Source organism: Notechis scutatus, chromosome 1 (genome assembly GCF_049901735.1).
Source record: "Notechis scutatus isolate UNSWTSFEM ecotype Mainland chromosome 1, rNotScu1.2, whole genome shotgun sequence".
Lineage (NCBI taxonomy): Eukaryota > Metazoa > Chordata > Lepidosauria > Squamata > Elapidae > Notechis > Notechis scutatus.
The window spans coordinates 100,529,039-100,673,217 of NC_142009.1; the positions used below are offsets into that span (position 1 = coordinate 100,529,039).

Consider the following 144,179-nt stretch of genomic DNA (forward strand, 5'->3'; position numbering starts at 1 on the left):
GACTCCAACCTCAAACTGCCATAACAAAATGAAGCATACTTGTTCTTTTCTTTTACAACTTGTAGCAATAATAGCTACACACTGTGACCTTTAGATATTCTTTTTAATACAGTGGTGAGAGACATTCATATTTTTCACTGTTACAAGCTAGGATCTTCCACAGTGCTAATTAACACTGTGAGTTGTAGAAATAGGTTATGTACTCTTAAGTCCAAAATACAAACTATAATTAATGTTTAATAAATATTCAGTAATATTTGGACAAATGGTATACAGCACAATTAAATAATAAGTAACTTATAGGGAATATAGCATAAAAAACATCTGAAGCTAAAACCATGCTGGGCAATCAAATAAATATTAATCAACTGTGAGATTTTAACTCTTTATTAAATTCAGTTCAACCAAGGAATTCAGAGTTACATAGAGGTAGTCCTCAATTTATGGCTGTTTATTTACAAACGTTTCAAAGTTACCACGGCCTTGAAAAAAATCACCCATGACCTATATTGCACTTATAACCATTGTATCATGTCCCACAGTCATGTGACTGAAATTGGGATGCTTGGCCACCAGCCCACATTTACAATGTGACAATGTTCTGTGGTTAAATGATTGTAATTTGTGACATTTTTTACCAATTTCCAGAAAAAAATAACACATCCATTGGGAAGCTGGATTCTCTTAATGACCACCATAAAAATAATTGTAAAATCAGGTCTAACTTGACTTATGTCCACAACCATTTAAGATGGAAATTTGGATTCCAATTGTCTTAAGTGAAGAACTACTGTACCTGTATTCAATTCAGTGAGACAAAGATGAAACAGAAGTTCAGAAGACAGCACGGAAAATGAGAGATCACAACTCCTGCCATCAATAAGTGAATCAAACATTTTGAAACTTTCTATCACTGCAAGGTGGTAGTGGGAGAAATACATGTATAGCATTCATACATATGCATTGAAACACAAATGTGCTAACAAGGAGCATCTTTTGCATCTTATTACCTCACTTGGAAAGGGAATTAAATAGAACATTTCTCACCTGAGGAGGAAGAGAAAGAAGAATCATCATATTTTGCTTGTGTTTCTGTGCAGAGCTCTGATTCTTGGAGATCAGTGTTAAATGAATCTTCCAACAGTTAGAGGGAAAAAAGGTAGAAACTCCTGATTAATAGCTGCTTGTCAGTGTTTTGAGGGTGGGTCTTCACCAGGTATCCAAGATGTTATCATGGTTTGTCCCAGTTTTCTTCTGCTCTCCCAAGGCAAAGACTGGATAACCATTTACTATAAATATTTTAATTTGTATTCTTGCAAGGAGCTGGGGGTTGGATTCAGTTGCCTAAATGGCCTTCCTATTCTGTAATCCTACAACTCCTATTGTAGCTATCATTCATCTTCAGGCTCAATACTGACAAAACAGAGATCTTGGATTTTTGCCCTAGCCATCCATCTTCCCCCAGTCCTCTTTCTGCTTTCCATTTGCCTTCAAGGTTGCTCTAGGCTTTCTTTACAGCCATTTGTATACCAGTAACTGCTGAAGCCTGTAATTTCCATCTAATGCAAACTTGTGAAGAGGAATATTGGAGATAGAGCTAAAAGTCCTTAGCTCAAATACACCCCCACAGAGAAACTAAACTGTCAGCTGAACCATAAAACATTTGGAATGCTAAGGGATACTGATAAGCCAGGAAAAGATGCTAGGAAACAAACATAGATTTTTGGAATCAAGCAGTTTGAGAATTCTCAAAGCAGTAACTCTCCACAAAAAAAATCATGCAATATTTCCCTTTTGCTTTTTCAAAACTCCTATTGTCTTTGTAGTCCTGCCCATCACCACTTAGTTATGCTCTAGTAACCTCATTGACCTCACAAGATACATGATGTGCTACATTCAATCAAATACTCTTCAGTTATATATATCAAATCAAAACCTATCTTCTATACTCTCTCACATGACTATTCTCTATATACATATAGAGAGAAGGACTAGGAAACCTCTGTCTAGTCTGATAAAAAGAAGGACTAGGGATGAGATTATAGCAGCGTTCCAATATCTTAGGGGCTGCCACAAAGAAGGGGAAGTCAAGCTGGATAAGAAGCAATGGATGGGAACTAATCAAGGAGCAACCTAGAACTAAGGAAAAATTTCCTGACAGTTAGAACAATTAATCAGTGGAACAACTTGCCTCCAGAAGTCGTAAATATTCCAGCACTGGAAGTTTTAAAGAAGAGATTGGATAACCATGTCTCTGAAATAGTATAGGGTTTTCTGCCTAAGCAGGGGGTTGGACTAGAAGACCTCAAAGATGTCCCTTCCAATTCTGTTATTCTATTGTCTGCCCTTTTTAGGGCTGTCTTTGCCTTCAATTTATGCTTCCGTGTAATTGACCCAATTGTTTGAAATTCTCCCGTATTTGAGTGCAACTTTGGGTTGTAAATACAAAAAACAGTCAAAGCTTGCATTATGACAGCATGTCACGTGGTTTGCCATTTGCTGTCTTTGTGACTACAGAGACTCTGGCTCTAAGATCCCTAAGTACCTTTTACTCCTGTGGGTTCAGCCATCTCCTCATTAATGCAGCCACATCTTTTCTCATGCTGCTTCTACACTTGTTCCCAGTTGTTCCCATGTGCACATGCATGCCTGCATACATACAAAGTTCCTTTTCTGGGGCAAAAATATTGGTTCTTCTTGTTGTTCTCTAATTGGCATTTTAATCATGGTATCTTTCTGGACCAGCTATGTAGTTTTGGAGCAGAAGGCACAATATTGTGCTTGATTTCCTCCTTTTTACATTATGATTAGTATTGATTGATGGGGGAAAAAATCCAGTCCAAAATCCCTAATTTGCAGGATAGCTAAGACCTGACACTTTAATCCCTGATGTTTAACATCTTCATGGAATTTTGGATGCCATCTACTGCATGGATTTAGGGGATCATCAGTATGTTGATGATACTTAACCAAACTTCTCAAATGTGGTCACTCCAGTGATGTTGTCGAGTTCTTGTCCCAGTATTTGAAGGCTCTTCAGATCTGGATGGGAGAAATCAGGCTAAAACTTAAGTCTGATAAGACTAAAGAACTAGGGATGCATGGTTCTTCTGGTGCTACAGATTCTCCTATTATTTTGAACAATCCCTTACAGAATGTGTGCACAATTTGGGGATCCTCCTTGGTCTGCCCAGGCCAAGAGCAACCCAGAAAAATCCAGTTCTTTGTTTACATTATATAGACAGAAACCTTGACAGATATAAGGCAGGGGTGTCAAACTCAAGGCCCGTGGGTTGGATCCAGCCCATGGGATGCTTAGATCTGGCCCATGGGCCACCCTGGAAACAGCAAAGGACCAGCCCGCAATGCCTCTGCCAGCAAAAATGGAGCTCGGGAGGGCCGTGTGGCAGAGGGTTACAGGAGGCCATCCAAGCCAAAAATGGAGCTTGGGAGAGCACTCAGGTCACCACAGGCACCCCTGACACGAATGATATCAAGCTGGCCATGCCCACCCTGGCCACACCCACCCGGAACCCCAAGTCAAACACAACCCTGATGTGGCACTCAATGAAATCAAGTTTGACACCCCTGCCCTAGGGAGTGGCTATCCTAAATCTCTTCCTCTGTCTCCAATCTACCTCTGGACTGTGTTGTCTCTTGTCTCATTCATCTCCTTAGAATGTGCTCCTTCCTTCCTGGAAAACTGCCTCTGCAGTGTAGTCATAACACTTCCCACTCCATAGCTACAATCCATTGCATCTTGCTTGAAGAGAAGGTGGCAATTTAGCTGTAAGGATTTTCTCACAGATTCATTTGGTATGCTAAATGTGTTCTTTGTTGGACCAGGAGTCTTGTGATCACTCAGATCTGGGTACTTTCTAATGTGCTCTACCTGGGACTGGTTTTGAAGACCACTGGAAAGCTACAGCTGATCCAGAATGCAAAGATATGAGCTATTCTGGGCTCATCTCAGTACACCCAGGTAACATTTCTGCTGTGTGAAGTGCACTGGTCATCAGTGAGCTTCCACATACAATTCAAGATGCAGTTTATGAATTATAAAGTCGTTCCTCAGATATATAAGCTCTGTGCCTTGGAATGCTTCAGTCCTATCATTTCTGCCTGGCTCATAAGATCTGACATAGCAAGGTTGCCTTGCTTGTCCCATCCGCTAAGCAATGTCATTTGATGGGATTAGGAAGTGCACCTTCTCTGCTGCAGTGCCTGCCTTTAGAGAAACATCCCCCCTGGAGATTCAGACTGCCTCAATCCTGCAAGCCTTTAAACAATCTCTGACCTATTATTTTCCCCAAATTCTGAGATCAGTTAGGCCAGGCCCGTCTGGAGTGCAGTGTGTCATTCACACATTTATTTTTACTATCTGTTTTTTCCTAAGGCATTGTATCTTTTTTTTAAAAAAAAAAAAAATCAGCATGCTTCCCAAAATCAGTGTTCAGCCGGATAGCCTTATGAATCTAATAAAGTTGCCCTTTGTTCAATTTTTATTCAAACCCAGGTGCTTCATTCATGCTCCAGCTCTTCAGAGGATTTGCACAACCTAGCAGAGAACTAGACCCGTGTTGGCAAACCTATGGCACGTGTGCCAGAAGTGGCACGCAGAGCCATTTCCCCCTGGCACACGAGAAGTCACCCGGAAGAGCCCCACTGCGCATGCGCTTGTGTGCCACCGCCTGACAGTTGATTATCGGGTATCTGGCACGCATGCGCAGGGGGCGGAGGGGAGTGCACGGGAGACACGTGTGCATGCACCGGGATGCACTGAGCATGAGGAGATTGCATGCACATGCGCAGATGTGCTGTGCACGAGGGGGAAGCGCACATGCATGTGGTGCACGAGGGAGTTGAGCGCATGCGCAAACAAGCATGGTGCATGAGGGGGGAATCATGCGCACATGCTCAGGGGGCCCTCAGCATGCATTGCCTTCTGGGTGCTGGCACACGAGCGAGCGCAAGTGAGCGTGCACGCAATTATTGGCACGGGAGCTGAAAAAGGTTAGCCACCACTGGCCTAGACCGAAGGATGTGTAGTTCTCCTCTTCCAAAGTAGTGAGAGCCACGCAAAAGCCTAACGGTGGGAGAGATTGTCTTTCTCGACTACTGTTCGCAGAGACCAGAGTAGTCTCAGCCTAGCAACATTGTTAGGCACCTGTCACTGTTGATTGCAGCCCAGGAAACACAAGGCACGACGCCAGGAGGAGGGGAGGGAACGGCAGATTCCAGAGTGACATGATCCACCCCCTCCCCCTCCTCTTTCCATCCCCCTCCCCCCAAGCGCGGATGCATCCACAGCGGGCGGGCGCGTGAAGCGCTTCGTTCCTGCGGGCGAGACGTTTGTTTGTTTTTAAAGAAAAGCCTCTTTCCGAGGTTCTGAAAGGGGGCGGAGACCGGAGGCCGACAGAGCCGGAAATGACGTTACCCCGCCCGGTGTAAACAGTTTGGTGGGACCCTGGTAACCGTCGGTTGGCCACGGCGGTCTTGGAGCGCGAGGCGACGGGGTGGGTGACTTAACAGTCGCCGTGGCGGCCTCTTCCGTTTTCTCTCTTTGCGCCGAGAAAAGAGGAGCCCTGGAAGCGCAGAGCGGCTGAAGGAAGGAGTCCTTCTCCTTCCGCGGGAGTTCAAAGTGGGTCCCGCGGGGAGCGATGCTCCTGTGAAGGAAGAGCGGGGACCATCTTTCCTCCCCTCGCTTCCCACTACTCCCCCCTGGTCCTTGCCACCATCTCTCGACGGGAGAAAGGATACTGACTGCTGGGACTTCCCAGAGGGTGGAGGTGGGAGGGGAGGGAGGCAGGAGGCTGTTTTCCATACATCCGTTGAACGGAAGCTCATACTTTTTTTTGGGGGGGAAGGTTCTCCAAATACCCGTCTCCCTCACCAGCGTGAAACGGGGGACGAGAGGCTGTAGGGCCCTTGGTGGGTTGTTGTTTTTGGGTTTTTTTGTTTTGGTTTTCCTTCTCTCCTCCCAACCGAAAAGGGACAAACGGAGCAAGAAGAGACTAAAATGACCACTTGGGCCTGAAAGCGGAGACAGTGAGGGCCAGGTGCTGGTGCGTTGTGTGTACTTTGTGAGCGCGCGAGTGCGCGCTTATCCCTGAAAAAAAAAAAAAAAAAGCGGGAGGAGGGGATGAGGAGGTATTTTCACCGCCCCTCTTTCCTTTGGGCACCTTCTTCCCTTTCTTGGCCGAAGCGCTAGTGGCCGGTCTCTATCCTTCCTCCCTTTCCCCACGTTTGCTTTTCATCCTCGCTCTCCCCCCACCTCCCGGGTGCCTGGCAGCTCCGTTAACGGGGTCTCTGCTGTGGAAGATGGCGACACCAGGGATGAGCTGGCAGCAGCACTACTACAGCGGCAGTTCTTCGACCGGCACTGGGAAATTCAACACCAGCTCTTCTTCCTCGGTGATGTCCTCCCATTTCGGCATGGAATACAACCAGGATCTCCATCTCAAAATGAGCAAGAAAATAGCTCAGCTAACCAAGGTAGAAGAGCCCTTCCCTCCCCCCCCCCCAAATCCTCCCTTTTCCTTCTTAATGTTTCTTTTGCTCACTCATACCATTTGTTTTTGTTTTTTTTTGATGTCTTTTGAAACTCTGCATTTCAAACTCTGCATAGGTTAAAAGGGAATAATTATAATTTGACCGAACATCGGAATCTTACCAAAAAAAAAAATATCTTTTAACAGGTTTATTGCATGGTGATTGTTCAGTTATTTATCAGTGGATCCTGGTAGTAAGCATATTCTTCTCTGCTATTCTGTTTCTTTCTCCCAATTCAGTATATGATGGCCTTTGATAAGATGGAGGGAATGAAAGTTGCAATAAGATATACTCACAATGATAAACTCCATTGAACATAGTGAGATTTGACAAAATGTACTAATGGATAGTATGTTTGAATGCCTGATAGCCAATGATGCATAATTGCACATAGTTTTATTATTGCTTTTATATTGGAATCTAAATATACTTTTATTTATCTTGTCATATCTTGTTTTTTTTTATAAGGATTCAAGAATTTTCTAGTTGAGCCTCATAATGCCTAACAACTATTGATTTGTTTCAGAACTGCTATTCTTGCAAATCTTGGCAGTTTTCAAATATTAAAATAAATAGGTTTGCCTCTAGAAAGGAATTACAAAGTTCTCTTTGGGGAATGTTCCATAATCATAACCTACTACAGAAAGGCATTCGCCCTGATAGAGGTTCATGTAACTTGTCATTTAGAGGTAATTTGGAACAAGTGTCATTACAGGATTGCAAACAATATATTCTAGCAATCACATTCCTGGTTATAAATGCAAGATGTATTTTATGTATTTATTTTCTACATATGTTGTAGGAGATTGCATATACTGTATATAGACATGCCTTGATAGTTTGCAAGAATAATTTTCAAGAATATAAATTGCTTTTATAATCCAACCATAGTTTGATAGCCTTGGTAATGTTAAAATCTATATTAATCGACCTCAACTAATATACACATCCTTCCCAAACTTCGTGTCTTCAGATATATTCAACTACAGCTGCTATAATCAGTAGATAATTCAACCATATGTTTAATTCCCAACACATCTGGAGGCACTAGATTGCAGAAACCTGATGTATACAAATATTGCTCACTTTATTGCAAGCTTGGTATGTTAATTTCAGCTTTGTTTTTATGAAGCATGTCTGAATGACACTGGTATTATGGGGCAGCTATATTTGAAGAAAGGGTTAATGATAATTTAAGTGGTTGAATCTGTTCTATAAACATGTTTTTAACTTTTGTTGGTTTAGGAAATACCCTATGTTTATTTTTGTAGCAGATGATTGCTCTGAATTTTCTTTCTTGGTTAACTATTGGACTTCATTGGATTTATTTATACTCTTACTGCAGGCATAGTACCATTCACAATTGCATTTTACATTTTAAAGAGGCAGCTGTCAACCAAACCCTTTTATAAAGAAATATCAGATTCAAAAATAATACGGCTCCAAATGCACTTCTAGGACTAACAGTAGATGAGGAATACTTTTAAATCCTACATAAACATTTCTCCAAAGCAGCTGACCAGCTCTGGTTTCATATTGAATACTGGATGAGATTATTCTTGCTATATTCAGATGTAATATACCATAGTGTCTGTAGAATATGAGCTTCATTTTTTGAGCTCTATAATTCTTGAGCAACTTTTCAAAATGGTTGTTAGAATGCAAAATATATTGAATGTGTGATGAGGAGAAATTGATATGCCCAGTGAAAAATATGCCATATCATTTTTTAAACCACTAAGACAGGTAATACTGAAGTTACGACATAATGGAGCCTGGCCATTACTGTTGAAAGTTGTAACAGTCATAAAACTGGTTGGTCATGTGACCAACCTGATTTTATTTTTATTTTGCAGCAGCAGTCGTTAAGCAATGCCATGATTTAAAGTGTGAACACTACAGTTATTAAGTGATCACCATGCCATTAAATGAACCCACTGCTCACTCTGAACACAATTTTGCCAAAAAGTACTTGCAACTTTTAAGCAAAATAGTTATAAAACATAGTCATGTGAACACAGGATACTGCAAATGGTTGTTAATGCAGTTGTGTTACCAATTGTCTGAAGTGCAGTCATGTGATTGTTGTGGGGGGGAATCCAACTGTCAGAACCTCACATCCAAGTTGCAAATCTCCTTTTTCAAGTAGGTCCTAACTTTGAACTACAGGTAGTCCTTGACTTACGACTATAATTGAGCCCTAAATTTCCATTTCTAAGCAAGATAGTTGTTAAATGAGTTTTGTCCCATTTTATGACCTTTCTTGGCACAATTGTAAAGTGAATCACTGCAGTTAATAACATGATTAAATGAATCTGACTTCCCTGTTGACTTTGCTTGTCAGAAGATCGCAAAAGGTCATCACATGACCCCAAGATACTACAATCCTAAATACATGCTATTGCCAAGCATCCAAAATTTGATCATGTGACCATGGGGATGCTGCAATAGTTGCAAGTATGAAAAATAGTCATAAGTCACTTTTTTCAGTGCTGTTGTAACTTTGAATGGTCACTAAACAAATGATTGAAGGTACCCATTACCTGTAAATTATGCTTATTAAAAATTCCCTTTAAAAGCATGGTCATACAATAAAATCATTCTAATATTGGAAATTGAGTATCTTGCACTTCGTATTTATTCCATTTATTCTCCTGAATTTGATGAAAAGTTATAAAGGAGCCTGTGCTATGCAAGCCCTATGTATACTGTGTCTAGCACCATTAGGCAGCACATAATTGAATCCTGTCTAATTATCTTTACACTATCACCAGATGCTGCAGGGAATCAGTTTAGGTACTCATTTGGTTTACTTTATGCTACATTGCCTGAGATAAGATTAAGCTTTCTCCTAGGATCAGGAGAACAGAAGAAGCTGCAGGACTTCATTAATGATACAGTTCTTTAATCCAGTTTAGATGGCATAGCTTAATGTATTTTAAAAAATCCAGAATCCTTCATAAGATGGTCAGATGACCAGAACTGTACTGAACGGTCCAGATTTTTTTGTCTATTTCCACCCTTTGCTTGATTTACTGTTTTTTTTTCTGTTGTGTTTTGTTTCCTCTACTATATAGCATATTATAACCAGTTTGGTATAGTAGTTAAGATGTCAGGTTAGAAACTGGGAGACTGTGAGTTCTAGTCCTGCCTTAGCCACAAAGCCAGCTGGGTGACTTTGGGGAAGTCATTCTAGCTGAGTTCTTGAAAGGGTATAATGACAAAATACTTCCGAAAAGTCTTGCCAACTGCAGAGATTGGTCCAGAAAGCCACAAGGAGTCATAAAGTGACTTGAAAGCACCCTGCACCATCACAAAAAAAAGAGTAAGTTTCTGGACTGCAAGAAATCTGAGTAACCATTAGATGGCAGTTGTTAATTGAAACTTTCTGATCTCTTTGCTGCCATCTTTTGGTTGTCTGGATTTTTATAGCCCAGATGTGGTATCTCTACTCTCCTGACTTTTCATGGCATCAGATTTGGAAACAGAAGAACATGTGCAGGTATAACACCGACCTGGCATGTGTCCAGGGAGTCTGAAGCAGAATAGCTTGGGCAGGAAGGAAATAAGAAGGCAAAACAATCAGATGTCTCTAAGGCAAAATACCAAGGCTCTTTGGCGCGAAATTAAAGTACCACCGATCCTGCTAGAGCACACCCCCACAATGGGGTGCGAGAAAGAATTTTGTTTATCCTTTATTTATTAAAAAAAAACAAAACTAACAAAGACTCAATTATTAAAGACGACAACACCGCATGACAGCCGCTTTGGGGCTCCATCCGCCTGGGTCCCAGGCCACTGAGCCAGTGTGCCTTAGAGAGAGGGGAGCCATCATGGGGAAGAGAGAGGGAAACGCTTCTTCTGGGTCCCACCCCGTGTATCTCCCTAAGGGATGGGACCCACAGCATTCCCTGCCTCCTCACTCTAATGGGCCAGCTAGATGTGACCGGAAAGAGACATTCCCTCAGATAACCTGGTCCCAAGCCATGAAGGGCTTTAAAGATGTCAACCAACACCTTGAATTGTACCCAGAAGAAAATCGCCAACCAATGCAGCTCTTGCAGGAGAGGTGAAACGTGCGCACCAGGGTTTGCACAAAACCATGTGGGCCACTGCATTTTGCACCAACTGGAGCTTCCAGATGTTCTTCAAGGGCAGTCTCATGTAGAGCGTGTTGCAATAATCAAGACGAGAAGTGACTAAAGCATGAGTGACTGTGAGTAGGACTGTTGGTCCAGGAAAGGGTGTAACTGGTGCACAACCCGCCCTCCTGGTCATGACTGCCACCTGCTTTTTGAGCAGGAGTCATGAGTCCAAGAAAATCCCTAGATTATGCACAGGGTCTGTTTGGGGTAGTGCCACCCCATCCAAAACCAAAGATGGCAATTCTCCCTGAGCCAACGAACCCCAAACCCAGAGCCACTCGGTCTTGCAAGGGTTTAGTTTCAACCCGTTGCTCCCCATCCAGCCCCTAACAGCCTCCAGGCATTGCAAGAGGGAGGACACAGCAATACTTAACTCACCACGGGCCGAGACATACAGCTGAGTATCATCAGCATATTGGTGATACTTCAGTCCATGGTGAGGGATGATCTCACCCAGCAGCTTCGTATAAATGTTGAACAGGAGTGGAGAGAGTACCGAGCCCTGTGGAACCCCATAAAGCAGTGGGCAAGGGCTGGATCTCTCCCCTCCTATCAACACTGACTGAAAGTGGCTGCAGAGGAAGGAAGTGAACCAGGACAGCACAAAGCTTCCTGCTCCCATCCCCCGGCCATCCCAGGAGAATCCCATGGTCAATGGTTTCGAAAGCTGCCAAGAGGTCAAGTAGATCAAGGATGGATGCACTACCCCCATCCCATTCCCACCATTAAATAGGGGCCATTATACAAATAACAAACTCCAGGACTGGAATCAAAGCCAGTTTTCTAAACATTTTGGAACCCTAGGAGATAGGGTACCAACCTTCTCTCTGAAGGGATGCTATTTCAGAGGGAGGTGGCTGCAACATATAAGGGACACTTCCTAGGTACCACAAGATATTTAATGGAAGGGCACCTACTCTGCTGGAATGTACTCAGATGGCAAGACAAGCAGAGATGAATGGTCTCCCATTATCCAGGCCCTATGCCATACAAGGCTTCATAGGTAGTAACCAGCACCTTCAATTGCACTCAGACACCAACTGGCAACTATGCAGCTCACACATAAATACATGCCCACACTAAGAGCCCCTCCCCTAACTGCTTGCACCTCTTTGAACCATCTGTAGCTTCTGTGTGGTCTTTGAGAGCAACCCCATTGCACATTGCAATAATCCAACGATGAAGTGACCAATGCATGACAAAATGTCTAAATGGCACCATTCCTTTTATGAGTACTTATATACTAATATATCTATAACTCCTTATAGAGATTGTTTTTAATTAGGGAGAAGTAGTTGAGTTCTGCTGTCACATTGGAACCCCACTATCACAGAATTATGAAATATTTATTGGAAGTTAGTGCATTCAGACGGTAAGATATCTAACTCTTAGAAAGATATAATAAAAAATCTTCCTTTAATCTTCCTTTAATCTTTAAATATATTGTTACTATCTATTTTGTTTTGTTTCATTTTATTTTGCGTATTTTCTTAATATAAATTTTTAACTGGGGGGTCCTTAGGGTTTTATTTCTCTCATTTTATTTGAACCCGCTTTTAGATGTTTTATTTAGTGTTGTAAATACTTTGCTGGTCATTGACCATAAAAAAGTAAAGTTTAAAAACACAAGAAAAACACCAATAAAATTAGTCAACCATCAGAATTTGCTTAACCTCGAGATCCAAATGCCTGAGGGAACAGTCAAGTCTTTAGTGCCTTATGAAAGGCTAGCAGCTATGTGTGTGAGAGAAAAGTGTTCTTGTATGTGAGAAAAAAGTGTTCTTGTGACTGGAAAGTGCCTACATTGGTTGGTGAAATACTAACATTACTCATTGCTATTATAATTATTTTTAGTTGGGGTTAGCACTTAATTTTTTTAAAAAATATCACTCAATGTCCTCCTTGTTTTCATCATATCCTCTTTCATATGATACTTTAATTGCTATTCTAACCCTTCATTTACAGTAGCTTTGAATTTATTCCTCCCTCCACCAATTAAGTTGAGAAACAGAAATAGTTCTAAGTGCCTTTAAAATGCTGTTAGGATATTTTTCTGATGTTTCCCTTTATTTGTGATGGAATACTTGGCAGTGATAAGACAGTTAAGGAGAAAATAGGCCCATAACAGAAGAACCTCTTGAGTTCATTAGGGGAGAGGGGGATGAAAAATAAATTGAGAATAGTTCTGCTTTATGTATATATGTTATGTGGGTGAATTACTTCTGTAGGCTTCACAATTCTGTTAGGTCATCTACCAGGAAAAAAAAGAACAGAATCCATGTAGTTCTTGTTTTTTAAGCTTGCCAGCCTCACAGTGGTTGACATTATTGGACTAAAGTATTTTTGAAGAAATAATGGGAAATATATATTGCTTGTTATTAGATAGATATAGATACAGATGATCCTTGACTTCTGACCACAACTGAGCCTAAAATTTGCATTGATAAGCAAGACAGTTAAGTAACATGCTTGTTAAGTGAATCTGGCTTCCCCATTGATGTTGCTTGTCGGAAAGTCGCAAAAGGTGATCCCATGACCATGGAACATTGCAACCATCATCAATATATGCTAGTTGTGAATTTTGATCATATGATCATGGCGAAGCTGCAATGGTCATGTCATTTTTTCAGTGCTATTGTCACTTTAAACAGTCACTAATATCTCTTTTTGGAAACATACATATATACATACATACATACATACATACATACATACATACATACATACATATATATATATATATATATATATATATATATATATATATATATATATATACACTGCTCAAAAAATAAAGGGAACACTTAAACAACACAATGTAACTCCAAGTCAATCACGCTTCTGTGAAATCAAACTGTCCACTTAGGTAGCAACACTGATTGACAATCAATTTCACATGCTGTTGTGCAAATGGAATAGACAACAGGTGGAAAGCATAGGCAGTTAGCAAGACATCCCCAATAAAGGAGTGGTTCTGCAGTTGGTGACCACAGACCACTTCTCAGTTCCTATGCTTTCTGGCTGATGGTTTGGTCACTTTTGAATGCTGGCGGTGCTTTCACTCTAGTGGTAGCATGAGACGGAGTCTACAACCCACACAAGTGTCCCAGGTAGTCAGCTCATCCAGGATGGCACATCAATGCGAGCTGTGGCAAGAAGGTTTGCTGTGTCTGTCAGCGTAGTGTCCAGAGCATGGAGGCGCTACCAGGAGACAGGCCAGTACATCAGGAGACATGGAGGAGGCCGTAGGAGGGCAACAACCCAGCATCAAGACCGCTACCTCCGCCTTTGTGCAAGGAGGGACAGGAGGAGCACTGCCAGAGCCCTGCAGAATGACCTCCAGCAGGCCACAAATGTGCATGTGGCTGCTCAAATGGTCAGAAACAGACTCCATGAGGGTAGTATGAGGGCCCAACGTCCACAGGTGGGGTTGTGCTTACAGCCCAACACCATGCAGGACGTTTGGCATTTGCCAGAGAACACCAAGATTGGCAAATTCGCCACTGGCGCCCTGTGCTCTTCACAGATGAAAGCAGGTTCACACTGAGCACGTGTGACAGACATGACAGGGTCTGGAGACGCCATGGAGAACGTTCTGCTGCCTGCAACATCCTCCAGCATGACCGATTTGGCAGTGGGTCAGTAATGGTGTGGGGTGGCATTTCTTTAGGGGGCCGCACAGCCCTCCATGTGCTCGCCAGGGGTAGCCTGACTGCCATTAGGTACCGAGATGAGATCCTCAGACCCCTTGTGAGACCATATGCTGGTGCGGTTGGCCCTGGGTTCCTCCTAATGCAAGACAATGCTAGACCTCATGTGGTTGGAGTGTGTCAGCAGTTCCTGCAAGACGAAGGCATTGATGCTACAGACTGGCCCGCCCGTTCCCCAGACCTGAATCCAATTGAGCACATCTGGAACATCATGTCTCGCTCCATCCACCAACGCCACATTGCACCACAGACTGTCCAAGAGTTGGAGGATGCTTTAGTCCAGGTGTGGGAGGAGATCCCTCAGGAGACCATCCGCCACCACATCAGGAGCATGCCCAGGCGTTATAGGGAGGTCATACAGGCACGTGGAGGCCACACACACTACTGAGCCTCATTTTGACTTGTTTTAAAGACATTACATCAAAGTTGGATCAGCCTGTAGTTTTTTTTTCCAATTTAATTTTGAGTGTAACTCCAAATCCAGACCTCCATGGGTTGCTAAATTTGATTTCCATTGATAATTTTTGTGTGATTTTGTTGTCAGCACATTCAACTATGTAATGAACAAAGTATTTAATAAGAATATTTCATTCATTCAGATCTAGGATGTCTTATTTTTGTGTTCCCTTTATTTTTTTGAGCAGTGTATTTCAGAAATATACTATATTAAGTCACTCTGAATTTTATTTTGTATTTTATTTTCTTGTGGTATGCAAGCAAGCAGAAGCATAAAGGAGTATAAAACTAACAGAGCAATATAAAAACTATAGCATGTTCTACTACAATTGCATTTGGAAAACTATTAACATCTTAGATCAAGCCAAATCTAAAAGATGCTAGAGAATTCCCAAAAGTTTAGCATTCAGACAAATCAACCATTAATAGCCATACAGAGATAAGCTACATTTATGCACTATTCACATCACAGGGGGTGGGTGTTTGATGGCTCAAAGGTTAAAGACTGGGTTTTGAGACCCGAGTGCCATGCAACGGGGTAAGCTCCTGTTACCTACCCCAGCTCCTGCTCACTTAGCAGTTCAAAAGCATACAAATGCGGGTAGATAAATAGGTACCACTTTGGTGGGAAGATAATAGCGTTTTGTGCACCTTTGTTTTATAGTCATGCTAGCCAGATGGCCAGGGAAATGTCTTTGACAACACTGGTTCCTTCAGTTAAGAAATGGGGATGAGCACAGCCCCCAAAATCGGACATAACTGGACAGGGGAAATCTTTACCTTCACACACTATTCAAAAGAGTCAATAAAAAAAATCTAGGAAGGAAACAAAAAGACTAGTACATATCTCCTCCAGCAGTTAACATTCAGATAAGCAGAGATCAGCACCAGACAAGCAATCAAACAGAAAACAAAAATATAAGAACCACTATGGAGGAAACTACATCCCCACCAAAACTGGCAAGGCAGGTTAATTCATATAAATAGGCAGCAAACTCCACAGTCATTGCAATGGGTAAGGAAGGAGAAAATCTTTTTGAACAAGAGAACCTCAATATTATAGCTTGATTCTACGACTCAGACCTTAATTATAAATTAACTAGTCTTGTCTCTTTTCCAACCAAACAGCACAATTGTAGACATGTGGTTAGTGACCACTTTGCTTAGTAGCAGATTTGCCAGTCCCAATTAGGGTTATTAAGTGAAGACTACCAGTTTGTTAAAACAGGTTTTCATTACATATTTTCATGTGTGGATATTTTGATGCATATCTACAATATGATTTATTTTTCTGATTTAAAAAATGTATACCACTCTGTCAGATATGCACTTAATCTTTTACTCCACTGCTCCCATTCTTTCTCTCATTCACACACTCTCTCATAGTTTTCTTAATTCAAATGTGATGAAGAATTAGAAACCACTGATAAGAGACCAACAGGGCTAATAAACACCAGTCCTTGCACTGGATTTACCAATTTTACACAGCCTTGATGAATGGGGCAGTGGCTGTTTGAGATGTAAATAAAGTGCAAGTGGCCTTCTTGGATTATATTATTCTCCTGAAGAAAATACACTAAAAGTTCTAGGCAAGTTGCTGTAGTATTCTGTAGGTTAACTTATATCATCTGTTATAGTATTAAATTATCTGAAGCTTTATGAGTTGCAATAAACATGGTAACTGATACCTCTAAAGACTGAGAAACCAAATATTTTAAGTTGGTATGGTTATTGCCAGAGGAAAAATGCAGGAACAGACTTGTTATTAATCCTTACAAAATTGAATGGCTACATTTTTTGGCTTTTGGGTGCAATTCAAGATAGTAGATACTACCTTTGAAGCCCTTAAAGGTATAGGGCCTGGCTATATGAGGAATCACTTGATTTCTGTAGTCTCTGCCCAGTAGCTTAGCAAGCTCTTCATGTCCTATCAGTTAAATGACACAAACTGTCATTTTGTGGAATTCTGAATGTGCACCAACACTATTACAGTTCCTGTCCTATGAAATGACAGCCCTCTCCCCCACTGATCTGTGTGCCTCCCCCTCCCCACTTATGTTGTACAGGGAAATTATTCAAAACCTTGTTCTCTCAGATGTTGGAGACAAAATGATTGTACCAATTTTACCCTTTTATGCCTTTGCCCATTTGTTTTGTTTTGTTTTTTGTTTTGGATACTTTGTTCTTCCAGTCTGTTGTATCTTTTATATGTTTTTTTGGTATACATTGGTTCTTAGTTGCAGGCCCTTCAGAGTCATTTGGGAATCAGATGGCCAGATAAAAAGATAAAAAAGATGGGCAGATAAAAAGATAAATTGTCAGTTTTCTGCTTAGGTGGTTCATAGGATTTGCATCATAGAGAAATCTCAGTCTTGACTTCTAGCCAGTCTCTGTCCCAGACCTGATCTGTGGAGAATGTTTTTTTTTGTTTATTTGCTTTCTGGTTCGAGTACATACATTGGCTTAAATGTGCTTGCTCAATTTAGGTGTAATAGACTTAGGAAACAATACCACATTCCATTTTAACATAGTTAATTTTGCTGCCCATGATATTTTAATTAGAAAATAATCAATCTTGTGCATTAATATATTGTTGTGTTATTCTGAACTACACCAGCTTCTCATATTGTATTATTTTGAAAAAATTTATAAGAAAATATCTTTTTATATATTCATATATGCAGGTAATATATGCTTTGAACACAAAAAATGATGAACATGAAGCTGCTATGCAGGCTCTCAAGGATGCCCATGAAGAAGAAATTCAACAGATTCTTGCAGAAACCAGAGAAAAGATTTTGCAATATAAGAGTAAAGTTTCTGAAGAAATGGATCTAAAAAGAAAAATCCAGGTTTTAGAAGAGTCTTTAGAAGATCACAAAAAGATGAAGCATCAAGCTTTAACTGAATTTGAGGCTTATAAGGACAGAGTTGAGGATATGCAACTCTGTGCAGAAGCTCAGCATGTCCAACGTGTTGTAACTATGTCACGTGAAGTAGAAGAAATTAGAAAGAAATTTGAGGAAAGATTACGAAGTTTTATACAACTGCAGTTACAGTTTGAGAAGGATAAACGTTCAGCTCTCGAAGAGCTGAAAGCTGCACATAGACTTGAGATCCAAGACCTTATGAAGACACATCAAAATCAAAATGTTACTTTAAGCAAAGGTCAGGAAAAATTGGAAGAATTGCACAGGCAGGATGTGGAACAGTTTAATGTTAAAATAGAAGAGCTAAGAATAGAAAGAAAAAAGCTTATTGAGGACTATGAAGGTAAACTCAGCAAAGCTCAATCTTTCTATGAACATGAACTTGATACTATGAAAAGATCACAATTGTTTACAGCTGAAAACCTGAAATCTTGCAAAGAAAAGGAAGTAGAGCTAAGAAAGGAATTTCAGAGTCAGGAATCAGTTATACGAAAAAATCTGGGGAAGCTTAAAACTGAGTTGCAAATGGCTCAGGATGAAGCAGGGGCTCTTCGAGAAAAATGCCAGAAGCTTCAAGTGGCTCTAAGTACCTCAGAAAACAGTGCACAGGTGAGATACTTATTGTTATGCTGTTTCTTTAACAATAAATAAATACATTTGTTAGATTGATGTTGATGAAGTTTCATGTTACTCAGTTGGGTGTAAAATCAGATTAGTTTACCTGCAATAGCTTAACAGACCAACTAATTTCTTCCCATTTTATTTAGAGTTGTGTCAAAGTTTGCTTTTATATATGAAACTTCAGTAGCTTTTCTTCTAATAGTGAAGGCCAAAGGCAACTGAAATAGGGTTCTGCAAAATTAATGGTTTAGATTTTTAGAGCTCATTGCAGAAGCAATTTTGGTTCTAATATCCTTTCCCTTCCCTGCAGGAGCCAATAAACATTCTGTTCTGTTTTATAACATCTACTGAGCTAAAGGAGTGGCTTAAGAGGCCACAGTAGAAGAAAGCAAGTAGGGAAAGTCTTGTTTCTCTAATCTAAGTGAAAGAGTAGATTTTCCTTCATTACATCTGGAACTTGTAATTATTATTGTTTATTGCATGTACTGTACATTCCACCTTTTCCTTTTTGTGTGAAAGTCTTCTTACTTGGGCATCTTCTCTGATGGAAGTTGAAATGTTAGTGTATGTATATGCACATGTGTACAGATCAAAATATTTTTATTTGTTTAAAATTAAGGTTTTATTGTCCATACCTTTTCCTAATTTTTCTTGGAATAAATATTTTTATGGAAATAATAATAGCACATTGAAGACTGGAACTGAAATACAATGCTATAAATGTCACTTGATTAAAAATGCTTACCAAATAAAAACACTAAATACTGAATTGGATAAAAGTTATAATATGAATGTGTTGTGTCTATGGAATGGCTGTGAATTTTCTAAAGGTGTAAAGTTTGCATCTGTACCTGACAATTAGAAGAAGCCTGTTTATAGTTCACTAATACAAAGGAAAACAGCAAGAATAAATGAAAAGCCATAATGGGGTTATTTTATTAAGGCTGACTGGAATGGTGCTTGGAAGAATTATGATTGAAAGTTACAATATGTGACAATGAATAAAAGATGTGAAGTACACTGTATAGGATATGTAGAGTAATGTAACATGTAGGCAATGTATGTAGGCTATATTTTTGCTCTTTAGAAAGATACTAAGAAATGCATGAATATGAGAAAGTTTTGTACATTTGTTGATTTAAAGAAAGCATATGATGCAGTGAATAGGCTTGAACTATGGAAATTTTACATGAATACAGAATCAACCATTGATTGCTGAATGTACTAAAAATATCAGGCATAAAAATAATACTTTGCAAATGGTTCAGTACTAGCCAACAAAGTAAGACAAGGATGTGTAGTGCCTTTTGTTTATTTAATGGATTTGTGGATAAATATATAATGAATTTTTGTGGTAAGATGTGTTAGCTGCGTAAATGTGTATTTGTATTTTGGTATGCAGATTGTTGAAATCTAAAAAGCTAGATAGATTTTTAATGCAATAAATAGCATGCATTTAAAAATCAGTATATAAAAGACCAGGGATATTATATTTAATAGGACAAAAGAAGCTATAGTGAATTATATATAAATGATAAAATATATCAAGTAGATAAATATATCTAATTGGATAGAATATTTAATAAAAATTGGGAAATTTTACATGCAAATGCTAGGTGAAACAATGGGTAGTATTTTTTCTCTTCTGAAAAGAATAGATATTAATGTTGAAAGAAGTGAAAATGACTGCATGTAATAGTATGCAAACACCCACGTTGTTATATAGTAAAAAGAGCTAAGTGTGTCCGGAAAAGTATAAAAATAATTTGGATGCAGTAAAAATAGACATTGAATTGCCAAAAGTCAGTCCTGCTGTGTTTGAATATGGGTCTCCCTAGTATCAAGCACAATCCCACAATCCCACTGGCTAATGTGGATAGAGTGACTGAATTAGAAATAGAAGAAAACTGAAAAAGTCATGACTGGATGGAGTTGATGAAATTCTGAAAGAAAGGTAAGAAGTTTAAAAAACAAAACCCACTATTAGTGTAAAATCAAGGTAAAAGCAAGAATAGTTTGCAAGGAAAGAAAGTTATGGAGTAGTATAATAAAGGCATATACTAGTTTTAACTATATTTGCTCTCCTTTTTCTTATTTCATACCTTCAATTTCTTTGGTTTATACTATGCTTATGTTGCATACCTTGAAAAGGAATAACATGTATGCATCTACAAATAGCAGCAAAGGGGAGGAATAATTTGTTCTATCTGTATTAACTATTTTGTATGAATAAGTTTGAATATCACTTTTTATTCTTTTCCTATTTCTAAATTTAAAATTTCCATTTTTTAGAGATTCATGTTGTTTTTTTTACATTACTTGCTGCAACTTCTTAAAGCCTTTTCCCCCAAGAATCATATGGCTGTTTTCTGTAGCTGCGGGATAATCCTGGAAAATGATGCATTTCATTTAAGAGTTGCAGACAGATCTAAATGAGGACCAGGCATATTCCAAGATACCTTTTTGCCTTCAAATCCAAAGGCCTATGCTGCCCTATTTATAGAGTTATATCACTAAATGCATTTCTATCTCCTGCATTTCAATTACTCATATTTCTTCATAACATTTTAAGAATCTAAATTCTTTTAATTTACTGAATAATTTTAGCCTGTCATTCTCTGGCAGCCAACATGCTTACAGAATAAAATCTCCTATATATTGCCATGAGATATAGTAGAATGTAGTCCGGAGTCACAGGAGGGAAGAGCTCTTTCCCAGAGCGCAAAGAGACAGCAGAGTTTGGAATGTCTGTAGGCAGGAAGAAAGCAAGGTCAGTGTTATGAACTAAGTAAATGCATTTAATAAAGCTTGACAACCTTACTAGAAAAGCAGGCTCGTAATCCTGCATTTCTGATTGGCCCATAAATAGCGAATCATGATTGGTCTCTTCTGGCCAATCTGATTGGCTAATAGCGGGTCGTCTCCCATTGGGCACAGTTTAAACGCTCCAACGCAATTCATTGGTTAATGCGACAGCAGCCATCTCTATAAAAGAGCTGCTGCTGCCCAAGGTTTTTGCTCTGTTCCTGATCGTTAATAAAGAATTGAAGTTCACCGTTCACTGCCTTGTCTCCGTTCCTCGCGCCCATGCCCAGAACATAACACTGGCGATGAAGGTGGGATGCGGAGACATCAGAGCTGACCGAACACTTACAGAGCACCAAACAGAGCACGTGGCTGAAGGCGCATCTACAACGGCAACATGGCCAGCGGCGCCATACCACCCGCTCCATTTGACCCGGCACATGAAGACTGGGCCTCGTATATGGACCGGTTCCAGATGTTCCTGGAGACCAACAATTTAAAGGACGCTACGACTGGCAAGAAGCGAGCAGTGTTTCTAACCCATTGTGGGCCTGCCGTTTTTAAGATGGCGAAAGCACTTGCAAAACCGGCTGAGGTGAAATCAATGGATTGGGACACCCTCGCGCCCATTCTACGGGCCCACTATGCACCTGCAGTGCCAACACTTGTCCGAAGACACGAGTTTTACCAGAGGGACCAACGGAAAGGCGAGAGTGTTGCAGATTTCATCGCTGACCTCCGGAACCTGGGTGGCCTCTGTGGGTTTTCGAACCTCGAAGAAGCCATGCGAGACCGCATAGTTCTGAGATTAGATGACTACACGGCGCAGAGCAAGATCATGGCCAAAGGGGACATCAATCTTGCAGATGCCATCGCAGACGCTACTGCAGCAAAAGCAACCAGGAAGTCGGCCGCTCGAATGCGCCGCACCAACGCACCGCTCCATCAACTCGCAAATGATACCTCGCCTCGTCCAGAGAGGCACTCAACAACGGCACACCATGAGGACCTCGAATCCCCATCAGATAGTGAAGAGGAAGAGGTCAACTGGCTCCGGTCCGAACGCGACCAACGAGAACAACGGAACCAAAGATTCCCGCGCCAATGCGCTGGTTGCGGGGCAAACCACCCGCGATCAGATTGCAAATTCCTCGACACGCTCTGCCGTTCCTGTGGAAAGAGAGGCCACATCGCAAAGGTCTGTAGAAGCAAGCGAGGATCCAGTCTGATTAGGAGGGAGAATAACTACCGCCAGACCACAGGAAATCTTCCTGTGAGTCGGGATCGCCTGAACCACCAATGGAACAACCACTCCTACAGAAATAAAGCACCTGCCACTTCAACGAGACGAGAAGAGGCACACCAAACCATTACCATCGGCCACGCTTCATCCTTAGATGCAAGAAAGATCCGAGCGAGGGTCGCCATCGAGAACCAACCTTGCGTGATGGAAGTCGACTCAGGGTCATCTCTCTCGATGGTTTCCTGGAAGACCCTCAAACAGCTAATCCCTGCCATCCGTCGTCAGAACCTCAGCGCCCAAAAATTATACTCAAAGATTACCAGGGAAACAGAATCCCAGTCGTCGGTATCAGCCAAGTCCAAGTATCATTCAAAAATCGTACCGAATCACTACTGCTGACCGTCGTCGATCGTGACCGACCTAGTTTATTAGGCCTTCAATGGTTCGCCCCACTCGGGATCGAAGTAGCCGGCATTCACCAAGCCGAAAGTGACGACTGGGAGGAGGCCCTCGTCCAAGAATTCCAGGACGTTTTTACAGGGAAGCTAGGCAAGTACAAGGGGACCCTGATATCGTTTAACCTCAACCCTGAAGTAGCCCCCATTCGCCTTAAGCCTTGTCGGGTGCCTTTCGCACTCAAGCCAAAGATCGACGAGCACCTCGATAAATTAATAGCTCAGGGTGTTTTAGAACCTATTGACCACGCCCGTTGGGAAACCCCAATAGTAACACCCATCAAACCGGATGGATCGTTAAGAATTTGTGGGGATTACCGGGCCACCCTGAACCACGCACTTCAACAGAGCGCTTACCCGGTGCCGGTGGTTCAACACCTTCTCCACTCCCTGGGCGGCGGGAAAATATTTGCAAAACTGGATTTAGCGCAGGCGTATCAACAATTACCCGTAGATGCGAAAACCGTGGAAGCACAAACTATCATCACACACAGAGGTGCCTTTAAGTGCAATAGACTCCAATTCAGAGTGAGCGTAGCCCCGGGGATTTTCCAAAGTCTGATGGAGAGACTTTTACAAGGCATCAAAGGGGTCGTGCCATATTTTGATGATGTTTTAATTGCTGCCCCTAACAAAGAAGTATTAGAAAGGCGTCTCAGAATGGTTCTCCAAAAATTCAAAGACGCCGGCCTGAAGGTTAAAAAAATAAATGTCAACTGTGTACCGAGAGAGTAGAATTCCTTGGATACCTTCTCGATAGACAAGGAATCCACCCCACCGATAACAAGCTAAAAGCAATCAAAAACGCCCCAAGACCTAAGAATAAGACGGACCTCCAAGCCTTCCTGGGACTCATTAACTTTTACAACATCTTCTTGCCCCAGAAGGCGACCGTAGCTGAGCCCCTACATAGACTTCTCGACAAAAGAGCTGCCTGGGTCTGGGGACACCGAGAGGAACACGCATTCCGACAAGTGAAAGACTTATTAACTTCCGACGCTATATTAATGCAGTATAACGAGACTTTGCCTTTAACCATTACATGCGACGCATCACCGTTTGGAGTAGGAGCCATTTTAAGTCATGTGTTACCGAACGGAAATGAGGCACCTATTGCGTTTTTTTCAAGGACATTATCAAGGGCTGAAAGGAACTATAGCCAACTCGATAAAGAGGCTCTTGCTGTGGTATCGGCTGTAAAGCGTTTTCACGAATATGTGTATGGACGAACATTTACTATAATTACGGATCACAAGCCATTGCTCGGTATTATAGCAGGAGACAAGCCAACCCCCTATATATTGTCGCCAAGAATGACTCGCTGGTCAGAGTTCCTAGCTGCATACAATTATCTACTGCAACATCGCCCGGGGAAAGCCATTCCCCACGCTGACGCTTTAAGCCGTTCCCCACTTCCGGAAGCCGTCGACGACGCAGCTCCAACCCTCACGAAACTCCAAATTGAAACGCTGCACTCGCCGCCGCTAACAGCGAGAGACATCGCCATCGAGACGAAACGGGATCCTGTCCTGGCACAAGTTCTTAGCTGGGTCGAACGGGGGTGGCCAGTCGACGAACCCCACAACAACTTCGCGCCGTTCAAAAACTGGCAGACTGAACTGTTTTCTCAGAAAGGCTGCATTCTATGGGGAGACAGAGTCGTTGTCCCAGAGAAGCTACGACAGTTTTAAAAGTATTGCACGAAGGGCATCCAGGCATCGTGCGCATGAAGGCGCTCGCACGAAGCTACGCGTGGTGGCCGGGCATCGATAAGCAGATCGAAGCCTGGTTAACTACCTGTCGAAAGTGCCAAGAAGTCAGCAGTACCCCACCAAGAGCAACGCCAACCGAGTGGGAAACCCCTCGGGGTCCATGGTCCCACATCCACATTGATTTTGCGGGACCCACCAAAGGTCACACTTTTCTCCTAACAGTGGATGCCTATTCCAACTGGCTCGAAATCCACAAAATGAAAACTACTACAACCGACTCTGTCATTAACAAACTAAATAAACTAATCGCAACGCATGTGTTACCAGACGTTTTAGTTTCTGATAACGGTCCCCAGTTCACTGCCCTGGCACTTGAACAGTACCTAGTGGACCGGGGTATCCGCCATGCGCTAACTTTGCCGGCGCACCCTGCGGCCAATGGAAGGGCTGAGCGAATGGTCCAATTCGTCAAAAAGACTCTACACAAGATGGAACATGGGGACATTGACGACAAGCTGAACAGAATACTTCTACTCCAACACATCACCCCACACAGCATCATGAATAAGACTCCAGCCGAACTGTTGATGGGACAGAAACTTCGATCCCACCTCGACCGCCTACACCCTCTCCTACTCGCCAGAGAAACCTTTCGGATCTAGCGGAAAGTGCCGCGAGTTCAAGGTAGGCGACTTGGTGTTTGCAAAAAACCTTTCCGGCAAACCGTTGTGGGTCCCAGCAACCATAACCCAACTCACCGGCCCCAGATCCTACCGCCTACAAACCACGGACGGGAAAGTATGGAAACGCCATATAGATCAGCTTCGATCCAGATTGCAACCCATTTCCCGCGACTCCCCTGATTCTCAAACTGGGGGCCGAAAATGAAATAGCGGATGACGTAATCAGGGAAAAACAGCCGCCAACCCAACTACTCGAGAGAAACGCGCCGACTGAAGAAGAATCAGGAAGGGGGTTTGCATCGCTGCGGAGAAATACCATGATGGAGGCAAGCCCACGGAACCCGGAAACAATCCCAAGAAACCCGGATGACAACAATGGCGAAAACGGGAATAACCGCGCCGAGTCTTTCCTCGGAGAAACGGAACCGTTCGTGCCTGACAACTCAGAAAACGTTCCACCGGAACCGGACTGCAGACAGAAACCGGTGGAACAGCGCAAATCAAACATGCAGGTGAAACGACCTGCGTATCTACATGAATACGTCACCACACCCCTCAAACGAAACCTAGGGGGGAGGGGTGTTATGAACTAAGTAAATGCATTTAATAAAGCTTGACAACCTTACTAGAAAAGCAGGCTCGTAATCCTGCATTTCTGATTGGCCCATAAATAGCGAATCATGATTGGTCTCTTCTGGGCAATCAGATTGGCTAATAGTGGGTCGTCTCCCATTGGGCACAGTTTAAATGCTCCAACGCAATTCATTGGTTAATGCAACAGCAGCCATCTCTATAAAAGAGCTGCTGCTGCCCAAGGTTTTTGCTCTGTTCCTGATCGTTAATAAAGAGTTGAAGTTCACCGTTCACTGCCTCGTCTCCGTTCCTTGCGCCCATGCCCAGAACATAACAGTCAGACCCTCCCTAGTATAATTCACAGAATGTATTTTGGTTATTGCAGATAGTTGCTTTCATCTAGAATTTGTTTGTAGGCAAGCAACAATAAAGAAACTACTTAAAGTAACTCCATGTTCTTGGTTATTTGGACTTGACACCTGGGGAAAATAAAGGCTATAAAGAAATAAATAGCTCTTTGAAATTCCAGAACATACAAGTTCCCTATCCATAACTTACCCATAACCGAAGTCCTTTGAGTGGTCTCTATGCCTGTTTGCATTGTTATTACTACTATATAGAATATAGTAGTAATTATTACTACTATATAGAATTACTACTATATAGCATAAAGGTAGTGCTCAATTTATGACCAGATTTGGAATTGGAAATTCTGTCATAATTTGGTGCAATCATAGAGTCATCATGTGATCAGGCCTGAATTTATCACAATTATTAAGCGAATCAAAACCACTATAGTAATTAATGAATCACTTGGTTGTTAAGTGAATCACAGTAGGAGAAGAGCAAGCAGAGCTGGGGGATGGAGTTAAATGAATCATCATCCAAGAGTCATTACGTTCCCACAAATGTCTAAGTCCAAGCCCTCTTGAATTTTTTGATTGTTATCTGGTGCCAATTTAGTGTTGAATTTTGTTGGCGAGATTCTTGCATATAGCCTTGAGCAATAAGGGCTGAATTGCAATTTAATGCATGATTCTGATTCTTTGTGTCATATAGTCAGTAAGTAAATCCAGCTTCTGCAATTGACTTTGCTTGTTGGAAGCAGGCTGGGAAGGTTGCAAATTGTGATCACATGACAGCAAGACTTGTAACTATCATAAGTGCTAGATCAAGGGGGTCAAACTAATGGCCTGTGGGCTGGATGCGTCACGTGCTGGCCACACACACATCAGTCCATGAATGGGAAAACCATCACGAAACGTCACATGATGGCAACATGCCACAAGTTTGACACCTGTGTGCTAGATGATTGCCAAGTGCCTGAATTGTGATCACATGACCACAGGGGTAGTGCAATGGTCATAACTTCTAGGACAAGTTGTAGGTCACTTGTTCCAAGACCGTTGTATTTTTGAACTATCATTAAATGAATGGTCATAGTCAAGTACTGCCTATTGCAGGTAAACTCTGCCCACAACCTAGAGTTTGAACCTCAAGCCTTCCGTCCTAAGGTTGGTAAAATGAGGACTCAGATTGTTGGAGGCAATATGCTGACTTTGTAAACCACCTAGAAAGTTTGTAAAGCACTATGAGGTAGTATATAAGACTTAGTGCTATTGCTATTAGTCTACATATTTCATTTGCTTTTCTTTCTACAATATTGAGCAATTTTACGTATTTTGTACTTACAAATTTGGGAAAGATTATTGTGCTAAATGTTTTTTTTTGCCCAAAGGTATTTTCACTCTATCTTCTTGCATTTTAAGCACTTATCAGTTTTCCCTTGTTGTCATTTAACACAGCCTGAAGAAATAATTAAAACAATATATAATTCTGATTTGTAATCAGTAACATATGTATTAATTGGTTTCAATCTTGCTTCTAAGCAGCATTTTAAATAGTCATGTGTTTTTAAATAAATTTTTATTTTTAATGGAAAATTAATACCTATCCTAATTAAGATGTATTTCAAATTTTAAATTAGCTTTTCTTAGGACAAAATGCTAACATATCTACATTATTGGAAAATTTAGTATAACTTGTCAAAATATCTCTAGCATTTTTTTCAGTATATCATTACTTAGTAACTATATTATGTGAGGCCTTTTTGACATTTCACAAAGATGAATTCTGCTTTTAGGAATTCGCTTAATCTATTTGATTTATCCAACAGCTTTGGGAATTTTGGTATTATCTAATCTGTTTATAATTTACTCTTTCATTGTATTTCTTTTATAATATTATAAAATTGTAATATTTTATAATATTACAATTACGAAGTGTAATCCAATTTTTATTCTGTCAGTAGAAGAATAAAATTGCTGTATTTTCAGCAATTTATCCTCAGCAATTTCAGCAGTTTATTATACTTTATTTATCTGCTTTGCTTTGGATAAGATTTTGCGTCTGAGATTGCAATGGGGCTACACGGGAAGGTGGAAAACTACTGTATTTTTTCCCTTCTTTTGCATATGAAATTAGTTTGCAACTTGAGGGACATTTATCATATTCCACACAATATCTTATTTTAAATGGTCTTTGGAGGGCTTTTTATGACTAAAATACAGCCGAGATTTGAAGAAAATATTCCTCTAAAAGGCAATATCAGAAAAATGAAACAAATGCAGGCGTTTTTTTCTATTTGAATAACATTTAAATAAAATCTTGCATAATCTCTAACGTGAAACATAGCAACTGCTTTAGAATTGACATAACATTTCATGTGTTTTCCAATTTGATGCAGAATAGTGCTATTAAATGTTTTACTTTTAATCATAGTTCTTTGGTCCAATTAACTATATAGTATATATGCACACATTTTTCACTAATTAATCACAGGTAATTATGTACTGTTGTGAATAATGTAAGTCATGCATTATCAGAATATCTTTGTTATCAAAAGTGAATATGTCAGACTTCTATGCAGAAGTCATACATCACTTATGGAAATTTCAGAACTGACAAAATGAATGCAAACATACATAAGTAAGAAAGTTACAGAACCTTTGCTCTGTATACCTGTACTGGTAAATTTCATTCACATAATCTCAATTATAATAGATTTACAATACATTTTTAATAATTTTCTCTATTTTCTTAGGCTCTTCAAAAACAACTAGATGACGTCAAAGAGGAGGAAATGTCATTGTTAAGCAAACACAAAGAGGTTGAAATTGAGTTAGCAGCTACAAGAGAGCGCTTACAACAGCAAGCCACAGATCTAGTGCTAAAAGCTAGTATGTGTGTATGTTTCTATTACTTTGTATATAATCCATTTTAAGTTATTATTGTAAGAATGTTTGTTCCTAGGTAATATTTGATGCATAAGACAAATGTTAACTTTTTCATATAAAAGCATTTTTTATTTTTATTAAAAATGATTTTTCTCAATCTGTTTCCATTATTTAGTCAAAATATCATATCCAGCACAATCTGTAGGGTTTGTTATTCATGAGGCTTACAACTAGCATATATGCAGATAATTGCAGTCTAATGACTTAAGCCTTACTTAGCCAATGTCCTCCCTACACAAATGTTGGTAATATTGATAATATTGATCTATAATTCCAATATAACTGGAAAAACACTAATTTGGGGAAGCATGGTCTGACAGTTAAATCTCATGAATTGTAAGCACATGTTTTTCATGTTTTTCTAGAAACATGTTATAGTTTAAATTTTACAAGATACTTATAAAATGTATTTTTAAGAACTCAAATTCAGAATATAGTTAATTCGTATATAATATGTAAAAATGAATATATAAAGAGTCCATTTGAACAAAATATCTCAGTTAAAATAATTATGACTCAGTATCTATCATCTGACTATTACAATGGCCTAGTTCTGTTTTTAAAACTGTTTGGATTTCAGATGCCTGTTATTTTGCATGTGAAATGATACACCATGTTTCATTCCAATTATTATCCCACATCTGACTTTTTATGTGAAAAACTATAAGGTTCATTGTCAATTTTGCTGTAGTCACACGCTGTAGTCACACGCTGTAGCGTTTTGTTCTTTATTACCTCTGTGCATCATTCAGCTATGGTAATATTGTTGGTGTTGGATACTGCTCTCAACTGTTCCAGCTAACAAAGCTAGATCTGGCAGATTGCGGGTATTATTAACATGCAAAGGACCACTGGTTTTCTATCTTTGTCCTAAGTGATTGAGTAAAGGATCCTTTATTTTTAAAATATGTTAAATTGGAAGTTTCTCTATTTTATTTGTTTTGACAGTTGAAGATATTAGAAATAGACACTGTATTCCACCCCAATTGAAGAGAAACAAGGGGAATTCAGATGATGCATAATGTCTGCAAAATGTCCATAGATCTGTCTTTCAGTATCTCACCACTGTTTCCTAGGAACTACTACTTAAAATAGCTGTCTTATTACACTTACCGTATATACTCGAGTATAAGTCGATCCGAATATAAGCCGAGGCACCTAATTTTACACAAAAAAACTGGGAAAACTTATTGACTCGAGTATAAGCCGAGGGTGGGAAATGCAGCAGCTACTGGTAAATTTCAAAAATAAAAATAATTAATTTGGGAAACGATCTCACTATCATGAAAGGTTTAATTGATTCACTAACCCAAAAGAAGAAGATGATGATGACAGCGGGAGGCAGGAGTCACTATCTTCCCCTCCCTCGGAGGCCCCCTGAGTCAGGAGTTGCTACCGCCGGCGCGGCCCCAGTCCTGCGTCGCCTTGGGAAGGGAAAGGCAAAAAGGAAGAGCCGTGGCAGCGCTTTGCAACAGCGGCAGCGGCACTGGAGGCTCAGGCTCAGCGGCTCCTGGTTTTGCCCACCCTTCCCAAGGCAACGCGGGACCGGAGCCGCACTGGCGGCAGCAACTCCCGACAGCCCCAGCCGGACACCTGAGTGGAGATGTAGGGAGAAGGCAAAAGCGACGGAAGATCCTTCAGGGAAACTGAGGGGAGACTCACCCTTGGTCCAGATGAGCCCCCTTCCCCGCCCCTAAGGAAGCAGAGGCAGCCAGCAAGGGCAGGCAAGCCCCGCTTCACAGACTCCGTCCATCCTCACTCCCACCCACCCACCCACCCAAAACCACGAAGTCCCCCAATCACACAGCCCAGAATTGCCCTCCCCTCAGGGGGCAGCAACGACGCCCGGTTTTTCCGGAGACGCTCCACCGTGCAATGAAAGCGCCCTGGCTCTAGGCTCGCGGGCTCAGAAAACAACGCGAGCCGAGGTCGCTTCGGCTCCGCTCGGCTTCTCCAACATCCGGCACCGCCCTGTTCTATGTGCCGGGCCCGGCAAGTCCGAGCAGCCAGCGCGTGGAGCAGGACGGTGCCGGAGATCGTTGGCTGCCTCTTTCGCAGCACGGGAGGCCTCCCCCGGCTGGCCAGCTGCTCTCCTTCTCTGCCTGGGGAGGCTTCTTGTGCTGCAAAAGAGGCGGCTAATGATCCCCGGCTCCGCTCAGCTTCTCCAACATCCGGCACTGCCCTGTTCTATGTGCCGGGCCCGGCAAGTCCGAGCAGCCAGTGCGTGGAGCAGGACAGCGCCGGAGATCGTTGGCTGCCTCTTTCGCAGCATGGGAGGCCTCCCCGGCTGGCCAGCTGCTCTCCTCCTTCTCTGCCTGTTTGTTTTGTGTGACCGAGGAGGAGGAGACCGGCCGGCTGGTTGGGGGAGGCTTTCTGCGCCGAGGGAGGCAGCTGCTGGTGTCCGACTTTGCTCCGCTTCTCCGGCGCGGCCCTGTTCTTTACTTGGGCAGCCGGGCGCCCGCAACGGCGCCCACGGCGGCAACAGGCAGTTCCACCCGGGCTCCGCTCAGGTGTCCGGCTGGGGCTGTCGGGAGTTGCTGCCGCCGGTGCGGCCCCAGTCCCGCTTCGCCTCGGGAAGGGAAAGGCAAAAAGCGAGGCGATGCGGGAGATCATTAGCCGCCTCTTTTGCAGCACAAGAAGCCTCCCCAGGCAGAGAAGGAGGAGAGCAGCTGGCCAGCCGGGGGAGGCCTCCCGTGCTGCGAAAGAGGCAGCCAACGATCTCCGGCGCCGTCCTGCTCCACACGCTGGCTGCTCGGACTTGCCGGGCCCGGCACATAGAACAGGGCGGTGCCGGATGTTGGAGAAGCCGAGCGGAGCCGAAGCGACCTCGGCTCGTGTTGTTTTCTGAGCCCGCGAGCCTAGAGCCAGGGCGCTTTCATTGCATGGCGGAGCTTCTTGTCTCGGGAAAAACCGGGCATCGTTGCTGCCCCCTGAGGGGAGGGCGATTCTGGGCTGCGCGATTGGGGGACTTCGTGGCTTTGGGTGGGTGGGTGGGTGAGAGCGAGGACGGACGGAGTCCGTGAAGTGGGGCTTGCCTGCCCTTGCTGGCTGCCTCTGCTTCCTTAGGGGCGGGAAGGGGGCTCATCTGGACCAAGGGTGAGTCTCCCCTCAGTTTCCCCTGAAGGATCTTCCGTCGCTTTTGCCTTCTCCCTACATCTTCCCTCTGTTAAAATCCCCACACACACACACACACTTATTTTTGGGCGGATAGATTTCGTGTCTGAGCATTCTGACATGACGGTGGGTCTTTCCCCCCCCTAAAAACAGTTAGAAAAAGAAAAAACAATATATCCTCATGCAAGAACTTTTCTGCTTCCGATTACCCCCATGCTTAAAAGTTGCAAAGGAAACACGGAAGCAGGGAAGCGCCTGCCCAGCTCCGGAGCTCCACACCATTTTTTTTTTCAGAGGGGAATCTGACTCGAGTATAAGCCGAGGGGGGTTTTTTCAGCACAAAAAATGGGCTGAAAAACTCGGCTTATACTCGAGTATATACGGTAAATTCTGAAAGAATTGAGACATTTTTTCTAAAAATGAAACTAAAATTCTTAATGCCTTAATGTATTTCTAATTATATTTTAGCCATAGACATTGTGTGGTAATGTCTATGTTTTAAAGTGTGTTTTTAAGTGTGGTATATAACAAACCAGAAAAGTATGTAATTTTGATAGCACCTTGGTGTTTTGTTTTGTTTTTGTTTTTTTGAGCAGAATTTGGTTTGTGTTGTGTGGAAAACTTATTTATTAAGTAGTATGTTATAAAGATAAGCAATTCTGTCTCCTATACAGCTAACACTATTTTGTTTAGTGAATAATAGCAAAATGTATATTTTTCACAACTTTAAATCGTGGAAGATTTATGTGATAACTTCATAGAAATACTTTTTGGAGAGGGAGGCAGGTAAACTGAAATATTTTTCCTTCTACATTTATCTGATTGCAATTTTAGATCAGATAAGATGATATTGTAACTAGAATTAATTCTTTTTAAAAGCATATGTTTTTATGAGAAGCTTTACTCACTAATTCTCTTATTATGAAACAAGTAGCGTCACAGTAGGAGATCAGGAGTTAAATCATGAAAATATATACAGAAAGGAGCAAAGTCACCTTACTTCAGATTTCAGCCTGCTTTTGTTGTACTTCTGGTCAATGAACCAAGTCAAACATTGCATGATATCATAGTTGGGCATTCCAGAATATCTCCTGTTTCAAATTTGTCCCAAAATGAATGTGATTAAGCCAAAATCTATATAACCATTGTTCACTGAGTAAAATAATGCCTGGATCCATACAATACCTAGAGTTATCATCTGTGTTTACAAATTTCAGTGCTTATACTCTTACAACCCAGTAAGTTAAAATCACCTGCTTTATAGCTTGATACATTATGTGAATCAAGCTGGTACGAGAAGCCATTCAAGTACAAATATTAATATTCCAGAAATACTTAATGGTTCATTTTACAGGTCATGTTGGAATGCTTCAAGCTACCCAAATGACCCAGGAAGTTACAATATCTGATTTGGAATCTGAAAAATCTAGATTAAAGGAGAAATTGTCTCAGTTGGAAGAGGAAAGAAATGTGTTACACAGTAAAACACAAAGTCTGGATGAAAGACAAAGGCAGCAACTTCTTACACTGGAGAAGGTAAATATTCATGGGTGGGTTACAAATGAAAATTGAAATTATATAAATATGAAAACTATTTGTTCTCTCTTTTTGAATGGCCTCCATGCTTTTTTTTAACCCTGAATATTCAAAAGTGTTACTTCATTTGCATAAAAGCTGCATAACTTGAAAGGACACCATTTTGATCTTGGTACATAAGAATTGGTACCTTGAAGTCTACTTGTATGATCTATTATTCAATTAAAGCTATTTCATTATTGTAAACAATAGTTGTACAAAGTGTTCATTAGCAGTTTCTTAATCTCAATATCTGTTATACAACTATTATTGCATAGCTGATTAATCTACAAGCTGTTAGAAATATTTTGGGAATTAACAGTTAATGAGGACAAGAGTGCTAGCTGTGGTGTATTAACCATTAAGCAGACTAAGCATGTGCTTAGGGCACCAGGACAAAGTGGGCACCACAAAACACTTATGTAGCCTAGGCTTGACTTTGTTTGTACAGTATGTATAAAGGAGGGCGGGCACCAAGATTTGTCAATGCTTTGGGCACCAGTGAGCCTTCATCCGCCACTGAATGCTAGATATGCCAACAAGCACCAGCTTCCACTAAGTATGAGAAATAAGGTTTCATTAATATGTGGAAAAAGCAGGGGAAAAGTGCCAAATTTATACTAGAGAATATGAAATGCCTGCCTCATTTAAACTGAGGGCATTTAGCTGCATAAATGTGTAATACAGTTTCGTATCTAGTTTTGCTATATTAAGTGAACTTCTATGTTCAGGTCAACTGAAGGAGAGAATCTGAAGGCTTGATTGCCTTATCATTCCCACATCATTAATATCTAAACTATGATATAGCTTAGATAGTGCACGTATAGGACAAAACCACAACGACAACTTAAGTGTAATGAACTCAAGACTATATAGTTTTCAAAATACATTTATCTGATTTTGATTCTAAGTTGTTTAAATTAAAGAGAGTAAATGAAGCAAGGGAAACACAACAAGAATATTATGAAAAGGAGTTAATGAAATTGCAAGTCAAACTAGAAGGAGAGACTATGCAGATAAAAGAAGCTCATTCCAAGGTTTTGGAGGAGTTGGCATGGAAACATAATACAGCTCTTGAAGCAGCACATAACAATGCTAACAAGGAAAAAAAGAAACTGCAAATGGTAAGAGAAAGATAAACTCTTATGATTGTTCCTGTTTTACTATAACAACATATGTTGAGTTGTTTTTAATTGTAATAGCAGATTTTAAGTTGTTCCACATGTTTTGCAGCAAGAAAATTTCCAGTTTCACAGATTATTTTAATCAGAAGGAATAGACTGGTATCATTTAAATAAACTAGGCAACTTTTTTTATTGCTGACATTTAAAAAGATTAAATTTCTACAATTTCCACAATATTTTGCATCTCTCCTATACATGGATGATTATGGATGACTAGAGTTTCATGTGAGACTATGGAGTAGGATTGTTGATGAATTCCAGAAGGACTTCAGATTGGTAGCAATTAATTAGATTCTTAATCATTAGTTTTGTCATTTGGTCTGCCCATCAAATTTAAAAGTAAAACAATTACAAATAAATTACAGCTTATTCTATTTATCCAATAATATATTATTTAGATATATTAATCAGATACAATAAAATGTAGCACTGAAACAAAAATAAAATATGCCAAACAATTTAACAGTTAACATTAAAAGAAATCAATATAAAACAAGTCAGCCTTTATGATTAAAATAACTGGACTGAGATTATAGCATCACAAATGACAAGAAATTCTAGAGCTCAGGAATTACTATCGAAAGGTCCTGTCTCTTGCATCCATTTTCTCTGTCTAGTTAGTTGATTTCTTTCAACAGAAAAAAAATGTCATACAGATCCAAATCTCCCTGAATGTATATCCTAGGTTTACTTCCCTTATGACTAATCCTAATATTGTATTCATATTGTAGAATAATCTAGAAGAAATCAGGTCAAATCATCCGAGATACTGATGGTTATTTTGAATTTCCTTCTATAGAACTTATTTTCTTTCTTTCTTTAGGAGGGACACTCATTTCCTTTGGCAGAGATAAACTGCTTTTATTTCTGAAATATTTCCTTTTCTGTCTTCTATACCTCTATAAAATTGCTACAGCAGTTGTCCCAATTTTAATTATATAAAGAAAACAAGGCATCAGAAAAATCTATCACCATGATAATGGTCCTACTTCTAAACATATTAACTGTCATTTATTCCTGCTCTCTGCTTCATGTTTGTTATCCAAAGAGAAAATAGGTAATTCATTAATTGAACACTTAACTCACAACAAAGGTCACTGCAGAAACGTTGGAAGTCTAAATAAGCTATCTAGTAGATCTATGTATATACTACTTCATATTAAAACATTACAAAGTTAAAAAAAATGGGATTTGGCAGTTTCTTTTATTAAGCTGCAGTTACAGTTGCCTGATTGTTCAACTCATTTGACTGTAGAATTAGGTCAAATGTGCCAGCTGTGTAATTGTTGAACTCAATGAACATGGCAGTAGTTACCCATATTTTTGATAAACCTTGATTTTATTTAATTATTTAAATGTTTTATATGGCCATCCTTCTTATGTACTATAACCCATAGAAAGAGCAATAAAGGCATAAAGAGACAATGAAACCAGCATCAAAATTCCTGGTAGTCCATAAACAAGCCCTTTTCCACGCGAGTAGCCCTTGACTGATGACCATTCACTTAATAGTGATTCAAAGTTATGGTGGCCTCAGAAAAAAGTATCTTATAACCCATACTTGTGCTAATGGCTGTCATATCCTCCATGGTCACATGATTTCAGTTGGGATGCTTGGCAACCAGCTCACATTTACAGCTGGTTGTAGTGTTCTGTGGTCATATTAACGTGGTTTGTGATATTTTGCCAATTTCCAACAAAAAAAACTTCTACAGAGAAGTTGTGCTTTCTAGTCCACCAGATGACAACATTTGGGGAAAGAAATATAGAGCTCACCTACTCTACTTGATTTGGTAGAAAAGGCAGGTACCGACAGGGAGAGAGATAGTCCTTGCAAATAGCCTGGTCTGGTGCCATTCAGAGCCTTAAAGGTGAGAACCAATACTTTGAATTTCATCCAGAAAGAAACTAGAAGCCAGAGCACTTCATGAAGCAGAGGTATAATGTCTTGATTGATGAATTAACTATCCCAATAAAAATCTGTCTAGGCTTTAAGGTTACCTAGAGAGGACTGCCTTAGATCCATTTGCTCTCTGAAACTCATTTCTGGATTATATGGGAGACTGAGCAGGAAAACAGAATATAAATCATTAATGTTTTTGAAGAATATAATTAATAAACAGTAGAAGACTTAACATTTTTTTCTGCCTTGTTTTGTTTTTTAAGGAGTTGGAGCAGCAATTTGAGAAAGAGAAACAACGTTTTGAAGATGAGAAGAATCTGCTTCGACAGCAGTTGGAAAGCCTAAGGGAAGAACTGACAACCAAATTGACTTCCTCCAATCAGGAGGTAAGAATCAACACAATCATATTACCTAAATGCTGTGTGCATTCAACTATGTTTAATTATTAATGTTTTTTCTTAATTGGTATTTTAGACGGATTCATTCTGTTCTGCTTCATTTTGGCTAAAAGAAGAATTCTCTCTCTGTGTGTGTGTATCATATTGTATATTTTATGAACTATACACGTGAAAGAAATGTGTTCTTTTAGTGTTAGAATTTTTAACTAAAAAAACTAATAAGTTACCCATTTGATACTATTTTACATATGGAATTCAATAACATGATATTAATCACTGAATTGATTTCTGAGTGTCATACATATATGCACATGCATTTAGATTACAGATAATTTCTGCTGTCAAATGTGATCAACATTATATGCTTTCTGACTATGCACTATTATCATTGGACTTCCTTTGTGGGGATTATTCCCTCATTTCTTCCATCAGATTTTGATATAACTTTTTACTATTTTTTTCTATCAGAATATATGAAATAATACGTTATTTATTATCAGCATCATGTAACATATACATAATGTTGTATGTGTTTAGTTTTTCTAATTGGATAAAGAAAACAACTGAATGTTAAACATAGATTATTTCTTCATTTGTTTTACGTATTTTAAGAACAATTTTTTAGTTTATTTTGGGTTCAGTATATTAAAATGATATATAAATGAAGATTGAAAACATGAGATAATTTCTGAGAATCTGAATATACATTCATCAAATACGAATCTGATTTCTTTTTTTAATAAGCAATCATTTTCCTTCTGTATTACAGGTGGAGCATCTACAGGATGTCTTAAAAAGAAGTGAGCAGGGCCTTAGTACTGCAGAAGGGCACATTTCTAGCCTCCAGGAAACCCAAGAAATATTACAAAAAGAATTAGAACTAACCCAGGCAAAACTGAGACAAACCGCTGACTCCTTATATAATGTAGAGGTAAATGTAAAATTCTATCATATGTATTCACTCCATTAGACAAACTCAGGTTGTCATATGACCTTCCGTGCCATATATGGAAAAATATCTTTAATTTCTTGAATATTACAATGGTTTTCAGGGTCACCATTTTAAACAACCCTTTTAAAAAGGGATGTTTAAAAGAGTGTTAAGACAGATTACTGGAGATTTCTATTAAAATCTTGCTTGCTTGCTTGCTAATACAGTTATTTCCAACCTCAGGGTTTACAATAGATATACCATTGCACCAGCTATCAGGAGCAAATGAAAGTGTTGCTTTCATGTTCTGCTTGTGGTTTTGATAAGATATTGATCAAACTAGGCTTTATTTAGCAAATATTGTATCTTTCATACTTAGGTCAGATAGTGGTTGAGCTGTGGGTAAAGGTCTGTCTTAATATACACTGCTCAAAAAAATAAAGGGAACACTTAAACAACACAATGTAACTCCAAGTCAATCACACTTCGTGAAATCAAACTGTCCACTTAGGTAGCAACACTGATTGACAATCAATTTCACAGGTTGTTGTGCAAATGGAATAGACAACAGGTGGAAAGCATAGACAGTTAGCAAGACATCCCCAATAAAGGAGTGGTTCTGCAGTTGGTGACCACAGACCACTTCTCAGTTCCTATGCTTTCTGGCTGATGGTTTGGTTACTTTTGAATGCTGGCGGTGCTTTCACTCTAGTGGTAGCATGAGACGGAGTCTACAACCCACACAAGTGTCTCAGGTAGTGCAGCTCATCCAGAATGGCACATCAATGCGAGCTGTGGCAAGAAGGTTTGCTGTGTTTGTCAGCGTAGTGTCCAGAGCATGGAGTCACTACCAGGAGACAGGCCAGTACATCAGGAGACATGGAGGAGGCCGTAGGAGGGCAACAACCCAGCATCAGGACTGCTACCTCCACCTTTGTACAAGGAGGGACAGGAGGAGCATTGCCAGAGCCCTGCAAAATGACCTTCAGCAGGCCACAAATGTGCATGTGGCTGCTCAAACGGTCAGAAACAGATTCCATGAGGGTGGTATGAGGGCCCGACATCCACAGGTGGGGTTGTGCTTACAGCCCAAAACCATGCAGGGTGTTTGGCATTTGCCAGAGAACACCAAGATTGGCAAATTCTCCACTGGCGCCCTGTGCTCTTCACAGATGAAAGCAGGTTCACACTGAGCACATGTGACAGACATGACAGGGTCTGGAGACGCCATGGAGAACGTTCTGCTGCCTGCAACATCCTCCAGCATGACCGGTTTGGCAGTGGGTCAGTAATGGTGTGGGGTGGCATTTCTTTAGGGGGCTGCACAGCCCTCCATGTGCTCGCCAGAGGTAGCCTGACTGCCATTAGGTACTGAGATGAGATCCTCAGACCTCTTGTGAGACCATATGCTAGTGCGGTTGGCCCTGGGTTCCTCCTAATGCAAGACAATTCTAGACCTCATTGGCTGGAGTGTGTCAGCAGTTGCTGCAAGACGAAGGCATTGATGCCATGGACTGGCCTGCCCGTTCCCCAGACCTGAATCCAATTGAGCACATCTGGGACATCATGTCTTGCTCCATCCACCAACGCCACGTTGCACCACAGACTGTCCAGGAGTTGGGGGATGCTTTTGTCCAGGTGTGGGAGGAGATCTCTTAGGAGACCATCCGCCACTTCATCAGGAGCATGCCCAGGCATTGTAGGGAGGTCATACAGGCACTTGGAGGTCACACACACTACTGAGCCTCATTTTGACTTGTTTTAAGGACATTACATCACAGTTGGATCAGCCTGAAGTGTTTTTTTTCCACTTTAATTTTGAGTGTAACTCCAAATCCAGACCTCCATGGGTTGCTAAATTTGATTTCCATTGATAATTTTGGTGTGATTTTGTTGTCAGCACATTCAACTATGTAATGAACAAAGTATTTAATAAGAATATTTCATTCATTCAGATCTAGGATATCTTATTTTTGTGTTCCCTTTATTTTTTTGAGCAGTGTCCATATCAATAATTTTAAAAAACTGTTCTTACAGTTATAGACAGGATTCTGTGATCTCCCCTCTAATATTTACATGAAGCCAATGGGTGAGTTCACCTGTGACCATGGGGTGGGGGGTATCATCAGTACACTGATTATACCCAACAATACATCTCTGTCCTTGGCAAATTAAGTGAGATGGTGAATATCTTGGTGTCCAGAGTTTGTGAAGAACTGAATGGAGCATGGTAGGCTTCAACTGAACCATCAGCAAGACTGAATGATTTTGGGTTTGGGGTCCTACTTGTTCTAAGGCTATGCCATTTTGGCATTTGGGATGGGATGCCATCTAGGATTTGGGAAGTGGAGACATTCCTAGAAGATATTCTTCCTTTTTCTGTGGGATTTGTATATTTATTTTTTTCTATAATGGTCTCATTTTAATAATTACATTTTATATTTTATTTATATGCTGTATTATTTAATTGTTGTATGCTACCTAGGGTTGCTTTGTATGAAATGGGCAGCCACATTAAACATTTCCATGTTAATGTAAAAATACAAATAATTCTGCATTTTGAAATGTTGTTTCTTAGCATAAATTTGTTATAGATTTTTTGTTTTTATTTTAAGGGGGAGTTAAATCAGGAGAGACAGCACCATGAAGCAATGATTATAACCATGAGGGAAGAGGAAAAATTAAAACTCGATAGAATGGCTCGTGACCTGGAAATAAAATGGACAGAAAATCTCCGGCAAGTATTGTTTCCATTTATTTTCTCTTTTAAAGAAATGTGTATCTTAATAAAAAGGAGCCAATTCGGTGCAATAGTTAAGGCATCTGGCTAAATACCAGGAGACCCTGAGTTCTAGTCCTGCCTTAGGCATGAAGCCTGTTGAATGACTTTGTGTCATTCCCTTTCTCTTAACGCAAAGGTAGTGGCAAACCACTTTAGAAAATCTTGTGAAAAAACTGATTCAGAGGAACAAACATATAGCTTAATAATAATAATGTTTTGACAAAGACTATGCATTTCAACAAGGTTTCTACAATGTTTTAAACAGTAGAATAAGTTTTAGCTTTGACTCTTTTTTTTAGGCAGGAATGTACAAAACTTAGAGAGGAATTGAGACTTCAGCATGAAGAAGATAAAAAGTCAGCAATGACACAACTCTTGCAACTAAAGGAGAGAGAGAAAAATGCCGCCAGAGAGAGCTGGCAGAAAAAAGTTGAAGATCTTTTGGATCAGGTAACCAGAATAATTAGTTGATAAATTAATTTCACTTTTAGATTATTGAGATTTTTGTTGCAAAATTAATCCTCTTAAAATTTGATAAGAATAGTTGTTAAATTTGATATAAAAATGTGTAGATTTCTTTGACATTGTATGTAGCATATGACTCAATGTTTTTAATTATTAAAAATAGGAATGTGCCATACAACCAGCATACTAAAATGTTGCCTTTAAAGGTTATGACATCATTCAGTTCTCCCAATGTATAATGTTACTTTTAAAAAAACAGGCAGGAACCATTCCAAATTTTTAAAAAATTCTATACTAAATAAGTTAATAGGAGACAAATAAATCAATATATTCAGTTACAGAGTTGCAAAAATCTCAGTACTTGGGCAGCAAGGAATTTATGGAAGCTTATTCCAGTATAGGTAGTCCTTGACTTATAACCACAATTGAGCCCAAAATTAGCATTGCTAAGCAAGACATTTATTATCTTAGTTTTGCCCCATTTTATGATATTTCTTGTCACAGTGGTTAAGTGAATCCCTGTAGTTGTTAACAACATGGTTGTTAATACATTTGGCATCCCCATTGACTTTGCTGATCAAAAGGTCACAAAAGGTAATCACATGACCCTGGGACACTGCAACTGTCATAAATAAATGCCAGTTACCAAACATCTGAATTTTTATCACGTGACCATAGGGATGCTGCAACAGTCATAAGTATGACAAATGTTTGTGTCACTTTTTTTGAAGTTGAAGTTTTAATAGTCACTAAATGAATGGTTGTAAGTTAAGGACTACCTGTATAATTTTTAGATGATGCACACATTTCTTCTGCTAGCAGATACTGGAGGAAGAAGCATTTATCTTTTTTTATTCTGTCACGTGTTTTAAAAATTTCAAATTGAAACCTTTTGTGTTTCTTTTTCTGAAATAAGTGAGTTAGCTACATCCATTACTAGTATTATGAATCACAGCTAGATACCGAAAACAATAAAAGTAGGTAGCTGAACACAAATTAAAACCCTAAGAAATATACATATACACTGATTAAATAGGATGGGATGTACATTTCTGTGTTCAATTTACACATTTTAGAAATTAAGTACAGTAATAGCAAAATATAATTTTAATTCTGAAATCATTTAGAACAATCCTGACAATCCCAATAATTCCTAGGATTGTTCTACTGAATTCAGTGGAAATCCTTCCAACAATACAAAAGTAAGATTATATTGCTTGATCATTGCATAATAGCAAGAATTCATGCTATCATCACTAAGAAAAAATAACATTGTTGTAGACTATATAATGTCCAGTAAAATGAGCAGCCATACTGAATAAAGTTTGAACTTGGTCTAAAGTGTGTGTCTGGAAATACATCAGTCTAGTTAACCAAGGAGTTTTGATTTCTTATTAATTATGGTATCATAAATGATTTCATTTTCAGTAAAGGAAACAGGTTTTGCCATTTAGCAAAGATCTCATAGTTTTTCTGGATTAGAATTTTTTTGTGGCTGAAATTTTCTGAGTTAATTTTATTATTAACTAATTACTCCCATGAAATTTATTCAATAGCTACAAATAATAGTTTGATTAGTACATAATTTAAATAATGAATTGATCTCTTTGTAAATTGTGATTTTGATAAAACATTAATAATTTAGGAAATATATAATAGATCAGTAAGCATCTTAAGGTTCTTAATGATTTGACTGAAAGAACAAATGACTGGGAATGAATCATGTATCCAACAGTGAAATTATCCATCATTCAATTTTAACAAGTATGGTTCTCATACCCACGTGGCATTTAATGTATATAGTGATGTACCACTTATACATGCTGACAGTACATCTTTAGCTTGTTAATAAATGGCAGTATATAATGAATTTCAAATATAATTTTGCTATGGAGTAGATATTATAAAGAACAGTTCATATTTAAAGAAGGAAAGAAAGTATTTATGAATTAAGTTGGGATTGGTAATAGTAAATTATGATGCAAAATTATTTTAGAAGTAAAAAAAATGTATATGTTCAGTATTGAAAAATATAGCTGAACGTTTTTTTCCAAATTTCTAAACAGATGTGCTAACAAATATATTTGCCAGTTTTTCAGGAATTTATTTATTAAATTTTATGCAGTGTTTATTAAATGTTATGCACTATTTGGGCTAAAAAATAAAATAGTGTCATTTAGAAACTGCATATAATTCTTATATTTCCAATTTTTATATTTTAAAAGGATTCAAAACATTTTTAATAAGTAGATTTTTAGAAGTGTTTATAAAGCCATAGCAAAACTGTTCTATATTAGTTTTTCTCAACATATTTCCTTTATCATATCAATATGAATGTTCTGTCTTTTACTGCCCCCTTTTTATTCCATCTTCTTAGTTATTTCTGAATTATTTCTTTTATTCTTGTGATCTTTCCTTCATAGCGGCACTATCTTGGTGAAGCTTTGCATAAATCTATCAGCAATGTAAGTGAGTTGCACTTACAGTTTGTACGCAAGGGCATGCCTGTACTTTTCAGCTTGCATACTGAGCAGTGTTGCTTTAAAATCTAACCCTTTGAAATTAAATAATTAAAATATTTATAGAAATAAATTATATATTTTCATAAAAAGCTGTGACCTGCCTTCATTATGTCTATATTTATATTTGCTATCGGATATCAGTCATTCTATATACTGAAAAGAAGCTTGCAGCTAATATATTTGCATATTACATAGCCTTTTTATAAAGCATGATGTAATGCAACTCAGTTATGGATGAACTATTATAAATCTTGGACTTCTGATATTCATTTATTATAGCAAATATTTTATGGGCAATTTCCTTTAATATGCCACTTTTTAGTAATGCAAAATATCTCTTGAGCTACAGTATCATAGATTTGCTGGTATTTTTTCCATTTGGTACAATCCTATAGATGTTTCCTCAGAAATAAGAAACTTGAGATCAGTGATCAGGAGGTATAAGATTGCAATCTCCATGTCTGTAATTTTTGAATTATAAAGATTATAATTATGGCTTGCCCTTTGAGATAATGACTTTATAGTTTAAAAGTAGCATACACATATCAAAATTTATTCTGGCTGCCTTTCAATTTTACACAAGGTATTCAGTCATATGAATGTTCAATTCCAGTAAATTTTTTCAAAAATGTTATATGTATGTGTGCAATTAGTGGTGCTTGGGTTGCAGGTTGGGAAAAAAGAAAATAGCATTTCTTAATTATATTATAATATATTATGTTAATGTTTATATCTGTGACTAGAGTGGGACAAAAAAGATTGTGGCTGAAACTTTGGAAAAATTGTCCCAACTTCTAAGTGATTTTTAAAATAATCTGATCTTGAAATGGAAATCGGAATTGGCCCATTTCAAAGCCATAGCATTTTCAGCATACTAAACCAGAACAAACATTCCAGTAGCATGGCAAGATATTACAGTTTTGTAATTTTGGCCACTAAATAAATTTACACTTCTGTTTTTGGCTTAAAAATTAAAAGTGTTAAACATGTAAGAAAAACATTAAAATATGCATTTCTAACCCAAGTCAGTACAGGTAGTCCTTGACTTATGACCACAGTTCACTCCAAAGTTTCTGTTGCTAAGTGAGACAGTTGTTAAATGAATTCCTACAGTTATTAAGTTAGTGACATGGTTGTTAAGTGAATCTGACTTCCCCAGTGACTTTCCCTGTCAGAAGGTAGCAAAAGGTGATCACATGATCCTGGGACATTGCAACTCATAAATATGAGTAAGTTGCCAAGCATATAAATTTTGATCACATGACCATGGGGATGCATCAGTGGTTGTAAGTGTGAAAAATAGTCATAGCTCACTTTTTTCAGTGCTGTTGTAACTTTGAATGGTCACTAAACGGACTGTTGTAAGTCAAGTACTACCTGTATTCAAAATATCAACACAATTAACCCAGTTAAATTAATTTGATAGACTGCATGTTTCATATCTATTTTTGTCAGTCTCTCTTATTTGTTTAATTTGCTTGACCTGATTACCTCCCCAAAACTGGCCTTGAGAAATTTATTAGGATGTGATGTATAAACTACAGAAAGATTAGAGTTAAAGATATTGGCAAACATTTGGCATCCAAGCTTATGAGAGTAAAGCATTTTTCACAGATAAAACAGTACCACTGGGAATATTTCTGGGCAAACATCAATGTTTCATGTAGCTTCACAAAATTTAGTTATCCTTGTTCCTGTTCATTTTTCAAAAGGGAATAATAAATGTATAAAATTGTTTCCTTGGTTAAATTGTTTATTTCATGCATGTTTGCATTCCACATTAAATATATCCTTACATTTAAAGGGGCTGAATGTGAATTTGGGGGTGGGGGGTGTCTGTTTACACCAAAACATTAATTAAGTATAAGGTATGTTGCCTGTTAGAGTAAAACTGTATGTACCGGTAGTTTTCATTATTAATACATTGCTACTAGGCATTTTATAAAGAACATGATTCATGCATAATCCTGATTAGTGCTGTGGAATGACCAAGTGAATATGGATTGTTGGCAAAGGAAAAATAATAATGGGGCATTTGTGTGATTAGACTTCTATTAAAGCCTTATTCTGTTCTAAGCTGGGTAGAGTAGAACACAGCAAATGTAGCAAGGATTTACTCCATTGGTGAACATTGTTAAACAATGTGAAGAATTTTAGTATTCCGTTTTGTTTGGAAGTTCAGCATTCAAATAGTGGGAAAAGTGCATCAGAGTAGGCATACTTTTATTATAGCTATCAGTACCACCATTAAAAAGCCACACCTTTTCTATGATAGCTTTGCATCCCAAGGCATTTTTTGGATTTTAGGAGGCAATTTCCCAGAAAAATACATTTTCATTTAACAAGCATCAATGAGACAGTAATGGGTGTAAGACCATATTTTTCATGATTACTTCCATTGGATTAATTTGGAATCTTATAACTATAAAGCTTGATGCAATTTAAATGAAACATTATAATTAATAATCTTTCCTTTAGAATTAGGCTTTATTTCATCGAACAAATCGAGACACTCTTCTATCAACTCTAAAATTATTAATCTTAAACACTACCATAGTCAGCAATAAAGATTTCTGAGCTCATTTATATTCTCCATTGCTGATACAAGGCAATATCATTTTTCCCCTCTAATTCATTTACTAAAAGGATATTAACTTTAAAATTGCCAGAGGTTCCATTTCCTCAAAGGCCTCCATAGCAGAGATCTAGGATTTAGGAGAAATCCTCTTGTTTTAAAAACACATTGTTTCCATTTTTGTTCAATAGTGAGATTTACAGAAGGATGCATAGAAGAGGGAATAAAAGACTGATGAAAAATACCACTTTACCCTTCAGGCTTTTTGACTTTGGAAAATTTTCACGATATATAGATTTTGTTCCTCCTCCTTGCTCCAGGAACACTATCTAAGTTCTGCCATGCAGTTTTCTTATGGTGGTGGACTAACAATATAAACTGTATAGCTTTCTATAAACCAGGGCTGTCAAACTCGCGGCCTGTGGGCCAGATATGTCACGCGCTGGCCATGCCCATGCCCAGTTTAGTGAAGGGAAAAGTCCCGATATGTCACATGATGCCGCTGTGATGAGTTTGACACCCCTGCTCTAAATGCTACAGCAGTTAGTTACATGATATACCTTGTAGCTATTTGACAGGCTTTTTTTAAAAAAAAAAATCAAGAATCCAGAGGATCCATTAGCTCAAAATTGTTTCCAGCTGTAGAAGCTGGATGATCTTCTGTCTGAAATGCTCTAATGTAGTGATTCTCAACATGGGCCTGCCATATTTTTAGGGAATCATAGTTAAATTTCTGAGGGTGTCGTCCAACCAGGCATATATTTGTCAATTTGTCATAATCCATATATTTCATTCTCTGTGCTAATTTCAGCAATATAGATATTGAAAATTACTGCAGTTTACATAAATATCTTAACAGTGGTAATTGTGTGTGTGTGTGTGTGTGTGTGTGTATGTGTCAGAGAGATAAATGAAGTTCAGAAGTAAGCCACGAGCAAGAAAAGGTTAAGAACCCCTACTGTAGTGGATCCTATAATTCTAAGATTTTATAAAAGAAAATTGTATGGTGGAAGAAAACTCAAACATTTATTCAACATCTAACAGAAGGTACTGAATTTGTTACAAATGCTTTTCCACTGCACAAATAGGTCAAGGGGGTAATTTGCATTCCACATTACCCTAAGCAATGTGCCTCTGTTGTGTTGAAGCAGCTGTGTTCTCAGGAAGATAGTCTGTGCATGTGTATGTCCAGTCTTTGGGGACTGCTGGTAAAGTAAAGCAGCTCTGCATGCACAGACAAGTGAAGACAAAGTCCTTGGAGTACCCACACCCTCCTGAAAATACTGCTACCTGAACATTTCAATGATGAATTCTTTTTCACACTATTGCATTTGACCAAAGTGCCTTCAGAAATTTTGCACAGGTGTAATACATTTAGCATTTATGTTATCTTATAAATGAAAGCATAATAGAAATCTTAAATCTGAATTAACTTGTATATTAATTCTTTCATCTATATACAGGGTATCTGTACCTTCACTGAATTATTTGTGAGTTCATCTGTGTTAAATAATACTCTTGTAACTATTTGGCATTATGATCTTCATAATAAATATTTATAGACCAATAAAGTATAACGTTTGCACTGATCATATGAATTAAATTTTATCTGATTGTCCTACAGTTAAGCTATTTGAAAGCTGATATACTATGAATGAAACTAATGATAGTACCTGTGGTCTTTACTAGTAATTATTTTATGTGAATTTATTCAAAGAGTGGTGACAACACCGATATATTATAGTAATATTGGAACATTATACACTATTTTAATGTATATTCAGGTTTTGATAGGAAGACTGTCAATTGAATATAAAAGTAGTATAGCTCTTCCTTCTGATCTCAACTGCAGTGTTATTATTTTCTCCTAATCTCAATCTCTAACATGAACTGTCCATCCTGAAAATACCATGTAAGATCTGTACATTACTCTGCATGGCTAGCACATCACTCAATTTAAAACTGAGTTTTAAGAAATCATCTAGAAAGGTGTGGGTTAAGCCACAAAAACATAATATGGAAATAAAGAATTACAAATTAGGGGGATTATATATTAGCTTTCCTTCCAGAGTTTAAGGCATTGTACATAGTACTCCTACTACTTTACTGCAATATGCTTGTGAGGTGGGTTTGTCTGTCAGATAATACCAGATGTACAGTCATGAACTGAGCAACATGTCTAGCAATATCAAGCTAATTGTCCTTAGTCCATGGTTGAACACACTAAGCATTATAATATGTTAAATATATTATTCTTTTTCAGTGCCCTAAACAATTCTAGAGGTAATATAAAAATCTGATATTTAATTTTAAAAATTATTAGTAATTAACTCCAGAATCTAAACATAAGATTGTAAATCCAATTGAGTTCATTAGGATTCCTGCCTAAGTAGATGTATTGAAATGTTTTCATCTATTATTTTTATGAAGCAATCTTTTTGTACTTTTAAGAAGACTTTCTGTAACTCTGACTAACAAGCTTTAGATATTAAAATAAACTGTCTGAGTGCTTTGAACTTGACTTTTAGATATCTGAGAATGTAACAGACAGTTGGGAGAGGCATTTTATAGAATGCAAAGTAGCAATCTTTGTAGTAGTCCTATCTTTTGTATCATAAATGTTTGTTTCATGTTATAATGTATACCTGAACATTTCCTAAAAGAAATGTGCTACTGAACAACATATGCCAGAAGATAAGGATGCAATGTTTAAAGATAAAAAATTTCTGTGAACATTGTATATTGCCTTTCATATCTCAAACTACAACTTGGATTGTAGTTGTTCAGTGGACTAGTAACATGTTTATAGATTTCTGTACTTTTCCAAAATTAATCACAGTTTTAAAAAATCTTTGCATAAATTTAATTTGAATTTCATTCTGATATTCCTGTGTCATTTTGCTTTTCTGTGAATTAGATCACTCTGCTAAAGCAAAACCTAGAAATGCAGCTTTCACAATCTCAGAACACAATGCAACAATTGCACGCACAGTTTAGTCAAGAGCGGCAGAGACTGACCCAAGAAATTGAAGAACTGGAGGAAGAGCATCAGCAGAGACATAAGTCTATGAAAGAAGCACATATTCTTGCCTTTCAGAGCATGGAAGAAACAAAAGAACAAGAGCAAAAGGTATGTTCAATGGGGGTTGGCAATATCACACATTTTCAAATAAAGGCCACAAAAAAAGAAACATTAACATTATTTTAATTAAATACTTAATTTTTATTTTGAACATCCAAGAGACCCTCACCTATTTTTGTCTACAGTTGTCTTGGAACCAAACTACTTTGCTAAGTAGTATCCAGAGTACAGTGATTTACTGCATAAGATAGAGAAGCTACAGATAAGATTCCATAAGATAAAAATTTTAAAGATAATTTTATATGTTTAATTGTAAGAATATTCTCATACTGATTTACTTTCCATAGGAACTTGAGGAACACTTGCAACAGAAATATTTAGAAGAACTTCAGGCACTGAAAGATGCACATAGACAAGCTATGGATGTTTTCAAAATAGAAATGGAACAGGAAGTGCAGACTCTTCGCTTTGAATTGGAAGACGAAGGGAAAGCAATGCTTGGTACTGTACTGTACTTTCATGTCACAATTTAAAATGTAAGCTTTGATTTAGAGGGCAGATATAATTTGCTGCCTGATACACAACAATGTAGGAATTTGGCTTTAGTTTTGCTAACAATACAGAAATGGTTTGCCATTGTCTTCTCTTGGGCTGTTTTTCTCACTTTCAAGCTAGTTTATAGCCCTAGGGTTTCTTTATGTTTTTCAATGTAAAACCTTCTTGAAATCGACCAGCCTTTCCTAAGTCATATGCAACTTTTTATGTTTGGAGGACATACATACAGAGTACAGAATACAGAATAAGAGAGTTGAAAAGGATCTTGGAGGTCTTTTAGTCCAATCTTTTGCTCAAGTAGGAGATCCTATACCATTCTGGATAATTGGCTGTCCAATCTCTTCTTTAAAATCTCCAATGATAAGAGCACCCACAACTTCTGGAGTCAAGCTGTTCCACTGGTCAGTTGTTCTCACTATCAGTGAATATGTCCTTAGTTTTAGGTAGGATCTCTCTTTGAAATCATGTAGGTTTTTAAGATGAAAAATAGCAGCATTCCTTAAGGTAATCTTTGAAAGGTAATTAATACCTCACAGTTTATAATATAAATGTGATACTATATCTCAGTCTCGTTACTTATTATCTCTCAAGTTAATGACTCTTCTATAAGATTTTTCATAAACGATTCTGTTGGCTAAATAAAGATTTTCCATAGGTGTTTTAGATGTGTTCTGTTTTCATATTCTGGGCTATATTCCTGTCTCTCCTTTTTCATTATCTTTGATAATACCGTGTTTCTCATATAATAAGGCCGGGTCTTTTTTTTTTTTTGAGCCCCGAAAAAATGGCTAGGCCGTCTTTTCGGGGATGACTTAATTCCCCCCCTTGCATCTTTGGGTGGGCGGGCAGCGACGGCTTGGATGTTGACCTCGGTGTTGGTGGGGCACTTCGTATCGGGGTCAACGCAGGCAGCACCATATCCGGGTGTGCAACAAAAGTACTTCCTAATGGCAAGCCCCCCCACCATTCCCCCCATTTCGCATGTTTTAATATAGGCCTTAATTTGGGGGGGGAGGGGCTTAATTTCATTTCATGCTTATAAAATATGCTGGGACTTCCTATTGGGGGAGGCCGTATTGTTGGAGAAACAGGGTAGTAGTTTCTTTAGTGTTATCTTTATATCAGTCATCTTTTCACTATCAATATCAGTACCTCATTGCATCAGAAATAGAGCAAAATCAGACCATAAAAATTAGGGAGAAGTATCCACATACTTGGATAAACTCAATGTTTGCAAAAATATAATGCAGTATTTAAAATTTCAGAGAAACAAATCACTAAAAGAAGTGCAGTGGTGATTGTTCAAAGCCATCAAATTGAATATTAGAAAAGAGAATACTGGCTTAAAATACTGGCTTAAAAGTTGCTTCCTTGAGTCTTTCATGGGTTATATAATATACTTTCCTTGTATGATTCGCTTATCTGGTTGCTATTATCATCTCTCTGAGCTTGGTTGTTTCCTTGCAGACATTTCATTACCCAAACTAGATAACATCATCAGGACTAGCACTGATTATGTTACCTAGTTTGGGTAATGAAATGTCTACAAGAAAACCAAGGTCAGAGAGCACAAAGGATCTCTCATTTCAATCCTGATCTACAAATATTCTCCTTTATTGGCTATAGTTATTATCATTATCTTCTTTGGATTATTTTTGTTTCTCTTTTTGGAATATGTAACTAATGTCCTTTTAAAATATTTGCTTGCTGCTTTGAATATGCATGGTACAAAATATTGAGTTGTAAGTCTTTTAAATATACATACATATAATATATGCATGTTATGTAACTATCCTGGAAAATAATGACTCCCTGAAAAAGGAGCACTCTTTCCAGAAATAGAAATTACATTTCCAGTCTAATGATATCAAGATAATAAGGATAAAGCAGAAATTTTAAAAATGTCATCCTTTATTTTAGTATTTTGCCTTTATGAGTTTCCTACCAAGTTTATGAGTGTTCTACACAATTATTTTATAGAAAGTTCATATACTTGGTTATGAATAATTTTACTTCACATTTTGAAATGACTTTCTTGCTTGAGTAACACCAAATATTTTGAAGACTAAAAATAAATTAAAACTGTGGGTTGCAAACACTATAAATATGGAAGACACAGTGTGGTACTTTAATGAATGTCAGGGTAATACACTTATTATAGAAGATTTTCACATGAATAGCTGGGAACTAGTAAGGAAAGCAAATTGTGCCATTTGAAAAAAAAAACATTAATATATCATGCATTAACTATATGATAACAATATGTGTACCTATCAAAATATTAAATATTATTTGTGAAGTATTTTTTAAAATACTTTATTTGTATTTCTCAGCGTCTTTGCGCTCTGAACTAAATCATCAACATGCTGCAGCAATTGATCAGCTCAGGCACAATCATCAGCAAGAAGTAGCAGCAGCTAAAATGGAACTTGAAAGAAGCATAGAACTCAGCAGGCATCAGGTACATATACTCCATGCCCTAAAGTTTATTAACATATTTAAAACTATCGCACAAGTGTTTGATCTTTGATATATTTTTTTGATCAAAAAGTAACAAAAAAGCTGTTTGATCAAAAATTGATATATGGTATTTGAGTTATTTCTCAGTTAACACATTTGAATTGAATTATCATCTGCCCAGCATTTCTTTGGACATTTTCTGGTCTTTTAAGGTCCACTGACATTGAGCAAGGATTGACGTTCATCACTGTTGATCTAGTTGTTATATAATATAATACAGCCAGTTCATTGCCATTTAAATTTCATTGTGTTGCTTTCACATTTAATGTCCAGGTTTCACAACTATATATCAATATACACTAATTGTAAATTAGGACTAAGCGTGTAACTATGTTGCTTTTGAATGAAGCATGAAATTGTACACATGTTGTAACCACATGCTACAACCAGACCAATCTAGTTGGGTCTATTCAGAATTTATCTTACATCATGAACTCAATAGTAATTTTTTGACTGAAGTAATTTTACCCACTATTCTAAAGATAAGTAACAGACTTAAATGACAGCAGCAAATTGTTAAACTTGAAAATGAAGAAGTTTGGATGCAGATTGTTGGGGGCAATATGCTAACTCTGTAAACCACTTAGGACTATAAAGCAGCGGTCACCAACTGGTGGGCCGCAGCCCACTGGTGGGCCGTGGAAAATTTTTGGTGGGCCGCAGAAGAAATGGCCCCCAAAAGCAATTAATCCGTGCAGTTCTAGCGCCTCCCGGCTCTCCGAGGGACCCCAGAGACAGGTCCCTGAGATGCATGTGCCAACCAGCTTCTACACCCGGCAGCGGTGGCAACAACAGTCCCCTCCCCCAGCTCCCGCTGTTAGCTCTCCCCATTAGTTCTCTAGCTTTGAATTGCTCCCGCCTCTTCCTCCCCCCCCCCCGTGCCCACATGCAGGCAGGAAAGGAAAGGGAGACGGAGCCATGTGCAGCTCTCCACTCTCCCACCCCTCGCTGCCTCTCTCAACATTGAAGCCTTGGAGACACAGGTAAAGCCGCCGCAGCAGTAGCATCCTGAGTTGCCTTAGCATGCTCGGTTAGTTAAGAATCACCCTACCCAGAGAAGGAAGTGGTGCTGGAGGAGGAGGCAGTAGTAGAGAAGCAAGCAACTCAGGGCGCTACCGCTGTGGCGGCTTTGCCTGCGTTTCCGAGGCTTCAATGTTGGGAGAGGCAGCGAGGGCTGGAAAAGGGGAGAGCTGTGCATGGCTCCATCTCCCTTTCCTTTCCTGCCTGCACATGGGCAGGGTGGGGAGGAAAGAGAGAGAGCCGGGAACAGTTCAAAGCTAGAAAACTAATGGGGAGAGCTGGCAGTGGCCGCTGGGGGAGGGGACTATTGCCGCCGCTGTGTGGGAGCGTGCATCTCAGGGACTTGAGCTGGGAGGCACAGGAACTGCAAGTGGGAGCGTTTGATGATTTTAAAGAACTCCTGGAACACGGTAGATTGGCATTTTGTAGGTCTCAGTGAAAGAGTGAGTTTTGTTTCACCTACTTTCCTCCCCGGGTAATGCGAGAGATGCTTTCTCTCTCTCCCCCCTCCCCCTCCCCCAAATAATCACTGGCTGTGGCTGGGTTTGGCAGCGAAGTGCTAAAGCGAGTGAAGTGCCCCCAGGGACACCTTTCCTTGCCTGTCTCCAGGTGAGGCTGGAAGACCCCCCCACAGCTTTTCCTCGGCTGCAGATCTGAGCCTCTCAATCCTCCACCCGGGATCTGAAAGGAGCTCCCACTTTCTCCCCCTCCCCTTCCCCAATTAATCAATAAGGGCAGCAGTCCTTCTGCAGGCAGATGCCTGATGAGAGGCCCCTGAAGTGGCAGCCAAGGGGCACTACCCCCCAAGGAGAGCAAAGCCCCCTTTCTGCCTCTGCTTCTCCCAGTGGCAGTTGCCCCAGGCCCCTCAGCTCAGACACACACACACACACACACACCGCCCACTCTTCTGTCTCTTTCAAAGGTGCCAGGTGGGGGGAGGCTTCCAGCCTAGAACTTTTTATTTTGTTATCATTAAGCATTTACATTTTTGTTATAATTAAATAAGTAAGTGTGTGTGGTATGTGTATCAAGTATATATATGTGTGTGTGTGTGTGTGTGTATATATATATATATATGTATATATATATATGTATATATGTATATGTATATGTATATGTATGTGTGTGTATACATATACATATACATACGTGTGTGTATATATATATAATATGTAATATATATAGTATATGTATATGTATATGTAATGTATGTGTGTAACACACACACACACACACACACACACACACACACACACACACACACACACACATATATATATATATATATATATATATAATTTATATTTAACATAAATAATTATATTAAATATATTAGCTTTTTAAAAAATTCGTATTAGTGGTCCTCGGGATTTAAAAGTATGAGTTTAGTGGTCCCTGAGATCCAAAAGGTTGGCAACCCCTGCTATAAAGCATTATGAAGTGGTATATAAGTCTAAGTGCTGTCTGTCTGTCTGTCTGTCTGTCTGTCTGTCTGTCTGTCTGTCTGTCTGTCTGTCTATCTATCTATCTATCTATCTATCTATCTATCTATCTATCTATCTATCTATCTATCTATCTATCTATCTATCTGCCTTCTTAACCAACCAACCACCCATTCAAATCAAGAACCTGCATCTCCATTATGCTCTGCCAGTTTCCTTGTTTTATCAATCTACGATACCAATCCCATTATTCTATTAATTTATATTTCATTTGCCATTCAATCATTCCCTCTCTACCCACTCACATTCCATTCCCTCTCTTCAGCAATAAAAATTAAAACAGGATGTAGAGTAATTAAAGAGATAAGATAGTTGCATAAAGAAAAGAAAAAGTGAGAGAGAAAAAGAATACGATGACACAAGGGAAAAAATAAACAGACAATGGGGGGAAAAGAAGCTCTGTTTAAGCATTATGAGAGACTTAAATTGAACAAGCATCTCAAACACCGGCTAATTATTATAGTAATCTTTGAGATAATCCATCTCTTTCAGCAGCAAGTCCACAGTAATTTACACTAGCACTTCCCAGAATGCTCTGTATATTTTATACTAATGTCTATAGCAGAGGTCTCATTCTCGCGGCCCGCGGGCCAATTGCGGCCCGCAGTAAGATATCCTGTGGCCTCCACCGTGATATGAAAGTATAATATTAGTGTATAATATAAATATAAAGTATAATATAAAGTATAATATTATGCAGCCCAGCCTCACCCAGACTCTGCCTCCAGCGGCCCCCAGGTAAATTGTGTTTGAGACCCCTGGTCTATAGGCTTAAAGCCTGATTCTTTTTGACTGAAATTTCACTTATAGGATGCTTCTACAAGGGAAGGGCAATAGGTGATTCCCCCCCCCTCCTTCTGTTTCCCTGAAAGAAATTGGGAGTGGCAGGAGAAATCTGTATTATTTGTTAGTTTTGGGAACCGCGTGTGGCATTGTGGCAGTAAAAGTGTCTGCTAAGGAAAAAAGAACTTTAGTTAAATTAAAATACTTCATTTACAGAAGAACAAGTCTGGGTCTAAAGACCTTTTGTTGAAATATGTTTTGGTGCTAAATAAAGGTGAAGGCACAATAATAAAGATAATACAGTAATTGTAGACACTACCAAACCTTCCAGACAAATAACAGAAAACCTGAACTGGAGATCAGTCTTTGTAGTGAAAAGAAGCAAGCATAATTCAGTCTTAAAACTCAATTGCAATCTCATAATTCTTATTCAGTATTCCATTTAACTTTATATTTGATTTTTCACAGATGAAGAGGAATAAAGAGAAGTCAAGAATCCCCTAACTTAAGGAAGATACATTATCATTTAAATCAAGAGTGTACAACCCATGGCCCACAGGCTGCATATGGTTCTGGACAGCTAGAAAAGTAGCCCCACAAGATTGTAAACTTTTAACATTATTATGTGATGCATGTATATTAACTACATTATATATTTTATATGTGGCCCAAGACAATTCTTTTCTACTCAATGTAACCCAGGCAAGCCAAAAGGTTGAACACCAATGATTTAAATATTCTGTTTTTAAATGCAATCTAAACTAATAAGGAAATAGAAATATTTTAGTGAAAAAATTGAGTATGTTTTTTTCTGCAGAAATGAATATATGTACAACTATTACAAAGTGTTCTTTGATTATTAATACTTATTAGGAGAAAGAATGTATGTGCCGAATATCAGATGTACAGGATGAACTGAGGCATCGAGACCATCATATATCAGAATTGGATAAGGAAATACTTACTTTACATGAAAACATAAGTGCATTAACTAAGGAATTGGAGTTCAAAGGGAAGGAAATTTTACGAATACGTAGCGAATCTAATCAGCAAATTAGGTATGAGTATTTCTGATGACAGGTAACAAATTCTAATTAATTCAGTTCCTAAAGCTGATAAATAACCTTTTTTAAATTTTACATGGAATATTTTAGGTACTTAAATTCAAACTGCTGTTCTCATCAAAGTCTAATATCGATTAATGTAATAATGCATTTAGGCTGGGATTGCCTATCATATGGCATTGCACATTATTCTAGACATTAGCAACTGGAAAAAGCTATTTTGATCATTTAATCAGATTTTGTTTTGTTTTTATTATTAAAGCATTAAAGGAGATGAAAAAAATTATAAAGATAAGCTAGAGGTTGGAGAAATGGTAATAATTTTTCAATTATCAGTATCACTGTGCACAAAGCCTTTTCAAATACCAAGATTAATGAACCCAACTGACATAAGAATAACTGTTTTTAACATGAAATGAAACAGGCTACATGAACAAGATTTAAGCAAGAAACATGAGAAAGAGTTGGATGTCATGACAGCTGACAACATCAGAGAGAAACAAAGTATGCTGGCAGATTTTAATAAGACCCAAGAGCTGCTCAAGGAAATTAATTCAGCTTTGCAAGTTTCGTAAGTTTTACTACCTTGAACAATTTCATATACGGGCCAGGTTTGAATGGAATAATATATAACTATTATCTGTTTCCAATTGATACTGGAGAGGCATAGGCTTGTACATATAATTGAGAAGCTTAGTGTATCTGCTAACTTTGGCAACAAATTTCAACAAACATGCAGAATTGAACCCATGGGAAAAAGTAAGACATCCAATTCATACTTCCACTTAACCCTTGTAATATATTAAGCATTGGAGGATAATACAAATTAAAAGGACAACGGGCATTCTCATAAAATCAATCAGAGTTTAGGTCAGCTAGATGATGCAGTTCAAACCGTTTTACACACTCTTAGAAAATATTTGGAAACTTCAATTAGTTTCCAAAATGCAGCAGCCAACATGGTTTTGTACAAGCCTATATTTGCACATGTATCACTTCTCCTGCGGGAGCAGCATTGGCTGCTGATTTGCTTCTGGGTCCAATTCAAGGTGTTGGTTGTCACCTTCAAAAATCCTACATGGCTTGGGACCACATCTTTTCCCAGTCATATCTATTCAAGCCACTAGAATGGAGAAGCAGGAAATGCTATAGGTCCCCTCTCCTAAGGAGGTCCATCTAACAGGATCAAGAAGGACCTTCTCCATGGTGGCTCCCTCCCTTTTCCCTGCAGAGATAAGATTGACCCTCACTTTTAGAGACTTTCACAAGGCCCTGAAGACATGGTTCTGCCAACTGGCCTGGGGACCCCAGAGTGATAGGAAGCCAATTAAGTGGCTTATCTGATTGTTTTCATGGGAGGTGGGGGGGAGTGGTATTGTTTTGATATTAAGATTTTATCCTTGTAAGCTGCCCGGAATCACAGAATGAGTTGGGCATTATATTTTTTTTAAATAAATAAATACCACCATCCTTTCATTAGGACTGAACATCAGACTAAATATGCTTGGTAAGCCTCTTATTTTATTTTTGTGCCTCTGGTTAAATTGATGCAATATTTTTAAAACTAATAACTCCCATATTACATAATGTTGTTTATATTAATGGTTTTAATTGTGTCTTCCCACAAACTTCTATGCCACCGTATGATCCTTATATTTCTGTTTCATGTTTCTCTTTGTAAAGTTAATTTCATTACACTGAAGCTATGTCTTCTAATTAGGTTTCCAGTTTACTTTCCCAATTATTAAGCACTGTCTTATCCTAAAATAGTCTACATTCTCATATCTTTTTGGATACTTTTATTATTGAAGAAAAATATGTCTTTGGGAAAAAATGCCAACTAAGGGCCTTTTAAAATTCTCAAGTGTTATAGTTACTGACTAATAATTATTGGATATCTTTACAGTGCAAGGACATAATAGATTGTAAACTCTTGCCCAGCTCTTATTCATCTGAGTCTGAAGCTTAGAGATTAATATACAAGCAAACTTAAATAGATGTTTGTTTAGGTATGCTTCTTTTAAAATGGTAAGATTCCATTTGTAATGAAATTTAAACTGACAAACTGCCTGAAATAATACTTTTTTCTATTTAAGTTTTTCTTCTTGTAATAAAGAAGCATAGAGCTTTCTGTAAGTCAGAATAGTCTAAACCAGCAGTCCCCAACCTTTCTAGTTCTGCAGACTGGTAGCAGCAGAGGTGAGGGGATGGTTTTCTGCGTGTGCCTGTTGCTTGTGCAAATGGAGTTTCGTGCATTCGCACACTTGCTTGCCGCTTGCACGTCCCAAGGTTTTGGCAACCTGGTCTAAACTGCCTCTTCAAGAGAGGATAGAAGATTTTGTTCAATATAATAATATTTATCATAAAATATAATGAAATCAAAATTAGTTTTACTACATAATAACCCAATGTTAAAGCAGTAACTTTGGAGAGGCATGACCACCAATAAAAGCTACAGATTTTAATTAAATATAAAAGTATTTCATAAAAGTTTTTAAACTTTCCAAATATAGTCTGTTTGTATTTAGGGAATAAAAGAGTTCCATTACTGTATGAGCCTGGCTGATAGAAAATATGCTAGGTAGTAGTGAACCTAAGATGTTCTAGGATTAAGCTTGAGGGAATTACGAATGCTGACAATCTTCAGAAAACCTGAATGAAGTTATGAAGGACTTTTAAAACCAAAGCAGAATTTCAAATTATGTATAATAAGAAAAAGGCAATTGGTATGTTTAATATATATTTAGCATAATACAATCTGAACATCTCTTGCATGTTCTGCATCAACTGGGATTCATAAATTGACACTAATTGAGCCAGGTACTGTATTATAAACCATCTTTCCATTGGGCCACAGAGCAAGTTGGCAAAAGGTCTTCTGCATCTATTAAGTCATTTGAGAGGGTAAAATTCAGCTTTCAGAATATATTCCCTATTCATTTATATGGCTGCCCATCTTTCAACGAACTCTGGGCAGTTATCAATTAAAAATTAAAAGACATAAAATCATTTTAAAACTATAAAACTCAGCCGATTAAAACATAAAAAGCAAAAACTTGATGCCAATCAGTTCTAATATGTGTCCCAACACTTGGGGGTGGGGGAGCCAGATCTTCATATATACCATATTTTTTGCACTATAAGACGCTCCAGACCATAAAATGCACCTAGCATTTGGGGAGGAAAACCGGGGGGTGGGGGAGGGAATCTGCCTCTGCTTCCCAGCAATTTGCCTCCTTGCAGCAAACAGCAAATAGCCTGGTCAGCTTCAGCACAGACTGATTTAGCAGGAGAAGCCGATTGGCAGTTGGATCAGCCTCCTCGAATACCACCAATCAGCTGTTCCAGCTGCAGGGATCACCACCACCCATCACCTGGAACAGGCCGAAAACAGGATGCACAGAGGCCGAAAACAGGGTGCGTGGAGGCTGAAAATGGGGCACGCGGCAGCGGCGATCCCTGCAGTTTGGAACAGCTGATCTGCGGTATTCCAGGAAGCCAATCCAACCGCCAATCAGCTGCTCATGCTAAATCAGGCTGTTTGCTGTAAGAAGGCAAATTGCTGGGAGGCAGAGGCTGAAGAGTGGGGGCTGGTAGGTGGGGCTTTGGCAACATTCACTCTATAAGAAGCACAGACACTTCCAGCCACTTTTTTGGGGGGGAAGTGTGTCTTATAGTGTGAAAAATACAGTATATGAAACCCCATCAGAAAACTGGTTTTTCAATTGCATCCAGATCAAGGCACCTAATCCATATGAATCCATCATATCAGCTTATAGCTTCAGTTTCTTCAATGTTTACTTGTAGTCTATTAAAATCCATATAAAAGTCCAAAACCAGATAGCAACCTGAAAGGTTAATTCAAAAGTTATTAACCTTTCTACAAATTCAAGGCTCTGTTTTTTTGGCCTTTTCAGTATTTTTCTGTAAATTAATTTATTTCCACTCACTCCTTTAATGCTTCTTCACTGTCTTTTTAGAACTTTTTGCAATTTTCTTAATTTCTGTTTTCATTCTGTGGTGTTTTGAGTGCTTATACTAACTTGTTTTTTTTTTTTAGTTGTTAGCATATACTTTCTCACTCATTAGTTGATTTATTATAATTTTATTATTGAGGTTATGTTTTAACTGTAAATTATGACAGTATTTTCTTTAGCATAACCAATAAAAAGATGTTTATAGGTATGAATCTATATCTCTTTTTATATATAATAAATTTATTTATTGAATGAATCTGATAATATGGATTTACAGTATTATCTTTTAACTTTGACTCATTACTAATGCATTGGTGATACTTTTGTCTTCTATAAAGTTTAGAAGAAATGGAAGATAAATATCAAAACAGGGAACCAAGGCCAGAAGACCTGCAGCTTATTGCAGAGCTGAAAGACCTGATTGCTGAGAGGGATCAGCTGATAAAGAAGTTGATTGTAAGATAATTTGGTGGCCTTTGTTTTGAGCATGTGAGGTGCTAGTAATTTTTTGTCAAAAATTCCAAACACCTATTACATGTGAAAGACAACAGTCTAAATGAAAGTGACTTTTAGTTTTAATCTCAGTTATCTAAGCTGCAAACACAATTTCATATCTCTTTTTGTACTCTTAAACAGTTGTTCATAATTTAGTCTTTAAAATAATTTAATTCTATTTAATCTCTCTCTCTTCTGTTTAGAACAAATATGTACTGGAATGTTACCTATAAAATTGTATCTTTTGTACTATAAATCACAATGCTAGAGAAATTTTAAAACATTCGGGGTATCTTTTTCTTCTGCTTGGCATCTATATAAACAATATATATTTTAATATGTTTTCTAGTAAGTTTGTTCTGAATTTTGCTGATAAGAAATTTGCTAATATGAACCATTTGCTGCTTCCTGTATCATAATAGGGGAGAGCAAAAATTTGTCTTTGAACTCAATGCAAAGTGAGAATGTTAATGCTGCTATAGAGAAGGATTATAGGAATGCCACAAATGATAACATAAATGGAACAAATGTTGCCAATCTTAGTTCAGTTTCAACAGTTTCATATTTGAAGTGAAGATTTTTTTATTGTGAACAAAGTTTGGTCATACTAGCTAAATAATCAGAACTGAATATATTGAAAACAACATGAACATATTCTTTTCTTTATTAGGATGACAAAAAATTCTATCAACTGGAACTAGTCAATAGGGAGACTAACTTCAACAAAGTGTTTAATGCAAGTCCTAATGTTGGTGTTATTAATCCTCTAGTAAAGGTATGGAACATAATTATTACCTTAAAAGTTGAGAATGTTGGTTGGTAATATTACAAATAACTGAAGTCCATTAACAAACACTAGGCAACAACACAGGTTGGGAATAGGCAAGGTTTTCACAATATGGTCAAATTTTCTTAGTGAAAAATATAAGTTCCTATGTGATTTTATACAGAAGAACTATGGCTGTTAGGGGATTTTTGGATGTGTTTAATTTAGAGTAATAGGTTTTAAACAGGATATATAAGTGTGCTTGTATAGTATATTTATTTAACATAGGATATCTTTTTTTAAAAAAAAGCAACATTTCCTTAGAAACTCAAACCCTGGTGACTTCCTGCCATCCTTTAATTCTCTTAGCAATTACAGAGATTATTTCATGCTGCTATTTTTTTACTTCCTGACCTCCTCTATAGGCTGTTGATAAGCCATCCAAGTAACTGATTTATTTTGGGCTTGTTTACATTTGAGGTGGTTCCATCACTTACGTTGGTACTGTATTTTAGAATAGTTTTATATTTAATTTCTCAGAAACCATTTGTTCCTGACAATTTTCTCAAACTACATTGCTCCTTATACCCATGTTTGCAACTGCACTTTGATTGCTAACATCCTTTTCCAAAATCAAATTTTGATATTTATTTGGTTTAACATTTACTAACACTGTAGTTAATTAGACAGAAAAACTTAATAAAAAGATTGCTTCTCTTCCTTCTTCTGGAGCTTCTGTTATAAAAAGTCTCTTTGTTATGAAATTCTTGTTACATAGTAGCAATTCTGGATTCAGACTATTATCTTATTTGCAGTTATGTCTCTTCAGTCCTTTGCATATTAGCATTCCAGTACTGTGGAATGTATTTTCTTTAGTAAATTGTTATAAAAGAACCAAATGCCTCTCCCAGAAGAAAAAGCAATGGAATCCATGTTAGTCCAAAGGAAATAAACTCAAAATCCACAGTTGAAGAATACCATTATTGAATTGACTATGAAGTATGGAAATCATGTGCTATATTCTGTTTTGGTACATAAAGTAAATAATATTCAATGTTAGAAAATATGAATAATTATTGCTAAAATAATTCAAGATTTTGCTATATAATACATTTTCTAAAAAAAAAATTTGTGCCATCAAGTGAAATAATTATATTTTTATACTTCCTAATATGATGCTGAGTTAATAACAGACCACATTGCTTCCCTTTTTCTACAATTGTCATCTATTTTTAATTTACGTTTATAGAGGATTGCAACGATTGTTATTTCCAGTTGATGTTCTCATAGCACTGGCTGTAAGGCAGCAAGTGAACATCTCTTTAGAATCTCGTACTTGAATTAAGTGTATTCTGTCTTCCTGTAATGGAACTCTTTATCATTATTACATACATGTGATTAATTTTTATTACATGAGATATGAACACTAGTTTTGATTTGAAGTCTGTTTATTTTTTTCTATACTCAAATATAAACTTACTTCTTGACTTTTTAATTTTTTTGTCAGTTTTGGCACTGGAAATACCTTTACATCCTCTATGTAACTTAATTATATTTTTCAAACCATCTTTTCTAGACATTTGAACAATTCTTTTGATTCAAAAAGAGAAGGAAAACAAGCAGTTGAAACGGGTGTGTACCCAGTTTAAAATAATTAAATGGGTCTGCTCTTGAATTATTGTAGAATGAGTCTATTCCAATATACATTTCAAATGTAACAAAAAAAGGAAAAGTAAGTAAGTAGGAGTAGTGTAAGGATTGTAGCATTAAAACTGGATCCTCTGTGTTTATTATTCAAATGTAATCTCTGCTAGGTTTAATAAATATTTGTCTTCTGTTTTAGAAGTAAAGTTTGAGCAGAGAGGAGGGCTGATACAAAATGTGTTTGCAATCAGAAATACATGGCTGACTGTAGGGGGGGAAATCCTCTCTGCGTTATCCCTTACTCAATAGTATGTTTTCCCCTAACACCTCACTGAAAAAAATACAGTATTCATGTTCTTTTAACAGATTTTTTTTTGTCTTTTTATGCTAAGAGAGATGTATTTAAAGTAAAAAAATACAGGTTGATTGCAAATGATTACAAATGAAATAGTATCATTTACACTGCTACAATATTATGTAAATGAGGCAGGGTGATTGTACAGTGAAAGCAGTAGCCTGACAGAGTATAAAAGCCATCAGTCAAATAATTGCAATCTGGTATTTTCTGCACTGTACTCCTATGTTTTGTTAATTAATAATCTTTTATTTCACAATAAAATACTATCAAACTAGAGAAGATAATAAAGCACTGTTGCAGTGTTTCAGATTTATTTTGTTTATTAGTAATTTGCTTTTAGTAGGTTTTTCTCACTCTGCTTCTAACAGGAAGATGGTTTGCTTAGTTAACTCCTTCTGTTGTCACTGTAATTCTGAGGGGAAAATATAATTACCAAATTCCTTTCATTGACATGGTTGGGGGGTTTTAATATAGCAGAATATTATTTTTTTATAAAACCATGAAAGAAAAGCAATAGATAAAGTGAGATTATGAATGACTTTAAAGAATTTAAAAATATTTGTGTCAACTTGAATCAACAGTAAACAGTTACCAGGATCTTCAAATTAAAATTAAAAGGCTATCTCCAGTGCAGGATCGTTTTGATTGTAAACAGGGAGCTGTGCCCTGGAGAATTGTATTGCTAACTAAAATAGTGTTATACGTTTAGTTTGTGAGAAATCTTTCAGGTAAAATTAAGTGTTGTTTTGCAAGGTGATATGGCTTCTGTGTAGAAGCAACCTAAAACTGAAAAAGTAAGAGATCTTCAGCTAAAACTATTTAATTGGGGAAAAATCATTCCATTTAAACTAAACCAAAATGAAGGAAATTGGACTGCATTATTATCTACTCAAAATAAGAATTCTTAAAACATTTTATAACAGACTTTAAAAAGAGGTAATATCAATTAGTGCCAAAAAATTACTTGTTATATAAAATTCTTAGTAGACTATAGAAATCAAATAAATAAATCATATTAATAAAAGATAACACTGAATTGTTTTCTGATATGGAAAAACTTTTAAACTGAGCTTAACGTCACAATCTCCATTATATTATTATAAACACTAAAAAAACAAAACCTGTTAAATAGTATAGATAAGTATTTAATTTCTGACTCCCCCCTTCTTGGTGCAGCAACTGAGGTACAGTATTTTAATATAAACTTTACAATCCATCCTGTGTTCGCATTACACTTTACTGTGGATACTATACCTGAAAGTATATATGAAGTTGTTTTGTTAAACATTCTTTGTTTAGTTAAAATCTATTATGTGTATAAATAGGCCCTACTTCTTTTAATAAGAATTAAATAGTTTTTCGCCAGAGTAATTGAGGTTGGGCCTCTTCCTTGCTTGACCCTAACCTTGATATAAACATTTACTGGCAACTTGACAGCTGGCTAAATCAGCTATTTTAAACATCTGTCCAAACTCATCATACCCATGTTAGGGATGGTGATTGGTTTTTATGTTCCAATTAACAGGTGATGTTTGATAAGAGAGAAAACAAAAATAGAGAAATTCAGTAATCCCTTGGGCCAATCCTTAACTTGACCCACAGTAATTAAGGAGATTTACAAGTCAGGCTACTATAACAAAATAGGAATTGTCCATGGATTCAATATTGTCTGCTGAAATATGTTTCTGTCAACTCAAATATATGTAGTGCTTTTATTTTACAATTTATTATCTATTTTTATTCAAATTATAATTTTAGTATTTAAAAAAATCTTAAATGCCATCTAGAGCAGCAGTCGCCAACCAGTGGGCCATGGCACACTGTTTCTGCGCAGCCTGGATTAATTGCTTTGTGGGGGTGCTGTGGGGGTGACATTTTTCTACGGCCCACCAAAATTTTCTCATGGCCAACCAGTGGGCCACGGCACTGGTTGGCCATGGCGTGGGCCGGAGCATGTCACCCCCCAGCACCCTCCAAAGCATTAATCCAGGCTCTTGAAAACTCACTGCGCCGCCCACATGGCCCCACCCATTTACTCCTTACCCGGCAAACTTGCCTGCTAAGTTGCTATTTTTCCTTTTTCCAACCATCAGCTGTTCTGCTGTGGCGGATGATTTAGATTAGCTAGGAAGCAGGAAATGGTTGCATTTCTTGCTTTCTAGCTAGTCTTTAAATCTTCAGCTCTGCTTCCCTTAGGACTGAAGGATCTATTTTTCAGTACAGACTCATGGGAAGCAAATGTTATGTGAGAGACTGAGCTAGCTGATGCAGATAGATAGATCACTGAACGATTCTGTGAGCAACTCAATCTGCCTGTCTGCTTTGCCTGATTTTGGGTAAAAGTTGCTCTTTTTTATAAAAAAAATCAATATTTATATAAATATAATATTTACATACAAGCCATGCCCAGCCAGTCACATGACCACCAAGCCACACCCACAAATTAGGCCATGCTCACAGAACCGGTTAGTGGTCCCTGGGATTCAAAATTGTGAGTTTGGTGGTCCCTGAGGTCCAAAAGGTTGTCGACCCCTGATCTAGAGAACTTTGGCTATTGTGTCATTTAATTTTTTTAATTAATTAAAAGTATCTTCGCTGAATGATGAAGAAAATCTTTAGTGCTTCCTGGGCTGCTTACAATATATTAACTGTTTATCGTGACTTGCTGTTAATTGATAAATTGGTTTTCCCATCTGTTTGATGTTGAAGAATATAAAAAATGAATTAGTTGTACCTGGTAGACCGTAATTAAGTTTCAAATTATTCTGATTCTGAATCAGTACCTTCAGCAAAGTAACAAAGAACAGATATACTTGTATGATATTGAAAATAGGGAGCAGATTTTTCTGTGAAAATCTGAAGGCTATGGTATTAAAACTCTTAATCCAATCAAAAGATTTGTAACTTTTCAACTATCTTATAGAATAGTTCATTTAAGTGGGATATTGTGTGGCTATTGGAAGCATTTTATTTAACTCTTCACCAATTTTTACTCAGCTGGCAGAATATAACAATTTGGTACCAATCTGGCAACATCTGCTATATTCTCTAATCAGTTAAAGCCAGAAAAATAAAATAAATGGAAATTAAATATTTTTGTTGCAAGTTCTTTTTTCCCTGAGAAATGAAATGTACTGGGCCAAAGTTTGCTTATAATCCTAATTATTTATTTGTTTTTTTAAAAATTTGTCACTTCCTCTTAAAATACTTTGAAGCAGGTTTTAATTCATTTTATGGCAATCAGGAGCCATGATTATATTAGGAAATGATTGCAAATATAATAGAAAGTAAAATCAGTTTTTCTGATACACTTAAAACTTGCCAATTTTTTGGTTGGGAGATTCGGAATTATAACAACACAGTGTTAGTTTTAACAGAAAAGTAGTTTCCACTGTTCTTCGGGAATTGGAGTTAAATAAGCTAAATCTACTAAAATTATTGAAAAGTCAAGCATTGTACTGCAGCAATCCCCAAGCCATTAATAAAGAATAATTTAAAACATCTCAGTAATTTCCTGATTTGTATACTCCCTTCCCTACATGTGTTATTTTTAATGCAGCAAAAGAAGAAGAATGATAGATCAGCAAACAGGTTTGTGAGTGTCCCCAATCTAAGTGCTTTGGAATCTAGTGGAGTGGGCAATGGACATGCTAACCGCCTGGACCCTATTCCTAATTCATCCATCCACGATATTGAGTTCAACAGCAGCAGACCACTTCCACAACCAATACCACCCAAAGAGCCCAAGATGGTTTTGAGGTGAGCAGAGCCTCACCAGTTTTTGATTTTCTTTTTTCCTAACTTGGAAAACAAAAATTGATTTCTTTTTAGTTGACACCCCTCCCATTTAGTTTAAGAATACTGGAGTATGGTTATTGTTTTAGAATCATAATTTTCCCACTCTATTTTAAACCTCTTTATAGTATCCCTTTTTATTGTAAAGCTTGTTGAAATATGATTCCCCCAATAAGTCTTATTTCCCTTAAAATTTCAAAGTGTTATATTATTACCAATGCGTTGTGTGCTTTCAGTTATTTACCTTTATGAACAGTTGTGTTAAATGTTTGTTATTTCTACCTGCCCTTCAAGAATGTTACAATCCCCCAAATCAAAATGGTATTTTGTAACAGTGCTTCTAACAAAATATTTACCATATTAGATTTGTATCAATTTTCCTCACCGCAGAAAAAATATTTTTCGAAAACAAGCTTTGAGTATATGTGAATATAGTATGTGCATGTATTACATACCGTTTAATGCTATGCTTCAGCATTAAAATATCAAGCTCCACTTTGCATTACAATTGGAATGTTTTATTATCTAACTGAAATATTATATAATGCTTTATATCCTGGAAAAGTAAATGTTTCTTTATTCTAATTTAATTCTGCTTTAATGCAATTTACAAAGTTGGGGCAGAAAATAGAATAGGAAGTTTTCACTATAATAACATTTTATTTCTTAACTTGAAATAGGAATCCCATAAAATGTAATCTTCCTTATTTTCCCTTTGCATGTAAAATGCATGTATGCTCAGACGCCATTAACAAGCATGTGCATGAATTCATGAATTGTGATGATGGAATTTCCTTACAAATTATTGTGTTCCCTGATTTGTCCTATAAACGGTAGGGAATATTTTAACATTCTAGCTATAAATTTTAATCATACTAAAGCAATAAAGTATATGTAGTGATTATATCATACAGGTTTACTTGATAATTGTGAGTAAACAAAAGGCTTGCTTTGTACTGAATCCCGTGTTCTATTGTATCTGATTCTGTATGCATGCAGTTTCAATAATTTACTCTTAAGTGTGTCATATTTAAAGTATGTAATTGTTCAGTGCCAGATAATTCAGCATGTCCTAAAGAATATGATGTTTGCATCATCATATTTGACAACTAACTTGATCAGAAGAAAAGGATGCTAAAAGAGGATGCTCTTTAAAAACAAATTTTCCCTTGCTTTTTTTTTTTTTTTGGACAAAAGCAGCAACTCCAATTTTTTTTCCAAAACACTATTTTTCTACCCTGTTGTGTGACTTAGTGACTTGTCTATGCTGCTGATGCTCTCCAATGGAGTGGATGACCGAAAGTTGAAAATGGGGAATTAAACTACCTCACAGACTAATGTGACTTTGAAATTATAAAAATTGATTCTGTGCTGTTTTTGTATGCTTTTTCCAGGCAATTTGCACCTTGACTCTTGGTTGTGGGTTAAATCTTTCTTTTCTTTTTATGAATCTAGCCCTCCTCAGACTGAAGCTTCCCCAATGGCTTCACCAGATCCTCAACGTCAGGAATGGTTTGCTCGTTACTTCACATTCTGAAAGATTATTTTGAATGGCACAGCATGGTGTGGACTGTACTGTTCATAATAGCATGACCTTAAAATAAATCCTTATGTGAAACAAGCTTTCTTGTAATATGTCAAACACTGTGAATGAGAACGTATTTGTCTCTCTGATTTGAAAATGCACTCTATTTTATGTGATACTTGTTGGAATCACTTAACAGTTATATAAATGTGCTTAATGACACTTATTTTTATTTAAAATTGAAAACTATTTAAACTTTGTAATTATTGCATAATAAAATTTCATAGAAGAAATGCAATCTTTCCTCCACTTTTCCTATAAATATGTATATTCTTTATTTTCAGGGAAGGTTTTCACATCCCATTTCTCTCTCAAATGCAATTAATTGCATGGTTATTATATATTAAAATAAATTGTTAATTTAAAAATCAGACAATGGCAAAATATGTTTAAATCCATATATTTTTTAATTAACTTAGAGAACTAACTTTAAAAATTGTGGTTTATTCTAAAAGTGAGGAAGACTGCTAAATTATAATAATATATAAAGCTAGGTGTTGATAAGATTATAGTAAGAAAAATTACGGATATTTTAATGTTGAAATTCATCACCTTTTGTCATAAATATTTTATAAATACATGCAGAAGCAATGCTGTTTAGACATTTAGCATTTGGGGTTACTACATTAGGTAATGCTGTTATTAATAAAGTGAAATTTATGGAAAGCTGCATTTTGAGGAAATTATCCTTTGGGAAAAACTCAGGCATTAATGAAAAAATAGTGCTAAACAAAATAATTATGCATAATAAAGCATGCAAATCTTTCATCAGAGTTCCAGAATAAATATTAACATTTTTCTCTTCCATTTCAAAATTAAGCCATGACCATGTAACCTTTTTCACCTGGAGAATGAGCCTGATTTTCCACTCTATTACACCTGTCTTATAATTGTGCAGGTTTTCTGAGAGAAAAGATGTAATATACTGGCAAATCTGGTTTTTATATATTTTGTTGATACTGTTGCTGTTATTTCCAAGATTACCACAATAAAACTAACACTGGTAATCTCAGGGAGAAACTTTTCTTTGTTTTATGAATGTACTTTTAAGATCTGATCTTTGTATGCATAAAGGGGGAGTAGGAAAATTGCATGGTTATTTTAAAAACAGTTTTTATTCTTAGATACAAAAATATAGCTCTCCATTATTTCTGCTAAAGCCTGACTGCGTCTTCCCATTATGCAACAGCATAATCAACCAATGGTACCACCAATAATATAGTGAATTTTATATGTAGCATATGTACAAAAAATTTCTATGTTTTCATATAAAATGTCCTAATCAGACTTTTCAAATTGTATCTCCTGTAAACTCATATTGAATGCTTCACTGGAAGCAATGTTCTAATGCTTTCCTGCTAATCTAAAGCAGCATTTGACAGATATTCTATGGTCTGTGTAAAGATATATACAGCCTTTACATTAGAAGAAAGCCATATTAAGTTAAAGTTGGATTTCTTGGCTGTTACCTATAATAAAATATACTGGATAATTTTGCAATGATGATCCAAAATACTATTGTGTTATGTTTTTCTTATTTAAAGTTGTATGATTTGTTTACCTTAATAACAAAAGATTGAGTGGAGGGCACCAGAATACTGTAGTTAACATGTTGAGTTAGAACTACCGGTAGGCAATCCCAAACTGAAGTCGATCAACAACCATGGAAACTCATTTGGTGACTTTTATCCAGTTGCCTTCTCTGAGCCCAGCTGACCTCATATGGTTGTTGTGGGAAGAAAATGGAGGATACAGTATATATCATCTTAGGCTCTTAAGGAAAGGTGGGATAGAAGTCAAATGTTAAACATCAGAACTGTAATAGTATTTTAGTGTTCTTGTTCACATTTTTTTTACTTTTTCTAGTATAATATCAATGAAATCAACTTATCTTCTATACTGAGAATATGAAAGAAGACATTCATTTGCATATTTTACTCTGACGCTGCAATTTACTGCAATTTACAGAAGCTGTTTTATCACAAAACACAAGTCATTTCCCCATACTAAATTAACCCTCAAAATAGTATTATCCAATCTGTAAATGCATAGAAGCTTGCTTACATATTATATATCAAAACTATGGAAAACATTCAAAAGAACTTTGCAAAGCAAATTGCTACAAGTAAAGTTCTTCTCCACAATATATTAAAAAGTCACATCCTTTGGAAAGTTTGCATGGCTACTGCAATTTCCAGGGTGTACAGACAACTTTTAAACTCTGATAGCACCAAAGTAACTTTATATGGCTCAGGCAATGGGAGACAGCCTTCAAAGCAGTTTTACATGCTTTCCCAAGGTACAGTTGCTTTAATATCTCAAGGTGAGTGCATCACCATGCCAACACACTTTGCAAGGCACCTTTTTCAAGATTTCACAAATCCTATTTTGTAGGAAGCTGAAAGTGAGTTTTTAAAAGCCCAGTCATTTCAATATATGGCAAATAAATACTGTAGATGAACTACTCTCCTTGCAGTCTAAGTCATTTTTTCCAACAATTTGCTATAAAAAATCAGTTTCCGGTTAACCTTGAATGATACAATTTATTCTCATTAACTTCTAATGTTCAACCTATACATGTAAAAAGTTATTCTGTACATAGCAATCTGCTAATACTGTGGTCTCCAATATGGCAACTTGGAATGCTAGTGCTCTTGCTATGCAACAGGTTCTATGCTGCCTTTTATAATTTTCTAAATTTAAAAAAATGCGTGATGCTGCAAAATGAAGTATTTATCTCCAGAACTGTTTTAATTCCTGGAAGCACCTCTAGTTATTCTAGCAAGTTTATAACAGCAGCTTAATTTAATGCATAGGTTTTAAGTGTATTAAATGTCAGGTATTTTGAAGCCACACATAGTACCTTCAAGGCAATATACATTATGTGGCATCGTGTCACTTTCTAAAACATATTTAAAAGCATACATGGCTTATAACAAAGTAGCATGGGCTTCATTACTGTACCCTTAGCTTCATTTCTACAAATGTAAACATTGGTAGATTGAGAAATCTGTTTTACTTGTATTTCCTTTTTACTTTGCAAACTTTTTAAGACATGAAATGAATCTCACTCTATCATAAACTGATAATTTATCAGTTTACTGTATTTTACCTGCTCCTTTCCTTGTTATCTGTTATCTTTCCTTCCTTATCTGTTCCTTCCTCTTATTGGAGGAATGGTATTGCTGTGTTTTATTATTCAAGCACCCTATTTTATTTACAACATTTGGCAAAAATTGTTCTACAATGCTTCTGACCTTAAAGCTATCACATTTAAAAGAAAAATGCTAGTTTCAAAGTTTCCCTTGAAAATCCAGCCATTTTGACTGTCAAAGCTAGAATGCTCAAACCATTCCTATACCTGGGATCTACGCCAATATTTCTTCTACATATTTCTTACTGTACAATTACCCTACTTCACATTTTCCAGTGGGATGAGATGTCATTTTTGGTTTGTAATCATTGGCTTTTAAATGATATACAACTGTAATGGAAAAACCTGTTAGAAATAGAAAACATCTGGAAGTTTTTACCAGAAGGATAATTATAGGACAATAGACTTATCCAGAAGTTTTCTACTACCAGCACTACCACCAATGGTATAGAAAAGGTTTGTTTGTTCATGCAGTCATCCAATCCCTTCCACATGAGCCTATAACTCAGACTGACATAATTTCCCATGAAGAAATGCTGGTTACTGATTCCCATTAAGAAATGTTGGTTATATCCTGCAGTAATTATTCTACTATACTGCCTTTTTTTAAAAAAAAATGCAGTTTTTAAGTGTGCAATCCTGTAATGCATCTTATAAACTAAAGCAAGCAAAGTATATACAGCAGTGTAAAAACGAGACAATTCCCCTCAGACATTGAAAAATGTTCAGCTGTAGGGCCGCATGTGTGTTTAACTGATACGAACTCAGTAGGAACCCTAAAGACAGTTGATATAAAAAAGTAAAACGGTGGGACTTGAAGTTCATTGCTCGTACTTCCAAAACGGGATCCAAGTCTTAACCTTCCGGAGGACTCCCTACCCCGCTTCATTTCGCTTTTTTCTCCCCTTGTGTCTTAAATCGATCTGACGACAAAGCTCTCTTCGCACTACAGTACTTTTTTATGTGTGTGCCTTCTAATGTAGACAGATTCCTAGCAAGTTTTTTTGGCAAGATTTCAGAAGCGGCTTTGTCCTTCCTGCTTTTTCCTAGTGCTGAAAAATGACCGACTCAAGACAGGACGAGACCTCCCGGTTTCTACCCTGATATCTTAACCCCTACATCGAATTTTACTGTTCAGAAATAATATACATAAGGAACAGGTGGGGAGGATAGAAACAACCACCGATAATTCTGCTTTTTTCCTTTCTGGTCTGCAAGAGAAACAGCGCTCTGCTTCCGCTCCCCCCACCCCGGCGGTAAAACTCCATGGCTTCCCATTGCCTAAGAGGAAGATGGCTTCAATTCCCACTCTCCAATTTTAAAGTTCAATACTGCAGCCCTCCTGACACCTATACACGGAGAAGCAGTTTATTACAACCCAATCAAAGAAGTGAACTACTAAGAACAGAGCCGGCGAGCCTGGCGCTTTTTCTTCGAAGGGCTTCATTTACTCAATAAGGCTTGGCCACCGATAATCGTCGCGCCCCGCAACCCTCGCGCGCCCAGGCGCAGCAGTCCGAAAAGGAAAGACGCCCGCCCTTTCCCCGTCTGTCATCCAGCACCGAAGCCGGAGGAGTCAATCTTCGCCGGTCCCGCCTCCTCCTCCTCCTCCTGCCGGCTGGTTCCTGCCGCTTCTTTTTTGCCGCCAGACCGGTAAAAGGTTTTTCCCGCCAGCTCCAAGCTTCGTCATACGGATGGTAAGTCGCGTGGCGTGAGAGGGAAGCCTCCCGCCCCGGGGAGTTCGCGCTGCTCCACTTTTGCAGCGCGGCTCCGTATTTCTCCTTCGTCGACGCGGATTAACCCGCTGGCGTGAAATCTGAGGGCCAAACTTCTTCTGCTTCTTAATTGAGCCGCTCGGAGTTTGCCCGCCCCTTCTTCAGCCCCGCCCTCATTACTTCTGATTCTCTTTATGGATATACCCTGCAATAGCACTTAGGCTTATATACTGCTTCACGGTGCTTTTACAGCCCTTTCTGAGCGGTTTGCAGAGTCAGCATATTGCCCCAAAAATCTGGGTCCTCATTTGACCGACCCCTTGGAAGGATGCGGTGGGGAAGAAGTGTCTTTGAGCTCAATTGGAGCGGAAAGACGCTCCACTTGCGCCAAATGCAGCCTTGGAACACACACACACACACACCCTACACATGCAGAGACAAACCACACTCACCTGAACCTGGAGAGGAGCAAAAATCTTTTGAGATATGATGCTGCCCTGCCTTTTCGAAATGTTTAGATCAAATTCTTATTTATTTAGTTGTTCCATACTTTACTGCAATTCAGGACTACTCTCAGAATTATTGATTTTTTTTTACCAGTTTAGTAAATCTCCTTTCCTGGATTTTCTGAAAAATACCTGTTTTCTCTATTTGATTTTAAATATGTATGCATAATACCAGTAGCTGGTTAGATCGATAATTATAAAGCACTAAAATGAATACATTTAATAATAAAACAAAATGTTGCAAGTTGATAATCCAATAATTGAAATGAAAATGAAAAGGGAGACAACAGGGAGCAGAGATAAACAAAAATTGGGTCTGAAGTTGCAGTTAATCTAACAATCTGTTTTTCTGCCTCTGTTGGCCAGATGGTTGTGAAAGGCTTGATACAATAATTAATATGGCTTCTATAGCTACCTAATGCTCAGGAATCCTTTCATGAAGATCCGATTGAAATCACACCAAAAACAACAGTTGGAACTATCCTGTATTTGCCTAATTCTAGAGGAGTAAGAGGCAATTTGCTGTTCACTGTTTCACATATGTTTATATGTCTGCAAATTAGGAATTTTGATATATATTTTTCTGTTTTGATATTTTTTTCTGTTAACAAGAAATGTTTTCTTCCTGCTCTGTGGAGTTACTGCTCTGCTGTACTGTGTCTTATGAAACTGTTCAACGCTTTAAAAACCAGAAATGTAAAAAAGACCTTTCAAAACTGAAGCTCTTCAGTTTCTAGATTTCTCTTATAGAATCACATCATTTCACAGAATTTTACAGGCGATGCAGCTATTAATAACCATTCATTCGTAGTTCCCCCAATTCTGTTATTTCTCTTATAAAACAAAAACTCATCAAGAAGGTTAAGCTATAAGACTTGGTTACCATCAGGAACCATTCATCTGGAAGCACCCTTTTTCAAAGAGACAAATACTTTTTTTTACTATGACCCTGAGAAGATCAACAACGTTCTGCCCTTCTGTACACAAATAAACATTGTTTGAAAGTACTAATATGCCAACTGAATCCAAGTTGAATGGACTCCTCAGCTGCTATAGTATGTTTATCTTTGATTATTATATATACACAGAGTATGGACATAAATATTATCATTGAAATGTCAGGAGACATTAAAAAGGTTTTATCCAAGAAAGGAAGCAAAACAGAGAGCAAGGATTCAGAGGAAGAGCTGAAATATAACTATGAAGCAAATTAGTTTTATGCAATGCGCTAGAAACATAATTAAGTTAGTTTAATATTGTCTTGTATCTCTCCTAATTATAGGACTCATGATGGTTTTAACTACTGAGCAAATAAACCTGATTGGACAAGTATTTGAATCATATATTCTGGCATATCACCAAAACGACATCTTGCAGATTTTAAGGGAAAAAGATGATGACACCCATTACCCAGTTATTGTTGATGCATTGACACTTTTTGAAACCAACATGGAAATTGGTGAATATTTTAATGCCTTCCCTAATGAAGTGCTTCCTATTTTTGATAATGCATTGCGTAGAGCAGCTGCAACAATATGTCAGTCAGCTTCCCAAGCTCAGGAATTCATCATTAAACAGAATCTTCATGCCAGAATATCAGGTAAATTGCATTTCTCGTGATACATACAAATCTTGGTTAGCTTTGTAAAAAGTCTCTGTGGATTATGTAGCAAGTGTAAATGTACTTTTATAGCAAGGCTGTGCTTTTCATTAAGATACCCTTACTGCACCTGCCAAACTTGAACAGTAACTTTCATAATTTCCTTTTAGTATTGGTAGCTGAGATAAATGGAACAATTTTAAGCCAGAAAAGGCTGACTTAGAATTTGAATCCAAGAGCACAACTGTTGAGTAGACTGTTGAGAATAGGGATCTAGACGCTTTTTCCTTTCTCAAGAGGTTTGGGGTGGTTTATGGAAATTCTGTGTCGGTGCATATACACTCCGTCTTCCTTCTTTCAGTGGTAATTTTCTGTATATCTCACCAGTTCCAATGCTTTTTATTTATATATCTAAATCTTTTTTTCCAGTTTCAGTTCAGTGATTTAATTTCTTTCCTTCACAACAGTCAACACTTTCCTAGTCAGTCTTCATATCTCTTATAATTTGTTAAACAAATGGGATAGATAGATAGATAGATAGATAGATAGATAGATAGATAGATCATAAATAAATAAATAAATATATCCACTCTGCTTATATTTTATTTCTAGATCCCAAATGCTTGTTTGATGCTTTTTTTTCTGACAAGAAATGCTGGCAGTTCTTTGAAACATTGTATCTCTTTCAGTCTTCACATGATTAACTTGTGCTTTAAAATAGGTCATATAGTTTAAACCCGTAAATAGAGGGAAAAGGGTATTACAGGGAATATATAGGGGAGGACTCCCTTGTTAATTTTATAAAGAGTATAGTATATTTGAATCTATAGAAATATAAGGTAGCCTTAAAAAGGAAATTCTGATGAAGGTTTTTTTTTTTGTTTTAAAAAATTCTTTTTTATGAAGTAAGTTTAGATGAATTAGCCCACTAAAAATTATATATTGTGTTTATTGTTTTCATGTAGCAAATTTCTTTCTGATGCTGAGTCTCTCTAATGTTTGCTGTGAAGTTTTGGGTAGGAAAACTAGGTGATGTTTCTATAATTTTTGACATACTATATCCTTAAATAAGAAATATATAAAAAATGATCAGCAAACTTCAACATCTGATTAGACATTGATCTTACACATTATACAAACCCGTTATTTTATTCATCTGGTTTTAGCTTAGCATGCTATGTGTAGCGAGCCTCTTTAGATTCAATTTATTGTTTAATCCTTAGCATGCTATCAGAAAAAAGTACTTGGTCCCCTGGTAGTATATTTGATTATCCATAATGAAATGAAATGTGTGAATCAAGAATTCTTCATGCTAAGTTGCTAAATCAAAATTAAGAGTTAGTGGAAACTGCCAATGAAATAATCTCTCTTCGTTGTTTGTTGTTTCGCCAGGTTTACCTGTGTGCCCAGAACTAACAAGAGAACACATCCCAAAGACTAGAGATGTGGGGCATTTCTTGTCAGTTACTGGCACTGTTATTCGGACCAGCCTAGTGAAAGTCCTGGAATTTGAGCGGGATTACATGTGCAACAAATGCAAGCACATCTTTGTGGTCAAGGCTGACTTTGAACAATATTATGCTTTCTGCCGTCCATCAACCTGCCCTGGGAAAGAAGGTTGCACCTCCTTAAAATTCACTTGTCTCTCTGGAACCTCCTGTGCTTCCAATAGATGCAAAGACTATCAAGAGATCAAGATTCAAGAGCAGGTTGTAAAAAAAAAGTGTTCACACAGATTTGTTGGCTATATGTTTCTTGAGGGATTTAGTGGGTAAATGGTAGAAGCCATATAAGATCCTTTCTCCATGTTACTATTGCCTTTTCCATTATGTGACAAATGTTTCATAGAGAACTTAGCTGATAGAAGTGTAGAGTCACATCCATGGCTTTTTTGGTTCCCTTTCTGCTATATCCTTGTATCCGATAAATATACTTTGGAAGACCCAAAGCTTTTAAAGCAGGTTTGTGGAATATAGGGTGAAAGGATTCCATTCTGGTTATTCTCTCAAAGGCAAGCATGCTTCTAACCGGAGTGTAAATGCAAGGGAATCTGCTTCTGAATCAATCATTCAGTTTTATTACAGTCACAGATCAACATTGGAATCTGCTTCTGAAGAAACATACATAAGATAGACTCTAATAGAAATATAGATCAAATGAAAGCAGATTTCTAAACAGTTGCTTGTCTGAATTCCCACAGGTTGATCACTATTTCTAGTTGATCATACCTTCTGTAAAGTTGGTTCTCATCTGGTAACTTACATAAATTTAGTTGTAGTCCTTGAAACTTATAAGTATGTGCCAACCTTAAAATAAAATAAATAAATTCTATGTTGTCCAGGTTCAAAGGCTTTCTGTTGGAAATATTCCGCGTTCTATGATGGTGGTCCTTGAAGATGATTTAGTTGATGGTTGCAAATCTGGTGAGTTCTGTGACAGATTCTTTTGGAAAATAACTTCATTTTAGCCATTCATAATTAAATAATAATTCAAATTAACATTTTAAATGAGTTCTTGTCTACTAGTAATGTACATGTCGTGTTGTTTCATTGTTACAATTTTATTGATTGTATAACATGAAATGCCATTGTCTTAGGTCAAAACTTCAAATCATATGATGATTGGAATTTAAAGTTTCCAAGTTTCAAAAGACTATTTTTCCATAAAGGAGGCATTGCAATACATGCTCTTCTATGCTAACACCTTTCCACAGAATTTGGGCCAATGTGTTTAAAATATTGTTCCCAGTTAACAGTCTTTATTGTCTTATGTTTTCATATAGATTTAAAATAAAATAAAACTGCATGCAAATGTGTGCGGGGGGGGGGGGGAATGGATTGTAGATTCTTTTATGTGCTTACTTTCTTGTTAACATTTTCCTGCAATTAATTTTTTAAACAGTTCAATAGCCAGAGCTCTCTGGATTTAGAATCACACACCCACCCAAAGAGAGAAAATATAAATTGTGTTAAAACATATCCAATAAAATAACATACAAAAGACATTACACAACTTGGGCCTTGCTGGTCATCACCAAATATAATTAAAATATAATTAAAATCCTGATGGCAGCAGCATGCTAACATAGGGATCAATTGAGACTCTCTGGGAAGTGTTCCAAAAATAGTGCCACCACAGAAAAGTCTGTCTGCTTTGTAAACATCCACTTCACCTCCTTTGGTGTGGAGAGACTCCTCAGTAAATAGTAAAGTCTGAGTAGGTACATGCAAGAGAAGGCACTCCAGTTCATCCAAAACAGATTTCAAAGTAACTGCTTTGTAATTTCCTCAATTCCTTCTCCACCTCCTAGAGATTTGAGTTACATTGGTCTTTTTTTAACCCTTGGAAAAGGATTCCTGTCTTTTGTGAGAAGTAGCATATATGGTGAGCAGCTTAGCATTTTTACTCAAAAGGTTTTTGAATTCCTTTAGAATCCTGGAGTGGACATCAAATCATATGATGACTGGCCAGAAAACTATTGCCAGTTAGCGTAAACAATAATGTATTAAATTAATACAGAATTTAGCATGATATATGAGATCTTTATTTTCCCAAATGCCAATAATTATATCAGTTGACTTTTGACTTAAGATGGCATTTCACATTGTCAGATCAGTATAATTACAATATCAGTATAATTATAATACTAATGAAACACGTACATTACAAACAGGCAAGACTTCTATACTAACATGTGCCAAATTTTTATGACAGTTCTTGATGTTTGTTTGTTTTTGTCTCCCTCAGGTGATGACATTACAGTTTATGGAGTAGTGATGCAAAGATGGAAGCCTTTTCACCAGGATTCACGCTGTGATGTAGAAATTGTTTTGAAGGCCAATTATATTCAAGTTAATAATGAGCAAATTATGGGAATCACAATTGATGAGGAGGTTCGCAAAGAATTTAAAGATTTTTGGGAAAGACACAGGAGTGACCCTTTAGCAGGTGTGCAAAAAATATATTTAAAAATTGGTATTGACAGCTTCATTTTGAAATGCACCGATTTTGTGCTTTATAATCAAATTGTATTCCATGCTCTGTAAAATCTTATGGGAAGCTTCATAGATAATAATTAAATTAAATGAGGAAAAGGAATAAGAATAGTTATTTTTAACAAAAAGAATGGTGGGTAACTAGCTTAAAGCATGGTGTTTTAAATTTTAACCATGCTATGTCTTGTTGGGTTGATGAATAAAGAGACATCAAACAGCAGCCTTCTCCAATTTAGTACGCTATAAATTCATTGAACTGCAGCTCTTTTTATTAGTTGTACTGGCCAGGAATGATGGAAATTGTAGTCTTGGAATGCCTTAGATTGGCGTACCATGTACTGCTGTTGTGGAATTGAGATGCTAGGTTGAACACAGATAGAATGCAAATGGCCTTGTTTATTGCTTTTTCATAGTTGTGATCAAAGAAACAGGAGACAGATGCTGGCATATGATCAATACATTTTTATATACTATTTCTCCCACCCAGAATTCTATGTATTTTCTTAAGTTGCATGTAGAACTTTTGTAGAAGTTCCAGTTCATTTGACCGGAGACACCCAGAGGTGGGTTTATACTAGTTCTGTCCACCTCTGTAGAACCGGTTGCTCCGAAGAGCAGCAGACATAGAACCGGTTCTATGTCTGCTGCTGTTGTGGCCCACCCACCCGCCCAGGCTCTTACCTGACGTTTATTTCCTGCTTTTTCAACTGCAGCTGCTTTGCGCGACACAGCTACAGTTGAAAAAGCAGGAAAAGGGGGCTTTTCCAACCGCTGCGCACTTGCACGCAGCGCTGCTCAGCTATCTGGGCAGCTCAGCAGGTTGTAAATTGCACTCGTGCGACTCGCACATGCGCACATGATGTTAATAGACAGAACCGGTAGTTATACCAGTCGGATCCAATCCCTGGAGATACCTGTTCCATTATGTGTCTGTTTCCAATTAAATGAAGGAAGGAAGCTTTTGTTGGTGTAAAAATTCTGCACCTGGAATAGAACTCTTAACGACCAATAATAATCCCTGGAATCCTTCTTAGAATCTTTTATTCTACCCTTTTAGAATATCAAAGTTTTACCCAATGTGTTGTCTGCCAGTTTTGAACTACTTTTCATTATTATTAAATTTCTATGCTGCCTACCTCACTGGGACCCAGTTCATTAGACTCAGTTAAGGTAAAATGTGATTAGGAATGATGGGAGTTGTCATTCTAAACATCTGGAAATAATGATTCAACAAATCAATGACTACATTTAAAGAAAAAACACTTTCACCCTATTATCTGTCAAATTATCCAATAAAAAGAACTGGATCTAGCAATTTATTTTTCACTATAACTGAGTCAAAGTGAAATTTAAGAAAACATCACAGTGATTTCTAAATCACCTATATAAATGCTAAGATAAATTGGGCATGGCTAGTACTTGGATGAGACCCCCCAGATTATAGTATTGTCTAGACTGAGAAACTGAAATTGTAGAAGGAGGAAACAGTGGCATTGTTGCCTTGAAAATTATATAGATGTTCAAAAAGTCAGCAAGATCACTGGAAATCAAGTCAAAAGAGACTACTGATCATTTTTTCGGTTTAAACCAAGGACAGCATAATAAATAGAGTCAAAGGTGGAATTGTATGTATGTCAGAAAAAGATCAAAGTATATTAATCTATTACTCTTTTCATACTTTGCAGGGAGGAATGAAATTTTAGCAAGCTTGTGTCCTCAGATTTTTGGATTATATCTTGTGAAATTGGCTGTAGCTATGGTACTTGCAGGAGGGGTACAGAGAACAGATAATACCGGCACTCAGGTTAGAGGTTGGTATACAATATTTTCTTCCTTCCACACTATTAGAACACTTTTATTTTTCTCTCTATTTGTTAGACATTGGCCTGAAAAATATATTTAAATTTAGATTGGGGGGTGGGGGCTGTGTGTACATTCTTAGGGAACTAAACAGATTAAGGATTCTATTTCATGTTTTCACAAGTAATAGAAAGGGCAAGTTATCATCATAATGCTTACAGGCAGAATCAAGATTAAAAAGATGAAATATACATATCTTTTACAATTTCTAGAACTAAAATATGCTTTATTATAAAAGGAATATACAAAAAGCATATGTTTCCTACCTTTTTTGCCCTAACAGAATTTATATATCTTACTTAATATTGCACCTTACTTTACCCAAAGCAAATTTTTGTCTTTGAAATTAATAGCCATAAATATCATACGGTATTAGTGAAAAATTGTTATTGCTATGCTATAATATATGTTTAATGTAAACAATATTTTAGGCATAGTTAATGCCATAGTCTGAATTTTGATGATGATGACCTTGTTATACACATCTTTAAAAAATGCAAAAGGTTGGAAAGATCTGAAACATAGAAAGTGCTCAACAGGGATTCTTCTGGACATGATACTTAAAATACATAAAATTGTTCGATATATATACTATTCCATAGGACAAGGTCCCATTTGTTTGAAAACTTTTAGAGTATTTAGCTGTTAAAGCGAAGACTATACATTTTTATCACTACTTTAAAGTTAATCATATATTCAAATAATATTCAAACGGGAAAGTATTAATCAGTTTCAACCATCTTACTCAAAAAATCACCTTTTTTTAATCTCTAACTAGAGTGTTTGTTTAAATTGATGATGATAAGCCCTCAGGCAGTTTTTTTCCCTTTGATATTGAATGCCTGAATTAATATTTACAAGAAGGTGCATTTTGTTTATATGCCTATAAATAAATAAATTTAAAAACTTATCTTTGAAATAATGGTATCATTTCTATATTGGTGTAGAATATCCAGAAAGGCTTTTTGGAAATTAAGGTAATCTGTTCTGTTCTGAATAAGAGTTGTTTTGTCAACTCTTGTTTGTTTTTGTACTTTGCTCTTTAGAAATGATTGTCAGCAAATGATTTTGCAAAATATTAAAAGGATGGACAATTTTGCCATTTTAATCATAGTTTTACATTTACCTTTTCCCATATTACAATTGAATTAAAAATGCATGTATTAATGATCAGTAAGGTCATGCAGTAATCTGAGTATGAAAAAGAAAAGGTGATTCATTTAAATAAATTTCCATGCTTTCCCTACAAATTATGGACTATAGATGGGCTTATATTTCTGCTTTTTATATTTCTTCAATATAATATTCATCTAAAATTTGGTCTGTAGAAAACATGGGCATCTTTACTCTACCTCCAGGTGAATCACATCTTTTATTGGTTGGAGACCCCGGTACTGGTAAATCTCAATTTCTGAAATATGCAGCAAAGATTACTCCACGATCTGTACTTACAGCAGGAATTGGATCTACAAGTGCAGGTAAATAATGCTGCATGAATATCAATTTTTAGAAAATGGGTAAGAGCCTCTGTGGCACAGTAATTAGAATGAAGTACTGCAGGTTATTTCTGCTGACTGCCAACTGCCTGCAATTTGGCAGTTCGAATCTCACAAGGTTCAAAGTTGACTCAGCCTTCCATTCCTTCCGAGGTTGGTAAAATGAAGATCCAGATTGTTGGGGACAATATGCTGATTCTGTAAACCACTTAGAGGTGGGTGTAAAGCACTGTGAAGGAGTATATAAGTCTAAGTGTTATTGCTAAGAGTAAGATTTCCCAAATTCTCCACTAATATGAAGATGCTGCTGAAAATTTTACACAGACTAGTACAGACAATCTTCTTGTCTCACTGTTGACAACCACAGTTGTCCCTGTCACATTTGTTCCTGCTGTGGTTCATGCCCCCACCAGTGGTTCACAACCCCCCTCTTTTTTATCATCACCCAAATGATGTTGGTAGATCTCCAAAACCCTTGCCTAGCTTCCTCCACATTCAGCAAGCCCAGATATTCCTGTGATCTAATATGTCATCTCTTGTTCCACGGTTGGCTGCAAATGCTATGATGGAGAGGCTGGTGCTGATGGCAGGCAAAAGTGCAGCTCTAGGCAGTTCTTTTCTCCATGCAGAAGAAAACTGTTCCTATTTCTGTGATTTATGTTCGGGGAGGCAGATGACAGACAAAGGATGCTCCTTGAATTATATTTGAATTGTAATGCAGGGCAGATGTACCCAGTCCAGTAATGCATCTTCAAGTTAGCTTGTAATTAAGGAGTGCTTCTGTGCATAATCAGTATAGCACTATTTGGTAGCTCAGGAAGAGAACTTTCATTTCTAAACAAGAGAAAACAACCCATGTATTCTAGCCTCACCTTTGCAGGGCCTTCAATTTTCCAGTTCAGCAACCCTGAGTTAATGATGGCAGTTTTTCTCTGATAATGTATTCCCATGTCTTAACATATTTTAAAAACCCAAATACAAGAATGATGGGAGAAACCTATCAAAGTATCAGGGGCAGAATAATATATTCAAGGCCAAGTTCTCCAAAGTAATGGGGGGGGGATTCAGGCAGTAGAAATTAGGAGACATTGGAAATACACTGCTACTCAGAAAGAATTGGACTAGGAGCCGACCAGATGCATTATAAATCAAGTTTTACTTAGGAGGTGGTAGTCTTCCAATGGATTTTCTAAGCATCATTAAATAATCTCTCAAAGTTTTGGAAATTACATGCATAAAGCAGAGCTTCTTTTCCACTGACTGCTCCTAGTAATCCCCACTAAAAAACCAAGAGTTGAAGTTCACCCAAGTTGAGGGTATTTGGATTGGGGAAGGACGATCTAGGAATAATGGGGGTAAATGGTGGAATTTTTCTTGTGAAAGTTAGTCTTACTTGGGAATTTCTAATAGCTGACATGTGAACAGAAGAAACTACTAAGCTCCACAGTTTTCTCCATTTTCATCTAGAGGAATGGATATAGTCTTCATATAGTCAAACAACAAAGAATAAAGGTAAAGTCCAATACAGAAATTGTTGGTTGTCTAGCAGACAAGGGTCTTTGTACCCAAACCATAACCTTAAGAGATATGTGGACAGAGTCATCAAAAGTCAGGTGTGTAGTTGCTAAGGCCCACTTATATTAAAAGTGATTCTCTCTTGGTGCCAAAAAGAAGAGAAAATCCTGGCACTTGAAGAGAAGATGGAGGCTCAGGAAGGGACAGTATGATCTAGGATTGTTCCAAAAGATAAACTGATGAAATTGTCTGAATCTCTAATGTATTGGGAGTAGATTATGAAAAACCCTACATGTCTGCTAAAGCTCTGTAACAGACCTCTTAGTAGATAGTTATTTAAAATGATGGAGAACTGAGTAAACCTATGAGGCTATCTAGGAATGTAAATTCCTACCGGTAATTCAATAAGTACCAAAGTCCCCTGCAGAATAATAGCATGTGCAACTGATGTTAGCCTGGACTTCATTATCAGTTGACTGACAACTGACCAATTCTTGAGCTGATTATTAAATCAGTAATTCTTGACAATCAGTGTCAAGCCTGAATTTGGTTAGATTGTGGCCCGGTAAGTAGACTGAGGTGCGGTAATCCACTGTGCCACGCAAATCAGCTGAGCTGAAAAAGATGGAAATATAGGACAGGATAGGGCCGGCGGGCGGGACCAGCTGACCGTCAGAACGACCGGTTGGCTAGAACCAGTCTGAACTGGCAGCAGCCCTCCAATAGTGGTGTGAGGAGAAGTTATATAGCACTTCCTCTTTCTTCACACTGCTAAATTTTATAGAAGAGTAAGTTACATGGAAAATAATGAGATGTATGGCAGACCCAATGATACATACTGAGTCCTGAGCTTCAGATACAACAGTTCGTATCAAATGTAGCCATTTTGAATCTTCACTTTCCTTTGGTCTTGTTACCTCTTAAGAGTATTCACCTAGAAAATCTATAATATGCATTGCAAACTTTTTTTGGAAATTAGATAACAATAAAAAGCTAAAAAGAACAGAAAGTGAGCCCCAGAAATCTGGCCATCTCTAGACTCCTGTCAGTCCTTGCCTAGAGACTCCATGCAAGCAGAATTTCAGGCCATAGTATTTATAGCACTTTCTTCTATCTGAAGGGAAAGGAACTTTTCAAGAAATAGGAGTGTTCTAAGATTAGCCAAGAGGGGCAGCTTGGTGTAGTAGTTAAGGCACCAGGCTGGAAAATGGGAGTCCAGGCGTTCTAATCCAACATGACTTTTGGCCAGTCATTTTCAATCCTGAGGATGTAAGGCAATGATAAGCCATTTCTGAAGCCTTACCGAAAAATCTGCAGTGACATGCGCAAGCAGTTACCAGGATTTAAAAGGCAGGCGTGCACATGCACACAAAAATATACACATAGCCAGATAGGGACAATTTTGATGTGCCCCATATTACTAACCAATAGTCTCAAGCAACTAATGTAATAATAATACACCAATATAGATTCACACACTAATATACCCTTAAATATGAATGGCATCATCTAGGAGTCACATTCATCACGTACACACCTTTTCTCTTTGCAAGTCCTACATTCTACCAACTATACGTAAATCTTTCATCTAAAAACCAGCAACAAAGCTGCCTCGGCATTTGGAGTCATAGTAAATTTCTAATGCACTGTGTTTAGCTGCTTAGCTGCTTAGAATGAGAGATGAGGCCAATAGTTATAAGTTAAAGAACAGCATCCTTGTTGGTAATTGTACTGTACTTATGAAGATTTTGGGGCTTGTTTCTTAAACCATGAATTCCTATAACATTTGCCACCTCAATAGAGAAAAAGTCTGGAGTACCTTGACCAGCTAATGGTATTGTAATCCTCTATTTCTGGTTTGAGGTATACCAGGGCTGTCAAACTTGCAGCCCATAGGCCAGATATGTCACACGCTGGCCATGCTCATGCCGTTTAGCGAAGAGGTTAAAAAAGTTGCAATACATCACGTGACACTGCCATGACAACACAAGTTTTGACACCCCTGTATTATACACTTCCAGTAGCAGCTGTGCCTTTTCCAAGATCGCTTGGGAGCTTAAAGCTTGACAGGCTTGAAGTTTTACTAGTTGGTCACATTTGAGGTAGCCATCATAATCTGACAAGTGTGCAATGGCACCTGTCCAGCCAAGGCCCCTTTGGCAGCCTGCATATGACACTGTTGTCACTGATAAGTGATATTAAGTTGCATTAGACTGATCTCACATGAATCTTAATTATCACTTGCAGTTTGCAGGTAGCTGCCACCTTTTGTTTGGGCCAGCTCTGCCCACTATGCATACAATTCACACTCAAACCTTCTATTCACACTTTATGATTCTCAAAGCATAAAAAGATCATTGCATTCAAGCTAAGCTTATAAATCAGCTTCACTAAACCCCATCTATAATTTACAATTAAAAACATGTAAACGTCTATCATCCCTGCCTACGCCTAGTTTGCATATCTTTATACATATGGGTAATAAGCTCTAACACTAGATTAAAAAAACTCAGGCAGTTACTTAAAAATAGTTTTATTTATACATCCACTCAAATACTTTTCCTTATAAACTTTCTACAGGGTGTGTGTTCTTTAAGCAATTTTCACATTTGTTTAATATGTAATCCCAAAGAAAAAGTTTCTGTGATGGTTGTGTTCTGTGTACTGTGTGTGCTTAGAGCTCAACATATAACATGGGCGCAGAAGGTCACATGCAGTCCATATGAGATTCCAACATGACATTTAGAGAGTTTTCAGATGTTGGCCACCCTTTTGAGGCTGAAGGCAGGGCATCTGTAGAAAGGAGTGACTGGAGGTTTGGGTTACTGCTCTCGGCATCTGTCAGTTTTTCAGTGTTGTCCTCCCAATTAATATGGAATCTTGTGACTCTGGGATTGGATGCCAAAATATTCCTCTGGAGCTAGAAAGCAGAAAGATTAATGTTTTAGAAGATGTATATTCATAAGGGAAGACTTCCTTTTGTATTAGATGATGTGCACTATATAAACCAGGAAAGGCCAAGGTTAAGAAAAATAATATAGTTGTTTAAACATCAAAAGGCACACTATTCAAAACAGGCTTATTCTTCTACATTCTGCTCCTCGATAAAATAAAAATCAACTGGTGCAAATGTGGGTAGCAGAGAAACAACCCTCTCTTTTGCTCTAAAGACAATGCCCTTTGTTCCCCTTGTGTTTTCACTAAAGGTTAAATTTGTGGTTCAGATCTACAAAAATAAGCAGGTTAACTTTTTTTCCCCAGTAGGAATTCACTCTACCTGTATCAGTTCAATTAATGATGAAAAAACTTTATGAACACAATGGGTAGTTAAGCAAGGATGTCATATAATCCCCATTTGCGGGACCTCTTGCAAGTTTCTCCATTGACATTGCTTGTAGGAAGCTGCCAAAGACCACTAACTGTGATCATGAGACCTTGGGGTCACGAGACCTTGGAGTCATTGCAATGATCAGAACTTCAAGGACTGGTCATAAGTACCATCCGTTCAATGCAACTGTAAGTTCAAACAGTTGCTGAACTAGCAGTCACTAAAGGATTACCTATAGATATTAACATTGTATAAATACCAAATAATACATCCAATACACGCTTCCTTTCAATAAGGGTAACATAAATAGAATCGGGACATTTTTGTTCTGCAAAGTGAAATACTAAATTTACAGCAAAGTCTAGGTAAAAGGAGGAAATTTTTATGATCAGCCTGCAGTGAATAAAAAAAATCCTCCCAAAATGAAGCCCCTTTAAGCTACTCAGAAATCATATGGCCAGGCTTAAAATCTGCTCCATTATGGTGCTTTCTGCTATAAACTGTTAATAAGTAGCATCTGTCACTAGGCTAAGGAGATATTTACTCTACAAAAGAACATATGGATATTTACATGCATTCCTAGACTAACATGAGTTGATTTATGTTCTAGGGTGAGGGTCTTCAAACTAGACAGCTTTAAGACTTGTGGACTTCAACTCCCAGAATTCCCCCTCCAATCATGTTAGCTCAGGAGTTCTGGGAGTTGAAGTCCAGAAGTCTTAAACTCATAACTTTGAGACATTGTTAAACTCGTTAAGGTCATTAAGTTGAGGTCTACCTATAAACTAAATATGAAGTAATGAGAGTTTTCTGAGTATACCAGTATATGCTCAAGTTTGTCATTTGTGAGTAGAATTAAGATTCAAACTCCGTTTGCCACAAATCCATCCTTGTTGGTTTAGAGTACAAGTGCACACAACAAGAATATGCTTTCTTCTACACACAGAACAAATAAAGTAGACCACATAGGTCTCCTTGCAGGAAACCTGGAGATTGATTTGGGTTTCCCTTAAAACAAATCTTGGAAGAGTTTTAAAGAGCAGGTAAAACAAGGCGGGTGCCTCTTGTTCTTCTCTTTGCAACTCCTACCTGTGCAACAGCTTTGTTCCCTTTATGTTCTTTCAATTACTCTGCACCAAGGAACTTTCCCTCTTGTACTCTAAACCAACAAGGATGGATTTGTGGCAAATGGATTTAGAATCTTAATTCCAGTCCCTACCAGCACACAAGGCCCTCACCCACCTTTGACAGCTCTACCTCACCAGCCTGCCTTTTCCCTGCTGACTCTGGTTTCAAGCCAGAGCTGATACTGCCTGATGCTCACTGAATGATGAATGATTAAAATACTCAGTGCCCAGAACAGTTTGTAAGTCTCCAGTTTGGAGGAATGTTTTCTCAAGTTCTTTTTGCACAGTATAATGTAAGAGACTAAGGGCAAATTTTGGGGGAGGGGGCTATCCTCGCTGATCTACCAACATTCCCTTGGCTCATCCTGGAAGAAGGAATGACCCCAGAGGTACAAAATGCAGCATTATCACTAATAGATTACCAAAAGCTGCTTAATATTTACCTATTAACTGTGGCTTATTTTTAAGCAATGTTGATTAACCAATTCTATTTTAGTTTGCTGTAGTTTTTAAAAATGGAGAATTTACTCAGTATATTATAGCCTACCTTAGAAAAGTCTGGCTTTACTGGAGGGTTTTCCCTCAATTCTGTTTCAGTATATTCATTGTTTACATAATACCCAACTCTGATAAATTCTTGACCTCTGTAAGTGCAGGTGATTAAGACAACTGTTACACCTACAGCATCTGCATCAGGAATAAGTCCTGGATTAGGAGCATCTGCCTATAGTAAAAAGTAAAAGGGAAAAGTATTAATCAAGTTTCATAATTTAGATTTCAAACTATCATTATTTCATTTCCTGGGATCATATCATATTTCAAGTTAATTTTTAGAAGACTTAGGTATATTACTAGCCTTTTATCTTAGATTTTTTGAATACCACCACCAAGTAAGCATACATATGGCAATAATCAAAGCATTTAATTAAGAAGTTACTTACTTAATCCCTTATCTCAAAGGCAACTTTTAAAATTAGATTGAGTCCTCCAACTAAATTTCATATTCATTCACACACACACACACACACACACACACACACACACACAGAGAGAGAGAGAGAGAGAGGGAAACACATTTGAAGTGATACATCTTTAAAAAGTTTTTCAAGCTTCGATCATACAACTAAAGTACATTACAATCAGGTTCCAGGGCAATATGTATTGTCATATATCATAACAGTGTTTTAAAATTATAGTTTAAAGTCTAGCTAATGTAAACTGACAAATGCCACTTAAATTTTAAAATATCATGCCCTCTTCACTTCACACTAAATATTTATCTTGAATGAACCTGATCACTTTATGTTGAAGTTTAAAAATATTCCTGACTCTTCCAGTTCTCTCCCACTCCAAAAAAGATATGAATGCTATATGACATGCATTTTTAAATAGCAACTCATTCTCATTCAGCTCTTTTATAAAAGTGCATTTAAAAGAAGTTTCCTTTCACTTCTGAAGTAGAATATTCCTTCAGGAGCAAATACACTGCATTTAAAATTGCTTCCAATTTCTGCTAATTGATAGGAATTAGCAATTTCTGCTAATTGAAAGAGTTTTGGACAAAATCATACAAGAAAAAGTTCTATTTTTATTGGCAATGCGGAGTAAAACCAACATGAAGGATGGTGGTAGAAGCATCTTGGGATTCATTTTTAAAGATATACCAGTATGCGTACTTACAGATTTTGCAATGTGTTTTTTTAAGTTATATGTTAGGAAGATAAGTAATGCGATTTGTTCAACAAACAATAGTTAATACAAACCCAACCACTACAAGATAAAATTAGATGCTCATACTTCTTTAGCTAACTGTGCTCCCCATCTCTGATTCTAGAGAACCTCCAATAATACTTAGAAACTACCAGTAAAAAAATAAAAGCCAATCAAAAATTTAGTCCAAAGTGGAACCAACTAACTCAGGGACTTAATGCCTTAAATAATTATTGTATTTAGTCTTTCTGAAAGTTGATTTCCACTCGGAAGCTGCAGAACTTAGAAATCTACCAATAGGCCTTGCTTATTATTTCTTCCAGCAGCAAAGCAGTTCCTATAAAGAGCAGCACCTCTTAATGGGATCTTAATGAATAAAATATTCTCCTGTCTGGTACTAGCCATGGTGCTGGACAATTGTAGAAAACCTGGGCGGCCCTGATTCATTTGTGATCCACTGATATCTTGGCTACTTTTGCAACTATCTCTTCTCCTGCCTCTCCTGTTCAATAAACAAAGTGGCTCACTTAGAATCAGAGAAAGATAAAACAAATGGGTGGCTTCCTTTGCCCACCATAGTTGGCGGGGGGGAATAACCCATTTTGAGAGATTTACCATTCTTTGACCTCTGGAGATCAGATAAAAGGGGGGTTATCTTAACAGAATAGAAATATTTAACAGAATAAGAGTTGGAAGGAACCTTGGAGGTCTTTAGTCCAGCCTCCTATTCAAGCAGAAAATCCTATACCATTTCAGACAAATAATTGTCCAATCTCTTCTTAAAAACTTCCAGTGTTTAGTGCACCCATAACTCCTGGGGACAAGTCGTTCCACTGATTGTTTTAACTGTCACGAAATTTCTCCTAGATTGATTCTGTCCTTAATTTCCACCCATTGCTTATCTTCAAATAAATGCTTTCCTCTAGAATGTTACTTCAAGTAATAGGTATTATTACGCCTCAGTACAGGTTAGGCCACTGCATTCAAGGATCAGGTTTGAATTTGTTATTTAAATGTGACTTGTGAAAACATCTATTCTACTCCACTATGGGCTCTTCTGTTCTTCAGCAATTATTTTTCCTCTGGGTCACTTATTGTTCACAGGCACATATATGATTTAAATTAGATGTCAGGTAAAGATAGTTATCTAACCTTGGCTTAATCTCTTAAGTTTGGAAACTCTTTTAAATATACAACAGCTCTGAATTTCAGTTACATTTAACCAATGAATTGGCGACATTTGATCATGAAAAAAAAATTCTATTATATTTTTACCCTGATATGTGTAAACTCAGTAAGCATTAGTAATATGTGTAACCAAAGTAAACATAAGAAATATTCCTGCCTCCTATTTACCCCCAAATAATTTAGAAGAGCAACTATTGTGCAGTATTTAAGAACAGACTTACCTGAAATACAAACATGTGTCTTCCTGCAGGAACAGGCCCTACTAATACTGAATCTAAAACTTGATCGAATTCCTCACTTTCTGCTGAGCCCACATAAATGATTTTCCATTCCAAATCTACATTGGAGAAAAAAGACTTTTAAATAAAACGTTCAAAATTTTGGTCTTCCAAGCTCCACCCCCCCCCAACAGTAACAAAACCCCTTCCAAACCACCATCTCTTTGAACTTGAAAACAAAAAACCCTAATACTTAGCTTCGATCAAATCAAGCTTACAACCAAATGCTGAAGTCAGTGGCACTTACTGAAAATTAGTTGGGTGGGGAAGGTAATTGAAGTTTCAATTTCGAATTACAGCAAGCAATTCTCCAACACCATTTCCTCCGCTCGAGGGGGAAGAGAAGGCAAGGAAAGGAGCTCTTTGCCCGCCAGTTAAGTCTCAGTTTGCAAGGCTTGAACTGACTCGGTGATTTTATTTCGCTACTTTCCACGCTTTCCAATCGCGAGTCCCAGGAGAAAACAAACAGCAAACCGCGCTCAGGGGCATCCAAGCCAACCTAAAGCTAGGCCGCTGCTGGTGGAGCCTTGCCCTGCCTTGGTGCCCCGTTTCCCGGCTCGGCGGTCCTGCTCCTGCTCGGGCGGCACTTTAAAAGCCCTCCTCCTCGCGTACGCGCCCGACGAGCCGCTCACCACGACGGCGGCAACATGGCTGCTCCCAGCACCCGAGCAACTTCCCAGCAACTTGCGGCTTCCTTTTTTTCTCGCGGGCGCTCGCGCCTGACCCCGAGCCGCGCGGCGGAGGGGAAACCCTGAGCGCCGCCAGGTCGCCTCCTCCAGGCAGCCCGGCCACCCACCGGGCGGAACCCTTCCCGCTCCCCCGCGGGAAGACGCTCCCGCCTGCCGAGGCCTTTGCAAAGTTTAAGCCTGGAAGCCCCAGAAAAAAAGGGAGCATCGGCGGGGACTCACCTTCGGAGAGGTCCTCTATGCACTCGAAGGTGATTTCGAACTGGAAGGGGTTGTAGAAAGGGGAAGGGTTGTCCAGCACCACGACGTTGTTCACCTGAACCTTTGCCATATTGGGCGGGAGGGGAGGGGAGGGGTGGGGGAAGGAAGCGCGGGGAGAGGACCCGCAAACAATAGTCGGAGCGTGTTCCTCCTGGCGCCCGGGAAAGTGCCTCGCGCGGGAGACGCACGCCGGCCGGGGATGGAGAGGCGAGTTAGGAAACTTCGCCGCTGGCTCTCCCGTCTGCTGCTCCCGCCGCCTTCAGCGGAGGCATCGGCCGGGCGAGTGCTGGCGTTGTGTGCCTCTCTCCTTTTTTTTCCCCTACCCCGAGAGCGCTCCGCGCTGCTTTGCAGCTTTCGCTACTCCACCAAACTCCAGCCCATTCTCCTCGGTTAAATGGCAGCGCGGGCCCGGATTGGCTACGGGCGGAGCCGTGACCCTCCTCCCGCTGCCGAGGTTTCCCTGAGAGAGCAAGAAGGGCTCCGTGGCTGGAGCGGAATGCCGAAGCTTCGCTGGCGCTCCACCTGCCGGGCTCGGCGCCGGCTTTCGCCGCGGAAGAGCCCGCGGGGACTTCGCTGGAGAGAAGGGGGCGTGAGCTCCAGGCCTGGTCGAGGGTGCTTGCCGCCTCAAGAAAAGGAGTCTCCCTCGTTTCCGTCTCCCCGCCCCCCCCACGCCGGACGTCTTTTATTTTGCGTAAAAAGTGGCTCGGTTTTAATTGAGAGAATAGAATAGAATTATTTATTGGACGGGCACACAAGGAATTTGTCTTGGTGCAAATGCTCTTCAGTATACGTGGCGCGTTACATGCCGCCACGGCCGCGTTCGATGCGCCGCCCCCCTGCCGCCTCTTAGCGCCCTTCTGCTGGCCCCCTTGGGGATGCTAAGAGGTGGCAGGGGGGCGTTCGAGGCGCCGGCCCTGCAGGTTCACCCATTGACTGTAGCACCGCTCTGGAGCCGGCGCCTCAATGGGTGAACCTGCAGGGCCGGCTGGTGTCTCGAACGCCCCCTGCTGCCTCTTAGCGCCCCTCTGCCGTCCCCCTTGGGGACATTAAGAGGTGGCAGGGGAAGGTGCATTGAATGCTGCCGCGGCGGCACATAACGTGCCACTGCTTCCGCATTGGAGGCGCTGGCTCCGGAGTGGTGCTATAGTCAATGGGTGAACCTGCAAGACCGGCGCCTCGAATGCCCCACCTGCCACTTCTTAGCGTCCCCAAGGGGGCCAGCAGAGGGGCACTAAGACACGTCAGGGGGGCGGCGCATCGAACGTGGCCGTGGCGGCATGTAACGTGCCTCCGTTTCTTCATTGGAGGCACCAGCTCTGGAGCGGTGCTAAAGTTAATGAGTGAACCTGCAGGGCCGGCGCCTCAAACACCCCCTGCCGCGTCTTAGCACCTTAGCGCCTCCCTAAGGCATCCCACCGCCCCCCCGGGGGCGGTACTGCCCACTTTGGGAACCACTGGTTTAGATCAGGGGTGTCCAACCTTGGCAACTTTAAGACTTGTGGACTTCAACTCCCAGAATTCCTCAGCCAGCATTGCTGGCTGAGGAATTCTGGGAGTTGAAGTCCACAAGTCTTAAAGTTGCCAAGGTTGGACACCCCTGGTTTAGATGATTAAAGTGATAGAAAAAAATGGTATTGATGTGTAATGGAATATTTGTTTGTAAAGAGAATAAGGCTCTCAATGATTTAAAAAGAAACTTAAAAAAACTGAAAAGAAACATGGAAGATTTTTATCAGTTTACAAGATGAATTTGAATAAGAATAAGAATTTTATTGACTACTGTTAATAGCTATTGTTTTGTTTTTTATTTAACGACAATAATAAAGTAAAATATGAAATATAGATGATTAAGACAACTGATATTACTAGGTAATGTTTGTTAAAAGAAATAGAAATGTAAAAGATTGTTATTAATATTAATGGCAGAGCTGTACTTGAATAGAATAATTATTCCATTTACTATTGTTATACATATTTACACACACACACACACACACATTATATATATATATATATATATATATATATATATATATATATATATATATATATATATATATATATATACATACATACATACATATACACACACACACACACACACACACACACACACACATACTTTTTTTTTTAAGAATTTAGTGTGTATTTTTAAGAGAACATACCAAGCAGAATTCAATTGAAAATAGGTACGTGTTATAAAATAGAGGTTAAAAAATGAACGTTATAACTGTAAAGGTAGTAACTTAAATTTTTAAACAAGATTTGAAAAAAACATACAAAGGTGTTACACTCCAGTCTAGTAATTACAGGGGAAAATTTGTTTTATGAGAAAAGATAATATGAAATTGTAAACAGGACAGACGAAAGTATAAAAACATTGATTAGAAAGATTTTAAAAATTAGAAAAAGATATGTAATTGAATTAAGAAAGGAATGAGATAATTTAAAATAAGGCAAGAAAGGGAAAAGCTATTGAAAAAAGCTGTTGCGAAAATAGTTATAAGATATGGATTACAATGTATAAGATAAATATGTATTGAGTTTATGTCTGCATGGAGAAGTGATAACCCGGGGCCACGCTGTTCTCAAAAATATTTTATTTGTATTTATATATTTTGTGAAAACTTAAATGAAACTTTTATAATAAAAAAAAGAGTGTTTTCCTATTTGTAGCGTTTCTTTCATAACCCTATGCATGTGATTGGTGGTCTGATCACATTTCAAACTGATGCAGTAAACTTCATTGTGATGCTGCCTTTCAGAAACATCCAGAAATTGTGACTATTTCAGAATTCTAGTGGTCTATCATTGATTGGTCCTAGCCATTGAAATGCACCAGTACTGTGTAGATCAAAAGCCACTCTGGTTCATACATTTCTGGAGAAAATCTTTATGCTGTGACTTGTGCAGTTAAATTGTCAGTTTTTTTCTGGTGGTATTGTTCCATTGTTAGGAACGAATCTTGGTTTTACTAGTGTGGCTGGGTTTGAGTTTCCTTTTGCCCCAAAGCAAACCTATAAGTATATATTTAAACATATTAAAGTTGCAGCAGTTTAATATTGTCAATTTTTTAGCCTTTTCCAGCTTGGGTATACACTAGTTACCGATATATGGACTTCAACTCTCAAATTTCTCAGCAAATAGCGATGCTGGCTTTCAAATTCTAGAAGATAAGGAAAAATGAAGATCTGGAAAAATGGTGAAGTAGGGAACAGTACTTCTTCTGTACAGTATTAGAAATAAAAAACAATTTTACCTCTGCAGCAAAACAAATAGAACAGCACTAAATCTGTACTTTTAAATCAGCAGACTGAAAAACAAATTGCCAGAGCACTGTGAATATGAAAATATTTTTTCTGTTCTAGTTAAAATCAAATGTTAATCCCCTTTAAGAAATAAAAGTGTCTTATTTTCCATGTGATGAACTGTAAAAGTGGTGATAGTTTCCATGTGATGAACTATCAATGATGTATTTAAAAAGGAGTAGGGCCTTCTAATACCAGTAGAGTGGCTTCATGTTTAAAATGGTAAATGTACAAAATAAATACTGTAATTTTGCTTTAATTTGTCTTGTGTATATTTTAACCAAATTTCATACATTTTTTTTAAAATGCATATGTGATTAGCTTTTTAGTTGTGATCTGCTTAAAAGTACAGAATTTTCGTGAGGATCAGTAACAAAGTTCCTTGGTTAACAATGCGGATGTCAATAGTGTCAAATTTGTGTTCACTAGAATTAGTAAAGCTTTTAGGTTCCTGTGGTTTAAGCATTATGGGCTTTGGAAAGTCACATTGAGAGGACACTCAGAGGAAGAATACTCCGCTTTTAAAGATGTTTTTTTCAGAAGCGACTAGACTCCCTTGTTTTTCTTGGAAGACATTTTATTTCTCATCCAAGAAGCTTCTTCTGCTCCGCCTGGATGGCAGGGAATGGAAGGATTTATACTCCTTGCAGAGACAGTTGGTCCTTTGCATTCTTTTAGAGAATCGATGAGGCCACCTGGAGGTTTATCTGTGTCATCAGGGTCACCCGAGTGGTGCAGATGGGTGTGGAGCCTTCTTGGAACTGTTGAAAAGACTGTGTTGTAGACCAGAGATAGATGATCTGATATCCCCCCCCCCCCTCTGTTGAGAGAGGGCTGTTCAATTTTGACATAGATGGCCTCTTGGATGAGAAGTGAAATGTCTTCCAAAAAAACCCAAGAAAGTCCAGTTGCCTCTTGAAAAAAGCTGTCCTTTGGGACAACCGTGACCTGGGTGACAGAATCTCCATAGACACTCTGCTTTCAAATGCATTTTTAAAACAGCAGCTGTAGTACAAGCTTTTACAGGGAAGATTTTGTTCTGAAGGTCTGACCGTAACTGCTGTGAAAGACTCTGGAGAATGGAATTTGGAGGCTGGTGCACTGGTCCTGGCCGATGGAGGCCTCTGCTGCATAGATGAGTTTAACAGCATTAAGGAACATGACAGGACAAGCATCCATGAGGCTATGGAGCAGCAAACCATCAGTGTTGCCAAGGCTGGGTAAGTATGTTTAAAATGTTAAGATTGCAGCTGTACTACTTTTAAAACTTATTGATCCTTGTGCTAATGTAGGATTGCCTGTGTGATGAAGTGCTTTGAGGGTACAAACTAAGCCTGAAAGATCCAGACTCAGCTCCCCATTTAATTATGAAGCTTTTTTGGATAAGCCAGCTTCAGTCCATATCTGTCCATCTCACCAGCCTCACAGAGGATAAAACGGACAGGATGGAAGAAGAAACATGCCTTGGAGAAATGGCAGACTAAATGAAACAAAATGTTAAAAAGATAGCACATTTAAATTACATTAAAACAACCCAAATGTCTTTACAATCCCCAAGGCACATCACAACTTTTGCACATTGAAAGTTGAAAAATTTGACACACCCTGTGAATTAATTAAACATTTTCAATTTTACTGCTGAGATCAGAGACAACATAATTTAACTTCAATTTAAAAGCAGTGTGTTCTATAAGGATGTTACAAGTCACGACCTATCTAGGTGGATTGTATAGGGATGTTATAGATTGCAATCCAGCCCAGAGATTACAGTGGGCACTATGCAGCTCCAAAGCTCTTTCACAGCCCCTGATATCTTGAGTGTATTACTGCATTTTAACACCCTTCCAACATTTTTTTAAATTGCCAGGTGAAGAAGAAGCAGCTTTTGATTAGCTATTAGCTCTCATTTTTTCCCATCTCCTGTTATAGATTACCACAATGAATTGTTAAAATTTGCAGCAAAGCTTTCTGGACATGTATAAAAGCTGGATGCATGAGAAAATAATGCACTTTGGTTTTATGTTTACATCACCCTTGTCCAATGTAAGTCTGATCATAAACACGGACTTGAAATAACCATTACTGGATACTATTTTCAGCAAAAATGGAAATCCATTTTAAGTTAGGAGCGCAATGAAACTTGTTTGATGCTGCCAATGGAATTTTAGAACCTTTTTTCCATTCCAAGTATGTATTCCGGAGTTCCAAATTTTCCCTTCCATATTTAGCAATCTTTATGGCATTATGCAAAGGGGTCAACTCTCATTTCCTTTTTGAATCTCTGTTGATACTGGCTTCAAGTCAAAATGCTTTTCCCATGTTGCGTACTGTTACAAATAAGAAAGCTAAGATGGTTGGTGCAGTATTTGTTCCCATTCAATATGTGAAGTAAGATGGCACCAACTAGAAATAGATCAAACCTAAATCAGATTTAGAACAGCTGCCTGGCTGCCTGCAACAAGGGTTATGCTATGACTACTAGGAGAAAAATATCTTTCTGGTTCTTTGAAAACAAATCTGGGGTCAAGGTCAAACAAATTAAGGAAGGCAAAAGTGTACTGTATTCAAGAGCTGTCATAGAAACTCTTACTACAAAGTCAGACTGTTTGTATGTTCATTCTTCAAGCACAATAATTTTAAGAGGCATATGTGTTTACAGTGCATCAAATAAGAATACAGTAGCTGTATTTATAAGTGGCATATATCAGTGGAAATGAAAGTTTGGATGTGAGTCGTAGTTTATCAAGTATCAGGATAATCTGGTTTGGATTAAACAAAGAGGGTCTCCTGGGGAAGATTACATGGTGAGGCTGGTCAGGGAATAGCTATGTAGATTGAAGCAAATCAAGAGAAGAATTCAATTCATTGTGATTGGGACCTGACAAAATTTAGAGTTTTCACATTCAGTATTAGTTTTCCAGATAATTCATTCTTCTCGCTTTTTAAAAACTGTTTTATTAATTAGATCAGAAAGTGTTTAGCAACCCAACACCATTTTGAAATGTGTAGTGTTGTTGCTTCTAGTCAAAATAGGATTGTTGTCGTCCATCACCTATATGTTTGGCTTGCCAAACTCATACAAATTGTACTTTGTTATAATCCGGAAGCCTTTTCCCGAGACTTGTACTATCATCCAAATTGTTCAGTTCACATGAAATAAATGGAAAGCTTTGGGATCCCATAATGAAGAATAAATTTAGAATGAAAGATGTTCTACAAGTAACAATTAAAAAATCATTTATAAAGAGTTCAGTTCTATTTAATATTAATGCCATCCTCTTTTTTTCTTTCAGTTTAGTGTGCAAACTAAATACAAGGACCACAATTTTGGCAGCAACCAATCCAAAGGGCCAATATGACACTAATGAATCCATCTCTGTCAACATAGCCCTTGGAAGCCCTCTTCTTAGCAGGTTTGATCTTGTCTTGGTATTGTTGGATACAAAAAATGAAGAATGGGATCACATAATTTCATCCTTCATACTGGAAAATAAAGGTAACCTTTTTATATTAATTTTTATGGAATTATGTGAATCAATTTGCCACTGATCATAATAAAGTTTTATGCACAAATAAAGGTTTCCCTTATGAGAATTCACTTTGTGTAAAGTTACTATTGTGAATTAGTTTAAAAATTCATGCTATGCAAATAGAAAAAAGAAATCACTGTTATGTTATTTGTGCCAACAACTTCTGGAAATAGACTTCTCATTAAATTGCTTGAACAGTTCCCTACCAAAACCTCTTTCTACTTCACTCACAAATTTACTGTCATGTTGTGCAGGTGTTCTAGTTGTGCATCCTGGTTTCCACTTATTTTCATATCGGTCATGTATTACTCAGTGCTCAAAATGGGCCATCAACATTTTACCCGATCCCCTTACACAAAATAAAAAGAAAGACCTCTCCAGTATTAAACCTTGGGCTTATTATGTCACACCAAGCTGATGAAGGGTTATCGGGCATAGGCCAAGCTTTTAATCAGGGTGATGCTACTGTGTGCAACAGAGCAAATAATGCTAATAAAAATTTTCCTTTTATATTTGATACTATGGTATTATACTATAAAGTATTTTCTGTAAACTAGTGAGATCTATATGCTTTATATATATATATATATATGTATATGTATGATATTCAGCTTTGTTCGGGTATTTTCCCATGTCTTTATAGTTGTGCTTTTAAAGTTGTAGTGACGTTTCAGCAGAATCTCATCTCCCATCATCAGGCTCGTGTATTGGGTTCATCTTCGTTGTGTGTGTCAGGCTTTCGCAGCCATTTCTGTTTTAAATTTGGTGCTAGCCTCGTGCTTCATTTGAATGTTTTTTTTCTTCATCCTGAATTGGTTGGGAGTTTTGGGCTGTGTTTATTGGTCTTGAAGTTTGCAGTGTTCTGCTTGATTGATGTTTCTAATATCTTCTGTCTGTTTTGTAGCGGTTTTTTTTGTCTGGTCTTGATTAGCTGGCAACATTGTGTTTCGTGTATTGGGGGCTTTCAGCACGGCTTGGCTTTGGGTGAATGGCTGGCTGTCGTTTATTAGGAAGCTAGGTTTCATCTGTCTGTGCCCAGGTGCTTGCTTGGCTTGTGGTGTGGAGATTTTTTTGTTTGTGAGTGCAGGCTTCCAGATAATTGACAGTCTGGTGGAGTCATCTCTTCTATTCATGCTTTCAGGTCTTTTTTCAATCTCTATGGCTTCTCTGATAATTCTGTAGCTGGGGTTTTCTATAGTGGCTAGGGTTTTGGTGCCATTGAAGTCGATGCTATGACCTGTGGCTTTCATGTGTTGGACTAGTGAAGAAGTGTGTTCCAGCTTTTTTACTGCATTCTTGTGTTCGTCATATATGTTCATCGTATATATGTTTAGTATTTAGTGTTTAGTATTTTTAAACATTCACTTGTTTTCTTGTTTTCCCTCCTTTTTTCAATTCTGTTTGGGGGGATTCTAGTAAAAAAATTGTTTTTACTATTTCATTATTTCTTTAACCGTTTTAGTTTTGTATTGTCACTTCTGTTTATTTTTTTTGTACTCTTGCTATAAAATATAATGAAATAAATGGTAAAAAATAACAACAATGGTACATTGGAATATCTGGATGAAATACCATTTGCCTGCAAGCAAGAACTGTACTTGACCACAAAATGGACAAGTAATATGAAATAAAGAAGCTAAAATACTTTGGGACTTTAGAATTCAAATAGAAATCATCTGCCACGTAATACCCCATCCTTACCCCAGAAAAAGTTTGAATGGTGGATGTTGCATACCTGGAGACAACAGAACAGAAATAACTGGAAAAAAATCACAAAATACAAAGACCTGCAAATTGAAAAATAGCTGTGGAAAAGAATGCAAAGATAGCACAAATAGTAATAGGCCCTTGGGTGCAATCCCAAAATATCTGGAGCACCACTACAACACCATCAGCATTAACAAAAATCATCATCAGTCAATTGCAAAAGACAATTTTACTTGGAACTTATATCCTGTGACAATATCTTTAATAGTATTATACAATATTTCCCTATCTTATGTCCTTGGGAAGGACAATAAGGGGGTACAAATGCCAAATCCAGTTTAAATATTTGGCTGACTGTGTGACAAACACAAACACAAAAAGCATGGGACCATTCCAAAGTGGATTACAAAAGCCAAGGCGACTTGTAATGCTAAGCAATTTTTTTTTTCAAATTTTCAAATAATAGGGTTTTGACACTGATATGTGAATCCTGCATTGTCATTCATAAACTACATATAGGACTTAGTGATAGGTATGAACACAGCCAATGTGGCTCATACAGTGAACCACAATTAAGTAAGCGGAGGTGTAGCCAAGGGTCAGAGTTCAACCAGAGAGATAAACTTAACCACCCAAGCATATTATATTGAAGAGAGAAATTCAAGTTTATGAACTTGAGACCCAAGGGGTCTCCAACCTTGGCAACTTTAAGGCCAGAAGACTTCAACTCCCAGAGTTCCTCAGCCAGCAATGCATTTTTTTCAACGCTGTCATGCATCTAGTGTTGTTGGTTGTGCTTTATTATTTAATCTTTTTTCAGGCTGTCCAAGCACATCTGAAAAACTCTGGTCTATGGAAAAAATGAAAACTTACTTCTGCCTTATCAAGAATCTCCAGCCGATACTGACTGATGAAAGCCACCTGATCCTTGTCCGCTATTATCAGATGCAGCGGCAGAGCGACTGCCGGAACGCAGCCCGGACCACTATCCGCTTATTAGAGAGCTTGATCCGGCTCGCAGAAGGTGAGACTTCTTTCTTCCCCACTTGCTTTTCCAATAGCTGCATTCCACATAATTGATTAATAAACACACAATGTTGCAGTCAATATTTTACCCAGTTTGATAGATTTGACTTCTAAAGTGTACCTCCACCAAAATAGCTTTCTTTGTTTTGACACTGTGTTTCATGGGCCAAGAGGTCAAAAAATTTTTGCCCTATATAAATAGCTTATGAATGTAAATTTTCTTCGTGCATTCAAAATACGATCCAGGCAGAAATCTCCAGCATACTCGTGTGAGCTGAAACACAGAATAAGGAGATATTACACTTTGTACTTCATTTATTATGCTGTGTACTTCGTTTTATCACAGAAGCACACCACGAGCAGTTATATGTTTGTGTCTCTGTGTGTGTAAGATTTCTTTTTTTAAAAGAAGATTTTACATAAGATTAAAAACTCCCGAAGCATAAAAAGAAAAGTAGAAAAAAGATATATTAGAATAAAAGAAAAAGTGAAGGACAAGAAAAGAGAAGGAAAAAGGAAAATATTGTGAGCAGCTTTCAATGTTCTACATTGAAAGACATCTGGTCACACATACTCAATGACCTTACATAAAGTCAGGGGTGGGATTCCACTGGTATAACAACCAGTTTGGTAATTGCATGCTTTGCGCGCGCACTCCGCATTTAGAAAAGCTCTAATAATTACCTTCTACAGGAGTCCCTGTGAATAAAACAGCTGAGGCTCAGCAAACCGCTCTGCCACGTGAATCAGCTATGCTCTAAACCAGGGGTGTCCAACCTTGGCAACTTTAAGACTTGTGGACTTCAACTCCCAGAATTCCTCAGCCAGCAAAGCTGGCTGAGGAATTCTGGGAATTGAAGTCCACAAGTCTTAAAGTTGCCAAGGTTGACACCCTGCTCTAAACAAAGGAAATGAAGCACAGGAAAAAGCAGGGGTGGGTGGGTGGTCCCACCTGCTCATCGCAGTGAACTGGTTTGGAGCAAGGGGTTCGCCCAAACCAGTCCAAACTGGTAGAATCCCACCCCTACATAATGTCTTCTGCTTCTGGAATGATTATCATACAGCAATTTGGAACAGAATAGAGTTACATGCATTTCCCCAGAATATAACAGGGATTTGCCGTCAATCCTCGATTATTATCAGTGACAAAATAGCTGTTATGTGCTCTTACATTATACTCAGAAATAATCCTAGCTTAGAAATTGTGGCTGATTTTTTTTTGAAAGTTGTAAGCAATTACGGATATTAATACTTCCAACTTGCTTAAGTTTATAAAACATAAAATAACAGAGTTGGAAGGGACTTTGGAGGTCTTCTAGTCCAACCCCCTGCTCAAGCTGGAGACCCTATACCATACTGAACGAATGACTGTTCAATCTTTTAAAAACTTCCAGTGATGGAGCATCACAACTGCTAAGGCAAGCTCTTCCACTGATTAATTGTTCTTACTGATAGGAAATTTCTCCTTAATTCTAAGTTGCATCTCTCTTTGTTAAGCTTGGTTGGTGGGTAGTTCTCATTGGGAAAAATAGGAGAGAATGTTATGTAGACCACCTGGAGCTCCTGATCAAAAGACAGAGTATAGCACTTAGACTTACATACCGTTTCACAGTGCTTTACAGCCCTCTCTAAGTGGTTTGCAGCATATTGCCCCCATTAATCTGGGTCCTCATTTTACTGACCTCGGAAGGATGGAAGGCTGAGTCAACCTTGAGCCAATAAGAATTGAACTGCTGGCAGTGAGCTGAATTAGCTTGCAATACTGCATTCTAACCACTGTGTCACCATGACTCTTTTTTTCATCTAATGTGGACTCATGTTTTGAGGTACAAGTATTAAAAGATGCGTATGTGAAATAGAGATGCTTGTAATAAGTAGGAAGATGATTCTAACAGGTAGAAAAATAAAGTGACAGATATGTACCTGTATTAGATATGTATGTTTATTTATGATATACCCCATTTTGAAACTTTACATGCACAACAAAAGGCAAAATAACAGAAATTAAACAAAACAAAATAAAACCCGATAACAGAACAATTACAAAGGAGAAGAAGATTTTAACTACATCAGTAAGTTGCGCTTTTATTGACCACTTAATTCTAAAAAGCAGCTGAAACAGTTGTGCTGTATTGAATACCTGTGACTAAATTAAGCTAATAAATACATTCCAGGTAGATTACATTAGGTAAAATAGGATAGATAGATAGATATAGGAATTGGGTGATTTCACAATGTTGATAAAACTTGTACCTCCACCAAAATAGGTTTTGACACATGGGCCAAGAGGTGCATTTAGTTTATTCCATGTAAAACAGAATAAGGAGATATTACACTTTGTACTCATCACTTTTTATCACAGAAGCACACCACGAGCAGTTATATGTTTGTGTCTCTGTGTGTGTAAGATTTTTTTTTTAAAAGAAGATTTTACATAAGATTAAAAACTCCGAAGCATAAAAAGAAAAGTAGAAAAAGATATATTAGAATAAAAGAAAAAGTGAAGGACAAGAAAAGAGAAGGAAAAAGGAAAATATGTGAGCAGCTTTCAATGTTCTACATTGAAAGACATCTGGTCACACATACTCAATGACCTTACATAAAGTCAGGGTGGGATTCCACTGGTATAACAACCAGTTTGGTAATTGCATGCTTTATGCGCACTCCGCATTTAGAAAAGCTCTAATAATTGCCTTCTACAGCAGTCCCTGTGAATAAAACAGCTGAGGCTCAGCAAACCGCTCTGCCACGTGAATCAGCTATGCTCTAAACCAGGGTGTCCAACCTTGGCAACTTTAAGACTTGTGGACTTCAACTCCCAGAATTCCTCAGCCAGCAAAGCTGGCTGAGGAATTCTGGGAATTGAAGTCCACAAGTCTTAAAGTTGCCAAGGTTGACACCCTGCTCTAAACAAAGGAAATGAAGCACAGGAAAAAGCAGGGGTGGGTGGGTGGTCCCACCTGCTCATCGCAGTGAACTGGTTTGGAGCAAGGGGTTCGCCCAAACCAGTCCAAACTGGTAGAATCCCACCCTACATAATGTCTTCTGCTTCTGGAATGATTATCATACAGCAATTTGGAACAGAATAGAGTTACATGCATTTCCCAGAATATAACAGGGATTTGCCGTCAATCCTCGATTATTATCAGTGACAAAATAGCTGTTATGTGCTCTTACATTATACTCAGAAATAATCCTAGCTTAGAAATTGTGGCTGATTTTTTTTGAAAGTTGTAAGCAATTACGGATATTAATACTTCCAACTTGCTTAAGTTTATAAAACATAAAATAACAGAGTTGGAAGGGACTTGGGAGGTCTTCTAGTCCAACCCCTGCTCAAGCTGGAGACCCTATACCATACTGAACGAATGACTGTTCAATCTTTTAAAAACTTCCAGTGATGGAGCATCACAACTGCTAAGGCAAGCTCTTCCACTGATTAATTGTTCTTACTGATAGGAAATTTCTCCTTAATTCTAACTTGCATCTCTTTGTTAAGCTTGGTTGGTGGGTAGTTCTCATTGGGAAAAATGGAAGGAGAGAATGTTATGTAGACCACCTGGAGCTCCTGATCAAAAGACAGAGTATAGCACTTAGACTTACATACCGTTTCACAGTGCTTTACAGCCCTCTCTAAGTGGTTTGCAGCATATTGCCCCCATTAATCTGGGTCCTCATTTTACTGACCTCGGAAGGATGGAAGGCTGAGTCAACCTTGAGCCAATAAGAATTGAACTGCTGGCAGTGAGCTGAATTAGCTTGCAATACTGCATTCTAACCACTGCGTCACCATGACTCTTTTTTTCATCTAATGTGGACTCGTATTAAAAGATGCGTATGTGAAATAGAGATGCTTGTAATAAGTAGGAAGATGATTCTAACAGGTAGAAAAATAAAGTGACAGATATGTACCTGTATTAGATATGTATGTTTATTTATGATATACCCCATTTTGAAACCTTGCATGCACAACAAAAGGCAAAATAACAGAAATTAAACAAAATAAAATAAAACCCGATAACAGAACAATTACAAAGGAGAAGAAGATTTTAACTACATCAGTAAGTTGTGCTTTTATTGATCACTTAATTCTAAAAAGCAGCTGAAACAGTTGTGCACTATTGAATACCTGTGACTAAAATAAGCTAATAAATACATTCCAGGTAGATTACATTAGGTAAAATAGGATAGATAGATAGATATAGGAATTGGGTGTTCCTGATAAAACTTGGGTGCATGTGCATTTAGTTTATTCCATGTAAAAATTTACTCATCAACTTTTATAGATTTTCTTTAAAACCTGTTTTTCAGCACATGCTCGATTGATGTTCAGGGAAATTGTAACTGTGGAAGATGCAGTAACTGTGGTTTCGGTAATGGAATCTTCCATGCAGGTAAGTTTACGTATATATTATAGGTAACACAAACAATTATAGGGGACCACAAACTGTAGGCACATATTTTTTAAAAAAAGCATGTTCTCCACTTTCCAGATCTTGTCATTTTGCATAAAAGTCCATTCCTGTTCATAGTTATGGAAATTGGAATGGGTCACATCCATGTACCTTGACAATAAATTTTTCTGCATACACAATATTGTTCTGTTTTAAATGACTTTTCAAGACATTACTGTGTGATATTTATACAATATGAGTACTATTTGTGGCAAGCCAAAGCAATGACCTTGGAGAAGCAAGGTAGAGTTGAAAGCATATTTAAGCCCAGGATACAGAGAAAGAATGAGCCGGTAAGTCTCATTCCTCCCAAATTTGTTAGAATCTGACCTTCAAGATTTTGTTTCTATAGCCTACATCAACCTAGTTTCAGCTAGAATTGGGGAGTCTGCTTTTTGACATGCTCCACCTTGAAGGGATCACAGTATGGCATGATGTATGCATGTACATTCTAGAAATGATATGGGGGGAAAATGGTCTTACGGAAGAGCATGTTCAATTAATATGGCTCTGGAAAAGAAACTATGATTTATTTTAAATTTGACACTTGATAAATCCAAAACTCAACAGGTTTTTCTACATAAAAGAGATCATGGGACCTTAATCTGTCCTGTGTATATCTTTTATCAAAAACTACAGATAGTCCTCGACTTATGACCACCATTAAGCCCAACATTTCTGTTGTTAAGCGAAACATTTGTTAAGTGAGTTTTTCCCCATTTTACGACATTTCTTGCCACAGTTGTGAAGTGAATCGTTGCAGTTGATAAGTTAGTAACATGGTTATTAAGTGAATCTGACTTCCCCATTGATTTTGCTTGTCAAAAGGTTGCAAAAGGGAATCACATGACCTTGGGAGACAGCAACGGTCATAAGTATGAACCAGTTGCCAAGCATCTGAATTTTGATCATGTGGCCATGCGGATACTGGAAGGGTCGTATGTGTGAAATAAGTCACTTTTTTCAATGCTATAACTTTGAACGGTCACTAAATGAATTGTAAGTCGAGGACTACCTTTAGCTATGTGTTCAAAATGAGGAAAGTGAGTTGTTTCAAACATAGAATAAGCCAACTTGTGGCAAAGTGTTCAGTTCAACTATGGTTTTGTAAAATGATTTCATTGAATGATTTAATTGTTCTGATATGGGGACAAAATCTGGATGGGCAAGTACAGAAAAACTAGTGCATACCAGCTCTTCTTTCCTCTTAGCAGCTCCTGCCTTTAAACGTGATTTCTAGGTCTTAAGTTTTAATGGATTAAGAGCCTCAGTTTATGAAAATGTCCCTCAAGATAACCAACTGTGTGCTATCCCATTTTATTCAGGAGTGGCCCATGTCTTCCAAAGGCTTCTTGGGAGCAGAATGGGATGGGAAGCTTTTTGTTGTGGTTTGCCTGCAGCCGTTGCAGACGGCGGTGGAATCAGATAGTGAGGAAGAAAGGGGACCAGTCAGGGAGTCTGGAGAGGACTTGGGCAAGGGTCCTGCGTCCGATGCAGGGATGGGGCCAGGACCATCTGGGAGTTGGGTGCTGCCTTCGGAGCTTTCGGAGTCTGGCAACAGCAAAGCAGAAGACCCAGGCGAGCCTGTTTCCAGTGTGCGTGTGCACAGAGCTGCTAGAAGGCGAGAGCAGCTAAAACAGAAGGGGCAACTCAGGAGTAAGGCTGGGAGGTGATTGCCCCTCTCATAAGGGATAAAAGTCAGACCTCAATGATGAAATCTTTGCAGGAAGCAAAGTAGTTCAATAGATTCTGAGTCCTCCTTGAAGCTCTGTGTACTATGATCGTTTTTTTTCTGGTATTTCGGTTGGTTTCTGTTATAATTAATTGGATACTTCTGTTTTTGGCAGCATTCCACAGCACTGAAAGGCATGTACTTATCTTGGGGAACTGTTTCAGATTAGTTCTGGCTGGGAATGAAAGTAATTCCCAGCATTGCAATAAGCGTTTGCTTTTAAAACAAGTTTGTGTTTAATTATGTTTGGCGAAGCCTGGGTCAGAACACTTTTGTTGATTAAAAGTCTCTGGAGATTTTCAATCATCCAGGTCATGGTTTTTCCAAAGATACTTTTCAAAAGGCAACTGGACTTTTCTTTCTTGAAAACTTCCTTTTTATTGATTACTTTATTTAAGATCGAAGCCAAAGGTTGTGAATATTTTCTAGGTATTATGTAGTGTTCCAAGGATGCAAACTCTTAAGGCTTTCCGGAATAAATAATTTTGTTCCATGCTTGCAAACTTTACCAAGTTTTTACCATGTTTAATTTAACAGAATAACAGAGTTGGAAAAGACATTGGGGGTCTTCTAGTCCAATCTACTGCTCAGCCAGGAAAAGCTATACCATTTCAGACAAATATTTAATTTAAGAAGTTTTCACAGAAAACAGTTTGTGCATCACAATTCTTGTCTTGCTTTAGGGAGGTGCACTTCTTGGTGGTGCTAATGCGCTCCACACTTCCTTTCCTGAAAATCCGGTGGAACAATATAGAATGCAGTGTGAACTAATCTTGAAGAAGCTGGAGTTGCAACACCTTCTGCAGGAGGAATTAAGAAGGCTTGACAGGTGCAAAACATTTATCTTTGGGAGGAAAAACATCGGCTTGAAATCAGATTACACATCAGCTGCTATGACAATGTGCGATGTGATGAATATTAATGTTTTCTTGTAAGCCATAGTCTTGAAAGCATATGGATGAAAATAATTAACAATATAAGAGAGAATCATTCTGTTATTTGTTTATTTATGTGCAAAACCAATATCAGTACCTTTTCTGTCTTCACATGACAGAAAAAAACTTCATTTATTCCTGAGTAAGTAAACACAGAATTCTACTGCAGAAGAATGATTTGCTTGAATATTATTCACAGGTACTCATCAACTTATGTTTGGTTGCTTATCAGCTGTTTGAAATTACAAACTTCATCTCCCCAGAGCTACTTATGACCCATTTTTAAAGTTACAATGGCCACACACCCACAAAGTCACATGATTGCATTTTGGGCACTTGGCAACCAGGTTATTTTTATAGCTGTTTTCCGTATTCTGCAGTCATGTGAACACCCATTGGGGAAAATGGATTCATTTAACAGCCACAGCATTTGCTTAACAATTGCAGCAGTCACTTAACAATCACTACAAAAAATGTAAAAAAATAATAATGGGGGTCAGGTCATGTAACTTATGCAATGACTTACGACCATAGATCTGATCTCAATTACAGTCTTAAGTCGAGGACTACCTGTATTCACAAAAAGCAAATATTCTCATCTGTTTTATCTAAAATTCCTAAAGTCATGTATTTACTAATGTTTGCACCCATAAAGAAACATCACTTCTATATTTCAAAGCTTATAAAAATGCAACTTATTTTGACAAAAAATATTTTCCTTTTAATTTTTTTAGGTTTTTACAGAATGGAAATTTAAGCCCATCTCTGCAGCGCAAAGGAGCATCTTTAAGTAATGACACGTTTGGGGAATTAGAGCAGAGGATTCATTCCCAACATTCAGAAAAAGAAGAAAATAATATTCAGTTACAACCTTTGTCAGCCAAAATAAGTTCTGATGCTGATACGCATCTGGGATTCCCAACCAGACAAGTATCTAATGATGCCCAAGTAAGAGAAAAATCGAAGAGTCTTAATGAGACCGACAGTGATGACACTTTGAATTGGTTTGATAGTATAGCAGAAGGTAACATGGAAAGTGAGAAGGTCAGTTGTAATTTTCCAGTTGCAGTAACATCTCAGGACAATCCGGCTTTGGAAGCAACGAATAGTAGATCTTCTAAAAAGACCAACTGTTTAAGAGAATCTGAGCAAACCAAGAAGAGGGAATCAGTGACCAAAAAATACCAGGGGAACTCTTGTATACAGACTATTTTTGCCCTTGAGAGGACACAAAAGCCTATAAATTCCCCTTCAGGGACAGTCCATAAAGGTTCAGATGCTACACCTAGCACACCTAACTTGATCATTACTCAAAGGGCCTCTAAGAAGTGGCAGAAGAGAAATATTGAAAGCATTAAGAGATTTTGTATGAATACAGCAGACTCCAAGACTGAGGATACTCAATCTTCATTATCTTCTCATTCTGCAATTATCCCAGATTGTCCTGAAAAAGATACCGGGGCTTCTCTGTGTCACAGTGTGCCTTCGAGGCATTTGACATCAACATCTTTAAATCGGAAGCGAAATAGAGACCAAACCAACAAAGTAAGAAATTGCAATGAACCTGTCGTCCCTGAGAAATCAGAAGCTGCCCCTACTAAGTTTGCAAAATTTTCCTTTCAACGAAAGCCTAAGCTTTCTCTGTCTCCTGAAAATGAGGAACGTCAGACATTACAGGAAACTATTTACAACCCTGACCTTTTTACCCAAAGTACATCAAAAGGAGAAAATCTGAGGGAAGAAGATCCTGATAAACATCAGGAAAGCAACAGTCTTAACCCAGGAAATACGGCCAAGGAGAAACAAGCCTGTAAAAACAAGAAAGAGGAAGACAAGCCAAAGCCAACTAAAGCCACAGCCATTTCTTTTACAAATACGTCAGGGACAAGAATAACAAATTTGGATGGTCAAAATTCAAGAAAAGTGTGCCCCAGCACTTTAGCAAAGCTAGCAAAGTTTGCCTTTATACCATCAGATGAATCTCCAGTTTCTTTGAATATCACCACTAATGAAAAAGTGAGAGAAAGGCAGCCATTGAAGACTCAGAAAGATTGTGCAGAACCCACCCGGAAGTGCTTTGAATTAGGAAACATTCACAGAATTTCAGGGAAATCATTGTTCTCGGTAACTGATCTGGACGATGCACTGTTAGACTTTGACTGGGATGAAGAGATTCAGAAATATGCTAAAACTTAAAGTTCAGTATCTGCTACCTTCTCAAAAATACTTTGTGGTACTTTTATAATTGGTTTATTTTTGATGTGGGAATAATGCTGCAAATAATAAGCAACCTAGCAGACTTTTAAAAAATTGAATTGGGTTCTAAAAAGAGCATGCTTCCATCTGCAAAAATTTGATGCTATTGGAGTGCTCAAAGTGAAATAAACTTAGTACTCTCCAACTCACCAAGTGCAGGCAACAGCTCTGAAAAAATAAACCTACTCCTTCCTGGGTTTTTCTTCGTTGAGAAGTAGTCTAAACCTCTGCAGTATTGGGAAATCTGGTAGGTGGTAGATTGGGAAGGTTTCTCTTTAAGCATATGTGTTTGATAGAGGGACACACATCATGTCAAATTGTGTTACAATGTCACATGTTTGCGTCATTTTGTGTCATAACATGCACAATGTCACTTGTCCTTCTTCCTGCAGATATCCTCTGATACTAATATCTCCAACAATGAGCTTCAGATTTTTGGAGGACATTGTTCAGGGCCTAAGGTTTATGTGGATTAGAGGTTTTTCCCATGATCAGGACAGGAAATGTATAAAACTACAGCTTTTAAGGTAGTCAAGCCTGCACAACTAGTATGGATAAACAGATTGAAAAGCAATGAGTGAGACACTTATTGTATTGGATGTTTCCCTAAGATATAAATCCATACATTATTCAATTAGCATATTTTGGTGAATAATGACATGGAGAATCCCTAGTGAAGAAGCACATTAAGGTTTTTAAAATTATTTTAGTTTTCTTCTTAGCATCCTATAGAAATGTGTGATTTCAATTATTTTGTATTCAAGTAAAATGAACTCCAAAATCTTTGAAAAGTGGGAGGGACCCTCCCCTCTTTAACTTCTTTTTTGGTTTTACCATATATTTGTCTAGCTCCATTTCATAATGAGTACTGATCTATGACTTTAATTAGGTAACTGATAACATTTATTATATTTGGCTCAGGAAGGAGCTTGAATTCTTTGTTCAATTGGACAGTTTAGCTGCTAAAAGTTTGTAAGCCAATATAGCTATTAAAATGATTAATGTGGCAATTTACTTCAATTCATATGTATATCACTGCTTTCCTTTAATAAAATATCAACTAATATCTGTACTCAGTTCATTTTAGTGCCACACTTTGCTTTATAGAGGACGCATAAAAATGCTCAGAGACTTCCCCTCCCTAATTAAATAATCCAATTAAATTGTAGTAAATGTTTTTTATTGTATATTGAACAAACTCATATATGACAGTATCTGCTTTTGCTTTCCTTGTATTGTCTTGCATCTAATTTGAAATTTCATATAGTTTTGTGAAATTTCATGTAGAAGAGTCATTCATCTCTTGTATATTAAGACACAAGTTGAAGTGTCAGTGTGATGGTCTCTTTCTTAAAGCTCCTTGTCTACACAAGGTCTTTGACTACATCATCCACAAAAAGAGAAAATTTCAGGGTCACCCATACAGTTATAGTACTAAGGAATTAATAAAACATCAAGCAAAACTCCCAAGTGATGTTGAACAGTATTGGGTATTCGACAGAAAACATGTATTGATGAAAGTTGGGGTGTTAAATTTTTGCCATTTAATTCACTGATGTCATTAATAATAAATCTAACACATTATCCAGTAATATTATAGCCAATATTAATGGAAACTAATAGTAGCTGTATTATAAATTATGAAAACTTCCTGTTATTTTGGAGAATTGAGGAAATTCTGCTTCAAATGACACTACTTTTTCTTTATGGGAATTTATGCAAGGAAGTCCTTACATTTTTTTCCTCTCCATTGACTTCTGCCGTAGAATTTTATTTATGTATATTTGTGTATGATGGTGGAGATTTAAGTTCAGGGGTGGGATTCTACTAGTTCACACCTATTCGCTAGAACCGGTTGCTAACATTCTAAGCAGTTCGGAGAACCGGTTTTTAGAAGAAATTACTGGCCTAATCCTGTAAGGAAGGCAGGAAGGAAACATTCTGGTGTTGCTTACAGAAACTGCCTCTCTGTTAATCTTTATTATGTTGTTGGCAGGATTAGACTTCCTGTCTCAGGAACATCTCTGGAGTATTATTTTTTTTTGCCTCCTTTGCTGGTATTCAAAGTTATAATGGCACTGAAAAAAGCGACTTATGACCATTTTTACACTTACGACTGTTGCAGCATCCCCACAGAGGCCAGGCAAGGAGAGGCCAGGCAAGGAGATGCGTGCCTCAATGTGAGTGATATTGAGTTGGCCACACCCAGTCAATAACATGACCACCAAGCCATGTCCACCCAGTCACATGACCACCAAGTCACATGACCACCAAGCCATGCACCACCATCTAAGCCACACCCACAGAACTGGTTGTTAAAAACCACCCCTGTTTAAGTTATAGTAAATACTTAATATTGATTTCTCCTAATCTTTCCAATCTTTAATTAATCTTTCTAATATTGATTCAGCTTCTAATGGCAAATTCTGTATCTTTTGAAACTATAACAGACTTCTTTAGTCACTGGTTAAACATTCTCATGGTTCTCATCCCTTCTTTGCATTGGAGAGAAAGTTCTCATCAGGCAGATGTTTCCTCAGTGTGTGCAGAACAGTCCACTTCCATTTCCACTAATTACCTGCAATTAGATATAGCGAGAGAGCAAGTCTTGGAAGTGTGGCTTCTCCATTTGCATAGGAGAACTGTAAGCCACCTGGTGTTTGCCTTTAAGATGGGCAGCTATACAAACGTTACAAACAAACATTTTGTGCCCCCCATGGCGCAGTGGTTAGAGTGCAGTACTGCAGGCTACTTCTGCTGATCTCCGGCTGCCAGCAGTTTGGGTCTCACTAGGCTCAAGGTTGACTCAGCCTTCCATACTTCCGAGGTGGGTAAAATGAGGACCCAGATTGTTGGGAGCAATAGGCTGACCCTGCAAACCTCTTAGAGGGGGCTGTGAAGCACTATGAAGCGGTTTAAGTCTAAGTGCTATTGCTATTGCAGCCTAGGGTTTTACCATATATTTGTCTAGCTCCATTTCATAATGAGTACTGATCTATGACTTTAATTAGGACTTGTAAACTGATAACATTTATTATATTTGGCTCAGGAAGGAGCTTGAATTCTTTGTTCAATTGGACAGTTTAGCTGCTAAAAGTTTGTAAGCCAATATAGCTATTAAAATGATTAATGTGGCAATTTACTTCAATTCATATGTATATCACTGCTTTCCTTTAATAAAATATCAACTAATATCTGTACTCAGTTCATTTTAGTGCCACACTTTGCTTTATAGAGGACGCATAAAAATGCTCAGAGACTTCACCTCCCTAATTAAATAATCCAATTAAATTGTAGTAAATGTTTTTTATTGTATATTGAACAAACTCATATATGACAGTATCTGCTTTTGCTTTCCTTGTATTGTCTTGCATCTAATTTGAAATTTCATATAGTTTTGTGAAATTTCATGTAGAAGAGTCATTCCTCTCTTGTATATTAAGACACAAGTTGAAGTGTCAGTGTGATGGTCTCTTTCTTAAAGCTCCTTGTCTACACAAGGTCTTTGATTACATCATCCACAAAAAGAGAAAATTTCAGGGTCACCCATACAGTTATAGTACTAAGGGAATTAATAAAACATCAAGCAAAACTCCCAAGTGATGTTGAACAGTATTGGGTATTCGACAGAAAACATGTATTGATGAAAGTTGGGGTGTTAAATTTTTGCCATTTAATTCACTGATGTCATTAATAATAAATCTAACACATTATCCAGTAATATTATAGCCAATATTAATGGAAACTAATAGTAGCTGTATTATAAATTATGAAAACTTCCTGTTATTTTGGAGAATTGAGGAAATTCTGCTTCAAATGACACTACTTTTTCTTTATGGGAATTTATGCAAGGAAGTCCTTACATTTTTTTCCCTCTCCATTGACTTCTGCCGTAGAATTTTATTTATGTATATTTGTGTATGATGGTGGAGATTTAAGTTCAGGGGTGGGATTCTACTAGTTCACACCTATTCGCTAGAAACCGGTTGCTAACATTCTAAGCAGTTCGGAGAACCGGTTTTTAGAAGAAATTACTGGCCTAATCCTGTAAGGAAGGCAGGAAGGAAACATTCTGGTGTTGCTTACAGAAACTGCCTCTCTGTTAATCTTTATTATGTTGTTGGCAGGATTAGACTTCCTGTCTCAGGAACATCTCTGGAGTATTATTTTTTTTTGCCTTCTTTGCTGGTATTCAAAGTTATAATGGCACTGAAAAAAGCGACTTATGACCATTTTTTACACTTACGACTGTTGCAGCATCCCCACAGTCATGAGAGGCCAGGCAAGGAGATGAGTGCCTCGATGTGAGTGATATTGAGTTGGCCACACCCAGTCAATAACATGACCACCAAGCCATGTCCACCCAGTCACATGACCACCAAGCCATGCACCACCATCTAAGCCACACCCACAGAACTGGTTGTTAAAAACCACCCCTGTTTAAGTTATAGTAAATACTTAATATTGATTTCTCCTAATCTTTCCAATCTTTAATTAATCTTTCTAATATTGATTCAGCTTCTAATGGCAAGTTGTGTATCTTTTGAAACTATAACAGACTTCTTTAGTCACTGGTTAAACATTCTCATGGTTCTCATCCCTTCTTTGCATTGGAGAGAAAGTTCTCATCAGGCAGATGTTTCCTCAGTGTGTGCAGAACAGTCCACTTCCATTTCCACTAATTACCTGCAATTAGATATAGCGAGAGAGCAAGTCTTGGAAGTGTGGCTTCTCCATTTGCATAGGAGAACTGTAAGCCACCTGGTGTTTGCCTTTAAGATGGGCAGCTATACAAACGTTACAAACAAACATTTTGTGCCCCCCATGGCGAAGTGGTTAGAGTGCAGTACTGCAGGCTACTTCTGCTGATCTCTGGCTGCCAGCAGTTTGGGTCTCACTAGGCTCAAGGTTGACTCAGCCTTCCATACTTCCGAGGTGGGTAAAATGAGGACCCAGATTGTTGGGAGCAATAGGCTGACTCTGCAAACCTCTTAGAGGGGGCTGTGAAGCACTATGAAGCGGTATATAAGTCTAAGTGCTATTGCTATTGCAGCCTAGGTGTTTGTGGAGGAGAAGGGAAGGAAATGGCCAAATGTGTTCAATAACATGATGCAAACTCTGCCCCCCCATGTCCTTGTGTGCAATTTCACAATGCAAGTATGAGAGGGCAGGATTCATGTCATGACTTACCTTGGTTTGACTTGTAGCATTATCATGATTATGAACTGATAGCCCATGGCTTCTGGATGTGCACTGTGTTCAGACTAGTGTTACCTAGAAACACCCAGCACAATTATTTTTGGATTCATGGAAACAGTGGATGGAAGATTCACCAAATATTGAAAGTAGAAAACAGCAGATGGGAGATTTACCAACTAGTAGAAAGAAGAGTGTATATTGTTGTATACACTCAGAAGGGTGTTTCATTTAGTTGTCCTTTCACAGATTGGGGTTCTTCTGTTCTAAAACAGCTGACAAGCAAGGATGCAGTTTATGAATCAGAATCACAGTATGTTAGTTCACCGTAGTCATCCAATCTTTGCCAAGACTATTATTTTTATCCATCTCTAGGCCAACTCAATAATATCCAGGGTTGGGATTCAAATTTCTTAACAACTAGTTCTGTGGGTGTGGCCTAATTTGTGGGTGTGGCTTGGTGGTCATGTGACTGGCTGGGCATAGTTTGTATGTAAATATAAATATTTATGTAAATATTGAATTTTTTATTTTTAAAAAAGCAACTTTTACACAAAATCAGGCAAAGCAGGCAGGCAGATTGAGTTGCTCACAGAACCACAGATTCACAGATTCTTTCTGCAATCAGCTACCTGAGTCTGTCACATAAAATGTGCTTGCAACCTCATAAAATTTGCTAGCAAGCAAACTCACAAAATTAACTCACAATGTGAGTTAATAATATAACTTTCTGACATCTACTACCTGAGTCTGCACTGAATAATAGAAGCTTCAGGCTCAGCTCTGCTTTTAGATTAGCTAGAAAGCAAGAAATGCAATGATTTCCTGCTTTCTAGTTAATCTAAATCTCCCATCACAGCAGAACAGCTGATGGTCGGGGGGGGAAAGGAAAAATAGCAACTTAGCAGGCAAGTTTGATGGCATGCATGCCAGGTAAGGAGTGAGTGGGCAGGGCGGGGCAGGGTGTGATTTGCCGGTTTTCCAGCAGGTAGAATCCCACCCCTGGTGAGAGTGCATTTTGCACATGTGTGCAGACCATTTCCAAAAAAACCTCACCTATGCTGCCCGAACAGCTGACAAGCGCTGTGCGCAGGTGCGCAGTGTTTGAAAATGCTCTTCTTTCCTGCTTTTTCAACTTCAGCTGTGCCGCGCAAAGCAGCTGAGGTTGAAAAAAATAGGAAATAAAGGGCAGCCAAGACCCTGGGCGGGCAGGCGGGCGGGCAGCCCAAACAGAGCAGCAGACACCGAACCAGCTCGGTGTCCGCTGCTCTTCAGAACTACCAGTGCTATAGAACCGGGCCAAACCAGTAGCATCCCACCCCTGATAATATCCACTTAAATTGAGCACAAACTCTATTTCTTACTAGCACTGATTATGTTACCTAGGTAATGAAAGTCTGCAAGAAAACAACCAAACTCAGCACCAAGAACCTCTCATTTTAACCCCGAGCAATAGATATTCTCCTTTATTGGCAATATTCACTTACTCAATCCAAAACTGAAAGTAATGTGAGGTTTTAGATGAGTTCAGTATCATAATTTCTAAGGCCAATGCAATGGATTCTGAAGCATGTTGCAGTTTCTGAAGAAAAAGGGAAGTCAAGTTGGTGAACTTTGGTTTTCAAACCATCTAGAAAGGCCTTTTATGTCCTTGATCTATGCAAAATCAAAATAGCTTCCATTAGGTTTGAAATCTCTGCATATTTTGCAAGGCTTAGTACAGTATTTATCATGCAAAGCACTGTAAATATACACTGGTTTCCCTGAACTTTTTGTATTAAAGCCTTGTCACTTAGTAGGATGGAACAGTGAAGCACACACAACTGCATCTATATTGTGTTTTTTCAGAGACATTTTCTAACCACCAGGAGGTGCTCTAACTATTGCAGTAGACATTTAACAGCTAAGTCTGACTTCATATACTGTATTTTCCTGCTTCCTTTCTCTCAAACTACCATACTCTTTTCTTAGGGCTCTATTCCATGTATACAATGAACTGTTTGCAAGAGTGTTATATTGTTTTTGTGGCAACATACCAGCAGTATCACAAAGTCCTGGAAAATTTTGTGTGTGTGTGTGTGAGAGAGAGAGAGAAAGAGAGAGGGGGAGAGGGAGAGGGAGAGAGAGAACACAACACATATGACTTTTCTTCTCCAACTTTTCACCACAATAGCTCTGGATTAGGTTAGGCAGAGTGATGGGTCAAAGTGAGCTTCTGTGGGTGAAGTCGGATTAGAAACTGGATCTCCCTAGTCCTAGTCAACATCTTCAAGACAACAATGTACCAGCCACAACAGCAATCAAATCCTGTTATTGGTTCACTTTGGATTGATGGAATGTAGTCCAATATATCTGGTGGTAACCAGCGTGGTGGGATTCTATCGGTTTGGACCAGTTTGGGCCAATGTTAAAGTTACAGCTGGTTCGCCGAACCGGTATTTCAGCTGACCATCTAGCCCCTCCCCTCCCCCCTCCCCGGAGTCTCCACGCAACCCATTTTCAATGGGGGTAAGTGCAGGGTCTGCATGGGGGCTCTGGGAGGCAGAAATACTGGCCTTCTGGAGGTCCAGGAACAGGCCTGTTTCCAGCTTCCAGAAGGCCTCCAGAGCCCAGTTTTCACCCTCCCAGAGGCCCGGGGGAGGCTTCTGGACCCTTGGGAGGGCAAAAACGGCCTCCTCCAAGCTCTGGAGGCCCACCGGAAGCCGAAAACAGGAAGTTTCAATAGGCCCCGCCCACCATGGCCTCGCCTATCCAGCAACCGGGCAGCGAGCCAATTGCTGGGATTTTTGAATCCCACCCCTGGTGGTAACATGTTGAGTTCCTCCAGCCTTAATTGTTCAGTTTTTGTGGGCTTAGTTATAGGTATAATACTATACTTTCGTGGGGAGTATTAATTGCTCTGTGCCTCTTTATGCCTATCCTCAGGAATGGTATTTGACAGATCTTCACCAACAATTGTTAATTTTTAAAATAATTCTTAACTGTTTGTTACAAGAAAATTCTGTTTCTCTTAAAAGATAGTTAATTTGTGAGTTTTGTACTATTGGTTCAAGCCCAACCCTACTCTGAGCATTACTCAAAATATAATTAAAACATTCTCAAATATTTTCTTGCTCAATTTTCCTTTGTGCAACAACATAAAATACCCTTGGTAATAAAGATGATGCTGGAAGCTGATACTGAACATTATTACAGATACAGCTAACAAGACAAATGAAAAGTAAGCAATCCCCCTAGTCTAGTACTTTGTATGGTTGATAAGAAAATGGCTTCAGTGTTTTTACACAGGGTTTAGTTGATTTGGCAGCTACAGACTAACTCTAAATGTGGACAATTGTTTGTAATGGACAAGGTGCATTGTATCTGATCTTGTGTATTACTGAAAAGAATGGTTATTCTTCACAGTAGATTTGATTATACCAGTAGCAAAAATGGATAGGTACAATTCTTCTACTCACATTACTTGGGGGCGATATCTGTCTTTTGTCTTCTACATTTACTGCACTATGGGTGTTATAACTTCATTTGTCAGTGAGAAAAATGGAGGCACTCTTGTGGAACTAGATGGGAATACCTAAAACACAGGCTTGAAATGCATCCAATCTTCTCAATACATTTTGTATTCAGAACGTATGATGGATCTAGAACTATGGGAGCTGCTGATAATCAAATTGTACTGAGAAAGAAAGGGGGGAACATTCCTGTTTAAGCTTTGAGGTTGGTTATACAGGCCCTGCTCACAGACCAAGCTGAAGGGGGAATTAAATTTGACAGAGGGACCCTGTTTTGTTGGTGGTTTAGCCTGAATAATGCTTCAGATGGACCATAAATCACTTCTGTTTCACTTTTAATTAACAAATTAATTAACAAAATAGATTCGGCTGTTCTTAATGCCTCCTTTTTTAAGTAATGGAAGAACATCTGGCTAACATGAGCAATCATCAAAGATATTATTTCATGTTCATGACTTTTCTTATTCTAATGCTGGTATTGATATTTTTCAATTTTATCAAATGTTATATGCCACCTACAGTAATAAACGTATCTTCTGAAAAGCAACTTATTACTCTTCTCAGGTGAATCGGTCCACCTAGCATTTGTCAGGTCTGTAGCAAATTCAGAATGAATCTCCTAACTTCCTGGTTAATGATTAAGCATCGTAATTTGCTAATCTGGGCTTCCTGGGAGAGATTGCACCTACTCAAATGGAGAAAGCAGAACTGTCAGAAGGGGTGAGGTTAAAAAAAAACCTCTAGATGCTTCCCACAAAAGACTATTTGGCAACAGACACAAAGGATGGAGTTTGATCACAGTTGTGGCCAGGGTAGTGGGGAGTCAAAAAGAGAGATTTGAAGAAAAGGACCTTTGTAAGGTGTCGCCATGTGTGGCTTTTGAAATAAATCTCACTTTTTAAGAGACAAAAAAGGAATCCCACTTCCCTTCTTCAAGCAGTGTAGTTTTCCAGTTCTGTGTGCTTCTTAATAAATCTGCCTTGTCCTTCAGAAGCAATGAATGTCCGCTAGCAGTCACTAATAGCTGGTTTCAGCTCATACTCGACCTTCCAAACAGCTCTATTAAAGTGCACACACATTACTCTTTTGAAATGGGACCTGATGTAATTTCCTTAGTTGGTGTTCTTGGAGCTCTCTACAATGGGCCAAGGAGCACATCTTTTAACAAGAATTCAACTCTACAGCAATTCTTTCACGGAGCACTTTGAAGGACAAAAGATCTTCTTTCCAATCTCTGGAGACTTTCTCAAAGGAGGGGTGACATTGATCAATACTGACTTGGCTTGTGCTCATGTAAAACGATCCTGCGTGCCAAAGAGAAGGAACTGCTGAAGTAAGGAGCTTTCACCCGTATCTCCTCCTCGCTTTCACCTCCCTGAGCAATTGGCACAGTTTTCCAAGTTAGAGACTGACGGGGCAGGGGGTGGGGTGGGCGACTGCGGGATCAGAGAGAAGACAAGGAGAAGCATTCACCACACAAGCAAAGTAATACTGTTTTCAGCTGCAGGCTATTTAAACAATGGCTTTGCATTGACCTTAGTGCTTGGCTGGGAAGCACACTTTTAACATCTCCATATTAGAACACTTTGAGAGAGGGGGGGGGAAGCATTCTCTCCCCCAATTACATTCTCTCATCCCAGTTTTGCTAGGAAAAATGTCTAGTCAAGTAGTAGAATATAAATCAACCTTGTCTTCCTTGTCTGTGTGGTGTGTAAGTGTCCATCTTCCACTGGACAGTTTGATTCTTGGTTTCTTTGCATCCATTACCTTCTAAATATTTGTTTTCCTGCTCATTATGGTCTTTTCCCTCTGTGTTTTGTTGTACCTCCTCCTTTACTAATAGTGACACATAGGTAAACAGCCAAACTGTAAGCAAGAACTTGAATTTCCAATTACTATTTATAAATAGTAGCAAATTTTGCAGCTCTGAACATTTTCACTACAATACTTCTATTACCACCCCCTCCTTTTCTTTTTAACGCCCCATCAGCTTTGGGTCAGCATTTTATGGCCACCAAATACATGCAAAACATATTCTCCAATTGCCCCTCCCTCTGTGATCCATAGAAGACAATTTTTCATCAGAAACTGGTCCCTGGCACCAGAAAAGTTTGGGGCCACTGGCTTATTGTACCTCTCCAAGGAAAAACGGTTGATAGCTGGTTGATAACTGGCTTTGATGGTTAAGTTAGTTAGAAGATCTGTACCATTATGGATCCTACCGTGTTTCTCATATAATAAGGCCGGGTCTTATTTTTTTTTGAGCCCCGAAAAAATGGCTAGGCCGTCTTTTCGGGGGTGACTTAATTCCCCCCCCTTGCATCTTCGGGTGGGCAGGCGGCGATGGCTTGGATGTTGACCTGAGCATTGGTGGGACACTTCGTATTGGGGTCAACGCAGGCAGCACCGTATCCGGGTGTGCAACAAAAGTACTTCCTAAGAGCAAGCCCCCCCCACCATTCCCCCCCATTTCGCATGTTTTAATATAGGCCTTAATTTGGGGGGAGGGGATTAATTTCATTTCATGCCTATAAAACATGCTGGGACTTCCTATTGGGGGAGGCCGTATTGTTGGAGAAACAGGGTATTTACGATCTAATCTTTTATATTGTGTATTTTGCGTGTGTGTGTGTGTGTGTGTGTGTGTAATTTTAAACTTTAAACTTTGTAAGTCTCTACATCAGAGAGCCTTGTGGGTTAAGCTAATTCTTTCTTTTTGTGGCCAGCACTTTTAAAGTACATGAATCATTTTTTTATTTATTGTGCTTCTGTTTACTGGAGGCCATGGCGCTTCTGTTTACTGGAGCAGAAACCAAGAGTTTTTTTTTCATAAAGGCCTCCCTCCCCAGAATGCTCTGGGACAATCTAATTCTTGCTTCATCTGATTTTACCAGTGCATCTCCAGATGACACATTAAGTGCAGAGAAACCAGGAGGCTGTGTAATCTATTATGCACAATAAAAGGAAGTCTAAAGTTTCCACTGGCATCTTGCTCCACTTTAGTTTATTCTTACATTGGCATTTTAGCCAATCTGGCCCTGATTCAAGGATACCAGAGGCTTCTCGTTGATTTTTGACATTGGTTTTTGGAAGTGCTTTATCCATTTGGGCAGAAACACCTATTTATTGGCAGCTGAAAAACCAAAAGTTGCAATGTTTGAAATGCTTGATAGTAACTGGTTCATGAGAAAGAACATCTTCACGGGAGGAGAATCTTTTAATTGCAAATCTGAAGATACTGACAGGTTAGTTTCTAAAGCACTTCAAAACAACCCATGCTGGCTGAGGAACTGTAGGAGTTGATGTCTATTCATCTTAAGTTTGCCAAATTTAAATAACACTGCTTTATACTATAAAAACACATTCACATTTTAAATACAGTCAAACCAACACCATTTGACACAAAGCAGATGTATACGAAATCTCAGTTTTAAAAAAATCCATGCAAGGACACACACATGTACACACACAAGAACTCAAGATAAGCACCTACATCCAGGGAGAAAAAGGACCTTCTATACGTACTGATGCTCTTTGTGTTAGGAAATGAGAAGATGGAAAATTAAGGCATTGGGAAAAGTTATTTTGGAACAGACTTCCAACTATCTGACTTCCTGAATATGTACACTCTGTAAGACAATGTTTAGTAGAACATTTTATTGCAGGCTTCATACTTTTTGACATCTAATATGTACACATCCAGCTGCTGTAAAAACAGTAATACAGAGTTCAGTACATCTATACATAATATTTGTATGAACAGCAAATCATAGCAGTTGTGGATATATATCTTTACATGATAATTTACTGATTCCAGAAAAAAACAAATTTGCAAAAATCCGATTCACAGCTGCCAAGGTATATATAATCTTTGGATTTTTTTCTATTCTTGATGAAAGAAGAGTTTAATGATCTGCAATCCTTCTACCATTATGGCATCCTTTTAATAGGAAATCACATGCTGAGGAAATTTGAGGACATTAGCCATAAATTTTCTATACCTTTGCTTCCCAAACTAACACTGCAAGCCTGAACTATTAATTCCCTGAATATCACAATACAGAACAATCAACCAGTACAATTACATTTAAGTGTAAAAAAGTGTCTTGTTTTGGAAATCTGTTTTGTGCTATGTGGAGGAAAAGCAGATTTTCTTTTACACTGAAAACTGGTTCACTCACATTTAAGGCCAATGACATCAGATGGTGATTTGCATGGGTGAAGGATTCATCATCCAACAAACATTCCGTTCTTTATGGACACATTCAACTGTGTGTCACTTTGAGATAAGAAATCAATCAAGCTTGATGTAAAAATGAGCCCTGAGATAAAAGTTGAGTTTGGGAGTAAAACCTGACCATATATTTGTCTTACCAATTTTTGAAAGATAGGAGAGAAACTCCAAAGAAATTAACTGCTTAAACTCATATCGCTATTATTGAACAGACCCACACATTGTATGTACCTTTTAATCTGGAAGGATTTTTCTCAAATGCATATAGTTCTTATTCTTAATAAAATAACAATACTTTCACATTGAAATAATAAAAACGAAATACAAATCTGTGAAACAGAAATCCACTACCTAGGAGAATTTAAAATTTAAAACAATTTTGGGACATTCCTGGGTGTTTAGGAGGAAATAAGATACATTTAAATGTACTTACTATAACTGTTGAGAAGTATTATGAGAATTAATAGATCACTGTAGAATTAATATTGCATTTAGAGTAGAATTAATTATTTTAAATTAATATAAAAGGTGAAGGTTCTCCTCGCACATACGTGCTAGTCGTTTCTGGCTCTAGGGGGCGGTGCTCATCTCCGTTAGAAAGCCAAAGAGCCAGCACTGTCCCAAGATGTCTCCTTGGTCATTTGGCCAGCATGACTAAACGCCGAAGGTGCATGGAACGCTGTTACCTTCCCACCAAAGGTGGTCCCTATTTTTCTACTTTCATTTTTTACATGCTTTTGAACTACTAGGTTGGCAGAAGCTGGGACAAGTAACAGGAGCTCACTCTGTTACACGGTGCTAGTGATTCGAACTGCTGAACTGCCGACTTTTCTGATTGACAAGCTCAGCTTCTTAGCCACTGAGCCACCATGTCCCTAGGAAATTAATATACTGTAACTTAATATATTAATGAATGCAATTTAGCTTAAATTAGATCATAATTATATATCTTATCAAAAATTGTTTGTTTGTTTGTTTGCTTGTCTGTTTGTTTGTTTTGGAATGAGACATCATGATGAACAGACCTCGTCTTGCTAGGATTAAATTTTAGCCTCTCTAGTCCCATTGAAAAAAACTTCAGAATTCCATATATCATCGCTGTTATAAATATTGCTTTAATCTGCAACTTGATTTAACTTTCTCACAAACTAAAGCTCAAATTCCCTACTTGGCACTATAGACTTGATGATATTGTACTGTCAACAGATAACATGGGAAATACTAAATAGCATTTCAAAATGAATACACTATGACTATTCTAAGAACAATTCTCTTAAACATTCCAGGACAAAAAGTATATTTCCATTTAAATTTAGGTTATCAATCAACTGGAAAAATCTTGCCTTCATGGCAGCATCATTCAGGTGAACTGGAAAAGCTGTCACTGCTCCAACTTTCTCTTTCTGTATTTGGCAGTTCCTTGGCTTCCCCCTTCCAGCAAGCCTGCAAAATAGACTCAAAGAAAGGAGTAAGTTCAGAGAAATACTTAGCTATGCAATACATAGACTTTGTAGGGGAACACTGAGGCTTCAAATCAGTTTCTAGTTAATCTAGACAGCTAAGACTTAATGTAATTAGATTATTTTAAGATATGTATACGTCCTTTGAGATCTGAAATATATGAACACATTGATCAACAACAAAAGATAGATGCTACCAAGATTTACAATTGGCATTCTCTGAGAAAAGAAAAATTACACATTTGTCTAAAAGACATTCAAAACTTAGAGGCCTTTAGAGCAGTGACATTCCACCAGGGACTGCAAGTTCTCTCTTGTGCAAAAAAAAAAATCTTCTGTGACTGCAACAATCTGTTAAAAACTTTGTATATCTGTTATACTACTATTTAGTCATTTATCTGCTTAATAAAATAATCATATTTTAGGTCAAGGCCTTTCAAACTGTAAGAATCTTTATTTATTACATTTCTGTGCCTTGCCATAACAGTATGTTCATGATTGGGATACTGCCCTGGAGCTATGAAATTTGTTGTAATTGAATACATTCTTCCCCTTCAAAACCCCCCAAACATTATGTGAAACAAATGTGCTTCTCAAAACAACCACTCAGTAAATTAAGTTTCACTCTAATACAGCATAGCTTCGCTTCAACAAAAGGCCTTTTTCTTACCAATAGATTTGCCTGTAAGGTTCCAGCCACACCATTCCATGAGCTTATGTCTAACTTTCAGGAACTGGAAAACCACCATCTGACATTTTTTTCAGTCCAGAAGAAAGGAGAGGGCTTGACAAGAGGGAATGGATGTGTATGGCCTGGAAGCAATTACACACTTGAGTGAAAACACCACCAAGGTCATAACAATCACCCCTCCTGAGGACAAGAGTTGTGGGAGGGCAGTGATTAGAATGCAGTATTGCAGGCTAACTCTGCCCACAGCCAGGAGTTCAGTCCTGACCAGCTCAGGGTTGATTCAGCCTTCCATCCTTCTGAGGTTGGTAAAATGAGGACCCAGATAGGTGGCAATATGCTGACTCGGTAAACTGCTTAAAGAGGGCTGTAAAGCACTGTGAAGCAGTATATTTCACAAGAAATACTCCTCTGTTCGCAACAGAACATACTACACCACCAGGCTTGAGATTTTGAATTTGGACAACCTCAAACTATGCCGCCTACGGTTTGACTTAAGCATGGTTTATAAAATAATCTGCTTTAATGTACTACCAGTCAATGACTTTTTCACCTTCAACTGTAACAATACAAGAGCACACAACAGATATAAACTTAATGTACACCACTCCAAACTCGATTGCAAAAAGTACGACTTCAGCAACAGAATGCTCAATGCCTGGAACACACTACCTGACTCTGTTGTCACATCCCCAAACCCCCACTCCTTTTCCCTCAACCTAACCACTATTCACACCAGCCCTTTCCTAAGAGGTATGTAAGGGGCATGCATAAGCACACAATCATGCCTACCATCCCTGTCCTATTGTCCCCAATTATTTGTACCCATTTCCTGCATTTATACTTATGCTTATTATCTTGTAAGCTATTGACAGATAAATAAATAAAATATTATGAGGTGCTATAAGTTGGAAGGTTGGATGTTGTAAAGATCCATGGGGTGGTGAGAACTTCATGTCAGCAATGTAGGTGGAGAATTGTGTGTTAGACAATGTACACAGGTAATACTGAATTTTAAATCTTTGATGGCTTTTATAGGATACACACACACACACACACACACACACACAGTTATTGCTTATTTTAATCTGACAGATGGAGCAGTAATAACCCAAGCTGAATAAAAAATTTAATTCACTTATTAAATATTCTATCACCAGATGATTGCAGAACTTTCTCCATTAAATTTAACCTTTTTTCCTCATTTCATTTCCTATAAACTAAGAAAAGGGCCTCTCTTCCTTTAGAAAAGCATTTAGCACAGGGCTAAAATCATTTTCTTCCTTGCTGTAAATAATTCAGTTAGAGACTCCCAAATGTACTAACTCTTGCTAGCTAATCATCAACATATCAAACACAAAGATAATCTCTGGTTCCATTTTCTACTCGCTGAGATAAAAATAAATCAAGGATGCTTGCTTATGACTCAGGCATAGAATTTGCCTGCAGAGAGATGCAGGCACCTTGTGTTATCTTGACAACAGGGCAGCTTTAAACACAGTGCCATAGCAAGGCATCCTTGAGTGGCCAAAATCATTGATCTTCCCCAACATCTTTTATGTTCCTTTTGGTGCTTACGTTGAGACATTTCATTTTAATTTAGGTTAGCATTCGGGTCCCAAATCATCTCTTGTCCTTTTATTGGAATTCCAGGGTGACAGTTTGTTCGTATGGATTTTTATTAATGTAAACTGAACCAAAGTTGATTTTTTTTAAAAAAACGTATATGTTAAAAATAAAAGGTATCAGATGTACATCCAGAAATTTTTATTTCCTCTATAGACAGATGAGTCTTCACTTCCTAATAGCACACCTAGGATCAAGATGCAAGCTTCTGCACCAGGTATGTGAACTTCACACTCCAGGCTACTTTCTAAAACAGCGGTCGCCGACCAGTGGGCCGCGAGAAAATTTTGGTGGGCCGCAGAGAAATCTCACCCCCAGAGCACCCCCCCAAAGCAATTAATCCAGGCTGCGCAGAAACACAAGGCTGCTCAGTCCACATGGCCTGCAGGAATCCTCCCCGCCCACTCACTCCTTACGCGGCAAACTTGCCTGCTAAATTGCTATTTTCCCTTTTTTCCGACTATCATCTGTTCTGCTGTGCCAGGAGATTTCGATTAGCTAGGAAGCAGGAAATGGTTGGATTTCTTGCTTTCTAGCTAGTCTTTAGATCTTCGGCTCTACTTTTAAGTACAGCCGAACCTTAGGACTGAAGGTTTGCTTGCAAGCAAATTCAGTGCAGACTCATGGCAAGCAAATTTGAGAGACTGAGCTAGCTGATGGCAGATAGGTAGATCACTGAATGATTCTGTGAGCAACTCAATCTGCCTGCTTTGCCTGATTTTGGATAAAAGTTGCTCTTTTTTAATAAAAAATCCAATATTTACATACATGGTGTGTTGTGAGTTAATTTTGTGAGTTTGCTTGCTAGCAAATTTTATGTGACAGACTGAGCCAGCCGATGGCAAATAGATAGATCTTTGAATGAATCTGTGATTCTGTGAGCAACTCAATCTGCCTGCCTGCTTTGCCTGATTTGGGTAAAAGTTGCTCTTTTTTATAAAAAATTCAATATTTACATAAATATTTATAATATTTACATACAAGCCATGCCCAGCCAGTCACATGACGACCAAGCCACACCCACAAATTAGGCCACACCCACAGAACCAGTTAGTGGTCCCTGGGATCTAAAATTATGAGTTTGGTGGTCCCTGAGGTCCAAAAGGTTGGCGACCCCTGTTCTAAAGTCTTCTTGGTCAAGCTTAGAGCTTTTTTGGTCCCTTAAGGTCTAACTAACTCAAAGACACTTGACTTCCTGGGAAGATATGACACAAGCGAGTAATTCAAGCCAAGTTGTTAATGTTGGCATCATTCCTGGATGCAGGGCATTGTGAGAAGTCAGAGGTATTATATAGATTCTCCAATATTGTTTGGAATATTTTGTATTATATTGTATAGTGTATTGTAAAGATAAAAATATTGCATCTTTTCTTTTTATGTACACTGGAAGCATATGCACCAAGACAAATTCCTTGTGTGTCTAATCACACTTGGCCAATAAATCATTCATTCATATTGTCAGACACTCATATCAACTCAACAGTGCTTACTGAGAGTGAAGGTTGTCCACCAGAGAATACATTTCTCAAGCCCATCCCAAAGATTGTACTGTGGTAGGCTCAACTGATAATAGGGCTTCCTATTAAAGGCACTCAACATGCTTTTGGGTGCCTTTAATAGGAATGTGTCAAGTTTTCTAACAGTTCTAGTCTGGTTGTGGCCATACGTCCTGAAAAATAAATACAGTAGCAATGTGCCCATAATCAAAGTGTTCTATGCAAAGGCAATTTCCATTTTGAATTCACTTACATCAGGGGTGTCAAACTCACGGCCTGCGGGCAGGACAGGTCATGTGCTGCCCCCGCCCCCACCCGGTTTAGCAAAGGGGGGGAAAGTCCAGATACGTCACACGATGCCGCTGTGAAGATGCGAGTTTGGCACCCCTGACTTACATGGTCCTTGGTGTGAAGCTCTTCAGTGTTCCAGCAAAATGCATAAGGAATTCACTTTGGGTTATAAATCACTATTGAGATGGCTTCAATAGTGCATCCCGGACACCACCTTGGAAAGCAAATATATGGGGTATTTCATCAACTTTCCAAACTTTGTATTGTTTTTCAAGTGTCTTTAAAACATAATATTCTTGGTAGAACTGGCTAACAAGAAGCAACTCTCAAGGAAGCCAAATGTCCACAGAAGAGAGAGAGGCCAAATTCTCCCTGGGTTTCCCATTTCATTTGTTAAGATTTAGCCAGACCAGTGGTGCTATTCTACCGATTCGGCCCGGTTCTGGTGCCGAAGATCAGCTGAGACCAAACCGGTTCTCTCTGATGAGCTGCTGTTGGGCCCACCCGCCTGTCCAGGCTCCCATACTGACCTTTATTCCCTGCTTTTGAAGCACAGCTGCTTTGCACGGCACAGCAGATTGCCACGCATCAGCTGTTGAAGCTACAGGGATTGCAGGAGGTGAGTAGGAAAGCCTCTGAGCGTGCGCAAAGTGTGCGCTTGGCATGCACGCACCCACCAAGCCATGCCCACCAAACTGGTGGTAAACCTCTTTGAAACTCACCACTGAGCAAGACTCCTTCCAAGAATGATGGTGGCCCATTTCTGAGCAACATCTACAGAAGCTGCCATTTCAGTGCTGCTTTTCCACACAGAAAGTAAAGTAAGATCTGACAGGTTACATTTGCAGTCACTTGAGTGAAAAGATTTAAATTGATGGAATATCAAATTAGCCAGCCAGCCTTCCTTTGTAGATGCTTGCGCATCATGGACTAATCTCTCTCCAGAGGATAATGGGGATCAGGTGGCCGAGAAACCTGTGATTACTTCATAACAAAATCCATGCAAAATCACCCAGAAACTCTTGGCACTGATTTTCTCTCTCTCTCTCTCTCTCTCTGTGTGTGTGTGTGTGTGTGTGTGTGTGTGTGTGTGTGTGTGTGTGTGTGTGTGAAAGAGAGAGAGAGAGAGAGAGAGAGAGAGATATGGGGGTGGGAATCCTCATTTCTTCTCTTCTGAGTGTGAAATTATCTCTCTGGCCAGGCTCATGTCTCAATCCAACCAACTCCATCTGGAAAGCTCTCCCTATTTTGACTGAACAGATTTCTCACCCCAAGAGAGTTGCTGCTTGAAAGAAAAAACAGAATTATAGTTCTGCCAGGGAATTCACTGACTTCAAAATAATCTTTCAAATATTCAAATGAAATTTATTCCTCATTCATTGTTACTATTCTTCAAAAGAAATCTTCCCCAGGGCACGGAGCTCAAGGACAGCCTTTGAAATGGAAGAAAAAATATCTGCCTTTTGGTTAGAAGCCAAAGGGGAGTTTTGTGGTTTATGGTGCTGGTGGCTGCTTGTGTTATTGTTTCTCCTCTGCATCCAGCCCATTATGAACCTAAAGATAACAGTTCCACTTTCTTTGTATTATTTCATTCTCTGTTTCTTTCTCTGGGGTGTAGCATTTCACAGGATTTGTCACATTGGGTTAGCTAGAAATTCTTGCTACACTCTAGAAAGAAATTGTGTCTTTCTTTTGATTGCTCTCTTTAGGAACTCTCTAAATTGGAAGCAAGCTGCCTTAACCTGTATAGGATGTTCATTTTCCGGCAAGAAAAAAATCTATAAGGGTAGGCTGGAATTTTAACCATGGCTGATTTTGCAAATATAAGTGAAATCAGATATGACACACTTGAAGGGGAGGCCACTAAGAAACACCAGCACTGTAGATTAGATTGGGAGTTCAAACAAACAAACAAGAACAAAACAGACATTTGTTATGCCAAATCACTTCCATGTTGCTGCCTAGAAAACTACATGGGGATATCCATAAAGTCACCCAAAGCTGAGGATGATTTGAGAAAGAAACCGTACCCTTTAATTCTAAACATATGTATGTCCATGAAAACAGATGGACAGCAAAAAAACATGTGAAATTGGACACATGTAAACATAGTTAATGTGGAACAGGATTGCATAGATGTGCTCTTTGTGAGAGTTACAATATATTCAAGATGAAAACAGGAAGATTGCTGTTTCAGAACTAATAGAGTGGCCTATAGGCAAATTTCATTAATTAATTTAGGATTTGATAGTAAACGCTTATATAGCATATATGGTACTTAGTCTAATCAAGAAACATTTGAAATATCTGTGTGGTTATAGTAGTCTTATAGAAATAAATTTTGGGCAGATAATTTGTGGGTAATTCAATAATTTGTTGCTAACCTTTAATTAATTTAATCTTTATTTAAAACATCCATTACTTAACTTTGTATTAATATTTGCCCCTAAGACGGGCAATTCAGAGTTAACATTCTGAAGTAATTATGCTCTCCTATTTAGTATTGCTTTAATATTCAGCCAAAAATTATCAACATTTGTGGGCAAAATAAGAGTTCTAGAGATTCTATTCATATAGATCCAAAACCATTTAACTAAGAGAATGGTACATAGTTTTTTAATTAGTTCATCATTAGCCATGGAATTATATACATATGTAGAGCATATAAAAGCAATATAATCAGTCAGGGAATTTTATATATCCACAGCCTGGATAAGGTCCTAGCCTAGGAACCAGGAGACTGTGAGTTTTAGTCCTGCCTTAGGCATGAAAGTCAGCTGGATGAATTTGAGCTAGTAGCTCTCCCTCAGCCCAACTCACTGGACAGAGTTGTTGTTTGGGACAAAAATAAGAGGAGGGGGAGTGTTAGGCATGTGTGTATTTTGATTTACGTATAAAAAAATAATATGGCTGGAAATTTTAAAAAATAATCTTGTATAGTGGAGTTGAGGATACAGATAACTGAAGTTTAATTAGAGGTTTAAGTAGAGGTTTAAGTAGAGGTTTAATTAGAGGTTTAATTATGAAAGTTAGAGTTAATACATAAGTCAGAGAATATGAAATCGTGTCACATAGATTGTTGTCAATGCACATTAAAATAGGAACCTTTAGGTTGGTGAGACTTGAATGCTATAGTAAAATAAATTCTTCTCACAAATTTCCCTCAGAGGTTGTTTAAAACTGCAGACTCTCACACAATTTTTTGTTTCTCTTGTTTAACCAGTGGTTAACTTGTTTAACCAGTTTCTCCTATATTATACATCACCAAATGATGATAATACTGGTAGAAGAATCAAATGTGAATTTTGAAGAACATTGTACAATGTTCTAAATGAACGTGATTAGGGAAAACATAATTCTGTTACATGAATCATAGAATCATAGATCTGAACTCGTGTATTTTGAGGCCTCAAAAATTCTAGCGGTCACCGAATCAAAGAATCACAGGACTGAAGGGGACCTGATAGGTCTAATCCAAGCCCCTCCTTATTCCATCCTGGATAAATAGTTGTCAAATCTTTTCTTCAAAACCTCCAGTGATGGAGCACCCACAATTCCAAGAGGCAAGTTGTTCCATTGATTAATCATTTTTTTTTACTGTCAAGGTAAAAACAAGATGACACGGAGAAATGAGAAGAGAACATATCGAAAAACTGATTTGGCCATTTTGATATGCAAGAGTAGTTGAAAATAGTAAGCATCTGCTTAGAGAAAGGTGTGTGTTTTGAACATGAAGTTTCAAATGTATATTCATATTTATAAATATCAAAGGAATGAACTTAAAAACATAATGAATTTGATTTGATTGAGAGAATTAGTGAAGAATATAATAGAATGAAAGGATAAGTCCTTTATTTGATAGGGATAAAACTGTTATTTGGAATGGTTCTTCAGAAAAAAGTGACTTTTAAGAAAAGACAATAAGTGAGATAAACTACATTGTAAATAGATTAATTGTAGAGAGAAAGCATGTGATTCCTGTATAAAAAAGTGCTAGAAGGTGGATAAATCACCCAGCAGAATGAATGAAACATAAGAAAAATAAGCTGTGGAAGCTGCATGGAATATGTACTCCAGAATGAAAAAATAATCATGTGGTAAAGTTTTGTTAAGAGTATCTAGATTTATACTGAAGGGAAGTATGAAAAATAATGTTTGGAGGAGTTATAAATAAGCAAAATGCATACAAGAGAATGATTGTTGCAAAACTGAGAATAAAATATTGTATGCTGTAGACAAAGAAAATGTAGTTGCATATAATGTAATCATAGGGAACAACAAATAGTTGCAATTAAGGAAAGCAGAGGAAAGACAGAACAATTGTGATGCAAACAAATCATTGGTTTAGGAACGGCTGAGGAAGTTAATCTAGGAGCCTCCAATAGAATGAGTGGAATTAAAATGAAAATGATTATAAATTAGCTTGTAAAGAAAGACTAAGAGGCAATTTAGGAGAATTATAATCAAAATGGTACAACAGATAACAATGAGAAATCCAGGAAATATGCAGACCAGATTTTTTTCCTCTTTAGCCAATCATTCAAAGAGCACGAGAAGGTTTATTTATTGATTGATTTAAAGAAAAGGCATTGATAAAGTGAATAGGCTGAAATTACAGAATATTTTGCATTAGTACAGCTTTAAGTGGTTGGCTGCTAAATATAAGAGCAATATATGGTAGAAGTAAACCAGGCATGAAAATAAATGGCATAAGTAGCAAATGAATCACTAGCAAATACATAAAAAGAATCTGATTTCTCAATAGTTGTTTTATATATTAATGGACTAGAGTATCATAAATGCCTGTAATATTGCAAGAACTGGGTTGTCTGGGGAATGAATGTGGTATATTTTTATTAGATGATACAAAGTTCATGGCTGGGATCCCAGATTATTTGCAGTAAATGTCAGACAGACCGTGTGTTGCAATGAAAAATATCAATCCTAAAAAAAACCAAGGTATTTCTTTTGGACAAAGCAAATGGACTGGATTGCAAGTTATCTATAAAGAGCAATCAAGGAAAACAAAGAATCTGTATACTTTTCTGGAATGTTTACTAAAGATGGAAGGACAAATGAAGAAATGTTAAGATATGGAAAAGTTGATAGAAAGGTACTGTAGTATGTAAGATATAGACTGTTGCCAGGAATAATGATTGAAATAAGCAAAAATGACTGTAAGAGTGTGGTCTTTGTTATCTGGAATTGAGAGTTGCATATGTCAGGGGCAAGAGACACTAAAGTTAAATTTTAAAGTTAAAACCCCACAGGCAGTAGGGCACTTAAAGTACTAAAACAAGAACAGAAGTGTTGAGAGTTTATGGGTGCTGTACGAATATCGACGGAATACAAAACTGACAAGTATAAACGAAGTACCTTGATGTGGGTGGATTTTATTGAGACAAGAATTGAGGATGGGATTGTGAAAGAAATGTTTAAAAAACTGTGAAAGGGCTGAGAGGAAGAGGAAGACTGGGAAGTTGGCATTGGTTGGAGTTCATGAAACCCTGAAAAAGAGAGAAGTGAAATGACAGAAGAAAAGTCACCGTACAAAGCAATGTGGTAGCTAGGAGGAAATAAGAATGGATTACAAAACTAGAAGATTGGAAGGAATGTAAGCTGGCTTTAACTATCTCTATTGCTTATCTCATGCTTTTAATTACTTTGGGTTACTTTTTTCTTTTTCTTTTGAACTCTACATAACATTGCTTTCCTTGAAAGATAAAAGTGATGAGTAAGCATATGTGGAAATTCTATCCTTCTGGGTCATTTACGTAACAGAAGCTCTGAGCGTGCTTGAGGGCAATGTATTTCTGTTTATCTCTATTTTCCATGAGGGACCCTCTGGAATCTGGATCTGAACAATCAAATCTTATAAATGTTTCTTTTTTTTCTGATAGCTTTCTAAACTGAAGACAAAACAAAAGCAAAATGAAACAAAGCAACCTAGAATCAGGTATTGGAAACCCCAGACTATAAAACTGAGAATATAAACTGACATATTCTGTCAGTTCAAATAACTTTTAAAACAGGACTTTCTGAAAAGGTGACTCTTATAATTAACACAGCATCGACAGTAGGCTGGGAGTGGTGTGTTTTTTTTTTAATGTATCCTTATCCTGTATTTTTTTTTTTAGCAGTAAAGAAGGTAGAACTGGAGCTTGAGAAAGATTAGAAGCTGCCAAAGCTTTCAATCCAGACTGGCAGAGAACTTGGTCCACAGAAAGCTTCCAAGCTTCTCCCCATCTCAGTGTCCTTCAGGTATGAGGAGCTCAACTCCTGGAATATCCAGGGAGTATGGCCATTGCTGGGGCAGCTGCAAGATGGCAAATGATGAAACAGGATCGTGCCATCTCAATGCAAATCTCGCCTCCTTGTATATGCGTGTCCTATGACATTGTACACGTGTTTGGAAGGGGCTGTGTTTGTAATCTGACAGCACAACATTGTTTATGTCCTTTAGGCAATTGTCTCCAATCCCGCAGGTCCCTCTAGGAATTTACTGAGAATTCTGTGAATTGACACCCAGTTCAGTTCAACTGGGAAATTCTGGGAGTTGAAGTCCACCCATCTTAAAATTGCTAAGGTAGAGAAACACTGTTCTAAGAACAGCTGCTTGCCAATTATGGTGTGAGGGGACAAGCAGACAGTGAGGAGAAACTCTTAGACCTGTGTGGACTTCAATTTCCAGAATTCCCCAGCCAGGAATTCTGGGAATTGAAATCCACACACCTTCAAGCTGCCAAGGTTGAGAAACCCAGACTTAGATTATAAGCTTTATCTTAAATATTCAATGTGCTGAAAATACACCAGATGTGCCTGCCTGCCTTCGTCCTCCTTGCAACTGAGTGGAAGACATGATTCAGTGGCATCTATCATACAACGCAAGCATCATGCAGCCGAATACCAATTCTTAATTTCCTTTAGCATCTCTCTGCTTTACACGCCTCATTTCTCAGCTAATGGCTTTCATTTTGCTGTGTAACATAAAATACATATCATAAAAGACAAAACTGGACACAACCCATTAAACAATTTAACCTTCCTTCCTTTTGGTTCAATAAGCTACAATCCGAATGGAATTAAGTAGCAAGAAACCTCATTATGAACAATTAATGGCTTCTCCCACTTAACAGGAGTTATTTTATGGCTGTCAAGGGAGGTGCTTTCACTAAGGATCATGACAGCTTTGGCTGTAATACAGGGCACTTCCTAAGAAGTGGTGAGTGGCAGTCATCTTCAGTACAAGATGACATTACTTTGGTGCTTGCATTCACGAGCATAGCAGGGCCCTAATATTTTCCTACATTCCTCTTAACATGTTGTCTTACAGCAAGACAATTGCCTGCATTTGTGGAGAGTGACATGCTCCCAGTGAATTGTGCAATGTCATAGACTTGATCAATCTGTTTATTTTGGATTAACGTGAATTTATCTGAATCCAGATGCAGTGTTTTTGTCCTGTGATTATTTTGTTAAGGTTGTTTATTAAAAAAAGTCATGGAGTTATATAAGAAGAAACAGATAAAGGAGATAAAGAAGAACAGGGGGATTATAACACAAAGCAAAAAAGCCTTGAAATAATTCTCTTTGGGTTGATTTTTAAGTGTCATTTCAGCCCCTTTTCTTGGTGTAATCTTCATTTTTGCTGCAGGACAAAGTTCCTGGGGTTCAGAATCTTTTGCACAGCATGATGGAAATTTTGCAAATCTATTTTTCCAGCTTGAGGATAGGTGGAAAAGCAGCTCTATATTACCTGGAATTTGTAAAAGCATTCTCTTTCATTTGTTCAATCTATGTAAATTGTTGGGGATCAGTAATCACTTTAATTTCCCAGCCCCACATATAGACCTTAAGTGTTTTGATAGTCTACTGGTAAGCACATGCCTCTTTTTCAATAGTACTCATACTTTGGGGGACAATTTTTAGACAGGTACGAGACTGAATGATGTCCATCATAGTAAGCTTATATGAGGACGGCTTCTAGTCCAACTGCAGAAATAGCAGCATCTACATACGCAATGTAAAAAGGTTGACTATAATATAATTCTTGTAGGACTAGTTCAGAGGTGGTATTCAGCAGGTTCTGACCAGTTCTGGGGAACCCATAGCGGAAGTTTTGAGTAGTTAAGAGAACCTGCAAATACCACCTCTGACTGGAGATTTTGCAGTACCCTTCCCCTGCCACGCCCACCAAGCCACGCCCACAGAACCAGTAGTAAATTTGAATCCCACCACTGGACTAGTTCAATTCATCAAGCCATTTTTAAGTTCTCAAAAGCTTGTTCACAGCTGGAAATTTATTCTACTTTGAATTTTTATCTACTTATTTGATTTCATGATTTTTTAAATGTCTTTACAATTTATAATTGTTTTTATATATTTGTCCTAACTCTGACTGTGTAGTCAGAGTTAAGTGTAGTCCAGATAAACCTGAGGAAATTCATAAGGCAACTAAATATTGCAGACTTCATTAGTTCTTCAACAATGTTCTTGCCAATGAAAGCTCTTGTGGCCTCTGTGGAATGTGTTATATAGTCACACACGAGCAACATATATGCAGTAATGGCCTTTGTCAGTTTTAAAAAGTAGTCCATTATATATAAGGCAATCTTCTAGAAAAATATTGAGATTAGAGGAATTCTAACCTTAGGTATCTTATCTTAAGATAAAATGGTTAGAATTCCTCTAATCTCAGTATTTGAAAATCTTGAGATTCCTTTCTTTTTAGTAGCTGTCATTTATAGTAAGACTGACACTACTGGCTCATCTCTTTAGCTTTTCTTGACAAATTAAATCAGTCTAATGGTTGATAGACAGATTTATTCTTCCCTAAATGACCATATTTCTATTTTTGGTCTCCTCCTAAATTGTGTGCCCTTTTCTATCTCCTTATCTGTCCGCTTTGTTTCTGTATAAACCTGATAAACCTGACCTAACTTAGTTTTTAAAGATCAGCCAAGGTCATCCAGGTGCTTCCCCCAGCTGAGTTTATATTCAGAAAGTGATTAAAGTTAAGGTAATGACAGCAGCATCCTTTTCCAAATAATATTCTCTTAACACACATCTTCATCAAATGAAACATGGCTCCTTACAGATTCGTTCCACCGTCCATCTTGCAAGAATATTTTTCACATTTTTTCTGTTCAAATCTCCTTTTTTAAAATCTACCAATAGAGACAAGAGAAAGAACAAAAGTCTTTTAATACCTAGTCTGCCAGAGGTTCAGTGACTTCTTAATTTTAAGCATTTTTTGTCTTTTACAAAACTTGAATGTTACCCAATGAAGACTCTATGGAGAAGTTATGTTATTATAATTTCTACTGACGAATTTGAAGAATCAGCCAAGCTTTTATGTGGTAGTTTATCTGGTACTATCTCTAGTTTATGGCTGCTTTGAGTACAGTTGGCAGGAATTCAGAAGAATTTTCACCATGTGTAGGATATAGCATAGTACAAAGCTCCATCTGTGCTAACTGTGAGCCAGGTCCAATACAGTTCCCCATAGATCATCATAGAAAATAACAATTTGAAAGGAATGGGATGCTGACATTTCCAGTATTTGTACATATTCCTGTTTTTTCCTGTCTTCATAGTGAAGTCATCATGCTTCAGGTCCCAAAGCTAGAACCCTTGGCTGAGTTAGGTGAATCCAGCAATTCCAATGGGCTTAGGCCTGCTTAATTATTCATGAATTCTTCATCTAAATGAACAAGAAAGATCTGGGAATAATATTTGGCTCAATAAGCATCCATTAAAAAAAAAAGCTATGATGACCATCTGTTTGTCCAAATGAACACTTTTTAAAAAAAATTCCCAAGAAATGCATCGAGAAGAGCTTCTACTTTGCTGGCTTGTTTTTGGAAAGTAACAACAGTATATGTTATTTGTATAGTAACTAATATAATGAAAATATCATTATTAATACTTTACCTTGGGTATGTAAACTGTTAAACTAATAAGTGTTCCCTAATCTAGAATTAATTTGTGGCGTACTTCATTTAGGAGGTGCATACGATACAAATCTAATAAAATAAATATAGTACAGAATCCTATTAAAATCATTGCTTTGTCTTGAAGTCCCCTCAATCATTTTGTTGAACTGGAAGTTGTAACTCTGTTGCTCTCTGTTGCTTATTATTTAATTTGCTTCGATCACTGTATAGTTATATTTGTGGCTTTCCTAAAAAGGCAAGTAATATGGTTTTTAATCAAATGCTTTATAGCAACAAAAAAAGTTTTAGGCTTTAGAACAGGGGTCTCCAACCATGGCACCTTTTAAGCCTGGAGGACTTCAACTCCCAGAATTCCACAGCCAGCGCCTGCTTTAGAATGTATTCTTATACGTGTAGTCCAAGGTGTACTTGAGTGAATTCCAGGGGGGAGATTGATCCTTGGAAGGATATTTAGGAGTACAGCCTCAATAAATTTATCCTGCGTAGTCTTGAATGTGATATTATTCAGAATATCAACAGCTCAAGCATCCATACTTCACTTGAAGACTTGTACATGAATGTTTCTTTCTGTTTTGGAGAGAAGACCACATAATGGGTTTTTAGAATAACAAAGAAGTATGAAATGATATGGCTCCATATTGAATCCAATGTGATTGTTACATAGTTATTTCTGAGAGCTATTTCTGTCTTGCCATTCACTTTCCTTCTTTGACTAGAATATTCTGAAAAGGCCACGTCTGACATTTAGCTAACTATTGTCTGTTTCTACACCTGTTAATGAATGAATATTATCAGCTAAGGAGAATGCTGTTCGGAAACACCTCATCCTTTAATACTGGTGAATTGCTAAGCATATTACCATACATCTTTAATCCAGAAAAGGGCAATTTTCAGGCTTGCAAAATCTTTATTTGTTTAGTAGAATCCTGCATGTTGCCAGCTGCAACCAGCTGGAAATGCTGGCAACCCCAAGAGCAGAGTCTTAGTTGCCATATCCTAGACGTTGTACACCTGCATGTTATGCTGGGATGATACAGAAAGATCAAATTGTTCTCAGATCAGTCCACTGAGGTCAATTTACCTTCTACCAAACATTGCTTTAAGCTTCTGAGTAAATCTCCAAATAGGGTAGGTAGCACATTTTTATTTCTGCTGTTCAAATTGTGCTTCAGTTACATCTTTCCCATGTATTCTCATGAGATACATCATAATAAATGTAACGAATTCATTGTGTTTGGCTCTCAGGACATTTGGACAAAATCCAAATGAAGATTTGAAAATGTGAGTTGAACAATCTTCCTGGTAATAGTCTGGTCCATAATTTCACATCGGTAGCATTCAGGGTTTGTCAACACAAAAGTCTCATGTTCAAGTAATACTGCCTCCTAGTGAAGGATGTCTCATATAAAAGAGATGAACAAGTTATGGAGATTTTTTGTCACAATATAATATTATTATATTATTAACTAGCTCTATACCAGTGCTTTGCAATGAAACTATGTGATCAGGCTTAGTTTTTGGTGAGGAAAATAAGAAGGGGGGATAAATTGTACCTCTGCCTACCAGCATCCATCGATATTCATCAGGGTAGCATCCTGTCAGCATGTGAGAGTTGAGGGCTGTTTGGAAACTGAAACATGGAAACTCAAACAGTATTTGCTGTGTGAGCAAGGAGATAGCAAGGAGCCTAGGCACGGCTTAACTCAACTGTTCTGTACTAAAGCTGGTTGCTGCTGTGAAACTAAAACTGAAATTGAAACTCCTCTCCTTTGCTTGTGTTTTGCATTTGGAACAGATTTCTTTTCAGGTGGGGAGGGGGAGTAGAACTCCTTGGTATCAGAGCATGTTGATAGTAATATACAAAATACTAATGTTCTGATGGTCATTTCAAAAAATTCTTTCTTAGTGAGCACCTAGAAGCCAAGAGGAACATATGTGCCAAATTTCAAGATTGTAGGCTTTAAGGTTTTGTGATGATGCGTGAGTGGATATTATATATATATATATATATATATATATATATATATATATATATATATATATATATATATATATATATATATAAATATACACACACACACACACACACACACACACACACATACATACATACATACACATATACATACACATACACATACACATACACATACATACAATACAGAAGCCTGATGATGGCAGATGAGATTCTTCCGAAACGTTGCTACAACTTTAAAAGCACAACTATAATGACTTGGGAAAATACACGAACAAAGCTGAATACCATACATGTAAGTACCAAAACTTAGAATATATATATATATATATATATATATATATATATATATATATATATATGTTGTGTGTGTGTGTGTGTGTGTGTGTGTGTGTGTGTGTTATGTCTCCCCTTTAATTGCAGGTGAGTAAAACAAAAAGCAGCCGTTTCAGAAGTAATTCAAATCAAAAACAAACCCCCACAAGAGAACGGCTGGAGTAAATTCCAATACACAGCAATAAATCCCCACTCTGTCCGGCAATCCTGGCGTGGCAGTAAATCACAAGCCTCAGAGAGTTTACTGTATGTCTTCACTCCCAATT

At 38.0% G+C, this 144,179-nt stretch overlaps 3 protein-coding genes across 9 annotated transcripts; 2 read left to right on the plus strand and 1 right to left on the minus strand.

Annotated features, from left to right (window-relative positions):
• The first annotated feature begins 5,417 nt into the window (after positions 1 to 5,417).
• FAM184A (family with sequence similarity 184 member A) lies at positions 5,418 to 71,289 on the plus strand. Of its 7 annotated transcripts, XR_015750788.1 has the most exons (19): positions 5,418 to 6,495; positions 17,548 to 18,402; positions 28,989 to 29,124; positions 33,650 to 33,831; positions 34,797 to 34,994; positions 37,221 to 37,343; positions 38,125 to 38,286; positions 40,902 to 41,027; positions 41,372 to 41,518; positions 49,548 to 49,760; positions 50,060 to 50,213; positions 52,601 to 52,728; positions 56,966 to 57,150; positions 57,581 to 57,727; positions 61,472 to 61,589; positions 62,299 to 62,403; positions 67,956 to 68,155; positions 68,934 to 69,024; positions 69,647 to 69,783. XR_015750788.1 is itself a non-coding variant. In XM_087972681.1 (18 exons), the coding sequence occupies exons 1-18, from the start codon at positions 6,322 to 6,324 to the stop codon at positions 69,726 to 69,728; spliced, it is 3,435 nt and encodes a 1,144-aa protein (XP_087828807.1). In that variant the 5' UTR covers positions 5,418 to 6,321; the 3' UTR covers positions 69,729 to 71,289. The 7 variants fall into 7 exon arrangements, 5 of the variants coding, with proteins under 5 accessions (XP_087828807.1, XP_087828840.1, XP_087828821.1 ...); XM_087972681.1 differs by lacking the exon at positions 68,934 to 69,024 and having other exon boundaries at positions 69,647 to 71,289; XM_087972714.1 differs by lacking the exons at positions 67,956 to 68,155; positions 68,934 to 69,024 and having other exon boundaries at positions 69,647 to 71,289.
• A 3,237-nt stretch (positions 71,290 to 74,526) lies between these two features.
• Positions 74,527 to 114,470, plus strand: MCM9 (minichromosome maintenance 9 homologous recombination repair factor). The gene is made up of 13 exons (XM_087972728.1): positions 74,527 to 74,627; positions 76,434 to 76,751; positions 78,144 to 78,460; positions 79,093 to 79,174; positions 80,499 to 80,699; positions 82,432 to 82,557; positions 83,965 to 84,084; positions 98,549 to 98,723; positions 100,797 to 100,999; positions 103,561 to 103,764; positions 108,078 to 108,160; positions 110,636 to 110,781; positions 111,622 to 114,470. Exons 2-13 carry the CDS (start codon positions 76,439 to 76,441, stop codon positions 113,081 to 113,083), a joined length of 3,432 nt encoding a protein of 1,143 aa, XP_087828854.1. The 5' UTR covers positions 74,527 to 74,627; positions 76,434 to 76,438; the 3' UTR covers positions 113,084 to 114,470.
• ASF1A (anti-silencing function 1A histone chaperone) lies at positions 88,135 to 94,767 on the minus strand. Its single transcript, XM_026666048.2, has 4 exons — positions 94,157 to 94,767; positions 93,192 to 93,307; positions 90,620 to 90,796; positions 88,135 to 88,537 (listed from the first exon to the last, which is right to left on the minus strand). Exons 1-4 carry the CDS (start codon positions 94,263 to 94,265, stop codon positions 88,325 to 88,327), a joined length of 615 nt encoding a protein of 204 aa, XP_026521833.1. The 5' UTR covers positions 94,266 to 94,767; the 3' UTR covers positions 88,135 to 88,324.
• Positions 114,471 to 144,179: the final 29,709 nt, after the last annotated feature.

Bases quoted from the DNA above. Each gene is read 5' to 3' on its own strand.
- FAM184A (XM_087972681.1), top strand. From the start codon at position 6,322: ATGGCGACACCAGGGATGAGCTGGCAGCAGCACTACTACAGCGGCAGT. The intron at 18,403-28,988 runs GTGAGATACTTA...CTATTTTCTTAG, and splicing joins CCTCAGAAAACAGTGCACAG to GCTCTTCAAAAACAACTAGA. The intron at 41,028-41,371 runs GTATTGTTTCCA...TTTTTTAGGCAG, and splicing joins GGACAGAAAATCTCCGGCAA to GAATGTACAAAACTTAGAGA.
- MCM9 (XM_087972728.1), top strand. From the start codon at position 76,439: ATGATGGTTTTAACTACTGAGCAAATAAACCTGATTGGACAAGTATTT. The intron at 82,558-83,964 runs GTTGGTATACAA...CTCTACCTCCAG, and splicing joins TACCGGCACTCAGGTTAGAG to GTGAATCACATCTTTTATTG. The intron at 84,085-98,548 runs GTAAATAATGCT...TTTGTTCTGAAG, and splicing joins AATTGGATCTACAAGTGCAG to GTCTGACCGTAACTGCTGTG.
- ASF1A (XM_026666048.2), bottom strand. From the start codon at position 94,265: ATGGCAAAGGTTCAGGTGAACAACGTCGTGGTGCTGGACAACCCTTCC. The intron at 90,797-93,191 runs GTAAGTCTGTTC...TTTTTACTATAG, and splicing joins GACACATGTTTGTATTTCAG to GCAGATGCTCCTAATCCAGG. The intron at 88,538-90,619 runs GTAGGCTATAAT...TCTGCTTTCTAG, and splicing joins TAAAGCCAGACTTTTCTAAG to CTCCAGAGGAATATTTTGGC.